Genomic DNA, 144,179 nt, shown 5'->3' with positions numbered 1-144,179 from the left:
CTCTCCATGCTAAGGTACCATCCGCCAAGGTTCTCAGCTATTTTAAGTCGAGAAAATAATCTCTATCCATGGTAGGCACCGGAGTGGCTAAGGGAACGTACTCGGAGGAAGCCTCAAAAGAATCTAGCTTTTCGGCTAACTGGGTGGCAATAGCACTACAACTCAGGTACCTGGTACTAGAAGAGGTCATCAAAGCAAGGATGGCACAAACCATAGCGGGAGCATTGAAGACCACCTTCTCGGTACGCTCGGGGTTAAGATAGGCCATCAGAAGCAACAACTCGTGGGAGTTCAACTTACTCATATCAGGCCTCTCGTAAAGAAGGCTCGACACAGCACGGAGGAGGATCCTCAAGGTAACATGTTGTACATCATTAATCAACATGTTACTAGCGGTGGGGAACTGATTTCCCGGTAATGCAGGGCATAAGGCGGCAAACCCCGCACTCAGCTGGAATGTCATGGAGAGATCCCTTGGGAGGCTTAGCCAAACCAAGGTCGGAGGCAAACAGGTCCATGGTTAAAAGGAAACTGGTGTTCATAAGACGGAATTACACAGTCTGCTCAGTCGGCTCGTATTTGAACGAGCTCATGAACTCATGGGTCAGAAAAGCATAGGAATGTTTACGTAAACGATATAACCCTGTGAACCCCAAAGTCTCAAATATGTGACGGACATCCGTCTCAATACCCAGGTCCTCTAAGATAGTCGTGTCAACACAACGGGTCGGCCTCATCTTGCGAGACTGTAAAGCTACAAACCTCTTACGTTGGTTAAAGTCTATAAACACCACTGATGGGTACTCGGGTACCGCTGGGACTACTGGTTCACTCCCCTCTCCAACCACAGGTTCAGCAGCCGTACCCCTTTTACTCTGACGGGTTCCTATGTTCAGCCTCGGCATCTCTTTCAACATATAATTTAAATACACCACATATATGCACCAAAACGTAAAAAGGACGCGTATTTACTTATGAAAGGATCATCTAAGTACACACTTTCACCAACAATTCCCAATTGACAAGTAAAAATTCCAATTTTCAAAGTTCAGACGGTCTTTACAGCTGTGAAAATTTGGCATGATTAACATAAATTAACTCAACTATTACAACTTTTAGAACTCAAATCTTCAAATTACATTCATGTACTACTCATATTTCCAATTATATGAGACGAATTTCAGGTTAAGGTACTTTTAAGACGGAGTTTTAAGACAAATTTTGAGGTGAAAATCGCAAAATCAACTCCCAACATGACATATACAACATACATTACTCAAATTTCATCCTTCAACATGTAAAAGACAACCAAAAATCAATTTAATTTCTCAAACCCTAGAAAATTCGGCCCCAAATATATGCAATTTCTACTCGATTTTAGCATTATAAACAACAACAATCATAAAAGGGAAGCATTTAGATCATATTACAACAATTTCAAGCAACTTTCCTTCCATATAAATCGAAATTTCAGATTCTCTATCATTCTAATTGTTCCTATTTAATGGAAAACATTCATATATAAAAGAAATTCATACCTTGAGCAATTAGGAAGTGAAAGAACAAATTAAAGCAATGAAAATCACCCAAATAGATCACCACAAACACAAGAATTGAAGAGCTTGAGGGAGATTTAGGGGTTAGGGGTTGCGATATGTGAGGAAGAAATAAGAAGAATGAGGAAGAAAAGGGGTTTATTAACCCGCGAGTTTTCCCGGCACTGTAGCTTACTCGATCGAGTGTCTCGGGTACTCGATCGAGTGCCCTCTACTCGATCGAGTAGGCTCTATTTGATCGAGTGTTCGTAGGAAATTCCTACATTCTCGACGTTATAGCTTCCTAACTAGATCCAGTGAGGTCTACTCGGTCTGGTAGGCACTCACACTCGGTCAAGTAAGGTTGGGTACACGGTCAGGATTTCGAGATTAACTGAAGGTTCCTGCAAAACAACATCACGTGTCGATTCCCAAACTAAGTTAGGAAGTCGTCACTGGTTATCATACTCATTCACATTATTCTATTACTACTTAAATATTATCGTATGGTTTCATCAACTAAGATTTATATCACCTTATGCTATAACGAACTTCACACAAAATGGTTTACCTATTACTGAGTCATTCATGTATGCAATTAATTCATTATATCGTGTCTAAACTTGTTTTACCACATCGCTAACAAACTTATATTCACATTACTCGAAACACATATCTAACGATAAATTTCCATGTGTCATCCAAGTGCATTAGCAACATATTCATGCTTCAACACAAACGAATTAATCTACCCAAATAAAGTACGTCACATGCGGAAATTTTCAACCATTCATACATTACATGTACCCATTACTATTTTGACAATTCTCATAATAATTCGACAATTCTTTAACTATCATTATTATCACTACTTTAAGACTTATAAACCCGTATAGAACTACCACTACTAACAACCCGGAACAAACACAGACATTACCACATTCCATATCACAGCACACATTCCTACTCTTTTCAAATACTTCTATCGTATAAAACCTTTCACGTTCCTCATTATCATCACATACACACACTAACTCTATCAAAACTTCACCATACACGATTCTAACGCAACTATTGTGCCTACGTTAACTTCAACAGAGACTCAACCGCAATCACTACTAGCATAACCACTCTACACATTGAACACATATTTGTCGACTCCACATTCCCATACCCAGTGACTGGCTTAAGCACAATGGGGCCAGGATTTTGAAATGAGGGCGCCTACTCACCTAAAATCTAGCATCAGCTGGGGCTCCCATTGTACATACACCAGGTTCATTTTATTAGACTCACTACGTTCATTAGGTTCATTTGTTACAGGTTCCAAAATCGTCGCTCTGATACCACTTTGTGACACCCCCATATACCAAGGAGCTTTCAGAAGACCTTCCCTAACATATAAGGGCATCACCATCCTGGTTGCCCGAGGTAAGTAATCATCAAAATTCGATAAAAGAACAATTACAGTTATGTTACAAGTGTTACATCTAAGCTAATAAGTGGAAGATACAACTCATCAACTATATACTACTTCTGCCATTACTCGTGAGGACTCATCCCAACCCGGACTCCAGCTAGCATCCAAGACAGCACCTGCTAAGATGGACTGCTCACCATAAGGGATCACGACAGACACACAAGACAAATAAGACAACCACACAAGGTCAGTAACTGAGGTAAAACACAACAATCAACCGTCCCGTAATACAAACACAACCAAACACACACACAGTCACACCCACACCAATCAATCTCCGTCACCGACTGTCCACTGGACCAGCCCTGCCAGTGAGGGACCGCAGCCGTACCCACCAAATCCCCGCTCATCATACCTAGCGATAACCATGTCCCATTAATGTGCACATACCCTCCCGTGGCGGGTTCCACGGAGGGCAAAACTAGGGCGTGAAGCCACTCCTGCAAGTGACTCCACTCAGCCGAGGACGCACCTCGAGAACCAGAGACAAACAATCACAGACAGCTGCAATACAACAATCAATGAAACAACACAACCAACCGACCACCATATATACTCAGCCACATGAACACAACAATAAGGTATAACGATGACCGACACACTAGACAATCAACAGAAACTGAGTAGGCGAACCTACCTTTAAGCGACTGCAACGATTCCATGTCCACACATGCAACACCCAGCAAACAAGCAACACCTATACACATAATACAATCCTCTATCCTTACCCTTATAACCCTAACTGAAAACACACAGACACGGATAATGATGACGACATACCTACATGTGGAAATCTGGCAAAGGAACTGCTACCTGACTCAAGCTATGCACTCCTATGGCACAAGCATCCTCCAAGGCTCCCATGGAAGATATATGGTGAAGGGAAGAGGAAGGGACGACATCTAGGTTTAGAGGAAAGAGGTGGAAATGATTTACGGTTTTAAGAAAACACGATTATAAACCCTCGCTGAAAAGACGCTACTCGATCGAGTAACTAACGTACTCGATCGAGTGGCCCCTACTCGATCGAGCATCCAAGCTACTCGATCGAATAGCCTTTACTCTATCGAGTACCACCCGCATTTAAAGGAAGTCAAGGCACACGGTAACTCTGGCACGTATCACTAAGGACTATTACTTGCTCCCAAGGTCGGTCAACGCTGGTCAACGGGTCCCTGAAAGGGCGGGTATTACAGTCATCAATGGGCAAAATCTCTCTTCCTGCAAATCTCAGCCTAGACAAATGATCTGCAACAACATTCTCAGCACCAAACTTATCACGAATTTCTAAATCAAACTCTTGTAATAATAAAATCCATCTAAAAAGTCGTGGCTTAGCCTCTTGTTTGGTTAAAAGATATTTTAAAGCTGCATGGTTAGTGTGAACAATAACTTTAGAACCAACAAGATAAGCTCTAAATTTGTCAAAAGAATAGACAACCGCAAGAAGCTCCTTCTCCGTAGTAGCATAGTTGATCTGCGCATCATCAAGAGTCTTACTTGCATAGTAGATGTCATGTAACACCTTATCTTTTCGCTGCCCTAAAACAGCTCCGACTGCATAGTCACTGGCGTCGCACATAATCTAAAAAGGAAGGCTCCAATCCGGAGATCGGATTATGGGAGCTGAGATAAAAGCTTGTTTAATCCTGTCAAAGGACTTAACACACTCATCAGTAAACACAAAAAGTGTATCTTTATGAAGTAGCCGAGTTAGAGGTTGAGCAATTTTAGAGAAATCTTTAATAAAGCGGCGATAAAACCCTGCATGACCAAGAAAACTACGCACACTTTTAACAATAACCGGGTACGGGAGTTGCTCAATTACCTCAACCTTAGCTTTATCCACTTGAATACCCTGACCTGACACCAAGTGATCGAGTACCACCCCTTCAGTAACCATGAAGTGGCACTTCTCCCAGTTGAGAACAAGGTTGCTCTCCTCACAGCGCTGCAAAACCTTAGTCAAGTTTCTCAAGCAAACATCAAAATCAGTACCATATACACTGAAATCATTCATAAATACTTCCATGATAGACACTATGTAATCAGAAAATATGGCCATCATACAACGTTTGAAAGTAGCAGGAGTGTAGATACCTCATTTCTACACCTCCCGCAAACCACCCGGTGATGATTGGGCCGCATGTTTGGTACACGGAACGATTTGTGACAGTTCGTAAGTTTATCGTCAAGTTATCGCTCAAACACTTGTGTCTACCTCATAGTTGTCATCTACGCGCTGATACGATCATTTTGACAGTAATTCGAGTACATTTGGAGTTCGGGTCAAAAACCGTCTTCATTTTCTAATAACCGTTTAAAATGCCGAGTCAGAATATTCTGGAACGTTCCGGATATTTCTATTCCATATTTTCCAATATTTTAATCTTTGGTAAAATATATCCCGAGATTATCATATAAAATATTAAGAAAATAAGATTAATCCGCTATTCCATAATAGAAACACGGAAATCTTTCTTCCGCAGGAGGAAACCACCGAGGAAAAGACGCAGCAGGTGCTGCGCCTCATCCAAGAGACGCAGTGCTTGCTACGCCTCTTCCTCAGTCCTTTTCTGTGTATTTTTCATATCTTTTCGAGATTCACTTCCAAAGTTTCTCCGAAAACCCTAATTTCCGTCGTGTGATTAGTATAAATAGAGACCTTCGGTCTCACATATTTCTTACGCGAGTGTCCGCCCTTCTCTTTTCCCTTTGCATTCTAGACCACGTTCTTACTTTTTGGCGTCTACGTACTTGAACATTCGACCACGTAAGCTCGGATCTTTCTGAGTACCAGCCTCGTTTTGCATGACCGACCAATTTGACCAACTCCACAATCAATCAACTTTAATCAATCTTATTTGTTTTCCTCCTAGAGGGCACTTTCGTCATACATTCGAGTCGAGCATCACTAAACTTTAACTTAGTTCGTCTCGTTTCGTCAAACATGTACGTCTGAGAGTGTAAATCCTTCTTTTAATTATTGTTCTTTATTTTTGTAATCATTAATGTAAGATTTATGTCGAAAATACGCTTAAAACCGATTTATAAAACCTTTATTTCAAACCCTTTTTACGGATTATCAGGAGACAAACGTCGAAAAAGGACTCAACAACTGTTGCGTCTCTTCGAAGGGACGCAGCATCTGATGCGCCTCTTCTTGAGGCTGCCGCAGTTCCTGCTTCCTTTCTTCTTCCTTCGTCTTCTGTTTGTCTATTTGTTTTGTTTCGTCTTCAATTGTTCATCGTTCTTTTAACATGATAATTTGAGTATGATAATTTTAACATGTTAATAATTAATATTTAATTCATCTTTTAATTCCCGACTTAAATCCCTTATAATCCATATTTGCGGGTTTTCGTCACAAAATCAATTCGGGTTTCTAGAGGTTCGATTCATCCATATTGAGTCTCTGGAATTCATCTTTGATATATTTTCATCTGTTATTTATCGTCACCATCATTAGTTCGTCATTAGTAACCTGTTTAACTTAATTAATTTGTTTAGTTTGTTTAATTCTCGTTATTAACCTTATTAATCTTGTAAATAATTCATCCTAATTAGTTTTTATCCATGTTTTATCGTTTTTATGACCTCAATCATATGTAAATAATCTGTTAATCACTTCCATCCGAGTCAAATATTGTTAATCAAGCATTAAAATCACCAACGAGCATTAACGATTTGCAATTCCGGCTTCACAGCCAGAACTGAGCCCAGGAACAGACGCAGCGACTGCTGCGCCTCTTTCAAAGGACGCAGCTCTGCTGCGCCTGTTCCTGGTTGAGTTCTATCTCTGAACTCCCGTTTTTCTTCGACCTAGTTTATTAGCTTACGTATTAATTAACTATTTCTTGTATTATCACCTAATAATTTGTTCGTTTATTTATTTATTCTTTCTTTTCCCAAATTATCCGTTTTAAGTGTATTTTCGACGTAAATCAATTAATCCAATGTAATTATTGTAATTTTCTTTTTTGTATTTTTTTTATTGTATTTCTTTTATCGTATTGTTTGTATGCTTTCACATGCAATTAACCTAAATTCCTACTTCGACTCAATTACATGTTAAATTACATGTTTTACCGACTTAGTATTAATTCTCACATGCTAGGATTAATCTAATGGATGTTGCAAAGCATGCATATAAATCGACAACATATCGAGTATAGACAACTTCCCTAATCATTAGTAGAGGCCGCTATCGAGGCGGGCGGGATTAGGTGTTCGATCAAAAGAGCTTCCTAATACGTACCCTCACCACTTACTCCAGATCTCTGTGAACATCCGTGTTCATTGACATCCACGAGAGTCATTCTAGGCATAGAATGCTAAGGGTAACAAGTTCTTGGTGTTCATGTCACTACTTTGTGTCTTGACATGGCATGAGGTATTCGAACGGTTTCCAATTTTCCACAATAAATTGGTGGTGACTCCACAAATGCACAAGAAAAGCTTGCTTGCTTTTCGCCCTCGTGGGCCCGCGTCCACAAGGAGCGTTACATAAACTAAAGGGCATCCTCCTATAAGCAAATACACCATATGGACATGTGAAAGTGGTCTTTTCCTGATCGTCAGGATGAATGGGTATCTGAAAGAAACCTGAGTAGCCATCTAGGTAACAGAAATAACTATGACATGTTAATCTCTCTAACATTTGGTCAATGTAAGGAAGTGGGAAGTGGTCTTTCTTAGTGGCAGTGTTCAAATTCCTATAGTCAATGCACATCCTCCACCCTGTAACAAGTCTAGTAGCAATCAATTCATTCTTATCATTCTTTACTACTGTAGTACCTCCCTTCTTAGGTACAACTTGGACAGGACTGACCCATTTAGAATCAGATATAGAGAAGATAATACCAGCATCAAGTAATTTATGTAACTCTTTTCTTACCACCTCCTTCATTGGAGGATTTAGTCGTCTCTGACCTTGTGCACTAGGCTTGTGGCCTTCTTCCAACTGAATATGGTGCATACAAAAATCAGGACTAATACCTTTCAGATCATCAATGCTATACCCGATGGCCTTTTTATGAGTTCTCAAAATGGTCAACAAAGCAGATAGTTGACCTTCAGTTAGGCTAGCATTGACAATTACTGGGTTCATTTCACAGTCATCAAGAAATTCATACTTAAGATGAGAGGGAAGGGGCTTTAGTTCAGGTTTCTTTACCTCAGTTACCTTAGGTGCGGTACCCAAACTATATACCTTTTGATGGGGGAATTCCTCTCCAGTTAGAAGCCTCTCAATCCGATGAACTTCTGGACTCCATGAACCCGTCTGATCAGCTGAATCCGTGACTAGGGCAATCTCCAGAGGATCCCTGTCCAAACACATAGGAAGACATTCATCAATAGTAAAATCAACAACATCTATACTATGACAAGTCTCTTCTATCATGGGATGTTTTAATGCTTTTTCCAAGTTAAAGACAATCGTATCATCCCTCACAGCTAGAGTCAATCTCCCTTGCCTAACATCTATAACCGCCCCCGCAGTGTGTAGGAACGGTCTGTCCAAAATGATAGGAATTTGGTTGTCCTCAGTCATGTCCAAGACAACGAAATCAACGGGGATGAAAAATTTCCCAATACGAACGGGAACATCCTCCAACACCCCCAGTGGGTGTTTAACAGATCTATCGGCCATTTGTAGTGTCATATTAGTAACTGTCAACGGACCCATATTTAATTTCTTACAAATAGAATAAGGCATAACGCTGACGCTAGCTCCTAAATCAAAAAGAGCTTTACTAATAGCAATATGACCAATATGACAACGGATAGAAAAACTTCCTGGGTCCTTTAATTTGGGTGGCGAATTGATTGGCAACATGGCACTGCACTTCTGAGTGTAAGCAATAGTTTCCACCACGTCAAAGGATCTATTCCTTGTCAAAATCTCCTTCATGAATTTTGCATAAGCCGGCACTTGAGTAATTAATTCAGTGAAGGGAACACTTACCTTTAGATTCTTCACGACCTCTATAAACTTACTGAACTGCTTGTCCAGCTTGGATTTTTGTTGCCGATGAGGAAAAGGTAGTGCAATAGTAATGGGCTCGGCTTGCTTGACCTTAGAATCAAGTTTTGAAACACCGTCGTCTGTCAAGGAGGTGCCTCGATCGAGCCCCGACTTGACTCGATCGAGCACACTTGTTCCTCGATCGAGCCTGGGCTGACTCGATCGAGGAACCTTAGCAGGTTCAGCATTCTCGTTCTTTTTGCTTTTATCGTCAGCTCGTGTTTCAACTTCGTCAGGTTATTTCTCATCATCCCTAAGCTCCAAATTACCCAATCCCTTGGGATGCATGAAAGGTACCTCATCGTCAGCGGTGGGCACATCATTTTCAAGGCTTTGTAGGTCGGGATTTGCATATGTGGTACCGCTCCTCAGCTGAATAACATTTGCTTGCTCGTGAGCTTGTTTACCTTTAGGAGGAAGACCCCCGACCTGTTTTGATGGATTTTGAAGTGTCATCTGCGCCACCTGGTTATCTAGCATCTTATTGTGGGCAATCAGCTCAGAAATTTGAGCCGTCTGCTTCTGCTGCATTGACAAAGTTTGTTGCAAAAGACTGCGCAACTCTGCCATCTCATTGTTCGGAGCTTGTTGAGGAGTTTGTTGAGGAGGTTGTTGATATTGATTGTTAAACTGCTGGCCTCCTTGATTTTGCCTTTGATATCCCCATTGTGGTTGATTACCACGATTGTTGGGAGGGATATAAGTATTCTTTTATGGTTGCAGCTGCTGTGGGTTTTGCACATTCTGACTAGACCATTGAAGGAATGGATGCTCCTTCGTTCTTTCATTATAAAAATTGGAGAAAGGTGTACCTTGTGCACCTTGTCTATAAGCCTGAAAGGCATTAACCTGCTCCAATGTGCTCAAGCAATCAGCTGCACTGTGACCATCTAAACCGCATCTAGCACAAGACTCCTCTACTTGCTAACTCATAACATGAACTCTCTCCTTACTACCCAATGATTGGGTAGTCTTTATCTCGCCAATCTGAGCAGAAATAGTCTCTAACTGTGCCGCAAGAGCACTATCAACACCGGTTCCTCGCGTGCTTCCCCTAGGATTTCCATACCTGGCAGTATGGGTGGCAATCTGATCAATTAACTTCCACGCGGCATCATCATTGGTGTTGTCTTGAAACCTCCCATTAGCAGAAGAATCCAAAAGGGCACGATGATCGTCATACAACCTGTTATAAAACTGGTTGCAAAGAAACCACTTAGGGAAACCATGATGGGGAACTGATCAGACCAAACGTTTGAAGCGAATCCAAGATTCATTCAAATCTTCAGTAGCTCCTTGCTTGAAACTCGTAATTTGACTTCGTAGTGCATTAGTCTTTTGAGGCGGGAAGTACATCTTGTAGAAAGCAAGAGCTAAGGTATTCTAGTCTGTAATTCCTTCACCCTTCATATCCAAGTCTCTCAACCACTCAACAGCTCCATCTTTCAGAGAGAAAGGAAAAAGCACCTGCTTTATCTGGTCTTGTGTCACTCTAGCTGTTAAAGGAATAAAACAGCAATAAGTGACAAATTTCTCCATATGTGTCGCAGGATCCTCAGCAGCTGCCCCTCCAAAAAAGTTTCGTTCCACCAAATTGATGTAAGATGGCCGAATTTCAAAAGTTCCATTGTCAGTAGTGGGCAGCTTAAATCATTGTGGGATAAAACTGAGGTCGGCTCGGAGTGACTGGCAAGAGTAGGCATGATGATAGTCGTGGGAGTAGGAGTTTCGACTGGGATATTGTAGATACCTCATTTCTGCACCTCTCGCAAACCACCCGGTGATGATTGGGCCGCATGTTTGCTACGCGGAACGATTTGTGACAGTTCGTAAGTCTATCGTCAAGTGATTGCTCAAATATTAATGTCTACCTCTTAGTTGTCATCTACGTGCCGATACGGTCATTTTGACAGTAATTAGAGTACATTTGGAGCCAGGGCCTAAAACCGTCTTCATTTTCTGATAACCGTTAAATCCCGAGTCAGAATGTTCTGGAATGTTCCGGATATTTCTATTCCATATTTTATAAATATTTCATAATCTTTATCCTTTGGTAAACAATTTCCCGTAATATTCACACAAGATATTAAGGAAAACCAAATTATTCCGTCCTACCATAACTTAAACACGGAAATCTTTCTTCCGCAGGAGGAAACCACTTGGGAACAGATGCAGCAGGTGCTGCGCCTTTTCCAAGAGACGCAGTGGCTGCTGCGCCTCTTCCCAGGTCCTTTTCTGCGTATTTCTCGTATCTTTTTCATATCTTTCCGAGATTCACTTCCAAAGAGTCTCTGAAACCCTAATTCCTTCACGTGATTAGTATAAATAGGAGCCTTCGCTCCTCATATTTCTCACGCGAGTGTCCGCTCTTCTCTTCTCCCTTTACATTCTAGACCTTTGTTCATACTTTTTGGCGTCTACGTGCTTGAACTTTCGACCACGTAAGCTCGGATCCTTCTGAGTACCAGCCTCGTTTGCATGACCGACCAATTTGACCAACTCCACAATCAATCAACTTAATTAATCTAATTGTTTTCCTCTTACGAGGGCACTTTATTTACATTCACGTCGAGCATCACTAATCGATATCTTAGTCCTTCTCGTTTCGTCAAACATGTAAGTCTGAGGGTGTAAATTCTCTCTTTTATTTATTGTTATTTATGTTTTGTATTATCACTATTGTAAGGTTTATGTCGAAAATACCAATTAAAACCGATTTCTAAAACCGTACTTTAAAACCCTTTTTACGGATTTCCAGAAGACAAACCGTCGAGAAAGGACGCAGCAACTGCTGCGCCTCTTCGAAGGAGCGCAGTACCTGCTGCGCCTCTTCGTGAGGGTGCCGCAGTTCCTGCTTCCTTTCTTCTTCCTTCGTCCTCTGTAATTCGTTCGTCTTTGTTCGTTTTCGTTTGTTTTCTTTAATTCTTCGATACAATAGTCTAATGATTTCATCTGTATAATATTGTTCATCATTAACACGTTTAATTCATCATTAAAATTCAACTTAAATCCCTTATAATCTCATATTTGCGGGTTTTCGTCATTAAACTCAATCCGGGTTGTAGGAATTCGATTTGTTCATATTGAGTTTCTGGAATTCGATCTTTGATATATCTTCATCTGTCTATTATGTTATTCATCATTAATTTGTCGTTAATTCATCATGTTTAACCTAATTAGTTCACCTTTGTCATTAATCAATCGTTCATTCATGTAAATAATCCGTCTTTAATCCATCTCATCCATGTTTTATTGCTTTTCTGACCTTCATTCACATGTAAATAACCTATTAATCACTTCCATCCGAGTAAGTATATTAATTAACCATTAAATTCACCAATTTACATTAACGATTTGCAGTTCCGGTTTCACAGCCAGAACTCACCCTTGGAACAGACGCAGCAACTGCTGCGCCTCTTCCAAAGGGCGCAGTCCTGCTGCGCCTATTCCAGGTTGAGTTCTGTCTATGAACTCCGTTGTTGCTTGACCTAGTTTAATTAGCTTACGTATAATTGACTATTATCCGTATTATCGTCTAATTCCTGTTCGTTAATTCTTTCTTTTATTCTTTTTCTCAAATTATCCGTTTTAAAGGTATTTTCGACATAAATCAATTAATCCATTGTAATTATTGTAATTTTCATTATTGTAATTTTCTTTATTGTATTTGTTATATTTATTGTATCATTTGTATGTTTTCACATGTAATTGAACATTAAATCATACTTCGACCCAATTGTTTGCTAATTACGTGTCAACCGACTTAGTTAATTTTCACATGTTAGGATTAAAACTTGGATGTTGCATTGCATGCATATAATCGACGATATATCGAGTATGAATAACTTCCCTAATCATTAGTAGAGGCCGCTATCGAGGCGGGCGGGATTAGGTGTTCGATCAAAAGAGCTTCCTAATACGTACCCTCACCCATTACTCCAGATCTCTGTGAACGTCCGTGTTCATTGGCATCCACGAGAGTCATTCTAGACATAGAATGCTAAGGGTAACGATTGCTTAGTGTTCATGTCACTACTTTGTGTCTTGACATGACACGAGGTATTCGAACGGTTCCAATTTCCCATAAAAATTGGTGGCGACTCCAACAAAAATGCAAACGCTTGTTCTCTTCCTCCCAAGCGCCCCCGTGGGCCCCCCGCTGTCCACAGTTTGGCGACTCCGCTGGAGATAATACACTTACGTGTAGCAAGGGTGAAACTTGAACAAGGTTAGGGAATAATTTATACAAGATAATTGTCGGTTTTCATAATTCGGTCTTCCTAGACCGTTTTATTCGGCCTTCCTAGGCCCAAACCAACCCATTCGACCAATCGTCCCGTCTAAACGGTCCTAATTCTTATTTGGGCCTAAGTATGGATAGCGATTGACGTCATCCATACCATGATGCTTACTCTTGTTTGTATCAAGGGCCTTCACTACTTGAGGAAATGGACTAGGAATTGGCCTTACTCTTGTTTGGTACGAGCCTCTCCACAGACTTCGGGTTTGATGGTTCGGTATGGCAACCCACCTTTTAAACCAAAGCCCTTTTAAATGCACTCAGCATCCCGTTATAATGCTTGTATGAATGTTTGTACCTTACGTGATCATCATTTCTAAACAGAACTATGAAGATTTTTGTAAAAATCAAAATCCTTTTTTAAATCAAAATTTCGAAAAAAAAAGAGGCCATTGATTAGCGCAAAACCCAGTTAAAACTCTGTCCATTTATCGAGTCAAAATTCGGGCCACAAGCCCATTTCAAAACCTCACTTCGAGTCCACTCCTACAACTACACTATAGTTGACTAGGATACACATTTTCAAAACTTTGTCTTTTCTTCAAAGCTCACTCAACACAAGTGGCACACACCCACTTCACGAGTCAAAACATTTCGCCTTTTAGCAAGTATGTTAGAATGGTCGATCGTGTTTTGATTCGTCATCGATCTCTTACTCAGTTTTCAAGATGCCTGGATCCAGCGAAACAAACCTCCACCAACTTCAAGATGGTAATGATCGAATCCTAGCCGCGCTAGCCCGTATCCAAGATACCCAAGACCAAGTCCATGATCGCCTTGAGACCATCGAGGGACGGATCTATGCCGTAGAGGGAAGATTGCATCCCCATGAAAGTGAAGTAATAAGTGACTCCGCGGATGAATCCATGGATGAAAATCCTCCCATGGGACTAACTGTAGCCGAGAAAAGACTCCAATACTTATAGGAGAAATTGATGTACCTTAAAGGGGATGACATTTATAGGGAGAACAATCGCAAGTATGAAGCCGTCAATTCCAAATTGCCAACCAACTTCAATATGACGGATATCCCTAAATTCAAGGGGCACGAGAACCCTTTGAACCACATCCGTGTCTTCAAGGATTACATGTCTATCAAAGGCATCAAACCCGAGATGTTCTTAAGGATCTTTCCTTCATCTCTTGACACCATCTCGAAGCAATGGTTCTACTCCTTGGAACACAAGAAAGTCGCTACTTGGGAAGATGCCGCAATCGAATTTTCTAAACAATATGCAGATAATGCCGAGATCCAAGTTAACATGCGCACTCTAGAGGTTCTTACCCAAAATGACAAAGAAGGATTCACCGACTTCCTAAGTAGGTGGAGAAAGACTAGTACCCAACTAGTTGAACACCCGGATGAGGCTACCCTTGTGGAGAATTTTGTGGACAATCTCAATCCTATCTATGCCAATCATTTGAGATACCAAAATATCAAAACTTTCAAGGACTTAACCGTACTAGGGACAAGGATTGAAGATGACATCCGTAAAGGACTCTTGTCCAAAACGGTAGGTCGAGGATATCAAGGCTCAACAAGTCGTTCATACGGCTCCACTAGCAAGACAGATGAAGTTAACCTTCTCGAGCCATCCAAGAAAATTACCCCACCAAGGAAATTCCCAAATCTTGGGAACACTTACTCCAACGCTCTAAAAAGGTTAATGAAGCAAGGCAAACTCCAACCCATTGGACCTACTCCCGAACCCGAAAGGAAATCCAAATTCTGGGACGAGAACTCGTACTATGAATACCATAGGGGCAAGGGGCACGACGTAGAAAAATGCTACAAGTTGAAAAATGTCCTTCAAGACATGATTGAAGATGGTCGATTGCCAATACTGCCGGGAGGTAAACCCAACAACACTCAGAATCATCTTGGAGTTCTAGTGATTACAAGTGACGAATCTACCTTAGATTGCTCACACCTCATTTCTCCAATTGAAGGTGAAATCCATGCAACCGAGAATGAAGGGTTCTATTCTACTATCTCCCCTACCATTTCCGACTTCATCACATGGGCAAGGAGTGTGGATAGGCAAGTTTGGGAATTAGAAAATGTGGTGACAACTTTACATTATCCCAACGTGACACCCAAGAAGCATATGCCACTAATCTTCTCTCAAGACGCTACTATGCAAGAAATAGTCGCCGTGGTAGATAAACTAGTCGACGAAATCATACGACTAGAGGATGAAATCATGAGAATGAGGAAACTAGCCACAATAAATGGGGTTTGGGCCGACGATGATGAAGACGAGTATCTCATCGAAAACTCCCTAGTCAAAGAAATAGTCCAAAATGGTGAAGACCAAGATGTGGACCACCTAACTCGTTCGGGTCGTCCATATCAAAGCACTACTCAAAATGGACCAACCAACGTTGTCACACCAAATGATAACGAAGAGGACTTCACTGACCATTTGCTCAAGCAATTACAGAAGACAAAGGCTGATCTTTCAGTCTGGCAATTAATAGCGAGCTCATTCCCGCATCGCCAAGCTTTACTGCAAGCTTTGGCCAAACTAAATGTAGCACGTAACTCGACACCTGAAGATGTAGTCAACTTGGTCTTCCAAGAATCACCAAAGCTAAGTAATCCTATTACTTTCTCAGACGAAGATTTGCCACCTTTTGGCGCTAGTCACAATTTAGCTCTTTACATCACTGTAATTTGTCTAAAGAAGAACGTGCCAATGACCTTGGTAGATGATGGCTCCGCGGTCAACGTCATACCCCTCAAAACGGCATACAAATTAGGCATGAAAGAGTCGGATTGGACCCCTACCAATCAAGGTGTGCGTGCATATGATGGTACATGACGAAAGGTGGTAGGACTTGTTAACCTAACCATAGCCACAAGGCCAATTGAGCGAAAGGTTAATTTCCAAATAGTGGACATCGAAGCTTCCTTCAACATACTTCTAGGAAGACCTTGGATTCACGCTTCCAAAGCGGTAACATCCACCCTTCATCAAAAGATCAAGATCCCACTAAATGACAAAGTGGTGACGATCACTTCGTCACCCATCAAGGCAATAATCCAAAAGCAGTCAAACAATCAAGTCCTTGCAGATCCCGTATACGAACTTGGGGGCTTCCAAAGCATAAGCGTCATAGAAAGCGAATTGGCACCCTTATACTATGATCCCTACTCCAACTTGGTGGTCAACCACATGCTCAAAACCCAGGGATACTTCCCTGGAATGCCTTTGAACCCTACCCGAAGAAATACCTTCGCACCATATAAGGAAGGCAACTCAAAGAGGATACCACTTGGACTAGGGTACAAACCCACTAAACAAGAGGTTCTCGAAATGCTTGCTCAAGTTCAAAACCGTAAGCATGTAGGAGTCCAAATGCGACCCTATCTCCCTACCCTAAATGGGTACTTTGTTGAAGAACGAAGTCTAGAACTCTTTCACGGATTTCTCAAGCCTTGGCATTATCTCGAGAGGAAGCTAGCCGGAATCGAGATCTTTCACGATTGCTACTTCATCCCTCCAGAAACGGTTCCTACCGTCAAAACCCGTCAAGCACCTTGCTTAGACGAACAAGTTGTTAGCCTATTGTTTGGAGAAGATCGATTTGTTAGGGCCGCGCAGGATGAGATCATTACCATGATACTTCAAGACAATCACTTCAACCCCACCGCGTTAATCACAGAAACCAACGCAAGTCAGCAGAAAGGATGGAGAAAATCAATCAAATTGACCAACAATCAAGGAAGACTCTTCAAGCTCACCACTGGATAAGGAGAAATGTTCAAAGGAGAACCAGAAGACGATGAGTTCGAGTCGGAGTCGGAGTCAGAGTCAGAGTCGAAGTCTAGAAAAGTTATTAGAGAGTCTCCTCCTGTCGTCATCCCCACTCCCTTTGTTTCTCCTAGCTTAGCCTCGAGTAGTCACGGTAGTTCGGGAAATGTTCCAACCACTGTCCCTTTGCCGCCACTGACCATGGATCAGATGGCTTCTTTGTTTCAACTTTACTCAAATTTTAATATGAATAAATCAGGTTCTGCTTACTCTTTGTGTTATCTTGAGTGTAATTCTGTTTACGATGATACTGAGGATGACCAAGACCCAGACTCAATTGAAATACCTCCCTACGTAGCCAATGAAATACTACAGGAAGGGGAAGGGGGACCAGTAATAGAGGACACCGAACCCATCAACGTAGGAACCGAACTAGAACCCCAAGAACTTAGGATAGGGACTACCTTGAGCTCTACCGAAAGGGCCGATTTCATAGACCTCCTAAACGAGTTCAAAGATGTTTTCGCTTGGTCCTACAAAGACATGCCAGGGATCGACAGGGATATCGCCGAACATAGAATCCCGATTAAGCCAGGTTTCAAACCTGTAAAACAGAAGCTTCGACGAATGAGAACAGAATGGGCTCTCAAGATTAAGGAAGAAATTGACAAGCAATTCAAAGCCGGGTTCATCAAAGTTTCCGAGTATTCTGACTGGGTAGCCAACATAGTACCCGTACCCAAAAAGGATGGGAGAATCCGCGTTTGTGTTGACTTTAGGGACTTAAACAAAGCAAGTCCTAAAGATGACTTCCCTCTACCACACATCGATATATTGGTGGACAATACTGCAGACCACGCGTTACTATCCTTCATGGATGGGTACGCGGGTTATAATCAAATTAAGATGGCCATAGAAGACATGCATAAGACCGCCTTTGTCACTCAATGGGGAACCTATTGCTATACGGTCATGCCATTCGGATTGATCAACGCCGGAGCTACATATCAACGCACCGCAACTACACTCTTACATGACATGATGCACAAAGAAGTTGAGGTATACGTAGACGACATGATTGTCAAATCCAAGGATAGAGAAGGGCATATTGCGAACCTTTGCAAATTTTTCACAAGGCTGCGAAAGTACAACATGAGGCTCAATCCTCAGAAATGCACATTCGGAGTAACATCTGGCAAACTCCTAGGATACGTCGTTAGCCAACGAGGTATAGAAATAGACCCTTCCAAGATCAAGGCTCTGATCGAAATGCCACAACCTCAAACAGAAAAAGAAGTCAGAGGATTCCTGGGAAAGGTGCAATATATAAGTCGATTCATATCGAAACTCACCATGATTTGCGAGCCTATCTTCAAGAAACTCAAGAAAACGGATCACACCATGTGGGATGATGATTGTCAAAAGGCATTTGACCGAATCAAAGAGATATTGGCTAAACCACCAGTGCTCATGCCACCACAACGAGATCAATCTCTTGGTTTATATCTCACAGTAACCGAAACAGCCATGGGTGCCATGCTAGCTCAAACTGTAGGAAGCGAAGAAAGAGCTATCTACTACCTTAGTAAGAAGTTCTTGGAGTACGAGTGCAAATACTTACAACTCGAAAAGACATGCCTCGCTCTTGTGTGGGCAACGAAGAAGCTACGCCATTACATGCTTAGCTACTCCATCAAAATATATTCCAAAATGGATCCAGTCAAATACTTCTTCGAAAAACCCGTCCTCAATGGACGCCTAGCAAGATGGACTCTGATGCTCTCAGAACTTGACCTCAAATACGTGCCTCTGAAAGTAATAAAAGGGCGCGCTGTCGCCGAATTCTTCGCAGAAAATCCCACCAATGACGCACAAACGATAGACACTTGGTCATTTCCAGACGAGGATATACTCCAAACTGACGTAGACTCCTGGGACCTTTATTTTGATGGAGCATCAAACTTAAGAGGATTTGGAATAGGAGTGTTGCTCATTTCTCCTGAAGGCGAGCATACACCAATTGCTGTCAAACTCGACTTCGAGGTGACAAATAACGCTGCAGAATACGAAGCTTGTCTCATTGGACTACAAGCGGCAGTGAGCTTAGGCATTAAAAACCTCCGAGTACATGGAGATTCATCCCTGATCATCAACCAAGTTACGGGATCTTGGAAAATTCGAAGCGAAAGCCTAGCACCTTATCAAGCCAGAATAGACCAAGTTGCCCAATTCTTTGATCACGTGACGTATCTACACCTACCTCGGGAAGAAAATCAATTTGCAGACGCTCTTGCGAAACCTGCATCTTTGATTAATATGCCGGATGACATGGTGGAAATGCCTTTGTGCATCAAACGACGGTCAGAGCCGGCTTATGTCCACCAAATCAGCGATGAAGAGGAGGTCGCGCAGGGACCCTGGTTCCAAGCAATCCTAAATTTTAAGCTCAATGGTACCTATCCACCCGATATGGACAAGAGGGGACAACGTGCTATACGCCTACTAGCTTCCCAATACGCTCTCATGCAAGGAGAATTATACAAAAGAATACCTCTTGGTGTAATCCTACGTTGCCTTGATCATTCACAGGCGCGGAAAGTGATGGAAGAGGTCCACGACGGAGAATGCGGTCCTCACATGAGTGGGCCCATGATGGCAAAGAAAATCACACGTTTGGGGTATTATTGGACAACAATGGAATCCGATTGCATCAAATACGTAAGACATTGCCACAATTGCCAAATCTTCGGGAATGTACAACACGTCCCTCCTTCATTGCTCTATACGATGACATCTCCTTGGCCATTTTCTGCCTGGGGAATTGACATCATTGGGAAGATAACCCCAGCCGGAACAGGAGGTCATTGCTTCATCCTAGTGGCAATCGACTATTTCACCAAATGGGTAGAAGCAGCTTCCTACACCAGTCTCATGGCTAAAAATGTAGCAAAGTTCATACAAAACAACATCATCTGTCGATACGGTTGCCCACATGAGATCATTAGTGATAATGGATCGCATTTCCAAGCTGAGACTGAGCAATTGCTAGTCAAGTATAAAATTAGGCATCACCACTCTTCGCCCTATAGACCACAGACTAACAGCGCGGTAGAGGCGGCAAACAAGAATGTTGTCACGATTCTCAAGAAAATGATCGACAACTATCGAGATTGGCCAAGCAAGATACCCTTTGCTTTGTGGGGGTATCGTACATCTGCTAGGACGCCCACTGGGGCTACTCCTTTCTATTTGACCTATGGCATGGAAGCCGTACAACCAGCCGAGCTAGAGATACCATCCTTGCGTATCCTACTCGAAAGTCAAATCCCAGAAGCCGATTGGAAGAAGGATAGATATGAAGAACTCATCCTCCTGGATGAACGCATCCATCCAGGACGCCCACTGGGGCTACGCGCCTTGCATAATGTCCAAACATATCAAGCACGTATCAAACGAGCTTTCAACAAAAGGGTTAGGCCAAGAAACATCAAGGAAGGAGACTTAGTACTTAAATCGGTTAGAGCTCTTCTACCTGTCGACCCGCGGGGAAAATTCAAACCTAATTGGTCCGGGCCATTTCTAGTCAAATCCATACTTTCAGGGGGTGCGGTTAGAATCACAGACCTAGACGGGAATGAGTTTTCAAACCCAACAAATCTTGACCAACTAAAGCGGTACTATGCCTAGAATAGGAACAAAAACGCGCCTCGTGTAACCCCCGTGTCGCTCTTGTGGCACTAAATAAATGGCCCCTGGCCAAGCTGAAATAAGCTAATGTCACTGTGCTCTTGCATTTTGACAAATTTGTCATCCTCATGTCATCAAATAAACTAAATTTGCACCTTCAGAGTAAGCAAAAAGTTCATGCTTATTTTCTAAGTTCATTACAAGCTCTTGCTTAGAACAATTATTCTTTTACATTTACTCGAACTACGCGCAAGGGTTTGATTTCATTTTTTTAAGTGAATACGTAGGCAATCCTTCACAGGATACAACCCATTATATTTAAAATGTAAATAGAAGGACATTTGCATTGCATTTGGAATTCGACAAGAATAATAAATAGAAAATCACAACGGTTTCATAACCATTTAACCTTTTTTATTTCATTCTTTTTTTAATAATAGTACGCTACATAATAAAAATAGAATAGGCTAGGATTCTAAAAACCCCACCTTTTTTATTACAACAATAAATAATAATAATAACAAATAATAAATAAAGACTCGGGCTATTCCTCCATCTTCCCTTTGCCTTTGTCATTCTTATCATATTTCTTGTCACGACCTCGAGCCGAACGCACTTGCGCCACTTCGGACCTAATCACCAAAGGTCTTTCTCGAGACCTAGACTTTCCACTCTTGCCAATCACCATCTCTACGACAGGAGAGGTCTTCGGTTTCTTCGAAGGATGAACGACTCGAAACCCGGCTTCTTCCTCTCCCTCAGTCAAATGCTTCTCTTTTTCTTTCTCTACCTCGCGCACCTTATAGTCAACGGGCTCGCGCTTCCTCAATCTCTCGCGCTCTTCCGGAGTAGTAGCTTTCCTCCATCGCAGATAAGAATCCGACACCCACAAGGCATTTGCAGAAGAGTTCAAGAACCACACATTTCTTTGAGCCCATTTAATAGCCCACTCCCTTCGGCTCTCTGTAGTAAACGCCACAGCAATCTGCGGGACAGTGTCAAGCTTCGGGATTGTCTGTTTTAGTCCCACATGTCTCATCAGCCTCTTCGGGAAGATGCACACCATAAACTCCAAACCAGGAATGCGCACGGACCGAGTAGGATCCAAAGAAGACCCTCCAGTAACAGATTTGAGGTGCCACCATGGCACAATCCACCTAATCAAGGGACCATCATCGCTCTTCAGTTTGTTCTCCCAATAATTGCAGACTCGGGTGAAATCCACCATGTAAAGCCTAGTCCTCATTGCAATTGAACGAGCATGATAGGAAGGAACATGAACTGGGGGCTCGATCAATCGGAGTCGTTCCATAAGCCAAACCTACCAAAAGCGGGTATTAGACAAAAAAAAGAAAAAAAAAAGAAAAAAAAAGAAAAAAAAAAAGAAAAAAAAAACGAAAAAAAATGAAAGAAAGAAAAAAAAAAGACGAAAAAAATGTCTTTTACCTGCAGAATGACGGGACTTCCCAAATACGGTAGGTCACGATTGTCTTTCCTATTATCCAAGCCCAACAGGATCTCTCCTAAGCATAAACAAGCTGGGTTCCTGCGTAGCTCCATTTGCTCAACAAGGCCCAGAAGACGGGGATCACCTCTCAAGTCTTCATCAACATGCCCTTGGAAGACATACACATGCAACAAGCAAAAACCAAATGCCCTCCGCCTAGCAACATAAGAAACGGTGGGGTCGGCCCTGTTAATGAATCGATCTATGAAGTCCAACATTCGCACTCCCTTCGAAGTCACTAGACGGTCCACCTCAAGTCTAGTCAACCCAAGCAAGTCTCTAAATTTGCTCTTGTACCCTTGCGAAGTAAAAGGAATGGCAGGCAAGTGTTCAGGGTCCTACCCACCAATAGCGGCAATTTCTTCAGGAAATGGGCAAATATCGCCTCCAGGAAACGCAAAAACATGGTAATTCGGTTCCCAATAATCAAGACAAGCATCCAAGAACGTTTGACAACCTTGATGAGTTTTAAACTCAACAACGACCCAAGATTATAGGCGCCCATATCATATTTCTCCATGTTCGAAAATTCGTTGGTCCATTCCTTCAAGCGAATCTCCAAAATATTCATGATGAAGAGTTTATTTTGAGAATTTTATGTAATAAGACGAAGAAGAGACGGAAGAATTGTGTGAATAAAAGCTCCATCGACGTTTCTATTTATACTAATTTCTGTTTCCAAAAATCTGCGCGAATCAGAACCACTGGGAACAAAGCGCAAAGACATGTCGCGCCTCTTCAAAGGGGACGCAGCTCATGCTGCGCCTCTTCCTCAGCTCAACTTCTGTGATTTTCCGCGTTGGATCTTTCCTAATTCCATGACGAATAATTTCCTATTCCTACGGGTTATTATTTTGGTAAATACGTGAAAATTACCATGTTTCAGGTTTCCTAATTCCGCGGGCACGCATTTCGAGGCGACATCGACATTTTCGTCATTTTACCACACTTGCACATTTTCATTTTAGGAAATAATTTTCATTTTCATTTTAGGAAATAATATTCATTTTTATTAATTCATTTTAGGAAATAATTCTCATTTCGATTTACATTTATTCCATTTATTTCATTTCTTTTTTAAATCATCTCACTTCTAACTTATAGATTTCTGTTTTTTCCTTTTTTTTAGGGGGTAACCCTCCCTACCATCCGGTCATTTCCGGCAAAATTTTTGCTTTTTGCATTTTTTTGACTCTTTCGTTTTGCGCTAATTAAGGCCATATGTATATACAAACGTACGTTTTGCGTGATTTCTATGTAGATTTCGGCGGCATGACGGCGTAAACCGTCATCTACCAAACATGTTCAAAGCTAACCTGCAGGTACAAGCAACTTAACCCAGTAGCAAAGGCACTCAGGCCATCTTATATACAACCAAAAAGGGAAATGTACAACAAACTGGAGGCTCGAGCCCCAAACAAAGTCCAGGATGTTCAAAATGAAGGTCCAAATGTACAACTGTGCAAATACAGCCAACAAACAAACAAAAAACTACACAAAACTACTGCTGGTCGCCCTCCAGCTCCGCAACCCTTGCCGCAAGAGCAGCAATCTCGGCGTCACGAACCTCGAGCTCCCTCAACAAGCGAGTTGTCTCCTCCTGAGACTGGGTCAACTCTCGCTCCAGCTCACGGTCACCCTGTAAACAACAAAATTGGCTCATGTCAATCGTTTCATAAAAAATCGGAAAATCAAAATTCAAAAATAGAACAGGCACAAGGTTCGTACCTGACGGCCTCGAACGCCGATAAGTGCCTCGACGGCAGTAGCTCGCAGCCGGTTGGCCACCCTCCATAACGCCACGAACCGAGACGGCGCGACCTGCATTTTCAAAAAGAAGTTCTCAATAATTGAACAAACTCAATCAAATGTGTTCTTACACAAAAAGTTATGCAAAATTAGAGGTTTACCCTCCGAATCAGATGCTGCCAGTCGTCCAGGCCAGCATCCGTCACAGCCACGTCAAAGTCACGCAGCTCGGAGATCGTCGTCCTCCCGGTCGCGTCAGTGTACTCGAGGGTCTCGGGGTACTCTGGGGGCTCGATGCCCCCGCCTCAACCTTCTGCAAAGTCAAATGTTTCTCATTAATGGATGATCTTTCATCATAGTTCTCAAAAAAAAAATCAAGTAAAGAAGAAGGGTAAAAATGCTCACCACTACCGGCCAGTACGCCAGCCTCCCGTAGAGGAATGCCGAGTAGTCCTCGCCAGGAAGAAGGAGGGCGTCACCACTAGCGCCAGCCAAGTCCGCCTCCCTCTCTGCCTCAGAAGGCTCCCTGAACATCATCCTAGGAGGATCGATGGGAACCGTCAACACGTCCCGAGAGCACTGACGAGCCAAGCGCTCGCCCAAGTACCACACAGACCCATCGACGTCCTCAACGGTAGCTCGAGCTCCTAGGTCGAAGGACCTCAGCCACAAAAGGAGGCATGTCAGCGTACTCCGCCCAAGGCCTAGGCACCCACTGGGACAAGATAAACAAAGGAATCATTCTTATGATCAATTTAAAAGCAATATAGAAGCAAATGAGTATGAGATGCTTACGCCGTCTAGGCAAGAGCGTTCACGTCCCGCCGGTAGACGTTGTGAGAAGAACGCTTGCTCTTCGTCCCGCACATCACCCAATCCCTCACCACGGGATAGGCCTTCTCCAGCTCCGTCCTCTTGGGCGCGAGGCCCGGGAAGTAGGAGTACACCCACGCCTGCGAGGCAAGATAGTCAATGATGATCTTTCGTAATTTGGTAAAGAAAGGAATTGATTTTGATCTAAATGAAGGTTCATACCTCCAACAGTAGTCCAGGTTCGACAGCGCCAGGAGAAGTCCCCTTCTCCATCAACTCTGGACGAACCATGGCCCTCATGAAGCGGATGAGGACCGCAAAACCAGCGATGACCCGGTCCCCAACGCCTTAGGAGCTCGGGTCGAAAAGGAAGGGAAGAAGCTTCGTCGACAGCCTCTCGCCCTTGTCTCCGAGGTAAATCGAAGACAGAAACCACCAGAGCCACAAACGGACCCTCTGCTCAGTTGTACACGGAGGAGAAGCCATCTCCCTCCCGTCAATCGTCACCAGCGCCGGGATCTTTCCCGCAAAGTAGTCTCGAACGTAGGAGCTGGGCACCAAACCCGGTACTGTGACAGCCCTCGGCGACAAGTTCCAGCCGATCAACCTCCTAGCCTCAGCCGAGTCCACCCTCATGGCAGTCTTCGGCCACTCCACAGCCTCAGACCCACACGGCAGACCAGAAATCATGCCGTAGTCCTCCAGAGTAACTCCCACCTCACCAAAAGGCATGTGAAATGTGGAAGTCGTATCCCAGAATCGGTCCAAGAAAGCACGGACCAGGCTAAGGTTAGCCCGCAGCTTCCTCTTAGCGATATCCCTCCAGGCCTGCACCAAAGCACCGAACGCTCCGCGCTCGATCATGGCGCGCTCCTCCGCCGACAGTCGCTCGTAGCACTCCATCGCTGTCGTATAGCCCGAGAACGACCTGATGTTCCCGGCCTCCTATTATGATTTGAAACAAAAGCTATCTTTAGTTTTGAATGAAAATTGGAAGAGATATGAATGAATGAAAGAAGATGGGTGATGAGTAGTGAATTCCTATTTACCAAACTCTTCACTGTCCTGTAGGACAGGTGACCCTCTGCAGCCCCACAAAGAAGTGCCTACTCTCTCTCCCAGTCTCATCCCACGCAGAGCTCCTCTCGGTGACGACCTCCTCGTCCAACGTTGGCCCGTCTCGGGGCCTCCTCCTCCTCAACAGCCTCCTCCTCATGGACCTCGTCCCCAGCAGCCATCACCGCGGCGGTGAAGGCCTGCTCAAAAGCCTCCTCGACAGCAGCAACGTCTATCTCCATGGGAGTCCTCCCAGAAGTAGAAGCCTCATCACCTGCAATATTAAAGCAAATTTAGGCCGCGTAACGTGACGACAAGCCTTGGTTAAGGGATTTTCAAGCCTTTGGAAGCCCTGAAACCGCTCTTTTCGCGCCATCTTTGGCCATATTCTCACCAACCCGATCACTCATGTGGTAATTTGGGTCGAGTCAAGCCTAATTTAAAGCCTAGTTTTGGGTTCGAGTCGAAATTTCGGCAGCATTTCGTTATAACGGCGATTATGCCCTAGAAAAGTGTCCTGAAAAAGCTGTCGCAAACCAAACTTCTGAGATGGTAGGAAGTTTACCCATCATCCAAGGATCCCAAATATCAAGTTTCATCGCAAATGGGCAATCCTAAGGCTATTTTCGAAGCAATTTACGGTTTAGCTGTGAAACCGTCTCAAATTTCACTCAAAGGCTCAAAACTCACCGAAAATTCGAGACAAATACATGGTTATGTTCCTTATATTACCAATTATCCATTTCTAATGTCAATTTGACAAGGCAAATGCATTTGTGGGAAAAGTCCCAAATTTTCGATCAATTGGGTCATAAACCCTAATTTTTCGATCAAAAATTGGACAAATACCGGAGATTAATGCAAGAATGAGACACAAACCTCGATTAGTCATGATTAATGCAAGCTTTTGGATCAAACCTTGGCGGAAATAGTGAAGATTTGAGAGAGAAATGTGTAATTTATGTTTCGAAATAATGATTTGCAAAACCTTCTGATTATCGCGTTTTTACGCAGAAAATACACTTTGGGGAATAGACGCAGCAGGCGCTGCGCCTCTTCCAAGAGACGCAGCTCTTGCTACGCCTCTTCCTTGTGTTCCCTCCATACGAATATTCGAAAATTCGTTATGAGTTCGTTATTTGTGGGCCCATCTTTGGTGCGCCTCTTCCCCGATGCTATTTTATCCTTTTGGTCCGTTTGACGATTTTCTTTCGTTCCGGCCCGTATTTTCCAAGCCAGCAGCAGACTGTTGCATATTATTTATTTCTTCCGAGACCTTTGTTTGTCGCAACGAGCATTTATTCCTTCACAGGTGTTTCGACACGCCTTCGTTATAACGAGAGTAAGCGGATATACTTTCCCTCTCACGACATGGAGATTAATTCCTGATCATGTTCCCCAACGAGAGTAAGCGGATACACTTTACCTCTCAAGACATGGAGACCAAGCAGTTTTCTCTCAGCAGTTCCCGCCTGTGTCCTGCTATTCGCAATTATTTCTCGAAGACTACCCAAGCAGTCTTCTCTCAGCAGTTCCCGCCCGTGTCCTGCTACTCACCTTATTTAGTATCTATGCTTACCCTTAGCTCAATAGCTCCCATGCACCTCCGGAAGCGTCTCGAGAAGAAGTCTCAGGTATGGTTTATTCTTATGGCTGGTGAGCCTCCTTACGTAGTCTAATGGACTTTAAACGACCCTCCCCGATAAGTCGACATACTCTAAAATGTCCCCGACGACAGGTCCTTGGCTCAGACCCCTTGAGCCGCCTCGCGTCGCCATAGTCGTCAGGTTGTAATCTTCGATTGACCTGATGGCTATAGTTTGCCTTTCGCCTTGTCCAAGCCTCAGTCAAAGTGGGGGCTCTGTAGATACCTCATTTCTGCACCTCTCGCAAACCACCTGGTGATGATTGGGCCGCATGTTTGCTACGCGGAACGATTTGTGACAGTTCGTAAGTCTATCCTCAAGTGATTGCTCAAATATTAATGTCTACCTCTTAGTTGTCATCTACGTGCTGATACGGTCGTTTTGACAGTAACTAGAGTACATTTGGAGCCCGCGCCTAAAACCGTCTTCATTTTCTGATAACCGTTAAATCCCAAGTCAGAATGTTCTGGAATGTTCCGGATATTTCTATTCCATATTTTATAAATATTTCATAATCTTTATCCTTTGGTAAACAATTTCTCGTAATATTCACACAAGATATTAAGGAAAACCAAATTATTCCGTCCTACCATAACTTAAACACGGAAATCTTTCTTCCGCAGGAGGAAACCACTTGGGAACAGACGCAGCAGTGGTCTTTGCGCCTCTTCCAAGAGACGCAGTGGCTGCTGCGCCTCTTCCCAGGTCCTTTTCTGCGTATTTCTCGTATCTTTTTCATATCTTTCCGAGATTCACTTCCAAAGAGTCTCCGAAACCCTAATTCCTTCACGTGATTAGTATAAATAGGAGCCTTCGCTCCTCATATTTCTCACGCGAGTGTCCGCCCTTCTCTTCTCTCTTTGCATTCTAAACCTTTGTTCTTACTTTTTGGCGTCTACGTGCTTGAACTTTCGACCACGTAAGCTCGGATCCTTCTGAGTACCAGCCTCGTTTGCATGACCGACCAATTTGACCAACTCCACAATCAATCAACTTAATTAATCTAATCGTTTTCCTCTTACGAGGGCAGTTTCTTTACATTCGCGTCAAGCATCACTAATCGATATATTAGTCCTTCTCGTTTCGTCAAACATGTAAGTCTGAGGGTGTAAATTCTCTCTTTTATTTATTGTTATTTATCTTTTGTATTATCACTATTGTAAGGTTTATGTCGAAAATACCAATTAAAACCGATTTCTGAAACCGTACTTTAAAACCCTTTTTACGGATTTCCAAAAGACAAACCGTCGAGAAAGGACGCAGAATCGCCGCGCCTCTTGAAGGAGCGCAGACTACATTGCGCGCTCTTCGTGAGGGCCGCCGCAGCCTCTGCTTCCTTTCTTCTTCCTTCGTCCTCTGTAATTCGTTCGTCTTTGTTCGTTTTCGTTTGTTTTCTTTAATTCTTCGATACAATAGTCTAATGATTTCATCTGTATAATATTTTTCATCATTAACACGTTTAATTCATCATTAAAATTCACTTAAATCCCTTATAATCTCATATTTGCGGGTTTTCGTCATTAAACTCAATCCGGGTTGTAGGAATTCGATTTGTTCATATTGAGTTTCTTAAATTCGATCTTTGATATATCTTCATCTGTCTATTATGTTATTCGTCATTAATTTGTCGTTAATTCATCATGTTTAACCTAATTAGTTCACCTTTGTCATTAATCAATCGTTCATTCATGTAAATAATCCGTCTTTAATCCATCTCATCCATGTTTTATTGCTTTTATGACCTTCATTCACATGTAAATAACCTATTAATCACTTCCATCCGAGTAAGTATATTAATTAACCATTAAATTCACCAACTTACATTAACGATTTGCAGTTCCGGCTTCACAGCCAGAACTCACCTTGGAACAGACGCAAAGAATCGCCGCGCCTCTTTCCAATGGGCGCCTGCTTTGCGCTGTTCCAGGTTGAGTTCTGTCTCTGAACTCCGTTGTTGCTTGACCTAGTTTAATTAGCTTACGTATAATTGACTATTATCCGTATTATCGTCTAATTCATGTTCGTTAATTCTTTCTTTTATTCTTTTTCTCAAATTATCAGTTTTAAAGGTATTTTCGACATAAATCAATTAATCCATTGTAATTATTGTAATTTTCATTATTGTAATTTTCTTTATTGTATTTGTCATATTTATTGTATCATTTGTATGTTTTTACATGTAATTGAACATTAAATCCTACTTCGACCCAATTGTTTGCTAATTACGTGTCAACCGACTTAGTTAATTTTCACATGTTAGGATTAAAACTTGGATGTTGCATTGCATGCATATAATCGACGATATATCGAGTATGAATAACTTCCCTAATCATTAGTAGAGGCCGCTATCGAGGCGGGCGGGATTAGGTGTTCGATCAAAAGAGCTTCATAATACGTACCCTCACCCCTTACTCCAGATCTCTGTGAACATCCGTGTTCATTGGCATCCACGAGAGTCATTCTAGACATAGAATGCTAAGGGTAACGATTGCTTAGTGTTCATGTCACTACTTTGTGTCTTGACATGACACGAGGTATTCGAACGGTTCCAATTTCCCATAAAAATTGGTGGCGACTCCAACAAAAATGCAAACGCTTGTTCTCTTCCTCCCAAGCGCCCCCGTGGGCCCCCCGCTGTCCACGGATATCGGCCTCAGGAATTTCGTCCTCTGTGTAGGACTGATCGGCCGAATGTTCTAAGCTGCCGTCTCGATGTCAAGTATACTCAAGTCTTCTACTTGACCCACTTCTTGATTAAATTTCCATCTGTAGCGAAAAGTCTTCTCTGGTTCAGGATCAAAAGGAATAATCTCGGACCTATTAGACCTGGGCATACACGGAACTAACAATAAAAGTGTGAGAATGGTCTCAAGGAACCAGGTTCCCTGAGACAAAGAGACAAAATAAACAGAAACAAACTTAAACAATTGTTGCCTCCCCGGCAACGGCGCAAAATTTGATATTGCTATAGTCGTATTACCAAATCAAAGTAAAACTATCTCAAAACTAACAAGAATAGCTAGTGGTAAGACATGTATCGAATCCACAAGGAGGCGGTAATAGTTAAGTCTGTAAATATTTAAATTGTCTAAAGGTAACCGTTTTCTGGGGTTTGTTTTGTTTGTTATCTAACCAACTAATTGCGAGTAATAAAAAGAGGTTTAAACAATGATATTAGAAGTCTAGGATTGCCGGTTCACTAGGTCAATTATATGGGATCTATTAATCAATTGCTAGATCTACCAAGTTGTCTAAGGTCATAAGATCGGTCGACTCTATTATGCCCTTTAGATCGATTCTAACATGCGGTCACTATAATTAGATACAATCTATTTGATTATCGCAGCCTATATTAATTCTAATCCGGTCGGTGAAAGGATTAATTCGCTACACTAATTAACAACTCAGGCCTAAGTTAATTAACTAGAATAAGAACAATAATCAAACGACAACTTAAACGATTTCACTGGCAATTAATCAATTTCCCCTTTTCAATTAACCTAGATCCCATTCATCCTAGATGAGGAATTTAGCTACTCATGACTAAAGCAATAACAACAATAATAATAATTGAAGACATGATTAAGAGCATGAAATAAGAACGATAATTGAATAACATAAACTTGAATGATTAATTGTTGAAGAAAGATTAGTACCGTAACAAGGAAAGATTGAAGCTAGAGAGAGTATTCAGCCGTATGAAAGTAAAATAAAGCGTAACCTAATAAAAACGTATGAGTTCCTAATTTATAATACAAATATCTGTTTTAGGAAAATCCGGAAAATAATCTGCCAGAGAGGTTCCTCGATCGAGCCTGAGGTGACTCGATCGAGGACGATTGCTCAATCGAGCCTCAGGTGACTCGATCGAGGAACTAGCTTCACAGACGGTTTCCTTGTTTCTTTCACTTCTAGCCTTCATGCTTCCTCGTTCCTCGTGCCATGCTTCGTGTATTTTACTATGCCATCTCCGCTACGCTCATCTTAGCTTGGTTATCCTCATAATGCGTCATTTCTGCATTGAAACATAAAATAGCGGCAGTATCGACAATTCATTGAAATAAGGCATATAAATGATATAAAGGCACGAAAACGGTATATAAAATGGTATGAAAGGAGCTATAAAAGTATATATAAAAGTGATACAACAATCATCATGGATCTAATCTGGATCTCCATTTAAGCATGGTTTATGGTAGTTATGATGTTCATGAAAGGCAAAGGTTATGGAGTGGGTTAGCTGATGTTTCTTCTGCTGAGCCTTGGTTAGTCCTTGGGGATTTTAATGTGGTCAGGCAGCCTTCTGAAAAACTAAGCAACACCCCTCCAGTATTGCAGGAAATGATTGAGTTCAATGACTGTCTTGCTGCTTTTAATTTGGATGATCGAACTAGCTCTGGTTGTGAAATGACCTGGAATAATAAGCAAGATCTTAATTCTAGGGTCTGGTCCAAGCTGGATAGGGTCCTGGCTAATCCTGGTTGGCTTGCTTCCCTGCCTGATTCTTTTGCCTTATTTCAGGAAGCTGGATTTTCTGACCATTCTCCTGTCCTGGTTCATGTTTCTAATGACAGTAAGAAGGTGAAGAGATTTAGTTTCTTGAACAGCTGGATTGATCATCCTGCTTATCTTGCTATTGTAGCTGCTGCTTGGACAGCTGAGAAAACTGGTAGCCCCATGTTTAGTTTGTTTGAGAAATTAAAAAGTGTCAGGACTGCTCTTACTAAGTTTCTTTTTTTTTTGGTGAAAATGTAAGCCATTATATTAAACAAACCATCAACATTTTACAACATTCCTCAAGACTAGGCTAAACTCCTAATCAAGCTAGAATATTTATCTTGCACATGCTTATTAACAATATTACGAATACGAATACAAATCTCTTTCCTAATGCATTTAACTAAACCCCCAGGATGAACAAGGCAACCTTCATGTAAACAGCGATTTCTTGCCTCCCAAATATGATAAATCAACCCGCAAATGGCCGCCCCAACAATCTTCTTGAACAACAACGACACAATCTCCGGGTACTCCACCACCTAGCAAAGATCCCGACACGGGATATCCACCCCAACCAAACCGAGACCGATGCACACACTGATACTATACTCACAATCAAAATACAAATGATTGTGAGACTCATTCACCCGTTCACACATAAGACAAGCAGAGGTACAGGAGAGCTCTTCTAATTAGCCTATCACGAGTCGGCGACTGCATTGCAGGACCAAGCCAGGCTATAAATTGATGCTTACGCAATGCAATCCTCGTCCAAACCAGATGATGCCAAGTAACCTCATTCACCTCGGGTAGAAGCCGCTTATACCCTCGCCCGCACAGAGTATTGTTTGCCCCGACCGATCCACCCATCATCACGCATTCCCTACTTTCATCCTATCCTTAACCCCGCACAATCGTTTCCAAGCCCAAATAGCGAAAGAGGAGGTTTATACGATGCGCCATCTTGCCCTTTCATATAAATTGCATTAATCCACTTAACCCAGAGGTGATCCTTTTTAGAAGCAATCCACCAGATATACTTCCCAATGGCTGCAATATTCCACAATTGAGAATTGAGAAGACCCAAACCACCATTCTTTTTTGGCAAACACACTTTCTCCCACGCCACAAAGGGAGCTTTATCATAGTGCTCAGTGCCTTGCCAAAGGAAATTCCTGCACACTGCATCAATGTTTTTAAGGACAGTTTTGGGGAGCACAAAGATCCTAGCCCAGTAGTTATGTAGCTGAGACAGGACAGATTGAACTAACACTAGCCTACCCCCATAAGAGAGTTTCCTAGCACCCAAAGCTCTGATTCTCCCAACAATCTTCTCAACCAAAATAGCACAGTCCAGAACTGAAAGTTTCTTAGAAGTTATAGGCACTCCCAAGTATCTAAACGGTAGCCTGGCTATACTCATTCCAGTGATGTCCAAAATAGCAGCTTTGGTAGAATCATCCACCCCATTCATGTAAATATTAGATTTGTTGACATTCATTTGAAGTCCTGTAGCTTTGGAAAACTGAGCAAATGCTTCAAGGAGAATTGAGACAGGTTGTTTACTCCCATGGCAGAAAAGGAGCAGGTCATCCGCAAAACAAAGATGAGTCAAATTGATCCTCCCACACAGAGAATGAAATTTAAACCCCGGCCTCTCTTGAGCAACAACAAGGAGTCTGCTTAAATATTCCATACACAAAGTGAAAAGCAAAGGCGATATGGGATCCCCTTGCCTTAAGCCTCTCTTTCCTTTAAAGTAGCCAAATGTATCTCCATTAAGGGCAATGGAAAATGAAGTGGTAGTAACACACTCCATCACCCTTTCAATAAATCTGGCAGGGAAGCCCAAAGCAATCATCATGCCCCTTACAAACTCCCATTCCACACTATCATACGCTTTTTGCAAATCAATCTTCATCATAACCCTAGGAGAGCAAGTCTTCCTACCATACAATTTAACCAAATCTTGGCAGATTAAAATATTTTCAACTATATCTCTCCCCTTCACAAACGCACTTTGATTACTACTCACAATATCAGGTAGAACACAACTCAACCTATTACACAGAAGCTTTGTAATGCATTTATACACCACATTGCAGCACGCAATTGGTCGAAACTGAGTAACCAAAGTGGGCATCTCCACCTTAGGAATAAGTGTCAGAATAGTGTGATTCACCTGTTTCAATAATCTCCCATGATCAAAAAAATCCATCACAGCTCTAGTAACAGCATCCCCAGTCACCTCCCATGAATCTTTAAAGAACTTGCTGGAGAATCCATCTGGACCAGCAGCTTTAGTTCCAGGAATGGACATCATTGCAGCTTTAACTTCATCAGGAGTGACGGGCTTGAGCAGAATAGATAAATGAGCATCCTGCACAACTCCCCCCCTTTGAATCACTTGAGCATCCACCTGTGTCACCTCATGAGCAGAACCCAACAATTCTTTATAATACTGTTCAAAGGCTCTATTAATAGCATCAGGCTCATCATGAAGAACATTCAGATTATCAGTAATCTGGAACACTTTGTTAACAGCTCTCCTTCGTTTAATTGCTGCATGAAAAAACGTTGTATTATCATCCCCCTCCTCAATCCACTGCATATTAGCCTTTTGACTCAGAAACTGTTGCTTTGCTTTAAGCAATTTAGCCACCTCCTTAGCAGTCACTCTCTCATTTTCACACAACATATTATCCAAAGGATTCTTGTGCAACTCCTCTTGCATACATAACAAGGCCTTCTGAGCAACATTATAGGTATGTTCAATGTTCTGAAACCCAACCTTATTCAACTCCCTCAGTGGATACTTTAGCATTTTCAATTTAGTAGCCAACTGGAACATAGGTGTCCCCTGAATCCCCACACTCCAAGTCTGATCAACTACCTCCTTGAACTGCTCATCCAATGACCACATATTAAAGTATTTAATTGGTCTAGGCTTCTTCCTTACCTGCTCCATCAGGCTAATGATACAGGGGGAATGATCATAAAGCCCCTCAGGCAAGAAATTAGCCAGACTATCAGCATACTCCAAACACCAGTCATCATTCACCATAACCCTATCAATCCTGCTAAACACCCTAGAGCCCACCTCTTGCTTATTATTCCAAGTAAAGAAAGCTCCAATGGTTTTCAGAGTATGAAAGGCCACAAGAATGACTAGTCTCCTGAAACTTTTTAATCTCAGCCCAGCTAATATCAGAACCAATCCTCTCATCTGGGAACATTACATTGTTAAAGTCACCCATGACAATCCAAGGCTTAGGACCCCTCTGAGCATGTCTCAGCAAAGCTGCCCATAAAGCCCCTCTCTCCACCAATTTATTAAAACCATACACAAGAGTGGCATTAAACTTAACACCTCTAACATTATCCATAACTTCAGCAAATATGGTTTGAGAAGTAGTCTCAACCACATTCACAGTAAACAGATTGGGATTCCACAATAGCCAAATTCTACCTCCTCTATGACTAGAGTTATTAGTGCAAATAGACCACTCCTTACAGATATTATTATGAACTTTATTCCAATTACTACATTTAACCCTCGTCTCAAGAAGACCAAACAACCCAATATTATTCTGATAGAGGAACCACTTAATGTCCTTTTGTTTTATTAGGCTGTTTAATCCCCTAACATTCCAAAAACCCAAATTAACCATTATCCATAGTAGTGGGCACAGTCCCCTTCCCATCCAATTTCCTCATAGACAACTGTATAGCAGAATTTAAGGCATCCATAAAAGTAAAACCAGGTCCCCTAGAAGTACTAGGCTCATCCGGGCCATTCCTAGCAATCCTAGATAAGATTCTGGCTGGAGTAGGGAAAGTAGCCTTCCTCACCTGAGGCATGACAGGAGTAATAACAGGGCTCAGAACAGGTACCTTGACAGGAGTCTTCCCTTTATCCTTGCCACCACCAGGTGGTCTAGCTACTGGAGCAGGCACAGCCACAGGTTGGGGCATGACAGGCTTCTTGGCCACAGGTTTCTGAGTCACTGGCTTCCACACCTTCCTCGGAATATCCTTCCTCAGAGCACCTTTACACTGCTCCTGAGAATGACCTATCCCATTACATTTACCACAAGAGATAGGGAGCCATTCATACTCCACCTTAACACTCTGATCCTTACCATATTCATCCACAAATTCAAGAAGTTTAGGAAACTCCTGGTTCATCTCCACCTCAATGAGCAAACGGGGAAAACTCAGAAAATTCCTATTAATAGTGTTTTCATCACATTTGATCACCTTACCCACACCACTTCCAATCTTCCTCAAACTGTCCATACCCCAGTATTTAATATCCAAACCCTGGAGTTTGACCCAGATAGGAAGAATCTTCACATTCTCCTTCACCAAACAAGCATCTGCCCTCCATTCATTAACAATAACAGGTTTACTATCAAACATCAAAGGCCCATAAGAAAGAGCTTGCTGCTGGTGTTCTTTAGTCTTAAACCGAACAATGAAAATCCCATTCATCATAAACGAGATTTTGTCAATTGAAAAACCACTCCAAACACGTTTAATAAAACCACTAACCACGGTCCAAGGCGGACGTGCACCAAGAATATAGCAATAAACAGCCGTCGACCAAAAATCAATCTCACCTGAAACATCCTCCACCGTCTGAGGTTTCCGTGTGCTTGATTGAGATTGAGCAACTGTTTCCCCATCTTTCCCGGTATTCCTGACCTCCGAACGATTTTCCTCCTCATGATCAGATACGTCATGACGTGATTGTAGATCAGTAATCGCCGATGAAATAATCGTATTTTTGTGTTTTTGAGAATTAAATTTAGGATTATTAATATGTTTTTTAGGACGAGCCATTACTAAGTTTCACAAAGAGAATTTTAGTAATATTTCTCTTAAGGTGAAGACTGCTAAGGCTTCCCTGGTGGACTATCAAAAGAAACTAATTACTGATCCTTTCTCTGCTGACCTCATCCATCAGGAGAAAATACTTGTGGCCTCCTACAGTCACCTTAAAGAGACTGAGCTAAAAATTTTATATCAACGAGCTAAGGTTAAGAATATTCATTACTCTGACTGTAGCTCTAAATACTTCTTTGCTAAGGTTTCTGAGAGATAACATCAGCAAGTTATTGGTGCCATCAAAGATCAGCATGGACAAACTTCATCATCGACCTCCCTCTATCAATCAGGCATTTCAGGATTATTATCAACACTTATTGGGCACTAGTTCTGATGTTGCTGATTTGGATTGGGACTTTGTTTCTTCAGGTTCTACTGTCACCTCTGATAGGGGGGTAATGATTTGACCAAGGACATCACTGCTAAGGAAATTCGTGATGTAGTGTTTGGAATGGACTCAAATAGTAGTCCTGGCTTGGATGGTTTTTCGGCTGGCTTCTTTAAATCAGCTTGGCCAATTATTGCTCAGGATTTCTGTAAGGCTGTGGCTAATTTCTTTCATTCTAATCACATGTCTAAACAGGCAAATTCACCCTTATTTATCTGATTCCTAAGAAAGCTACCCCCTAACTCACATCATCGATTATAAGCCTATCTCTGCAGTATCTTTTTCTATAAGACAGTAAGCAAAATCCTGGCCAATAGGATTCAAAGTGTCCTTCCTTCCCTTGTTGGACCTGAGCAGGCAGCTTTTGTCAAACATAGAAATATTTTTGAAAACATTATGCTTTCCCAGACTTTAGTTAAAGGGTACAATATGAGTAATATCTCTCCTAGGTGTTTGATTAAAGTTGATATCAGGAAAGCATTTGATTCTTTTTAATGGAATTTTATTGCTAATATGCTCAAAGGCTTTGGTTTTCCTCAGAAATTTGCTGATTGGGTCCTGGGATGCATTACTAGTCCTTGGTATTCTTTGAAATTGAATGGACAAATTTCAGGTTTCTTTCCTAGTAAAAGTGGGCTTAGACAAGGAGACCCCCTTTCTTCCTATCTTTTTGTTTTGGGGATGAAAATTCTTTCCAGGTATCTTAGAACTCTTTGCACCCTTCCTAATGTCTCTCATCATCCTAAGTGTAGCAGAATCAATTTGACTCATCTCATCTTTGCTGATGATCTTATGGTCTTCACTAGAGGGGATGTCCCTTCTGTTCAAGCTGTCCAACAAATGCTCCATCAATTTGCTGCTTTCTCTGGTCTCTATGCTAATGTAGAAAAAACTAACATTTATTTTGGAGGAGTTCACCCTGATATCAAAACCACCGTTTTTGCTGTCACTGGCTTCTCTGAAGGACAGTTCCCTTTTCGATACTTAGGCATTCCTTTGTCTACTTCCAGGATCACTCTGAACATGTTTGATGCTCTTATTTTGAAGATTCATCATGCCATTCAGCACTGGTCCTCCCTTTTACTTACTTATGCTGGTAGGGTTCAACTCCTGAATTCTGTTGTGTTTGGCATTGAGACCTTCTGGTGCTCAAGTATTCTTCGCCCCAAAGAGATTATTAAGAAACTTAATCAGTCTTGCAAAAGGTATTTTTGGGGGCATTCTTCTAGAGAAAGGAAAATGGTCTTCAGAAAATGGAAGGATATTTTTAAGCCTTGGGATGCTGGTGGCTTTAATGTCAAAGATTTAGAAACCTGGAATGTTGTTTTGCTTTGTAAATGGCTGTTTTTGCTCTCTCATCCAAATTCAGGTGTTTGGGCCACCTGGTATTAGCATTATGTTTTAACCACAGAAGATATCTGGCATGTGCAGGGCAAGGATAGTCTGCAAGTTTTAAAGGTATTCTTCGGGTCAGAGATAGACTTATATCCCTGGCTGGCACTATGCAGGCTGCCACAGGCCTTTTGCAGAGCTGGAAATGTGGAACTAAGTTCAGTATTGCTTCAGCTTATGGATACTTGTGAAATGTCTCTACTATTAGTGATTGGACAAAATCTCTAATGCATAACCGAATTATGCCTACTCATAGGATAATTTGTTCTTTTGCTGTTCAACAGCATCTAGCCACTGTTGATAAACTTCAAACTAGGGGCATTCAGATGGCAAATAGGTGTTATCTTTGTCAGAATGGGCTTGAGAGTCATGAGCATCTTTTCTTCAAATGTTCTTACTCTGCTGCAGTTTGGGATAAGCTGATTCAATGGATGAGCTATGCCAACTTGGGTTATAGTTTGATTACCATTTTGGAGAATTCTGGAGCTAAAGGAAAGCATTGTAGATGGGAGCACGCCTGGTTTCAAGTTACTGTTGCTGCTGCTGTCTATCAGATATGGGGAGAGCGTAATGCTAGGATTTTCTGTAACAGGCATTCTAGTATTGACGCTTGTCTTGATCGAGTTAAATATTTGGTTTGTGTCAGGATGTTTATGTGAAAGACGCATAAATCATATAGTCGTATTGTAGATAGACTAAGTACCTAGTGGCTTCTTAGTCTAGAGGATAGTTTTGCAAAATACCTTGTAGTTTTATTTTTCATGAATGAAATGATACCTCTTTTGCAAAAAAAAAAAAAAAAAAAAAAAAAGGGTAAAATGGTCATTTCTGTCCATGAAAGAGTAAAACTCATTCTGAATGAGCACCACCCTTTCCTTGGTTCCATCCTCTTTCCTTGGTCTTTTGCGTCAAAGATAAACAAATGACCGGACGAAATAGAGTAAATAGTTATCCTGATATACGACAGTAAGCCTTCATTCATAGTCGAAAAATACTAGATGGAGCACTAATTGCAAACGAGGTGGTGCACTGGCTCAGAAAGAGTAAAAAAGCTGGGGTTTACTCAAACTGGACTTCCACAAGGCCTAGGACTCAGTTAGGTGGGAGTTGATTATTTATATACTCAAAGTCATGGGGTTTGGCTCTAAATGGAGAAATTGGATCTACATGTGCTTATCTACTGCATCTATTTTCATTCTTATTAACGGCACTCCAATTAGATCCTTCAAAATGGAAAGGGGCCTTAGGCAAGGTGATCCCATTTCACTTTTTCTTTTTCTGCTAGTGACTGAAGCTTTCAACCAAGTTATGCTTAAAGGCATTCGTATGGGACTCATCCAAGGTTTGGAAGTGGGTAAGGAGAAGGTCGTATTAACCCACTTACAATTTGCTGATGATACTCTTATCTTCTGCCCAGCCAAATCTCAAGTCCTTACGAACATTGAGAGATTACTTGGCATCTTTCAACAATTTTCTGGGCTGACTATTAATTTCAAGAAATCTGCTCTTATCGTTTTAGGGAAGAGTCATCAATGAGGTGAGGCAAATGCTTTGAAATTGGGATGCTAGTTAGTCCAGTTACCAGTGAAATACTTGGGTATTCCTTTAGGTTGTAATCCAAATAAACTGTCAACTTGGCATTTTGTGGTGGAAAAGGTGAAAGTAAGACACGCAAGTTGGAAAGTTGGGTTAATCTCAAAAGCGGGAAGATTGGTTCTAATTAAATCTGTTTTGAACTCTCTTCCCCTCTTTTATTTATCCATTTTTCAGATACCTAAAGGAGTCTTGAAGAAAATTATCAATTTACAGAGACGGTTTTATTGGGGAAGCAGTAATGAGAAGAAGGTTGTCCATCTGATTAACTGAAGTATTATTCAAAGGCCAAAGACAATGGGAGGTTTAGGTGTGGCGGATTTGCAGATAAAAAATGCAAGCATGCTCTTTAAGTGGTGGTGGCATTTTTCAATGTAACACGAGTCACTTTGGAAAAGAATTATTTGTTCAATACATGAGCTCAAACCAGAGGGAGTGTTTAGAAGTGATGGTAAAGTTGCTAAATATGGATTATGGAAGTCTATATGCTCTACTAGTGACTGGAATCTGCACATTGAACAAGTCACAAAACAAGGTATTAAATTACAAGTCGGGCGAGGGAATATAATCAAATTTTGGGAGAATCTCTGGATTGAAAATGTAACACTTAAAGAAGGATTTCCCAGACTCTTTAGTGTTTGAGTTCAGAAAAACAACAAGGTGGCTGACATGGGTACTTGGCAAGGAGACGAATGGGTTTGGCAACTGCAATGGAGAAGAGGACTATTTCAATGGGAATTGCTACTGGTTGACCAACTAATTTAATTATTGACGGCTTCAAACCTGTAAGAGATAAAGACGATAGACAATTCTGGTGCTTTGAGAAGTCAGGTTACTACACAGTTAAGTCTTTCGTCGATGCCTACTACAAATTGAAGTATAGCTCACTCGATCAAAGGATTTGGTTCAACCAAGTTTGGAAAAGACTCGCACCACCAAGGTATGAAATACTTTTATGGGCAATAATGTGGAAAAGGGTAAACACAAGAGATAGAATACTGAAGTGGAAAGTAATGAATTGGGATGAAAGTAAATGTATTTTTGGTGAGTGCTTGGAGACCGTCTATCACCTATTCTTGCATTGTAAATTCTCGTGGCAACTATGGACTGATACTTGTGATGTGTGGGGGGTGGCTTGAATTTGTCCCTTGGAGATTGATGATGCTTTTCTTGTGTGGAATAACTCTCATTTTGTTGGATTTGAGAAACGACTCTGGGAAGCATTTTTCATTGTTATAGTGACGATTATATGGGAGGTGAAAATGAAGCTATTTTTGAGAACAAGATGTCTTGCTGGCCCTCCATGATGGATAAATTGCTTTTAAGGGTTGCTGTGTGGTGTAAATCATGGAAGGAAAATATACCTTATACGTTGGAGGAATGGCTGAACAACTGGAAATCGTTGCGATCATGAAAGGAACAAGGATTATGGAAAGAAGGGCTTATTTTCTGTAATCTTCCCCATGTACTTCCCATGAGAGTATCAACTTCAACCGTTAAAATAGAATTTTTCATAATATAGCGCTTATGAACAAAATAAAAGCACCCGATATTAGCGTATCATTAAATTGTTCATCCAATTGTGATATCAGGAGGATTTGGTAAAATTTTCGTAAATAGTTTGACCTGAATCTAATTTCATCTAACATGTCAACATATTATCCTCATTTATTTGTCTCTTCCTCGTCTAAAGGTTATTTCGATCGGACCTTATAATGATCTAACCTAATTCAAAAGGTAATACGAGTAATAACTTAACAAAACACTCATATTTGACAATTTTACCTACACAAAATCTCATTTGTAATGGCACGTATCCGTCACTTTGGAGTGACGGATACCATTTTCTCTCACAAATGACCCAAATAGAGGAGAGAGGGAAGCACATGGGGGTGCCCCATCTTGTCCCCCCTATTCGTTTTGTGAGTGACATTACCCGTCACTTGCTCCGACCCGTCTTCAGCAAGACTAACTGTTTTACCTAAGACCCATTCGAATATAATCACTCCGTATATCACAAACACACCCAATATATAGTACTCCCTCCGTCCCGATTAATATTTATCTATTTCTATTTTGGGGTGTATCATTGAATAGTTATCTATTTTCATTTTTAGTAACCATTTGTGGGTCATTTTCCATGTGGAGTTAAGTGATTTGTGTAATCCAAATTCACCCATACTTATTTATTTAATTTTTGTGCCAAAAACAATAAATAACTATTGTTTGATAGAGAGGGAATATAGAATATTAACGAAGAATTGACAAAAAAACGTGGATTGAAAGATGAAGTAGAAAACAGACAGGCAATAAGTATGAGAATGAATGTGAGTAGGTGAACTCCTTCCTTTCTTTTATCTTGAAATGCGACGTAGTTTTCAAACTAGAATCATTGTTAAGCATACAATAATAAGCCATTAATTAAAATTAATATTATAATATTAAACTGGATAATATGCGTTGACTAATGAATGACAAATACGCATTGTACCGTGCCGTTTGGAACTGGTTGTCCAACTCTGCCCTTTGTCTCACCCTCTACTCAATGCCTCTCTCTATCTCAGCAATCTCACCTTACCACCTACCTTATTCTCTCCATTTCTTTTCACAATCTCTTTAAATAATAATTTTTCCTTTTATTCTAATTTTCTTTTATTTTTATGCGTAAATTTAGAACCGTTAGATATTATTAAGATCCGATCCAGACCATTATTAGGAACTTGTCTCTCCATAATGGACTCCACTTACTTGGCCCTCTTATCCATGACGTCTCACATTTTTTTCACAAATTCCCATTGAAGACGGACACTATCCGTTACAAACTGAAGACGGATAGTGTCTCTCTCACAAAATGCAGATGGATAATGCAACTGTGCAAGTGGGGGAAATGAATACCCCCACTTACCTTCCCACTTGCATTTTGTGAGAAATCCACTATCCGTCTCCAGCTTGTGACAGATAATGGTCGTCTTCAATGAGACGGACTGCTTTTTTTTACATTTGATTTTCTCAACCTTAGTTTTTATTCAACCTTACCCTTTAATAAAAGGGCTTAATATATTAATGTCTCCGTCTTAAACATTTGTTTACTTTCTTTCTTTTGGGTATCTCATACTATCATCCATTTGTTTACCTTTATTTTGATAAGTAATTTGATGATCCATATGACATTATTGTTCATTTGTTATCCAATAAGAATAACTACAAATAGGTCATGTTCTTTTAAACTTAACTTCATCTCATTTTATATCAGTTCAGCTCTATTCAGTGCAGTTTAGATTTATTTAGTTCAATTCAGCTAATCTCTTCACAAATGAACTCTTACTTCAGTTCAAATCCATTCAACTCTTTTCAGCTGAAAAGAACAGGGTTATAAAAAGACGTCTCGAACTATGACATGATATTATTCTATAATTTGTGTAATATGTGTATTTTGTTTGCGAAGGGTTGTAGCATGCCAGTCTTCAACGTTTGTCTATAACATTAAAATAATCAACTTGCATAAGATGAAAGAATAAAAGACCAAATATAGAATCCATAAAATTGAGTATTACTACGTACGATTAAGGTGATTAAGATCCGAGGTCTATGTTAGTTCACAAAATCTCATTGAAGACGGCACGTATCCATCACTTTGGAGTGACGGATACCATTTCCTCTCACAAATGACCCAAATAGAGGAGAGAGTAAAGCACATGGGGGTGCCCCACCTTGTCCCCCCTATCCGTTTTGTGAGTGGCATTATCCGTCACTTGCTCCGACCCGTCTTCAGCAAGACTAACTGATGTTGGTTAAACAAGTTGGTTTTGGTCAACTGATCAAAAATCTTGTCGCACTCTTTAACCAAGACGTAGTTGGTGAAGATACTTCCAAACCCTCCCAACATATTTAACTGCTATTTATACCTTTCCTCTTTTCAACAACTCGTCACTCCTCACTTACCTATGTGCTATACTCCAATTCCAACTTCGCACAAATTATCGAGTAAAATCGTTATACAACAGACTTATATGGAATAATTTTTACCTCGATGATTAATATCCTTCAATAAGATGTCAAAAATATTATAAAACCCTTATACATTATACAACAGTCTTAGAGGATAGTTATCGCTGTCGGCATATGTTAGTTTTCTATTTTTGACATTTAAAGGTCGAAATTTTAAATTTTTTTCACAAGTATGCTAAATAATTGATACTAAAAGATTTAACTCCCATGTTACAAAAAAAAATTCACAAAATTACATTTTCAAGAAACAAAAATATAGTCAAAATACCACCTTATATTTACATGGTGATTTAATGAAAAATAATGTCAAACTTATTCATGTCATGCTCACCCTTAGCTATAAGATGCATAGAGATAAGGAAAGGGGAGGAGAGGATGATGATGAGGAAGGAAGGAGACCTTAGCAAAAGAGGGTTTTCCTCCAAATTTGTATTCAAGTTTTGTTTGGACTTTGAATAGGTAAAGAGGAGGGACATGAAGCGGAGGGGAATGAAGGAAGGGGAACGGATGAGGGTGATGAGGGGGAATGAAGGAAATTTAAATTTGCCGATGAGGGAATATAGACATCTAATTTCGCTTCTCATCAAATCCCTCTATCTTTACGATGCTAACTAGACAAAGGATATCATTTCGCTTTATTTCCCTCCCCTTTTCCTGTGTATCAACCTATCAACAACCGCAAATTCTTGTTTCAGACGGACCATTTTCGCCTGAAATAATAAGACGGAATTTTGCGACCATTTTTTAGTCAAATGTAACAATGGTTCAGCTAGTATTATAGCTACTTGGTATCTTTTTTTCCAAAAGTGGCCACGGTGATAAAATGATCTCAAAACCTCGTCTTAGTATTTCAGACGAAAATGGCTCATCTTAAGGGAGACCAACTCATCAACAAAAGGGCTTTCTATTGAGATTTTGTACTGGTATTTACTCAGCCATGGGCCTAACATCACAGTAAGAAGGACTCAGCATAGTATTGTTAGATGTATACAAGATTATCACGTCAATGTTTTGAAGCGCCATCAACTAAATACATGGCGAAATAACCTGGTTAGAGTGAGACAAGCCGACAACCGGTTCTCATAATGGGAATGAAAGCCCATCGTCATTACATTTCGTCTTCTATCCAAAAGACACGGGCCAGCAAAACTATCCCGTCAACAACCACGCATATATTTGTTAATTATGAAGAGACGAAGACATAAAAGGGCAGCCTAGTGCACGATGGAGTCCTCGCTAGGCGAGGGTCCGGGGAAGGGTCCCACCACAATGGTGTAATTGGGGCAAGCCTTCCCTTGTCATGTCGGCAAGAGGCCGCTCCAAGGACTTGAACCCGTGACCTCACGGTCACAAAGCAACACCAAAGAAAAGTGTTAATTTTGATGACTTCATCCAAGGGAAGACACAAATTACTTGTGTAAGGCGGTTCTACACAAATTTATCGTAAAACGGGATATTTTAGTAACCATTGTTACCCACTAATAGGGTTGTGTTTGGATCTGTTTTACAACTATATTAATGTAAAACCGCCATATACAAGACTAACACAAGGGAAGAATACTTGCTGCCTCAATAAAGGGCATGTGTAACACCTTTACAACATTGGAATCGGAGGAGAAAAAATGAACAGAAACTGGCGGCAGAGAATCTTGTACAAGAACTTACATCCTAATGTTTTCCTCATTTAGTTAAGGGTTTAATGGACTTGTGAACTCAGGTGTAGAATTCAACAAGTCAAAAAAAAATATCATTAAACTTTAACAAAGGATGCACAACAAGGTTTCGACAAAAGTAAAATTCCTCTTTTGAAAGAAACTGGGATTGTGTGTTGAAAATTGGAACAAAGTTACTCCTTGAAGATATTCATACAATATGGCATATATGCGTGCTTCAAGGCTAGTTTACGAATATTAGCTCGAAAATGTCATCACATCTGACCTGTTCGGATGTCTCTATCCACGCGATCTGCATTGAAGGTTCCAGGAAGCTCTCTGAAATCCTCGTTGAAGATAGAATATGCACTGCATTTTAGCAACAGGAGATTAGAATATGAAAACCAAAAATTAGAAGGGGGAAAAAGCTTATAAGTATAAGTGTATAACAAATTTCAATTTCTTTTGCCACAAGCTTTCGACAATACCCAATAATCGGAGACATTGGCGTAATTTTGTTGTAGCACTCCATATTAAACAATGAGTTCAGACTTCAGAGGCAATGGAAGATAAAAAATTTGGTGGTTTTTGCCATGTATGAACGTAACTAACACAAGAAAGATATTAGAGATGTCTAATCAGATCCTACCTTAGTTCACCTGCTTGGCGATGTCCAAGATTTAAAAAGATGGTAGCAAATCCAGTTGCAAGTATCTGTACCATAACAAAAGTTAATCTCGTTAGTATAGTGCCCATATAACCCGGGAAACAAAAGGGGAGAATATAGCGTTATAGCAATTATTATATAATCTCTTAAATTCATGAAGTGCCAAATCTGGATCTATGAACGAATTTTCTACTATGGCAAGGTTTCCTGACTGATAGCAAGTATTTTCAAACTGTTTCCCTGTTTTTTTTGGTTTTTTTTGAAAGCCAAAACTGAATATAATAGAAGATTATTACAGAAAACTGGGTTTTGTCACCTAATTAGGTCATCCCAATCACATTCCCACAAAATAGTATAGTGAAAGAAAGTAGAAACATCTTGTTTGACTGCGAAAAAAAGGAAATAGTATAATAAAACGTACGCTTCCACAATCATTTAAGAGCAAGTGTGAGATAAAGCCAATTATCCATTAAAAAGACGGTATCTTAATTGATAATTATTAGATTAAATAGATCAGTCGCACAATAATAATCGAGTGAGACCATCTCGTTACAAGTATTTGTGATCAAGCAAACACTGGTTGACTCAGTTTGCACCTTAGTTTCATAAAGTGCCTCAGGATCACTTGAGCTCAAGCCTGGGTGAGGTACACCGGAACACCTCGAGCCACCTTTTGTACGTGTCTTGCATAAATTGCAGCAAGCAAATCACGATGCTATGAAAATTCCATATTTTTGCTTCTAATTCTTTTATTCTTTCCTTCCTTTTGCCATGTTATCCTTATCTAACATGTTAGCCCTCGTTGAAGTTTAAAAAAGGATATTGTTGCACAATATTTAAGTTGAAAAAACAATTTTGTTAGCAAAAACGGTGCATCTCTTGTGCATGAGACGCAGCTTTAGCTTCGCGTCATATGCCTCGGTGCGCCCTACACCTTTTAAACTAAGGTTTTGACATTCATCAACCACAAATTCACATAGCAGCACCATAAGTCTATAAGACAAATAACAACATGGATTATTGAGTCATTAAACTTACATATAAAGGTCCCAATTCCCATTTGTGTGCAACAGGAGCCAACAAAAACCACAGGATGATAAAGACCCATGCCTTTAAGCTGAGAGAGAAAATTGCGATCAAAACGATATCTACGAATGAAACATAAGTGCACATCAGCATACCAGTAGAGTAAGCTACATAGGATTCAACTTAGGTACTCACCAGGAAGTTTCAACTTATCGTGCAAAATGCAAAAGAGCCTCCACTTCCATCGACTTGCGGACTCTGGAAGCTGAAATTTCTATACTCCCAACAACTCAACAAGCAAGAAGCAACCAAGTCAACGAGAGGCAACAAAAGTTGTTTTAGTAAAATTAAAAATGAACTCAATAACTTGATGAGACAATTTTATTTCTGAGACCAACCCATTAGCCTCATAGTTAAATGAGAAAAACACAAGAATTTGGGTTGGTCTCATCTGGGACCGTCTCATACAAGACTCACTGAAAATAGAAATAGTATTCATCGAATTCTAACCAGATCATCCTCATCCTCTTCCTCATCATCATATCCAGCTCTAACATGCTTTGGTGGTGCCTTAGGCCTGACTGCTACAATGAAGGAATCTGAAAAAATAATGGTACTGTATATCAGTAATTCAGTACTCTGTAAGATGGAGAACGACCAACTGACAAGTTAAATAAAATTCATGTCTATCATTGATTGTAGTTAAAGTTCATTGTCCACGACAACTCAACAGACAGGAGTAATAGTTTTCAGCCAAACCCAGAAAGATCAAAGACATGAACTAGAAAAAGGGAAGTTCAAGTGACAAGAAGACCGGTAGATTGAAATATAGACAGTATCCATTATAGATTCCACAATGTCCAATTTTTTGTTGTACAAACCAAGTAATTTGACATCAAAAGATGAAATACTAAGCACTCACTGGAACAGACAGACAGAGAGGCATCAATAATTTTTTTATGGTTGAAAACCTGACCAATCTGTGATTCTGTCCATATGCTGGACATGTACTATTCTAGTATTCTTGATACTCCGTAGTATGAATATTTGCATTTGGAAAACTAAGGATTGAACCATAGAACAACTGATCCATACCTACCATACCTAGGGTTGATAATGAGACGAGACAGTTTGCGAGCACCTCGAGTTCGACTCGATCAAAGCTCAGTCAAGGCTCGGCTTGTGTGAGCTTGGCTCGGGCCCTTTGCAAGTCAAGCCCCGAAATGCTTGCGAACAGCTATATATTTTTTAAAAATTCACCACGTATTGCCTCATTAAAACATAGCAAATTTGTATTGTGGCATTTGACCATTTAAAATTTGTAGTTTAATTTTTCTATTCCCGCATAATTAGCATAAGACATGTCTGTAACGCGTTGATTTACTTCACATTTAATATGTGAAAATACAATAATCTAAACAAAAATTTGAGTCAAGGCGATCTCGAGCCGCGAGCCATGAGTCAAGCCAATATCGAGCCATGAGCCAAGCGCCCAAGCTCCAAGCTCGAGGCACACTTCCACTTCTAATGTCGAGCTCGAGCCGAGAAGATCTCCGAGCTTGTCAATCTCGGACTGAGCAGCCCTAGGCTCGAGCGAGACGCGGCTCTTTATCACCCCTCTCCATACCCTATTTATAGGACAGAAAAAGAATGGTGCCATGGTTTTGTTGTATTATGAAAATTAAAATCCATACCACCATCAGCAAGTTGGATGTCCACATCTTCTCCATTTTTTCTATCATGCAATGCTTTTCCCCGTAAAATAAGCCTTACGCTCTCAGTAGGTAAACGTTCACCTTCCGCGACTAATTTTCTGAAATCTCGTACCTTATGCAGATCAACAATTAAAATCAAGTCAAATATCATTACCTACCTCCCTTAAAAAAGAGGCAAAAGTTTTAAACAAGAAAAAGGCGTCAAATTTAGTGATCAATCATTCTGGAAAATACAGAGACTGACTTTAGCTACTAGCAAGTACTCCGTATCTCTACTCCTTAACAAGATCTTGAAGTACTTGATTGATATACTATAGTCACTTCTGGTACAAGAAAAAAAACCTAGTGCACTCACTTTGAAAATGAGAGCCAGCATAGAAAAACAAAGCACTTCACTCACTTTAAAAATGAAAGCCAACATGTGACAATTTGAATATTTCTAGGAGAAACAAAGCAGCTCTACTTAAACAGTTGAAGATGGTGATAACTTGTAAGTCAAAAATCTTTTACTCATGGCTTTGATATATTGGCCATATATAAACTTCAAGATTAACTAGCGGTTTCTCAATCCTCAAAAGTATCACCAAGCAGAAATAAAAGTGTAACGTGTGGCTTTGTATATCTTTTCCAACCATAATCACAAAATCAGTAGACACATCCATCATTTCCACATAGGTATTAATAGAATAGAATATTAGGTACGTTGAAATATCTATTAATGCCTCAAATGCAGTAGCGGACTCTATGTAGTCTTCGTAATCTTTACAAAGCAAACGTTATGCCATGTCACTATCCAAAACTTTATACCATTCCTACCCCTCTTGTAGGATGATGCATTACCTCCAAATTAAGATGAAAGTCCTCCAACCTCTCCTTTCTAACATCAATTCCCTAATCCTTAATATCTGCTAAGAAATTACTCCGTATTCCTCTAATGGGATAAATCCTCTTTATTCAGAGTGAAACAAGACAGGACCACCACGTTTATCCCATTGAGGAATTATCATCAAGCAAAAAGTCATCAACTTTCTTCAACACCTTGAAAATCACACAACATGGAATTACACACGTCTCCAGTTCTCCACAGCTGATACAACTACAATCTTAGTTATCTACTTCTATCACAGAAAAAATCTTTCCAGTAACAAACCATACACAAAAATTTACAGGGTATGTTATATCAGTGTATAAGCAACGAAGCTAGTTGCTTTGAAGTCCTCAATCTCGCAATTGCTTACAAGTGTTACATTTGGCATGGAAAAAGAATTGTACGACTCCCTTATAACCTACCCCAATATTCAGTTTAGAAATCACCGTCCCTTCTCATATGCCGCAATAAAGCTCGAATCATTGCCACGCTTCCCAAACATTGACTCAAAATTACACATCTTAACAATTAATACCAGCACAAGAGAATCTATACAACTATACAAGGGTATAACTTGCCATGCAACACCTTAAACAACTTCTTCATGCACACATGATCAAAGGCACACAACTACAATACTCCCTCCGTCCAATCATTCGTTTACCTTTCCTATTCTTTGTGACGGGTATTTTAATCAAAGGTAAGCAAAAAAAATTCGGACCGAGGTAGTACACGTCGAATCAAATTATCTACTTCCCTCAACGAAATCACACATACAACTAAAAAACAATTCAAAATTAGAGCACCAAGTACAAATTTGATCAAACATTCACACCCAAACAATAAATAGATAAAAACCCACCAATTAAAAAAAAGGGTTAAAACAAAATTAAGGGAAAACCCAGAAAGATTAAAGCTTAATTAGATGGAACAATTAAGAGAGAGATATATGATTAGTACCTTAATGTGAGAAGGGACTCTGAGATGAGTAGGACGAGAAGGGCCAACAGTCTTGAGAATGACTTTAACGGAATTTAAGGGTGCTATATTACTTGCTTCATCAACTTCAATCTCATCCATCTTCCAATTTTAATTCAAGATTGTAAATTTGATTTGAGTTTTTATGAGGGGTTCATGAGTTCATGTTATAACCCAAACTCAATTCCCATAGCAATGAGGAAAAGTTGTTTATTTTACCCTTTATTTTTTGACAAGTTTTACTAATCTACCCATGATAATACAGTAAGTGGATTATACATTTGATGTAGTATATCAGATGGTATAGTTTTTGAGCATTACGATAAAGTTTTTGAGTTTTAATCTAAAATTTTTGAGTTTTATTTTGAAGTTTTTGAGTTTATTTACTTAAACTTTAATCTCAAAAAATTACATTATAACTAAAAAAAATTATATATAAGCTCAAAAAAATTTGATTTTTGACATCATAAACCTAAAATATAATTTATACTCTATAGTACTCGAAAAAAATACACAAAAACTCAAAAAGTCATTAAGTATGATGTAGTACATCCGGTGTACAATCCTTTTTCTCCATAATATATAGTCTACTTTTAGTTTTGGGTGTGATTTTTCTGAATACAAATGTAAAAAGTTGGCTCAATTTGAGGAACCCGATTTAAACCACCTGCGAAATGATTCGACAGAATGAAATAAAAAGGGGTGAAAAGAAAATCAAGATTCGAGATTAAATCGATCACTTAATTAAACTTACAATAGGTTTTGGTATAGATGGGTGGGGCAAACAGACGGGTAAAGACCTCGAATAAAATGGGTAGGGGGAACAAGGTGGGGCAGCCCCATGTGCTTCCCACTTTATGGCAAATGGATATTTTGTGAGGAAAAATGGTATCCGTCTATACGTATGGACGGATAGTGTCCGTCTATAATGAGAATTTGTCTTAAACTTATATGTCCAAATACGAAAATACATTAAATTAAAATTCATTTTAATTGCTTTCATTTAAAATTAAGATACTCTCTCTATTTTTTTATACATGACTTTCTCACATTTTGAGACACTCCCTTCTCTCTTCAATATCTCTTAAAATATAAGACTAAATATTATAATATGTATACTCATATGAAAGAGTTTGTCGTAAGGAATTTAATGGTATCATTTTTATATTTTTTGAACAAATATATTTTTGTAAATATTAAAGTCAAAGGCTTACCTCGTAAATGTAAAACGTCATATATAAAAAAAATGGAGGGAGTAAATACATAAAAATTAGTGATTAATGAATCTTAAAGAAAGGGATTAAGGGGATAATAAAATAATCACATTTTCCCATCAAGTCAAACTCCAAAGTCAATTTCTTTTTAAGTAAAAAGTTACTCCCTCCATTTAACTCCACACTACCACTTTTTTTTTTCACGTTTGCCAATTTATCTTTTACGCGCTAAATATCATTAGCTACGCATTTGCAAAAAATACAAAAGTTAGATATTTTTAATGTACTCGTAACGACGAATAAAATAAGATCCCACATGAATATATTTTCACTTATGTATTGGGAGAAAATTGAAATTGAATGATTAATTATGAATAGTATACAAAATAGATAATGGTAGCGTGGAGTTGAATGGAGGGAGTAATTGGTACTCCCTTCATCCTGATTATTTGTTTAACTCTGTTTTGGCGCAAAAATCAAGGAAAGAGAGAGTCAGTTATTAGATGACAAATTGACAAAATTGAGGGTGGATGATCAAATTGCTCATCAACGGCTTTCTTAAAATAAAAAGGTAAATAATTAATAAAGACATCCAAATAGAAAAGGTAAACAAATGATTGGGACGGATAAAGTACTCCTAACAAATGACATATAAACTTTAGGTACTTTTCGGCAAAAAAATAATGTTAGGTACCTGCTTAAAAAGTGACTTAAATACTAGCTACCTTCTGAACAAAAAACACTTTTTTTTTATTATAAACTCAGTCAATTGTTGTCCTTTGTCAATGCTCGTTTCATTTCGTAATATCTTTACTTACATAAGTGTGAAAATTATAAAATTTTGATAATCTTAACGTACTTATTAACACGAATCAAACAAAATCCTCATGACTATATTTTGTGTTATGCATTGGAGATTATTTTAAGGATTATTTTTCTTTATGAATAATGTCCAAAAAGCAAATGACAACAATTGACCGAGAGGGAGTAGATATTTGTGTTTGATGACTGATGAGGCTTTTATTGTCCACCATTCAATAATGATGAACATCAAGCTTCTTCGTCGTTGCCCCCATAATCTCCATGACAATCTCTTTTACCAGTGTGTTGCTTCTTCGATTTCATGCTTATATTTTGGTTTTGTAAATGCAAGATTATAACTTTTGACGATTACAAGTCCATTTTTCGTAGTCGAGACTCGGTTCATTTGGCCAAACATTGACGTTTGGATCATTTCGAAGTTTTAAGCCACAATTGGCATCGCTGACCATGCCCGGGTTCCTATTTCTTTCTTTCACACCAATCTTAAAGCGTATGGTAACAAGTCCTGCAAAATTTCAACAATAATCAAAGTGAAAGAGTGATTCTGTCTCCGGTGACTCAGTGAGTCTCACGAGATTGTGGCACATGTAACACCATCTCGTACAAGTTTTGCGTTATCTGAAACACGTGTTGCAGAATTACCAGAACAAAGGAGGCCAACATCTGCAGGGAAAGCCTTTGCATCAGTGGAAAGCGTGAAAGCAGTCAGCAATGTTAACGCCCCCATTTCCAGCGACTTTCGAGATTCCAGAATAAGTTCTTTCTCTTGACATGCTTCTCCCATTTTACCGATATCTTCATAAACTCAAACACACCGGTCTATTAATACTGGTTAGCGCATAAACTGTTGACCTTTCTATGCAACGAACAAAACAAATGAGTCTGCTCTTCAAAGGATTTTATTTCAGATAAATAAAACCTTGCAGTGATCTGTGATTGTTCTACTTAACTTAAACCCTTTACAAAATTATCCTACTCGACCATTAAATACCGATGAAAAATGTTGCAGGCAGCAACACAACACAGGTCGATGTGACTAAAATCACTAGCTACCGAGAATCTACTCCTATTGGAATTGTTCCCATGAATCTAACTAACTAAAATCACGGGTTTGAGCACTCTTCACTTCTGTCTCTCTTTTGTGCATTACCATGTAAGACAGAACTACGCCTAACATTTTCTGAAACTACCATCTACAATAGGATTCATTCATTGTAAAGCTGCTTCCATTTTCGAGGTTTCTTCCAAAAGCACGTCTTCATAAGCCTTTTGTTGCGCCACCTTCATGAATCCCCCACTACTTAGCACCTGACATATTGTATATCATCTCTTAATACAATCCGCAATGAAAATCAGAGAACACTCAGAAATCATGGTACCAGAATTACACCAAGCTGACCCAACTCGAATGACTCGACAGTTGACACAGCCCAAATAACTCGACATAAGACCAGATTTTGTCCCAAAAGAACACTCAATCCTTCTCCCCAACGGGTGAGCAATTAAATACCGAGCAAACTCTAGTTTAAAGATAAGCAAGCAAATGAGCGGAATGTTTTGAAAGATAGACCCTTCCCAAGTTAGGGGACAAGAGGACTTGAGAGATGGCTAGCCAACAATTCAAGTGACAGAGAAGCTGATGGGAAGGAAGAAGGAAGGAACCTTTTGTAAGTCTACTCGCTTGAGCGCTTTCTTCCTGCTCCAAGATAAGCACCCAAGCTTTGAAATAGAAGTAGATCAGCCAACAAAAAGAACTAGATTCTTTTTCCAGGCTTAGAGGAGAATAAAAAAACAAGGACAGGCTCAATTGATTGAAGGATAGAACGAAGAACCAAAGCGAGTAAGAGGGGCTAATTTTGATGCCAGGACAAGGGCTAGACTTACAAGGAGAGAGAAGCCTAACATAAGGAGATGTTCTGCCAGAAGAACAGATCGGTATTCTGGAAGTGATGGGATCTGCACTCGCTTAATTGGGCGATCGTGTATCCGACAGCTCTATGACGCTCAACCCTCTTTTCGCCTAAGTCACGTCAACTAGTACTCGATACAGCTTTCAGGTAAGACCATCCTTTCTCCCAGGATTCCCAAACACAATGCGACGTGACTAGACTCAATCTGAAGAAGTTTTGAAATCACATTTAATATAAAAAAAAAAAAAAAAAAAAAAATCCTTTATGGACATAACTGGAATTGACCTATTCAGATACGAAGTAACAAATCAGAGAACATCCATAACCCATTGCATGTACAAGTACAGAGTACGACCCTGATATTAACTCACCAGTACTTCGAAGAATAATCTTGCACTTTCCCCTTTGGTTTTGCGCTTGAGAATGGGAAGCAATGAAACAGCTTCTTCCCCTTGCTTCTTCTTTGACTGATATACTTCATGCAGATACTTCGCCACAGTTCTAGCAATAATGAACCAAATTCCGTCAATATACTTCAAAGAAACTTGCTACGTAGCAAAGGAGAAACAAAATAATAAGAACCCCGTCATTCTGGTGTATATCTACCTGGTTCTAGTAGACCATCCATCTGCAATCAAGACAAGATACAGTTAGGCAAACATAAATTTTAAGAGCAGCATTGACAATGTCTTGCAGTCGTGTAAGGGCTCGAGAACGTCAACTCACCCTTGTTCTTGATGATTTCTTGACTATCACCTTCAGTTGCATCCATCTATGGAGTTCACAGTGAAGTCAATAAGAGTCCACCAATAAAAAAAATAGGAAATACAAAGGACAAAGAGAAAGCCAAAATGACAGAATTATGACATGAGTATCATATCATAGATAAAACTTTCTAAAACAAAGAAATGCAAAGATGGGTTAATCGTTGCTCCCGAAGCCTTGGGTGTACATCTAATCCTATTTTTCACAAAATCCATAATTACTCTAACAATTTTATTTGTCTCCTGCTTTTTGGCATTTAGTCGGTTCAACTGGTTTGTTATGCTTGAAATCCACTCAGTAAGTGAAGAGTTTAAATAAATTCTTTCCTATTCCCTTCTCCTTTACTCTTAGGGTGTGTTTGGATAGCAAAAGTGGAGGGAAAGAGAGGGGAGGGAGAAGGAGGGAAGAGAAAGGGATGGAAGGGAAGGGGAGGGAGAATGGAGGAGCTCATTTTCCCTCCAAATCTTGCCTTTGTTGGAGAGGAAATAATTTGGCTTGGAGGGGGGAAGTGGAAGGATTCATTTTCCCTCCCCTCAAAATCCCTCCACCTCCATTTTGCTAACCAAACAAAGGATTTATCATCCCTTCCTTTCCCTCCCCTCTCTTTCCCTCCAAATCCTCCTATCCAAACAGACCCTTAGGGGATGCTTGGGACGGGGGTAATAGTTGCTAAGGCAACATAGGTCAAAATAAAGGAAATAGGGAGGTCATGGGAAGGAAGCGAAGATATTACTTTAGTAATAACTACCTTCATAAGAATAAGCATAATAAACACTTATAATCCATTCATTACCAATGTGACCATCTACGGAAAAAACACAGTAAGTAAGTTATCCTAGAGTAAGGATCATCTCTATGTCCTCCAGGAAAATGAACACTTGTAATCCATTCATTACCATTGCGACCATCTACGGAAAAAAGACAATAAGTACCGTTCTAATATAAAGGGATCTCAAGAGGAATTTAAAGTCCGAACCGCAAACTAAAAACATTTCTGAGCCAATTGATATGGTACCTCATCCATCAGTCTTGGACCAGGGTCTTCTTCACACACAGCTTCTCTCATTATATTATCATAGGAGTGAATACCTTCTACGTCTGAATCTTCACCCTTACGATTTCCAAACACTCTTGCAGATGTTGAGCACCGAACAGGTGTTCCAGGAGCAAGATGTGTTCCAGAAGCAAGAGGTGTTCCAGGAGCAAGTACCGATCGGCTATCAGCTGGGGTTCTAGGGGAAACTGCCACCTGCATTTTTCCGGGAATTTGCATTGTTTCATCTGGTTCAGCTTCTGGTTCGAAAGTTGGTTGTGTTTCTGTCTTCTTTCGACAATGAATGGTTTTAAACTCCATGGCAACACCTACAATTTTTTAAATGAATAATCTATGACATGCAATCATCCAAACAATGGATAAAAAGCACAATAAACTTTACTACTCACAAGGTATTATGGGTTCCAAGAAATCCTTTAACAGAACCGCAACTCGATGAAACCTCCATAAATCAATAACCGTACGAGGAGCTTTCCTTCTCTTACATACTAAATCACTTGCATCCTTGATGGACAGCTTCATTATTCTATTGAAAAAAAGTTATCATGATAATTTTGGACCAAATGTGTCAGTAATGGAGATTCGATTATTGAAACTATGATCAAATATTAAAGTACAACACATAATCTTAAAGGATCACATCTGAAAATTTCAGCTTTTGAAATAATCCAACTGGGATAAAATAGACGATGCAACAAACTTACTCTGCATTCAGTGTTGTAGTCTCATCAAACATGCATTTTCTCTTATTTGGTCTTCGGAAATTTTCCTTCTTGACAGGAGTAGGAACAAGCACAAACTTTGGATTACTAGCAGCTACAATTACAAGAGGCCTTAGTAAACATCAAATTTGTTGATGAGTAAAGAAATTCAAGATGCACGATCCCCAGCAACAGAAGTGTGATGACCAAAGAAATAACCTTCGTCATTTGTTTCAAAAATTATGTTGAACACCTTTCCTATGTAAAAATTAGTGGAAAAAAAATGTTGAGCATATCTACATAAGTATGCACCTGCAGGGTCTGCAACATTTGAACCACTTATCTTCTCAACAGGAGAAGGGACTTCATTGTCCTTTTCCAAAACATGGTCATGCTTCTCTAAAGGAGACCTCTCCTGATTGTCCTCATTACCATGAACATTGTTTTGTACATCGTAATCATTGACAAGATTGAGAAGTTCCACATCCAATTCACAGATCATATCAGCACCCAGTCCATCGTCTTCATTGAACCTTATCTCTCGAAGCTTTTCCTTGCTAAGCTCTAAACCTTTTGTACGATTTGGAGAGCTTAATTCCACATCAACGTCCATCAGCTGAGGTGGTGAAAAAACACTGCAACAATAGGATGGTATGTACTCATGAAACCACACGACCCATGACGAAATTGTGTCAGGACCTTAAATTTTAAAGGTCAAGTTAAATGTTGAGTTACTCATACTTGTCAGGGGGAGTATGACCAAGCATAGAAGCTTCTTTGTCAGAAGCCAGTTTTTCAGGTGTCTGAATGGATGAAGAAGCATTTTGCTGCATACTGATCCCCGATAATGCCTGAGTGTTATCCAATTCCTCGAGGTGAAGAGGCCCCTCTTCAAAACGATGCTGCAAAAAATTGTGAAACAGCCATGTCCGTCTTTAAGAATGCAAAAATGACAGGACGATAATTCAAGATCCACAAGGCCATAAGTTTAGGCCACTTTGATGAGTTAGATAAATATTCATTAGACTGCGACACATGCAAGGAAGGCCGAAGTACTCCATTACTCCAGTCTTTTCCACCAAAGAAAGCACGTCAAATAGACGGCAATGATGTGATGTTTATGGTATAATGAAAATCATAAATAAGTGGTAAAGACAGAGGTATCAAACTATATGAAGTTTTATCGAATCCTCACATCCAGCAAAATTTTCGGTAATATGCATAAAAATATAAAAATACCACACAAATAAACTGCTCCTTCCAAAAGATGAGATTAGGCAATTGTAGGAACTAATGACAAGCTACACTGGAAGTCTGACCCACATTCAGAATAAGAAAAAATGCAGTGACTTAGTAAATACAGTACATCCAACAAAATAACCATGTCGATAGCCATTCTAATGCAGATAGGTTCTGAATCCATGTCATGAAACATATAGTTCAACAACTTTACTAGCTAAGCTAGCTGACCAAGTTGACATCTAATATGCATTGAATTGTTGAAGCACAATTTTTTTTTAAAAAAAAAGTAAAAACCTGGAAAGAATTCAAGAATATTACCTTGCGCGAATCAGTCAGGTAATGAGTTACATCCACCTCTGAGAAAAACAGTTTATATTAAGAACACATCTAAACACAAAACAGAAATCTTCAAAAAACGACAACACTTGAAGAATACCTTTCAGAATAATGTCTTCCTTCTGTGACACATGGTCCCTGTAACATTGGATAAATCATTATAGCAAGAAATTGAGTAGTACTCCGTATATGCTAAACATACTGTTAGATAATACTCTCACCTGATAGCATCATCAGTAACCTCCAGTTGAAATGTATCGAGTTCATATCTCTTTGGTAGGCTAATGGAATGAGTAAAACGTACTATATCTCTAAAGGGGACAGTTTTTTTGCTCAATGAAAACCTGTTAATATCAGAGACAATCTGGTCGCAGTCCTGATACAGATACTCAGCTTTCTTCGAATATATCCTTACAACACCAAGAAGAAGATATGCCAAAACCCTATAGGTTACAGAAGGCAGTCCTTCCAGCAAAATTATATCTGTCACAACCAAGAAAGCAAAATCATCGGACATATCCAAGAAGGCTATCAAGAAACTCCGGAAAAAGAACCAGCTTTTCTCTAGTAAGTCGCGAAAGGTCAAATCATAGTGTCCTTCGATACTTCATAGCAAAAATACAAAGGTAAGCCTAAGTCAAAACAGATGCTTACTTACGGCTATGAACTTTTGAGGTACTAATTTTTAAAAAAATTTAACAAGACAGAATAAATCTAGACAATTTGAAAATATCTGAGCATAAACATTCCGATTCATCATGAACCTGAAGATAACAAAAGTACCCCAAAAAAAAAAGCTCTACTGAAACCCTGATTGAACAGCCAGAATCCCATCAAAGATGAATTCGGAGAATTTCAAGTACACACTATCTTATTCCTAAGGCCCTAACTAGAAAAAAGCTACTTCCCATGGATATATTTATGCCATTTGCCACAGCTTTTCTACTACATTCATCCCAAAGGGTTGCCCACATTTACACATCAATCATTCATCGGAAAGGACCGACCATAGATACATTCATCATTTACCATAAATTAACATACCCTAAATCAAACAAATAAAAAAGATAAACCCTAATTGACTTATTGCCAATATGATCGCCCATTAAAATCCATAAGATAACCAAAATATGAAACCTTGATAAGAAACCCAAATAGTTCAACCTGATGATCCAAGTCGCTTAATTTTACCAGTTTACCACACAAAAACATCAATTAACATACAGGATTGAGTGAAAACAACTACAAACACAAAAATAAGGAAACCCAGTTGAGCATTTTGGCCATCTCACAACAAACCTAGTATTATCATTTTAATATATACTCCCTCCGTCTCAATCATTTGTTTACCTCGCAACAAATACAAGGTAAACAAATAATTGCACTAAGGAGTAAACATTAGTCCCTCAAAAGTCAAAACCTTTGATTAACACCAATACAAACCTAACATTCACACTCCCAAACGTCAGTACATCACAATATCAAAAAAAAAAAAAACATAAATTATCAGCAGATTCAGCACTACACTAAAAAAGTACGGAGTATATACTTAAAAACAAAAAAAATGCCATCTTTTCATAAAAGTGCGATCTTTATGTAAAAATAAAACAAACCCAGATGAAAAAATACAGAAAAAGATAGAAACTTCAAAGTAAAAAACAGAGATTAAAAAGAGTACAAACCAACAGAAGAAGGGATATTGGTATCAGTAACTTGGCGTTTTTTAAGGCGTTTGAAGAAATAACCAGCAACCCAAATGCTGCCTAAAGGTCCTTTACTTGATAATAAACTTTGTGAATCAAACATTCTGCTTTTCTCTACTTGTTGTTGGTGTTTTAATGGTGGTAATTTGGTGTTGCTGTTAATTTCCCCTAATTTTGAATTTGTTGATGAAGTGCTCATTTTTAATGGAGAGGGAAACGGTCGAATGGTGTATTAGGGAAGTTTCTTCCAAGTGTCTTTTTTTTTTTGGACACTCTGGTTTTTACTGTTGATTTTTTAATGTATAAATAAATAAAATGTTGGTGAGTTGGTCACATTATCAACCGGACAACCGCTAATAATTCTCTCTTAAAACGGAAATATTTGTTTTAAGATTAAGATAAATTAAATAATCTACTATTTATATAAATAAGATAGGTCTTTTACTAATATTTAATCATTTTATTTTTGGCTTATTTATGTAAATAGTATAATATTCTGTTTTAAGTTTAAGACTAATAATGCTAACTTAAACGTGAATTTGTGTATTAGTAAAACTTGGTAGGGTTCGAGCTTCCAGCTTCCAACTTTTGAATTTTGGGTCTATCTTCCCAAGTACGTGGGTGAAGCCGTAGAGGTACATTAGTGTAGTAGGGCATGGGAGGGTGTAGTGATTGCTTTGCTTTTGTGGGTAAATTTTGCCTAATTTGGGTCCTTGTTCATTCAATGACAATAATAATGGTTGGAATAGTTCCTAAATAGAGTAATTCCCATTTTCGATGGATTATGCCGTCGGAAGATTTTAGACGATCTTATGTAATCGTTTTTATGGTAAAATGTGACCATTTAATGACAAGATATTATAATTAGTGTTTGTCGCTAAAATGACAACATTGACCCGTCTTCATTTGTGAAAAAAAGTAACCCATCACATGAGAGACTTATTGATATTTCTTATATTATACTACATCAACCCATATTTTCCAATTAATAATCTTCTTTTCACTAATCTTTTTTTCTTGTCGAATGTCACTTAATAAAGCATCCATATACTAGTAGTAATAATTTTACAATAACTTCGTTTATGCAAAAGTAGATCCTTCAATCGAGAAAATTGGGACCTAGACTAGGCTCAGTTTGGCAAAAAAAAACCTGAAAATGTAGGTAAAAACTGAAAAGCTAACTGAAACCTGAAAAAGTAACTGATAAGATAGCTGAAAATTATGAGCTGATAAGGTAACTGATTAAGCTACTTGCCAAACACTTGCAAAAAAATCAGGTAGCTGAAATTTTGGTCAAATAAGCTACTTTGGTCAAATAAGCTACCTGAAGTGTCGTGTCAAACAGAGCCTAATGAGTTGTTTTGTTTGACCAGGGAGGAATGATCACCCAAATCAAAATAGGAAGGCTAATTTAGGAAAATAAGCTACTCCAAAGTACATTGATGGAAATGGACTACAAATGATTTAAATTAATGAATATTCTGGTATTTGCTCTAAAGATACACATTAAAAACGTAAATGAAAAAAAGATTCTCATCATATCATATCATATCATACTTCATATCATCATATCATATTAAATATTAATCCTACAACATCACTGCCTACATGGCAGTATAAGAACTCAGCACATATGACGTGTCGTATTTAGAGAGTTACAGCTTCTTAACAATTGAAAATTAAAATGACCAAACAAAAGCCAACAACAATTACATTACCACGAATAGAGTTATTTCCTAAACTCATGCCACTAATTATGCATAATCTTAACAATAAAAAAAATATACCACTATGATTAACTATAGATAAAATCTTTCCTAATTAAATGGCACTGATATACTTTACACAAAATATCATATTAAATATTAATCCTACAACATCACTGCCTACATGGCAGTATAAGAACTCAGCACATATGACGTGTCGTATTTAGAGAGTTACAGCTTCTTAACAATTGAAAATTAAAATGACCAAACAAAAGCCAACAACAATTACATTACCACGAATAGAGTTATTTCCTAAACTCATGCCACTAATTATGCATAATCTTAACAATAAAAAAAATATACCACTATGATTAACTATAGATAAAATCTTTCCTAATTAAATGGCACTGATATACTTTACACAAAATATTGCATAAAATAAAAACGATATACTTCACATATATTTAACTCGAAAAAATGTTAGAAAAATATTACATAAAATAAAAATGATATAGTTCACATCTTATACGAAAAAATATTAGAAAAGTATAATAAAGTTAATCATAAAAAAACTCTCTTTAGGCTAAATATAATTGATATTTGCATAATATATTTTATTCCACAAAATATTGAACTAAGTAACACCCACGAATTTTCCGTGTTGGCATTTATAATTTAATTAGTCATTTTATTATTTGTATTTTAAAACCGTTTTTATAAAAATGTGGCTTTATATGTAAAATAATATTAATGTTGATAAAAAAATATCCGTCTTAAGTTTGTAGTAGGTTCGGGTTGTGTTTTAGGGTAAAATCGACTTAAAATGATAGTTTGAGCCTAAGATAACTATGGGCTTTCATCCTACTCTTTTCCCTCCACCCATATAAGAGCTTAAACCCTATCTTCTCCCTCCACCATTCATTTTTCAGCAACAAATACACAACTACAACACCATTGTTACACAAGTTCCACCTCCTTCACTAAAATGACCATAAAACCTTCGTTTCTTATCGGTTTTCAACGATTTTTGCGCCTATCTCTTCCTCTCCTCGCCCTCCATCTTCCTAGGTAAGAAAGATCTTGACTTTCCCTCACCCTTGCTGCTGGCCGTGACTTTTGTGGCACGATTTCGAGGTCTTACTTGGGAACTCGGTTCTTGAGCTTCCTTTTGAGCAACCGGCATGGTTCTGAGTCGGAATCTTGCATTTTGAAGAAATAATGAGGTAACGGTGATGGGTTACTCGGTATTATATCATTTGTATGTTTATATGTTATGTTTTGTTGTTATAAGCTAGTAATTGTGATTCTTATGAGATTATATGTGTAGTTGTTTAAGATGGATTTATACAAGGTTTTACTTGCTTAAATTGAGTAAAGATGGTATCTTTGGCTTTCTTATGAGACGGGTAATTATATGTGGTTGTTGTTATATGTCACTAGTATCATTACTTGCTTAAAGTTTCAGTTTTGAGACGGTTCCATTTAGCTTGTTGTTAAAATATGAGAGAATTGATTGTCGAAGGTTGGCAATATGCCTGTATTGTGTTAATTTTTATTGATAACAATGTCAATGATCTAAAGCTTATTATATACAACAGTGACAGCTAACTATTCCTAAGTTAAGGCCTAAGAATAAGGAAAGGATAACCACAAATTAGCAACTAAATATTTACAAGATAAGTATGAAATAATATATATTCCGTACATATCCCACATAATACGGGAATATATTATTTCATAGTTCCATACTTCCCCTTAGTTGGAGCAGTAGGAGCTCGAATGCCCAACTTACGACTCAAATATTCAAAAGCATCTCGTCCAAGGGCCTTGGTAAATAAATCTGCAATTTGTTCTTTGCTTTGGATATGACTTGTTGCAATGTTTTTGGTTATCAAATGTTGTCGAATAAAGTGACAATCAACTTCAATGTGCTTCGTACGATCATGAAAAACCGGGTTTTTGGCAATGTGTAAAGCAGACTTATTGTCACAAAGAACTCGCATAGGGTGCATATGAGGAATATTGAGTGAAGAAAGGAATAATTTCACCCATATTAACTCACTTGTGACGGCTACCATAGCTCGGTACTCCGCCTCTGCCGTGGATTTGGCAACAGTCGGTTGCTTGCGAAATTTCCAAGATATAGGAGTCGAGTCGAGGGCCACGAAATACCCAGTGAGTGACCGACGAGTTAGTAGACATCGAGCATAGTCCGAGTCAGAATACCCATTAAGTTGCAGTTTGGCATCCTTTCGCATCACTATGCCTTTACCTGGGTCACCTTTAAGGTACTTAACCACACGGAGCGCGGCTTCCAGATGTTCTTTCCTCGGTTCTTGCAGGAATTGGGATAAGGTGTGAACGGCATACAACAAGTCCGACGTCGTGATAGTCAGATAAACTAGCCTCCCTACTAGCCTCCTATATATGAGGGGATCTTTTAATAGAGGGCTGGTTGAGAGGATCAAGTCGTGATTTTGAGCAATGAGCATGTGTGCTGGCTTTGCCCCTTCCAATTTTGCTTCCTTGATGATCTCTAAGGCATACTTTCGTTGACAAAGGAATAAACCGGACTCTCCATGAGCTACTTCTATCCCAAAAAAAAACTTCAGTCGACCTAGGTCTTTTATGCCAAATGTTATGTCGAGAAAGAGCTTCAATATATCACTTGCTGTGGTGTTGTTGCTTACAATAATCATATCATCCACATAAACTAAAAGGGCAAGGAAAATGCCTCCTTTGTTCATCGTGAATAATGAGTAATGCGCAAGAGATTTGGTGAACCCATAGCTTTGCAATGCATCCGTCAACTTGGCAAACCAATTTCTCGAAGCCTGTTTTAGACTATATAAGGATTTTAATAACCGACAAACTTTACCTTTCTCGCTGACTTCGAATCCTTGTGGCAATTTCATATAAACTTCTTCATCTAAATCGCCATGAAGGAAAGCGTTGTTGATGTCTAGTTGCGCAATGTCCCATTTCTTTGTCACTGCAATTGCTAATAATAGACGCACGCTTGTCATTTTGGCCACCGGTGCAAAAGTCTCATGATAATCGACACCTTCTATTTGTGTAAAACCTTGAGCTACCAACCGGGCTTTGTGTCTTTCGACGGTTCCATTTGCCTTGAGCTTGACTTTGTATACCCATTTACAACCAATGGGTTTCTTACCATCGGGAAGATCAACAATTGCCCATGTTCTATTTTTTGTAAGAGCCTCGATTTCTTTCCCCATTGCTTCTCTCCATTCACGGTGTTTGACAGCTTCAAAATAATTTCTAGGTTCTCGAATCGCATCAACAACTTCAAGAAAATTTTGGTGACATAATGAAAAACAATTACTTGTGGGATAATTAATTATTGGATAACGGGTACCTTTCATAGATGACGATGATTGAGACGAGTGAGTTGATTTTGTTGAGATGACACGAGTGGACTTGCAAAGATAGTCTTTCTTCCATGCGGGTTCGAACTTTTGCCTCTCACCACGTCCTAAGCGGACTTCTTCCTCCATTTCCGTACGCTCCCCCTCAATGTCAACACCCTCCTTATCTCCACTGTTCTTATTGGTGTTCGAGTCGGTAGCATGATCCCTCTCACTCTCAATTTGCTCGGTATGGCCTGGTTGGATATTTCTGTCCATGATAGTTTCAAATGTAGGTGTTGTGCTTGGAGGTGGAGTGTAAGGGTTGAATTCGATTATGGGGAGTGAATCAGTGGGTTCATTTTTTGCATCTTGTTTTGGGTCATGAGTTGTATCGTGTTCATAAGGAAAGACATGCTCATAAAAATGCACATCACGGGAAACGAAGTGTCGCCTTGATTTTAAGTCATAAACGCACCACCCTTTCTGAGACTTGGGATACCCAATGAACATACAACGAATTCCACGCTCCTTAAACTTGTCCTTTGGTCGTTGTTTATTATGAGCATAAACGAGACAACCAAAAACCCTTAAATTATCTAGATTAGGAGCATGACCATACAATAGTTTATAAGGTGTCTTTCCATCCAGAATTTTTGTGGGGGTCCTATTTATGAGATAGGCAGCAGTTAAGACACATTCCCCCCAGAACTCGATGGGTAGGTTGGCTTGAAATCTAAGTGCCCTCGCTTTCTCTAAAATGTGTCTGTGCTTTCTCTCAACACGGCCGTTTTGCCGAGGGGTGTCTACTACACTGGTTTGGAAAATCATGTTGTTTTCTTTATAAAATTGTTTTAACGGTCCCGAAAGAAATTCAGTTCCGTTATCACTTTGTACTATTTTAATTTGCTTTCCAAACTGGGTGTCTACCATTTTGCAGAAATACTTCATTAAATCACAAACCTCCCCTCTATTCTTCATAAGGTGGATCCAAACACTACGGCTATGGTCATCGACGACAGTTAAAAAATAATGTGCACCAGATAAGCTATTTTCTCTATATGCCCCCCATATATCACAATGTATTAAATGAAACAAATTGTCATTCCTCTTATTATTCAACGGAAAACTCAATCGGGTTTGTTTTGAACGACAACAAGGGTCACAAATAAAATTTGGATCAACGGATTATTGTTTCGAAATTAATTTGCTAAAAGAGGTAAAAACATGACTTGAAGGATGACCAAGTCTTTGATGCCATACCCGAGCTTCATCTACACCAACTCGTGCAACAACATTCCCGACTCGTGTCATGTAATAAACGCCATCTCGCAACTCACCCCGTCCAATCTCCGTCTTCGTAGATTGGTCTTGTATTATACAACAATTAGGATTAAAAACCACTAAGCAATTATTTTCACGAATGAGTTGCGGAATTGAAATTAAATGACACGTCAAATTCGGCACATATAACACATCTTGTAAAATAAAATTGTTTGTGAGAATAACTCTCCCATGTTCAGTAGCGACAATGGACGAGCCATCCGGTAAAGCAACATTCGACGGCGCTCCTTTCCATGGCTCGCAAAGTATTTCCTTACAACCTGTCATATGGTGGGAGCACCCACTATCGAGCATCCAATCATTCAAATTAACAGAGCGATTACTTTTTAATTTTTCACTACTTTCACCTCTGGTATCAAGAAGGGTTCGTACTTGCTCGATTTCCGTCGCAGTGAGAGCTTGTTTTGAGGAGTCTCCTTCATCATTGGTTGACACGGTGTTCGCGGTTTGATTATTAGTTCCTGGACCGCGTCCACCTCTACCACCTCGCCCTCCTCTCCTTCCTCTTCCACGATCCCTGCCATTAATTCCTAACTTTTCCCAACAATTGGCCTCCGTATGGTACCACTTCTTGTAGTGAGTGCATCGCGGGGGTTCGTAGTCCTTGGAATCTGGTTGTTGACTGGTGCCACGACCACTACCAGTTTGTGCAGCCATAGCGACTTCCGTTGCAGGCTCATCTCTGATGCGAGTGACTGCTTTGTGTCGCTCTTCCCTTAAAAGGATCCCATAGACTCGATTGAGAGAGGTGAGGTAGTCTTCCATCAATAAATTGGAACGAATATTATCGTATAAAGCACTATTAAGTCCCATTATTAATTGGTGGATTTTTTCCTCCTCTTTTTCTTTAAGAAATTCAGTGGCAGCACCACATGTACAGGTGGGTACTCGGCTATATGTACCGAGTTCGTCCCATAGGGACTTCAAATTCGTATAATAATCTACGATAGAACGATTACCTTGCCTGCACGCTATGATGTCGCCTTTTAGTTGATGAATACGTCCTGCATTCCCGGCAGCATAATGCTCCTTGAGTTCCTTCCAGATTTCGACAACGGTCCCAGAAAAAGCTATGCTTGGATGCAATTTCTCGTCAATCACACTTCGCAACCAAGCCTTTATCATGGCATTGCATTGACGCCATGCTACGACTTCACAATTCCCTTCCTCCTTCCCTCTGGCTTCGGCACTGTCCCATCAACAAGCCCCAATTTATTCTTGGCTTCTAACCCATTCTTGACGGCATCAGCCCAGAGATCATAATTTTCACCGTTGAAAGTGATTGAAGTTAATTTGAGGCTCGGACTTTCCGAAGGATGTAAAAATAGCGGAGATGAAGGTGGTATGATGTTCGATTCAGGAACTTCAGATTCGGATTTGCTTCCGATTTTTGTCATTGTGATTGTCGTGTATTATGATTGTTTTTTTTTTGTATTGAAAAAAAAAACGCAGGAGCTAGGAATTAATCCTGCTCTGATGCCATGTTAAAATATGAGAGAATTGATTGTCGAAGGTTGGCAATATGCCTGTATTGTGTTAATTTTTATTGATAACAATGTCGATGATCTAAAGCTTATTATATACAGCAGTGACAGCTAACTATTCCTAAGTTAAGGCCTAAGAATAAGGAAAGGATAACCACAAATTAGCAACTAAATATTTACAAGATAAGTATGAAATAATATATATTCCGTACATATCCCACATAATACGGGAATATATTATTTCATAGTTCCATACTTACTAAAGTTGCATTTTTGAGACTATTTTGGGTGACCCGTGTTGGCCTGGACCCCGTCGTATCTGACCGGTGAAAATTCCAATGCCACTAAAAATATGACAGATGGACCGGCGTCGAAAAATTAGGTGGTTTAGCCACTTGAATCACTCGATTCGGAGTCTATATGAGTAAATGGCACCCGTTTTACCGTTTCAAGTTCTATAAATATATATATCCTTTGTGTATGATGGTTGTTTATGCTTTTTATTCGTATCGTGACCAAAGTTTTCCCTTGTTGACTCGTATATGCTTATGGGTAGTTCGGATTTTGGTTTATTTACGTTTTGTCTCGTGTTCCGTATTAGTTAATTCATTTGTTATCGGTTATTTATACTTTGTTCAAGTAACATGTGAATGAGAACTGAAACGTTTATTCACTACCGCTCATTATATTTTATAGATTGGGTTCACTATAATTTATATGGGGATTTTACATACTTCCTTCTTTTGGGCTTGTTATGTTTTAAATGTTGGACTTCACATGATTACATGGTTGGACTTTGCATGATTAAGTTGATGGATTTCCTGTGACTTCAAGTATTGGGTTTTTATGACTTGTTTGATGGGCTCATAAATGAGTCGCTTGAGTTGGTCACACTTATTCTGTAGATTTCACATAACGTAAATTATTCATTATCGCTTATTATATTTTGGGATATTCTCTCATGTACCCCTCAACTTTTTTATTTTCTAAGATGTACCTTCTTTTCTTGCAAAAAAAAACTTTGACCGTTAATAACTTTTGGCTATAAGTTCAGAATACGATAAACTTTTTTTTTTCAAATTGACCGTCTTGAAGAGGTCTTCAGTTTGAAAAAGAATTCACCGACGTCTCACCTCGTAGTCGGAAATTATGGTCGGTCAAAGTTTATTCATTAAAAAAGCTTTGACCAACCATAAGTACCGGCTACGAGTTCAAAAATCGGTGAATTTTTTTTTCACATTCAAGGCCTTGACGAGATAATTGGTTTGAAAAAAAATTATCGTTTTCTGAACTCGTAACAGAGAATTATTGTCGGTCAAAGTTTTTTTTTGAAAAACAAGGGGTATACCTTAGAAAACGAAAAAGTTCAAGGGTACACGAGAGAATATCCCTTATATTTTATTTAACCGGTATGTTAAATTATGAAGTGAAATATTTATTAATATAATACATGTATGAAATATTTATTATAAGTAGTCACTTATGAAGAGTCGTATTCTTGTAGAAATGCCATAATACCATCGTATGTGCTTGACATACATTTTCGCCCTACTTGTGCTGTTCTGGCAAGTACGAGTTTGGCCTACTTGTGCTGTTCTGGCAAGTATGGTTTTGGCCACTTGTACTGTGCTGGCAAGTGAGTCTTATCTTAGTCTTTCCGCCACTTTCGTCTTTGTTCGCGATTGGGGTACTCGGTCTCCATTAGTAGTCGAGTCTTGGGTGCGTGTTGTGCTGGCGCACGTCGAATCGGGATGTACACCCGAGAATCTGCAGATTTAGACTAGGACCATATTATTATCGTAGTCCTACCCGGGGAAATTATAGTCTAAGAGTGATAAATATCTTGCATTATTTGGATGGTTACTTTGGTCATATCTCCTTGAAATACGTGCTCGTGGCTAAGTGGTCGTGTCTGTTTCCTTGTTTTTCTTCTCCATTTATTTTATTGTTGCTTATGCCTTACTTGTTTATTCCATCATTTCTTTTATCCTTGTTGGTTTAAACACGTATGATCTCATGTTTAGTTATAAGTCGATTCACTCATAACTTATCTAATATGATTATTTGTTCATATTCTTTATTATGTTCGTTTTGACATAATATGGCTGGGAGAACCCTGAGTTACTCCCCACTGACAGTGGCTTTCATGTTTACATGAATGACAGGTTTGTGAAGATGCATTTGTGGGGTTTAGACGTGTGAGCTAGCGAGCACCTTGGACTAGTAGTCGGTTTAGTAGAATTGCTTAGACTCACCTTTTATCATTTGTCATTCGAGAGATATATTTTCCCTCACCTTGACTATCACGTTTGTATAATTTAAATCTTTATTACCGCATTCTCTATTTATGTTTTAGGTTTTAATGAACCCGTGCTTTAATTTTAAAAGTTTCAAAAAAATTCCTAATTTCCGCATCATTTTATAAGTTATATTTTCCGCTTTAACGCGGGGGTTCACAAACTATCTATAATTATAATTTAGGGTTATTTCATGGGAATAATCCATCTTATGTCCCCTCTTCTCAGATTAATCTATCCTCGTATTTAACTGAGAATAATCTTATCTTTGACGTCATTTAACTTATACTGATCCCTTGGAAGGGATACCTGTAAAACCGGTTACCTTTTCTCTTGAACACTTTCATTTTAGTGAGAAACAAAAAAAAACAATCAAAAACCCTAAATTATTTTCCCCAAATTGATTTCCTCACCTCTAAATTATTTCCCCCCAATTGTTTCCCCCCAAATTAATACCAATATAAGAAGACAACTGAATTAGTCTTCGTATACAATCCCAAATTCTATTTTTCTAATTTTTTTATCTTTCTCTTAGCTTGTGACATAGATATTTCTTCAACTTTCTCATGCCAACACCCCGTGTAACAGCTTTGTCCAGAAAAAAATATATTCCGCACTGAATATATAGTGGGCTTAACGCTGTCAGCTTCATCGCCATGATAAGGATGATGATTATTCTCGTAGGTGTACTCCATCGCCAAAACCCTATGTTATAATCTGGGCTTGACTTTGTCAGCTTCGTCGCAAGATTACTAAATACCATAAATAAGTGTCGTGATGGTGGTAATTACAGAAAAGATCGTGAAGGCTTTAGTCATTAATTATTCGACGAATTGAAAGGGCAAAATGTGTGACTTGTTGCATAAGGTTATGATGACTATGAAGATGATGAATGATGGCTTACATATAACTTGGAATGTACGGGGTTCAATGGTGAATTAGACCTATAGCAAGATGAACGAGCGAGGGAAGCAATTCGATTGAGTTTGTTAAAATTAAAATCGTTTGGAATCGATTAAAGATGGTGGCTGATTAATTAGGTTGTCAATGACTAAATCGATTTATTTTGTCTGCTACTTTCTAATTTGTACTTTTTTTTGGTGATTATTTGGGTGTTGAAATTAATCTATTTGGGTTTCTTTTGGGGGCATTATTTAGGTTTGTTGATGATTAAAGTAGTAGGATGCTTATTTTAGAGATTGATAGCAAGGTCTATACATGAAGATGAAGATAAAGAAAGTATAAAGAAGAATTAAAAAATGAAAAAAAAGAAAAAAGAAAAAAGCAATGACCTGTTGGGAAACCTGTATTAACAGGTCAATTATGAGCTCAGTTTAGTTAGAGTTAAATGACGTCAAAGATGAGATTATTTTCAGTTAAACACGAGGATAGATTAATCTGAGAAGATTATTTGTTCATGTTCTTTATTATGTTCGTTTTGACATAATATGGCTGGGAGAACCCTGAGTTACTCCCCAGTGACAGTGGCTTTCATGTTTACATGAATGACAGGTTTGTGAAGATGCATTTGTGGGGTTTAGACGTGTGAGCTAGCGAGCACCTTGGACTAGTAGTCGGTTTAGTAGAATTGCTTAGACTCACCTTTTATCATTTGTCATTCGAGAGATATATTTTCCCTCACCTTGACTATCACGTTTGTATAATTTAAATCTTTATTACCGCATTCTCTATTTATGTTTTAGGTTTTAATGAACCCGTGCTTTAATTTTAAAAGTTTCAAAAAAATTCCTAATTTCCGCATCATTTTATAAGTTATATTTTCCGCTTTAACGCGGGGGTTCACAAACTATCTATAATTATAATTTAGGGTTATTTCATGGGAATAATCCATTTTATGCCCCCTCTTCTCAGATTAATCTATCCTCGTATTTAACTGAGAATAATCTTATCTTTGACGTCATTTAACTTATACTGATCCCTTGGAAGGGATACCTGTAAAACCGGTTACCTTTTCTCTTGAACACTTTCATTTTAGTGAGAAACAAAAAAAATCAATCAAAAACCCTAAATTATTTTCCCCAAATTGATTTCCTCACCTCTAAATTATTTTCCCCCAATTGTTTCCCCCCAAATTAATACCAATTGGTCGTGATCCCTCGTGAGGGTTTAGTTTTCAGTACTTGTCGTTAGGAGCACCTAGACCAAAACACAATTTATAACTTCACAAACAACTTTACAATTAGTAAAGAGGCAAGTAAAGGTCGGATCCCAAGGGACGGGAATTGAGATGAGATTTCTATTGCAACTAGTGGTGTCTAAGGGTGTCACAATTGGGGTTTGAAGTAGAAGATCACTAAACTAAATAGCAATGAAAGTAAACAAGGAAGATGAATTAAAAGGGGTGTAAACAATTGATAAAAGGCACTAGGGTATCATGGGGTCATAGGGAATTCATGGGAATTAATCATACAAACATATTCTCAAGTTATAAGCAAGCAATTATTGTTGTGATGGATCGAGTTGGTTTATATCTTACAATCCTAGGAAAGTTTGGGTCCCGGACCCGAATCGATCAGATTGTACAACACCTACAAGTCGACTTAATCTTCCCTACTCAACTATATGCATGGTCTAATGAGACTCGAGTTGGTTTATGTCTTACAAGTCTCATTGAAAAGATAGGTGATGGGTAAAAAATGCAAGGATTCATAGGCTCACATTTCATCAAACATAACATGTGCATAAGTTGAGATCACAACAAGCAAGTAAATAAACTATGAAAGCATATTAATTTAAGCATGAATCATTCCCCATGTTGGTTTCCCCTAATTGCCCATTAACCCTAGCTAAAGAAACTACTCACTCATTATCATGTTGAACATGCTAGCAAGGTTGTCAATCATACCAACAAAGTGAAACATGATGAATAAATGAAAGTGATTAACAATAATTAAAAAGGGATTAAGAGAATTATACCTACTAATGATTCCAATAATAAAGCAAAGAATAAAAGAAGTACTTGATGCTTGATTGGAAGGTTGTCAATCTCCCAATAATAACCCAAATAATCTTCAATTACCCAAAATAAAGGATGAACAAGAGAGAGATTAAGGAAATAAAACTTGTATTAAAACTTGATTAAATGTTGATTACAAAATTAAAGAGAGATTTGATTGATATTAACTACACTAAAGATTGCTAAGAAGAACATCCTCTTCTAATTAGGCTAATGGGGTATTTATAGTGGGGATTAGGTACATAAATTAGGGTTTACTAAGGGCTTAAATGACGATTAAGTCATTGAGGAATCGCCGGTCTCTAGGGAGACTCCGGTCTCTTTTTCGCTGGTCTTAGAAAAAGATGTGCATCCTTCTTTGAAGTTTGTGAAGACGAAAGTACTGTCTGGGAATCCGGGCGTTTTTGGCAGGGGACGGACGGATTTGGGCGTTCCTGGACGGGCATCCAGAGGGGGAAGACGGGCGTCTTGTGGAGGTTTTGCCTGGGCGTCTTGTGGAGGAAGACGCTCGGATTGTGGGTGGTGGACGGGCGTCTTTGGGGCAATCCGCACGGATTGTCAAACAGTTTCATTCCTTCTTCTTTTCTTCCTTTTTCTTCATAAAATCCTTGTGGATTTTCTCCGGGATGCAAGGATCTTTTCTCATCATTGCCCATCTACTATAGTATGTACAAAGGCCTTCTAATCTTGTCTCTCTTTGATGCTTGGTCATTGAATTCAATCAATTTAGCCTCATTTTGCCATGAAAATGCAAGGTTTGCACTCCTTTCCTACCAAGGACACAAAACCTCAAAGAATATGCAAAACAAAGGACTAAAGACAATAAATGACCCAAATATGCACTAAAAAGCATGGGAACAAGGCTAATTCAGGGACTAAATATGCTCTAATTATGGTCACATCAAATATCCCCAAACCGAACCTTTGCTCGTCCCGAGTAAAGAGGTGACAAAGACTAGGACCATTATTTAAACTAACCTAATAACATAGCCGATATGAGACAATTAGCGGATCTCACTCCGCCCCTTCAACTCACAACAAGACAACCATGAGGTAGGGTGCCTTTTTGCAAGGCAAGGTGGGTCTTGCCAAAATGGCGACACATCCAAACATTAAGCACACAAAATCAAGTAATGGATGCATCTATAAAAGAATAGCCACTTTCCTCATCTAAGTGGCGGAAATTATCTACAAGGGAAGCAATTCAAGGGTACACACTCCTTCATAGATACAATTTCTTCAAACTACTAATCCTAGAAGGATACCAATAAATCACCTCCAAGTTGTGTCAAGCTAGGGTACCTTTGTCCTCAATCGTTAAATGCTTTTGTCAAGAATAGACTCCTTAGGGTGTTAGAAACACTGGAGGATCGCGGAATTCCCCCTCTTGCCTAGACAAGAAGAAGAGTCGTCCCCTCTCTACCATGCACAAAAATGGATACGATGGATAAAGGGATCGATAGATATTTGAGTTTCACCTTGGGAGTTTGCTTTTGTTTTTGTTTTTCCCCCCCAATTTCTTGTGGAATATAACATTTGAGAACACTTTCTTTTGCCATTTCTTTGAGGTTTGACATTTCAATAATTGACAACTTTTCAACTTTTCTTTGCATTTCTTTTTGAACATTTTCAAAGTCACCCCATATGTAGTGAGGGTGGCTTATATTTGAAGCATTAGAAGTCTATTTTTGCTCCTCTTTTCATTTGATGCAATTTTTGCAAACTTTCTTTCACTTTTCATTTCATTGAACTCAAATTGATTTTTTTTGTGCCCATTCCCTTTGATGACAAAAATGTGGTAGAACATGGATGATAGATGCATGGTTTCAAGGGTCACCTTGGAATAAACGGTTAGCCAAGGAGTTATCACACCACAGTACTCTTGACTAGGCCTTAATCCATGGGTCAAAGGATACTAGCATGACACATCCTAGGGTGTTTTACAAGTATTCTAACAAGCAAAGTCTTAAGAATAAAAAGCATCTACTAGGGCCTATATACACTTGTCAAGTTTCCCAAGTAGACGGTTTCACAAAATTTTTCTAACATGCAACTACATGCCATGATGCAACTAGCATATAAACATCCTAATGCATATGATTCTACCAACTAATATGCCATATAATCTAAATGCAAGTCCTAAGTTCACATTGTTATACCGCATCAATCAAAATAAAGCCACATAGTTATTAACATAAAGAGGAAAAAGGGGATTGGAAAGATCATACCATGCGGTCTTCATGATCCTCATGTCTCGGATGTGGCGTAGTCAATCAATGTGAACAAGGATAAAACAAACACAATATATACAACAATATATACATGACTACACTACAAAGGAAATGAACTTGTTTTTGGATTTTCAAATTTTTCAAATTTTTATGGTTTTTCGAAATTTTTTTGATTTTTTTGGATTTTTGCATAAAAGCTAAGTTAGACTTCCCATCCCCACACTAATATGGGCATTGTCCTCAATGGCCAAAGTGATGGGAAATTATGCAAACATGATGCATGAATTCTACACTAAATGAAAGCTATACTAATCTACACTACATGATACATGGGTTTTTGTTTATGACGGAGAGCGTAATTTAGATTACCTCCCGTTGCGTATGCATGTACTTCCCCAAATCGAGATAGACATTATTTATAATGTCCTAAAGTTGGGGGTAATTCATGCACACAAGATGCAATGCATGAAACTAAATTGTCATTTTGGATTTTCAAAAGTGGAAACAATGAAATAAGAACACCTCAATAGAGCCGAGGTGTTAGTCCTCTATGTTGCTAGGACTCTCCAACCATGATCAAGATAAAATAAATAAAACAAAGAAAGAAGTAGACAAACCTTAAGAGGGTAGGAGCCTCCAAAGCTTGCTAGTCTTCCACCATATCAGCATTGTCATCATCTTCCTCAATAGAAGTGGACTCATCACCACTTCCCTCTTCACTTCCTTGCTCACTTCCTTCATCATCTTCTTATTCTTCTTCATTAGCCTCTTCCTCTTCATTTACCTCTTCATCAATGTCTTTATCAACAACCTCATCACCGACAACCTCATCGTCACCCGGTCTCTCACCCCTAGATGCACTTGGAAAGAAGACTTCCCTATCCGCCCAACTAGGCAAAGGACATGAAGGATAAAGTAGTCCTTGCCTAGCTAAATGAAGGAGGGGTGGATATTGGGCTAAGTATGCATCTTCTCGATCCTTATAAGCTTGTTTGTGCATCTCTTGCATAAGTAGAGTCATGTAGTCATTGCTTGCTTTAACACCTTCGGGTTTGAACTCTTGATACTTGAATGGATAGGGTGGTGTGACAATGGAGGAGGAGGGCATTTCAATTTCACCCCTTTGTTGACGGATGATGTATTCGGCTTCTTTTGAGAGGGGAAGAAGGTAGTTGGTCCGATGGACACTCAAACGGCATATCTTGGAAGGCAAAGTAAAAGATCTAGCATCATTGGTGAGCCACCCATATTTGGTGTCAAGAGGGTTATGAGTGACCACTTGTACTTGTTAATCATGGCATCCATGTCAATGAGATGACCCCCTTTTTTCGCCACATACTTGCCATCCTTGTTGAAATTCGGATCAAAGTACTTAGCCAAAAGAGTGACTAGACCTCCATTTACAATAAAAGCGGTGCCTTGCTTTCCACAATCAATATTGAGCCATCTTTCCACCAAAAGCCTTAGAGAATTGTAAGGCTTGGTGAATTCACTTCCAATATTTAAGGCCGACTCAAGTAGAACACAATCGAGCTTGGTAAAGTGGTTAGTGTCTTTTCTTGCAATGATAGTATTCCCGATGCCCTTGTGCCATACTCTAATGCCCGGATGGTGGACTAATAGAGCGCGACTAGCATGATAGTTCTCAAATTTCCTCCCGGAAATCGCCTCCCAAAGAGGAGCGGGGTCATATTTTTCGGGCTTCTTGTAATAACTAGGTGAATCACTAAGACCTAATGCTTTACCCAATTCATCAAAGGTGATGCGCCTACTCACATTGGCAAGGCGGAACTCAATGTTTTCTCTAATCTCTACCTTAGTTACATTCAAAGAACTCAAGAATTCCAAGGTAAGGGAGGGGTATGTCAATTCTCTTGTAGCAAACAATTTTCCCAACCCCATAGCTTCAAAGAAGGCTTTTGTTTGTTCAAGGACACCCAATTTGTTCAAGGCATCTTCACATATGAATTTGGTGGGTAGAAAGGATTTCCTAGCATACTTGGCAAATGTATCCCTATGGGATTTAGAAATGAAAATTACCTCCGGATAGTTTGATAATTGAGCAATTTTCGGAGTTGTTGATGTTGTTGCTTCCAAGGGAGGATTTTGTTGTTGAACTTCCAAGTTTGCACTAGCTACCACCATAGCCAATGAGGCTTTCTTTGCTTGAAGACATTGTTGTCTTGTTGAGAGTGCCTTTGCCTTAGGTGCCTTTGTTGATCCTTTTTGTAGATACCTCATTTCTGCACCTCTCGCAAACCACCCGGTGATGATTGGGCCGCATGTTTGCTACGCGGAACGATTTGTGATAGTTCGTGTCAAGTGATTGCTCAAATATTAATGTCTACCTCTTAGTTGTCATCTACGTGCCGATACGGTCGTTTTGACAGTAACTAGAGTACATTTGGAGTCCGGGCCTAAAACCGTCTCCATTTTCTGATAACCGTTAAATCCCAAGTCAGAATGTTCTGGAATGTTCCGGATATTTCTATTCCATATTTCATAATTTTTATCTTTTGGTAAACAATTTCCCATAATATTCACATAAGATATTAAGGAAAACCAAATTATTCCGTCCTACCATAACTTAAACACGGAAATCTTTCTTCCGCAGGAGGAAACCACTTGGGAACAGACGCAGCAGATGCCGCGCCTCTTCCAAGAGACGCAGTGGCTGGTGCGCCTCTTCCCAGGTCCTATTCTGCGTAATTCTCGTATCTTTTTCATATCTTTCCGAGATTCACTTCCAAAGAGTCTCCGAAACCCTAATTCCTTCACGTGATTAGTATAAATAGGAGCCTTCGCTCCTCATATTTCTCACGCGAGTGTCCGCCCTTCTCTTCTCCCTTTGCATTCTAGACCTTTGTTCTTACTTTTTGGCGCCTACGTGTTTGATCTTTCGACCACGTAAGCTCGGATCCTTCTGAGTACCAGCCTCGTTTGCATGACCGACCAATTTGACCAACTCCACCATAATCAACTTAATCAATCTTAGTCTTTTTCCTCTTACGAGGGCACTTTCTTTACATTCGCGTCGAGCATCACTAATCAATATCTTAGTCCTTCTCGTTTCGTCAAACATGTAAGTATGAGGGTGTATAATCTCTCTTTTATTTATTGTTATTTACCTTTTTGTATCATCAATTGTAAGGTTTATGTCGAAAATACCAATGAAAACCGATTTCTAAAATCTCGTTTAAAAACCCCTTTTTACGGATTTTCAGAAGACAAACCGTCGAGAAAGGACGCAGCAACTGCTGCGCCTCTTCGAAGGAGCGCAGTACCTGCTGCGCCTCTTCGTGAGGCTGCCGCAGTTCCTGCTTCCTTTCTTCTTCGTTCGTCCTCTGTAATTCGTCGTGTCTATTTGTTTTCGTTTGTTCTTTAATTTTTCGCCATACTAGCACATTAATTTCACATGTATATCATTAATCATCATCATTAACATGTTTAATTCATCATTAAATCCGACTTAAATCCCTTATAATCAATATTTGCGGGTTTTCGTCATTAAATTCAATCCGGGTTGTAGGGATTCAATTCATCAATATTGAGTCTCTGGAATTCATCATTGACATATTTTCATCTGTTTATTCACATATTCGTCATTGATTTGTCCTTAATTCGTCATAATTAATCTATTTCTTTCACCCGTGTCACTAATTAATCGTTAATCATGTAATTAATCCGTCTTAAATCCATTTCCTCCATGTTTTATTGTTTTATGACCCATTAATCACATGTAAATAACCTATTAATCACTTTCATCCGAGTAAACAATTTAATCGATCATTAAGTTCACCAATGAGTATTAACAACACGCAATTAAAACTTCACGACCCAATTCAGTCAGAATGACGACAGCTGTCTGCTCTCTGCTGCCTATTCCAAAAGACGCACTCTGCTGCTTTATTCGGTTGAATTCTGTCCCTGAACTCCGTTGTTGCTTGACCTAGTTTAATTAGCATACGTATAATTAACTATTAATCGTATTATCACCTTCTGATCTGTTCGTTAATTTATTTATTTATTCTTTTTCTCAAATTATCCGTTTTAAAGGTATTTTCGATATAAATCAATTAATCCAATGTAATTATTGTAATTTTCTTTATTGTATTATTTATCGCATTTGTATGATTTATTTGCATGCCTTCACATGTAATTGAACACTAAATCCTACTTTGACCCAATTGTATGTTAAATTACGTGTCAACCGACTTAGCCTAATTCTCACATGTTAGGATTAAAACTTGGATGTTGCATTGCATGCATATAGCCGACGATATATCAAGTACGAATAACTTCCCTAATCATTAGTAGAGGCCGCTATTGAGGCGGGCGGGATTAGGTGTTCGATCAAAAGAGCTTCCTAATACGTACCCTCACCCCTTACTCCAGATCTCCGTGAACACCCGTGTTCATTGGCATCCACGAGAGTCATTCTAGACATAGAATGCTAAGGGTAACGATTGCTTAGTGTTCATGTCACTACTTTGTGTCTTGACATGACATGAGGTATTCGAACGGTTCCAATTTCCTATAAAAATTGGTGGCGACTCCATACAAAAATGCAAACGCTTGTTTCTCTTCTCTCCCAAGCGCCCCCGTGGGCCCCCGCTGTCCACAGTTTGGCGACTCCGCTGGGGATAACACACTTACGTGTAACAAGGGTGAAACTTGAACAAGGTTAGGGAATAGTTTGTACAAGACAATTGTCGGTTTTCATAACTCGGTCTTCCTAGACCGTTTTATCCGGCCTTCCTAGGCCCAACCCAACCCATTCGACCAATCGTCCCGTCTAAACGGTCCAAATTCTTATTTGGGCCTAAGGATGGATAGCGATTGACGTCATCCATACCATGATGCTTACTCTTGTTTGTATCAAGGGCCTTCACTACTTGAGGAAATGGACTAGGAATCGGCCTTACTCTTGTTCTACGAGCCTCTCCCACGAGACTTCGGGTTTGATGGTTCGGTATGGCAACCCACCCTTTAAACCAAAACCCTTTTAAATGCACTCAGCATCCCGTTATAATGCTTGCATAAATGTTTGTACCTTACGTGATCACCATTTCTAAACAAAACCATGACGACTTTTCAAAAATCAAAACCCTTTTCTTAATCAAAATTTCGAAATAGGCCTTCAATTAGCGCAAAATCCGATCAAAACTCTGTCCGTTTGTCGTGTCAAAATTCGGGCCACAAGCCCATTTCAAAACCTCACTTTGAGTCCACTCCTACAACTACACTATAGTTGATTAGGACACACATTTTCAAAAACCTTGTCTTTCTTCAAAGCTCACTCTACACAAGTGGCACACACCCACTTCACGAGTCAAAACATTTCTTCTTTTAGCAAGTGTGTTAGAATGGTCGATCGTGTTTTGATTCGTCGCCGATCTCTTATCCAGTTTTCAAGATGCCTGGATCTAGCGAAACAAACCTCCACCAACTTCAAGATGGTAATGATCGAATCCTAGCCGCGCTAGCCCAAATGCAAGTTACCCAAGACCAAGTCTATGACCGCCTTGAGCTCATCGAGGGCCGTATCTATACCGTAGAGGGAAGGTTGCCTCCTCATGAAAGTGAAGTACTAGGTGACTCCGATAATGAATCCAAGGATGAAAATCCTCTCATGGGGACGACTGTAGCTGAGAAAAGACTCCAATACTTAGAGGAGCAATTGATGTACCTTAAAGGGGATGACATTTATATGGAGAACAATCGCAAGTATGAGGCCGTCAATTCCAAATTGCCAACCAACTTCAATATGACGGATATCCCTAAATTCAAGGGGCACGAGAACCCTTTGAACCACATCTGTGCCTTCAAGGATTATATGTCTATCAAAGGCATCAAACCCGAGATGTTCTTAAGGATCTTTCCTTCATCTCTCTACACCATCCCGAAGCAATGGTTCTCCTCCTTAGATCACAAGAAGGTCGCTACTTGGGAGGATGCCGCAATCGAGTTTTCTAAACAATATGCGGATAATGCCGAGATCCAAGTAAACATGCGCACTCTAGAGGTTCTTACCCAAAATGACAAAGAAGGATTCACCGACTTCCTAAGTAGGTGGAGGAAGACTAGTACCCAACTAGTTGAACGCCCGGATGAGGCTACCCTTATGGAGAAGTTTGTAGACAATCTCAAACCCATCTATGCCAATCATTTGAGGTACCAAAACATCAAAACTTTTAAAGACATGACCGTACTAGGGACGAGGATTGAAGATGACATCCGTAAAGGACTCTTGTCCAAAACGGTAGGTCGAGGATATCAAGGCTCAACAAGTCGTTCATACGGCTCTACTAGCAAGACCGATGAAGTTAACCTTCTCGAGCCATCCAAGAAAAGTATCCCACCAAGGAAATTCACAAATCTTGGGGACACTTACTCCAACGCTCTAAAGAGGTTAATGAAGCAAGGCAAACTCCAAACCATTGGGCCTACTCCCGAACCCGAAAGGAAATCCAAATTCTGGGACGAAAACTCGTACTGTGAATACCATAGGGGCAAGGGGCACGACACAGAAAAATGCTACAAGTTGAAAAACGTGCTTCAAGACATGATTGAAGATGGTCGATTGCCAATACCACAGGGAGGTAAACCCAACAACACTCAGAACCCTCTTGGAGTTCTAGTGATCACAAGTGATGAATCTACCTTAGATTGCTCACACCTCATTTCTCCAATCGAAAATGAAATCTATGCAATCGAGAATGAAGGGTTCTACTCTACTATCTCCCCTACCATTTCCGACTTCATCACATGGGCAAGGAGTGTAGATGGGCAAGTTTGGGAATTAGAAAATATGGTGACAACTTTACGCGATCCAAACGCAACACCCAAAGAACATGTGCCGCTAATCTTCTCTCAAAATGCTACCATGCAAGAAGTAGTCGCCATGGTAGATAAACTAGAAGATGAAATCATGAGAATGAGAGAGCTAACTGCAATAAATGGAGTTTGGGCCGACGATGATGAGGACGAATATCTCATTGAAAACTCCCTAGTCAAGGAAATAGTCCAAAATGGTGAAGACCAAGATGTGGACCACCTAACTCGTTCGGGTCGTCCATATCAAAGCACTACTCAAAACGGTCCAACCAACGTTGTCACACCAAATGATAACGAAGAGGACTCCACGGAACATTTGCTCAAGCAATTACAGAAGACGAAGGCTGATCTTTCAGTCTGGCAATTAGTAGCAAGCTCGTTCCCACATCGCCAAACTTTACTGCAAGCTTTGGCCAAATTAAATGTAGCACATAACTCGACACCTGAAGATGTAGTCAACTTGGTCTTCCAAGAATCACCAAGCTAAGTAATCCTATTACTTTCTCAGACGAAGATTTGCCACCTTTTGGCGCCAGTCACAATTTAGCTCTTTACATCACTGTCGTTTATCTAAAGAAGAACGTGCCAATGACCTTGGTAGATGATGGCTCCGCGGTCAACGTTATACCCCTCAAAACGGCATACAAACTAGGCATGAAAGAGTCGGATTGGACCCCTACCAATCAAGGTGTGCATGCATATGATGGTACACGACGAAAGGTGGTAGGACTTGTTAACCTAACCATAGCCACAGGGCCAATTGAACGAAAGGTTAACTTCCATATAGTGGACATTGAAGCTTACTTCAACATACTTCTGGGAAGGCCGTGGATTCACGCTTCCAAAGCGGTAACATCCACTCTTCATCAAAAGATCAAGATCCCACTAAATGGCAAAGTAGTGACGATCACTTCATCACCCATCAAGGCAATAATCGAAAAACAGTCGAACCATCAAGTCCTCGCAGATCCCGTATACGAACTTGGGGGCTTCCAAAGTGTAATTGTCATAGAAAGTGAGTTGGCACCCTTATACTATGATCCCTACTCCAACTTGGTGGTCAACCACATGCTCAAAACCCAGGGATACTTCCCTGGAATGCCTTTAAACCCTACCCGAAGAAATGCCTTCGCACCATATAAATAGGGCAACTCAAAGAGAATACCACTTGGACTAGGGTACAAACCCACTAAAGAAGAAGTTCTCGAAATGCTCGCTCAAGTTCAAAACCGTAAGCATGTAGGAGTCCAAATGAGACCCTATCTCCCTACTTTAAATGGGTACTTTGTTCAAGAAGGAAGTCTAGAACTCTTTCACGGACTTCCCGAGCCTTGGCATTATCTCGAGAGGAAGCTAGCTGGAATCGAGATCTTTCACGATTGCTACTTTATCCCTCCAGAAACGGTTCCTACCGTCAAAACCCGTCAAGCACCTTGCTTAGACGAACAAGCCGTTATCCTATTGTTCGGAGAAGATCGATTTGTCAGGGCCGCGCAGGATGAGATCATTACCATGATACTTCAAGACGATCGCTTCAACCCCACCGCGTTAATCACAGAAACCAACGCAAGATAGCAGAAAGGATGGAGAAAATCAATCAAGTGGACCAACAATCAAGGAAGACTTTTCAAGCTCACCACTGGAGAAGGAGATATGTTCAAAGGAGAACCAGAAGACGATGAGTTCGAGTCGGAGTCGGAGTCAGAGTCGGAGTCTAGAGAAGTCATTAGAGAGTCTCCTCCTGTTGTCATCCCCACTCCCTTTGTTTCTCCTAGCTTAGCCTCGAGTAATCACAGTAGTTCGGGAAATGCCCCAACCACTGTCCCTTTGCCGCCACTGACCATGGATCAGTTGGCTTCTTTGTTTCAACTTTACTCAAATTTTAATATGAATAAATCGTTTCGTTTACTCTTTGTGTTATCTTGAGTGCAATTCTGTTTACGATGATACCGAGGATGACCAAGACCCGGACTCGATCGAAATACCTCCCTACATAGCCAAAGAAATACTTTGCAGGGAAGGGGAAGGGGGACCAGTAATAGAGGACACCGAACCCATCAATGTAGGAACCGAACTAGAACCCCAAGAACTTAGGATAGGGACTACCTTGAGCTCTACCGAAAGGGCCGATTTCATAAACCTCCTAAATGAATTCAAAGACGTTTTCGCTTGGTCCTACAAAGACATGCCGGGGATCGACAGGGGATATCGCCGAACATAGGATTCCGATTAAGCCGGTTTCAAACTGTAAAATGAAGCTTCGACGAATGAGGACAGAATGGGCTCTCAAGATTAAGGAAGAAGTTGACAAACAATTCAAAGCCGGGTTCATCAAAGTTTCCGAGTATTCTGACTGGGTAGCCAACATAGTACCTGTGCCTAAAAAGGATGGGAGAATCCGCGTTTGTGTTGACTTTAGGGACTTGAACAAAGCAAGCCCTAAGGATGACTTCCCTCTACCTCACATCGACATATTGATGGACAACACTGCTGACCACGCGTTACTATCCTTCATGGATGGATATGCGGGTTATAATCAAATCAAGATGGCCATGGAAGATATGCATAAGACCGCCTTCGTCACACAATGGGGAGCCTATTGCTATACGGTCATGCCGTTTGGATTGATCAACGCTGGAGCTACATATCAACGCACCGCAACTACACTCTTACATGACATGATGCACAAATAAGTTGAGGTATACGTAGATGACATGATTGTCAAATCCAAGGAAAGAGAGGGGCATATTGCGAACCTTCGCAAGTTCTTCGTAAGGCTACGAAAGTATAACATGAGGCTCAATCCTCAGAAATGCACATTCGGGGTAACATCTGGTAAACTCCTGGGATACGTCGTTAGTCAAAGGGGTATAGAAATAGATACTTCCAAAATAAAAGCTCTGATCGAAATGCCACAACCTCAAACAGAAAAAGAAGTCAGAGGATTCCTGCGAAAAGTGCAGTATATAAGTCGATTCATATCGAAACTTACGATGATTTGTGAGCCTATCTTCAAGAAACTCAAGAAAACAGACCACACCATGTGGGACGACGATTGTCAGAAGGCGTTTGACCGAATCAAAGAGATATTGGATAAACCACCAGTGCTCATGCCACCACAATGGGATCAACCTCTTGGTTTATATCTCACAGTAACCGAAACAGCCATGGGCGCCATGTTGGCTCAAACTGTAGGAAGTGAAGAAAGGGCTATCTACTACCTTAGTAAGAAGTTCCTGGAGTACGAGTGCAAATACTCACAACTCGAAAAGATATGCCTCGCTCTTGTGTGGGCAACGAAGAAGCTACGCCATTACATGCTTAGCTACTCCGTCAAAATATACTCCAAAATGGATCCAGTCAAATGCCTCTTCGAGAAACCCGTCCTCAACGGACGCCTAGCAAGATGGACCCTGATGCTCTCAGAATTCGACCTCAAATACGTGCCACTGAAAGTTATTAAAGGGTGCGCCGTCGCCGAGTGCTTCGCAGAAAATCCCATCAATGACGTACAAACGATAGACACTTGGTCATTTCCAGACGAGGATATACTCCAAACTGATGTAGATTCCTGGGACCTTTACTTTGATGGAGCATCAAACTTGAGAGGATTTGGAATAGGAGTGTTGCTCATTTCTTCGAAGGCGAGCATACACCAATTCTTCAAACTCGACTTCGAGGTGACAAACAACGCCGCAGAATACGAAGCTTGTCTCATTGGACTACAAGTGGCAGTGAGCTTAGGCATTAAAAACCTCCGAGTACATGGGGATTCATCACTGATCATCAACCAAGTTACAGGATCTTGGAAAATTCGAAGCGAAAGCCTCGCACCTTATCGGTAGAGAATAGACCAAGTTGCCCAATTCTTTGATCACGTAACCTACCTACACCTACCTCGGGAAGAAAATCAATTTGCAGACGCTCTTGCGAAACTCGCATCTTTGATTAATATGCCAGACCACATGGTGGAAATGCCTTTGTGCATCGAACGACGGTCAGAGCCGGCTTATGTCCACCAAATCACCGATGAAGAAGAGATCGCGCAGGAACCCTGGTTCCAAGCAATCCTGAATTTTAAGCTTAATGGTACCTATCCACCCGATATGGACAAGAGGGGACAACGTGCTATACGCCTACTCGCTTCCGAATACGTTCTCATGCAAGGAGAATTATACAAAAGAACACCTCTTGGTATAATCTTACGTTGCCTTGATCATTCACAGGCGCGAAAGGTGATGGAAGAAGTCCACGACGGAGAATGCGGTCCTCACATGAGTGGGCCCATGATGGCAAAGAAAATCACACGTTTGGGGTATTATTGGACCATAATGGAATCCGATTGCATCAAATATGTGAGATATTGCCACAATTGCCAAATCTTCGGGAATGTACAACATGTCCCTCCTTCATTGCTCTATACAATGACGTCTCCCTGGCCATTTTCTGCATGGGGAATCGACATAATCGGGAACATAACCCCGACCGGAACAGGAGGTCACTGTTTCATTCTAGTAGCAATTGACTATTTCACCAAATGGGTAGAAGCAGCTTCCTACACCAGTCTCACGGCTAAAAATATGGCAAAGTTCATACAAAACAACATCATCTGTCGATACGGTTGCCCACATGAGATCATTAGTGATAACGGATCACATTTCCAAGCTGAGACCGAGCAATTTCTAGCCAAATACAAGATTAGGCATCACCACTCTTTGCCCTATAGACCACAGACTAACGGCGTGGTAGAAGCAGCAAACAAGAATGTTGTCACGATTCTAAAGAAAATGATTGACAACTATAGAGATTGGCGAAGCAAGATACCCTTTGCTTTGTGGGGATATCGTACATCTGTTAGGACGCCCACTGGGGCTACTCCTTTCTATTTGACCTACGGCATGGAAGCTGTACAACCAGTCGAGCTAGAGATACCATCCTTGCGTATTTTACTCGAAAGTCAAATCCCGGAAGCCGATTGGAAGAGGGATAGATATGAATAACTCATCCTCCTGGATGAACGTAGGCTACGCGCCTTGCATAATGTCCAAACATATCAAGCACGTATCAAACGAGCTTTCAACAATAGGGTTAGGCCAAGAAACATCAAAGAAGGAGACTTAGTGCTCAAATCGTTTAGAGCTCTTCTACCTGTTGACCCACGGGGAAAATTCAAACCTAATTGGGCCGGACCATTTCTAGTCAAATCCATACTCCCAGGGGGTGCGGTTAGAATCACAGACCTAGATGGGAATGAGTTTTCGAACCCAACAAACCTTGACCAACTAAAACGATACTATGCCTAGGATAGGAACAAAAACGCGCCTCGCGTAACCCCACGTGTTGCTCTTGTGGCACTAAATAAACGGCCCCTGGCCAAGCTGAAATAAGCTAATGTCACTGTGCTCTTGCATTTTGACAAATTTATCATCCTCGTATCATCAAATAAACTAAATTTGCACCTTCAGAGTAAGCAAAAAGCTCATGCTTATTTTCTAAGTTCATTACAAGCTCTTGCTTAGAACAATTATTCTTTTACATTTACTCGAACTACGCGCAAGGGTTTGATTTCATTTTTTTAAGTGAATACGTAGGCAATCCTTCACAGGATTCAACCCATTATCTAAAATGTAAATAGAAGGACATTTGCATTGCATTTGGAATTCAACAAGGATAATAAATAGAAAATCACAGCGGTTTCATAACCATTTAACCTTTTTTATTTCATTCATTTTCTAATAATAATAGTACGCTACATAATAAAAATAGAATAGGCTAGGATTCTAAAAAACCCCACCTTTTTATTACAACAATAAATAATAATAATAATCAAATAATAAATAAAGACTCGGGCTATTCCTCCATCTTCCCCTTGCCCTTGTCATTCTTGTCATATTTTTGTCACGACCTCGAGCCAGACGCTCTTGCGCCACTTCAGACCTAATCACCAACGGTCTTTCTCGAGGCCTAGCTTTTCCATTCTTGCCAGTCACCATTTCCACGACAGGAGAGATCTTTGGTTTCTTCGAGGGATGAACGACTTGAAACCCGGCTTCTTCTTCTCCTTCTGTCAGATGCTTCTCTTTCTCTTTCTCTACCTCGCGCACCTTGTAGTCAACGGGCTCGCGCTTCCTTAATCTCTCGCGTTCTTCAGGATTTGTAGCTCTTCTCCATCGCAGATAAGAATCCGACACCCACAAGGCATTGGCGGAGAAATTCAAGAACCATATGTTTCTTTGGGCCCATTTAATGGCCCACTCTCTTCGGCTCTCTGCAGTAAGCGCCATAGCAGTCTGCGGGACGGTATCAAGATTCGGGATCGTCTGTTTCAGCCCAACCTGTCTCATCAGCCTTTCCGGGAAGATGCACACCATGAACTCCAATCCAGGAACGCGCACGAACCTAGTGGGATCCAAAGAAGACACTCCAGTGACGGATTTAAGGTGCCACCACGGTACGACCCACCTAATCAACGGGCCATCATCGCTCTTCAGTTTGTTCTTCCAGTAATCACAGACCCGAGTGAAGTCCACCATATACAACCTCATCCTCATCGCAATCGAGCGGGCATGATAAGAAAGAACATGAACTGGGGGCTCGATCAATCGAAGCCGTTCTATAAGCCAAACCTACCAAAAGCGGGTATTAGATATCAAAGACAAAAAAAAAAAAAAAAAAAACGACAAAAAAAAGAGGAGAAAAAAAATGTGTCTTTTACCTGCAGAATGACGGGACTCCCCAAATACGGTAGATCGCGGTTGGATTTCCTATTATCCAAGCCCAAAAGAATCTCTCCTAAGCATAAACAAGCTGGGCTCCTGCGCAACTCCATTTGCTCAACAAGGCCCAGGAGACGGGGATCCCCTCTCAAGTCTTCATCAACATGCCCTTGGAAGACATACACATGCAACAAGCAAAAGCCAAATGCCCTCCGCCTAGCAACATGAGAAACGGTGGGGTCGGCCCTGTTGATGAATCGACCTATGAAGTCCAACATTCGCACTCCCTTCGAGGTCACTAGACGGTCCATCTCAAGCCTAGTCAACCCAAGCAAATCTCTAAATTTGCTCTTGTACCCTTGCGAAGTAGAAGGAATGGCAGGCAAGTGTTCGGGATCCCACCCACCAATAGCGGCAATTTCTTCAGGAAATGAGCAAATATCACCCCCAGCGAACGCAAAAACATGGTAATTCGGGTCCCAATAGTCAAGACAAGCATCCAAGAACGGTTTAACAACCTTGATAAGTTTTAAACTCAACAAAGACCCAAAATTATAAGCACCCATATCATGTTTCTCCATGTTCGAAAATTCGTTGGTCCATTCCTTCAAGCGAATCTCCAAAGTATTCATGATGAAAAGATTATTTTGAGAATTTTGTGTAATTAGACGAAGAAGAGACGGAAGAATTATGTGAATAAAAGCTCCATCGACGTTTCTATTTATACTAATTTCTGTTTCCAAAAATCCGTCGAGAAGCGAACACCTTGGGAACAGTGCGCAAAGACTTCTGCGCCTCTTCAAAGGGACGCAGCTCATGCTGCGCCTCTTCCTCAGCTTCACTTCTGCGATTTTCCGCGTTGGATCTTTCCTAATTCCATGACGAATAATTTCCTATTCCTACGGGTTATTATTTTGGTAAATACGTGAAGATTACCATATTTCAAGTTTCCTAATTCCGCAGGCACGCATTTCGAGGCGACATCGACATTTTCGCCATCTTACCACACTTGCACATTTTCATTTTAGGAAATAATTTTCATTCTCATTTTAGGAAATAATTTTCGTTCTAATTCATTTTAATTTTACATTTCTCATTTAATTCATTTAATTTAGAAAATAATTTTCAATTTACCGAATTTCAGCATTTATATATTAATTTCAATTTCTTAATTTCATTTCTACATTTCTAACTTATAGATTTCTGTTTTTTTTCTTTTTTTTAGGGGTTACCCTCCCTACCGTCGAGTCATTTCCGGCAAATTTTTTGCATTTTTTTTCATTTTTGCATTCTTTTGAGTCTTTCGTTTTGCGCTAATTAAGGCCATATGTATATACAAATGTATGTTTTGCGTGATTTCTATGTAAATTTCGGCAGCATGACGGCATAAGCCGTCATCTGCCAAACCTGTTCAAAGCTAATCTGTAGATACAAGCAACACAACCCAGCAGCAAAGGCACTCAGGCCGTCTTATATACACCAAACAAGGGAAATGTACAACAAACTGGGGGCTCTCGCCCCAAACAAAGTCCAAAAATATCCAAAATCAATGTCCAAATGTGCAAGTCTACAAAAGCTACACAAAACTACTGCTGGTCGCCCTCCAGCTCTGCAACTCTTGCCGCAAGAGCAGCAATCTCGGCGTCCCGAACCTCGAGCTCCCTCAACAAGCGAGCTGTCTCCTCCCGAGACTGGGTCAACTCTCGCTCTAGCTCGCGGTCACCCTGTAAACAACAAAATGGCTCATGTCAATCGTTTCAAGCAAAATCGGAAAATTAAAAATAAAAAATGGAATAGGCATAGGGTTCATACCTGACGACCTCGACCGCCGACAAGTGCCTCGACGGCAGTAGCTCGCAGCCGGTTGGCCACCCTCCACAACGCCACAAACCGAGACGGCGCAACCTGCATTTTCAAAAAGAAATTCTCAACAATTGAACAAACTCAATCAAATGTGTTCTTACACTGAAGTTATGCAAAGTTAGAGGCTCACCCTCCGAATCGATTCTTGCCGCGTCCGTCCGGCCCAGTCCGGCTACGTCAAAGTCACGCAGCTTGGAGATCGTCGTCCTCCCGGTCGCGTCAGTGTACTCGAGGGTCTCGAGGTACTCTGGGGGCTCGATGCCCGCCGCCTCGACCTCCTGCAAAGCCAAACATTTCTCATTAACCGATGATCTTTCATCGTAGTTTTGAAATTCAAGAGGAAGAGTAAAAGATGCTCACCACTACCGGCCAGTACGCCAACCTTCCGTAGAGGAATGCCGAGTAGTCCTCGCCAGGAAGAAGGAGGGCTTCACCACTGGCACCAGCCAAGTCCGCCTCCCTCTCCGCCTCAGAAGGCTCCCTAAACATCGTCCTGAAAGGATCGATGGGAACCGTCAACACGTCCCGAGAGCACTGACGAGCCAAGCGCTCGCCCAAGTACCACACAGGACCCATCGACGTCCTCAACAGCAGCCGGCTCGAGTTCCTAGGTCGAAGGACCTCAGCCACGAAAGGAGGGGCTCCAGCATACTCCGCCCAAGGTCTGGGCACCCACTGGGACAAGATAAACAAGGATCATTCCTATGATCAATTAAAAAGCAATATAGAAGCAAACGAATACAAGTAAGATACTTACGGTGTCCAGCTGAAGAGCGTTCATGTCCCGCCGGTAGACACCGTGAGAAGAACGCTTGCTCTTCGTCCTGCACATCACCCAATCCCTCACCACGGGATAGGCCTTCTCCAGCGGCTCCGTCCTCTTGGGCGCAAGGCTCGGGAAGTAGGAGTACACCCACGCCTATAAAAGCAAGATAATCAATAATGATCTTTCAGGATTTGATAAAGAGAGGAATTGATTTCAGTCTAAAGGAAGGTTCATACCTCCAGCAGTAATCCAGGCCCGACAGCACCAGGAGAAGTCCCCTTCTCCATCAACTCCGAACGAACCATGGCCCTCATGAAGCGAATGAGGACCGCAAAACCAATGATGACCCGGTCCCAACGCCCTAGGGAACTCGGTCGAAAAGGAAGGGAAGAAGCTTCGTCGACGACCTCTCGCCCTTGTCTCCGAGATAAATCGAAGACAAAAACCACGAGCCACAAACGAGCCCTCTGCTCGGTCACGGGGAGGAGGAGCCGTCTCCCTCCCGTCAATCGTCACCAAAGACCGGGATCTTTCCCATAAAGTAGTCTCGAACGTAGGAGCTGGGCACCAAACCCAAGATCAGAATAGCCTTCGGCGATAAGTTCCAACCGATCAATCTCCTCGCCTCGGCCGAGTCCACCCTCATGGCGCCTCTCCGCCTCCACCTCCTCGGTCCCACACCTGGACCGGAAATCATGCCGTAGTCCTCCAGGGTGACTCCCACCTCACCAAAAGGCATGTGAAACGTTGAAGTCGTATCCCAGAATCGGTCCAAGAAAGCACGGACCAGGCTAAGGTTAGCCCGCAACTTCCTCTTCGCGATATCCCTCCAGGCCTGCACCAAAGGACCGAACGCCCCACGCTCGATCATGGCCCGCTCCTCTGCCGACAGCCACTCGTAGTGCTCCATCGCTGTCGTGTAACCCGAGAACGACCTGATGTTCCCGGCCTCCTATTATGATTTGAAACAAAAGCTATCTTTAGTTTTGAATGAAAATCGAAAGAGATATGAACGAATAAATGAAAGGGGATGAGTAATGAGTAGTGAATTTCTATTTACCAAGCTCTTCACCGTCCTGTAGGACAGGTGACCCTCTGCAGCCCACAGCAGGTGCCTACTCTCCCAAGTCTCCGCCCACGCAGCAGCTCCTCTCAGCTGACGACCTCCTCGTCCAACATTGGCCCGTCTCGGGGCCTCCTCCTCCTCAACAGCCTCCTCCTCGTGGACCTCGTCCTCAGCAGCCATCACCGCGGCGGTGAAGGCCTGCTCTAAAGCCTCCTCGACAGTAGAAACGTCTATCTCCATGGGAGTCGTCCCAGAAGTAGAAGCTACATCACCTGCAACATTAAAGCAAATTTAGGCCACGTCACGTGACGACAAGCCTTGGTTAAGGGATTTTCGAGCCTTCGAAGCCCTTAAATCGCTCTTTTCTCGCCATCTTTGGCCATATTATCGCAAACCCGATCACTCATGTGGTAATTTGGGTCAAGTCAAGCCTAATTAGAAGCCTAGTTCCGGGTTCGAGCCGAAATTTCGGCAGCATTTCGTTACAACGGCGATTATGCCCTAGAAAAGTGTCCTGAAAAAGCCGTCACAAACCAAAATTCCGAGATGGTAGAAAGTTTACCCATCATTCAAGGATCCCAAATATCAAGTTTTATCGCAAATGGGCAATCCTAAGGCTATTTTCGAAGCAATTTACGGTTTAGTTGTGAAACCGTCTCAAATTCCACTCAAAGGCTCAAAACTCAACGAAAATTCGAGACAAATACATGGTTATGTTCCTAATATTACCAATTATCCATTTCTAATGTCAAATTCACAAGGAAAATGCATTTGGGGGAAAAGCCCCAATTTTTCGATCAATTGGGTCATAAACCCTAATTTTTTCGATCCAAAATTCGACAAATATAGACGATTAATGCAAGAATGAGACACATACCTCGATTAGTCATGATTAATGCAAGCTTTTGGATCAAACCTTGGCGGAAATGATTGATTTTTGAGAGAGAAATTGGAGGATTTGTATTTCGAAATAATGAAATGAACTTCTGATTATCGCGTTTTTACGCAGGAAGTACACTTTGGGGAATAGACGCAGCAGGCGCTGCGCCTCTTCCAAGAGACGCAGCTCTTGCTGCGCCTCTTCCTTGTGTTCCCTCCATATGGATTTTCAAAAATTCGTTATGAATTCGTTATTTGTGGGCCCATCTTTGGTGCGCCTCTTCCCTGATGCTATTTTATCCTTTTGGTCCGTTCAATGATTTTCTTTCATTCCGGCCCGCATTTTCAAGCCTGCAGCAGACTGTTGCGTATTATTTATTCCTTTTGAGACCTTTGCTTGTCGCAACGAGCATTTATTCCCTCACAGAATTCGACACGCCTTCATTATAACGAGAGTAAGCGGATACACTTTCCCTCTCACGACATGGAGACTAATTCCCAATCATGTCCCCAGCGAGAGTAAGCAGACGTACTGTCCCTCTCAAGACATGAAGATTAACATCTACCTAAGCAGATTTCTCCTCAACAGTTCCCGCCTGTGTCCTACTATCTACATATTTCCCGAAGACTACCCAAGCAGCCTTCTTTCTTTCAGCGGTTCCGCTGCGTCTGCTACTCACCTTATTTAGTCCTTACGCCTGATCTTCGCTCAATAGCTCCCATGTACCTCCGGAAGCATCTCGAGAAGAAGTCTCTGTAACACCCCCTCATACCAAGGTGTCTTACCAGGACCACCCTACCATGAAAGTGCGTTACCATCTCGGTTTCCCGAGGTTAGTATATACCAAAGCGTCTGAATTGAGGATCATTATTAAAGTAATGTAAAATGCAAAGTTTACAATATCCAAAGCCAAATACTGTCTAATGAAATACAACTTCAAAGTCTTAACAATAAAAGAAAACTCGCTAAGACTCAGACGGTGATGCTATGACTCGTGGTGGCAAATCTCCCAAGATAATCCCCAAGCTCTCACTAGCAAAACCTGTCAAGCCTGCTCACCATCCCCGAATGGATCACCGCAGATTCCACAAACAACAACGGGGTCAGTATTATGCAACAAACAAGACAAACAAATGCAATACTCGTCTGATCATCATCAACTCCCAATCACCCAAGCTCACATAGTAACCGACTACACACTAAAGTGTGTAGCCCTGCCAGATTACCCATCGCAACAGGTAATCCTCGCCGCCGATGGGTGACCGCAACCGATCCCACCTAGTCCAGCTCCTCAACGAGCGACAACGATCCCTGTCCCTTAATGTGCACATCCCCTCCCGTGGCGGGTTCCACGGAGGGCGAACTAGGGTGTGAAGCCACTCCCGCAAGTGACTCCACCACAATCACAATCACATGACACTACTCATCTCAATCCCCTCACACCAACACTCTTGTCACAACAATCTCCATACTACGATGATCAACGAGACAACGATAATTACAACAACATGTCATGTAAAGCAATGGCGAGTAGGGAAACCCTACCTTAGCAATAACAAAGAAGATGCAACACGAACAATCAAAAAGGCTCCTCTACGAAGTCTTCTCCTATACAATGATCATGCAACACGATTACACTTTGTACAATTCTCGAATCTTCTTCTCATGTAAATGTACAGTAACTCACAATAATACAAATAATCATGAAGGTAGCACTTACCAACAGTGTAACGAGAACTTAAACGCAAGAACCACGACGATTATCCACACAATGACGCTACGGAATGCTTAAGAGGAGGATTAGGGAATGATTTGGGTGTGATTAGGTTAACGTAGAAATGATAAAGCTTTTGAAATGATATTAGAAACTGACGCGGTTGTATAAAATACCCTAAACATTCCCTAATCAAACCGTCGAAATAACACTCCGCCAAACCGGACACTCGGTCGAGTAAGTGAATACTCGGCCGAGTGTCCAATACTCGGTCGAGTATTCACTATACTCGGCCGAGTATTCCTCGGCAGAACCAAAATAACACGCACTCAGAGCACTACTTGGCCGAGTAGGCTCTACTCGGTCGAGTAGGCTCCAAAGAGAATCCGTAGTGTTACAATCTTTCCCCCTAAAAAGAACTTCGTCCCGAAGTTCACACTCTACTACACAAGCAAGCACAACACTATGTCACAAGACTATGACAATCACATGAGACAACTCCAAGGAATTATACAAGCATCACAACAAGTTACCCCAAACGCATCTCCCGATTCGGGCCAAATAAAGAAAAGAAACCACAAAACACCATCGCGACCATCTCCTACCCCCCTAAAAAGATAACGGTTACGTCCCCGTAACCAAACATACCTGATCGAAAAGGTTAGGAAAACGTTCTCGCATAGCTTCTTCAGGTTCCCACGTGGCTTCCTCCACATTATGATTAGACCAAAGGACCTTGAGTAAGACCGTCTCACCATTCCGGGTCTTACGAACCTTGCGATCAAGAATCTCCTTAGGAATCTCGGCATAGGACAAGGATTCATCAAGTTCGATGTTATCCATCTCGAGGATGTGCGATGGATCACTCACATATTTCCGGAGTTGAGACACATGAAAAACATTGTGCACTCTATCCAAAGCTGGTGGTAAAGCTAACCTGTAGGCTACCTCGCCAACACGGTCCAGAATTTCATAAGGACCTATAAACTTTTGGCTTAGCTTACCCTTTTTCCCAAACCTCATAACACCTCGCATAGGTGACACTTTCAAAAGCACCTTGTCACCTACCGCGAACTCAATGTCCCTGCGGTGTAAGTCGGCGTAGCTCTTCTGACGATCTTGAGCTGCTCTCATCCTTTGGCGAATCAATTGGATTTGCTCAACCATATCTTGAACCAATTGTGGCCCTAAAACCACTGTCTCGGAACTATCATCCCAACAAACTGGACTTCGGCATTTCCGGCCATACAAAGCTTCAAAAGGTGCCATCCCAATGCTTGTATGATAACTATTATTGTATGAAAACTCGATCAAATCAAGTCTGTCTTCCCAACTGCCTCCAAAGTCCATAACACATGCCCTTAGCATGTCTTCTAAGGTCTTGATGGTCCGTTACCGTCCCGACCATCTTCTTTGCCGGATGAAAAGTCAGTACTCATCTTCAGCGTTGTACCCATCAACTCTTGCAGTTCTTGCCAAAACTTTGATATGAACCTCGCATCACGATCAGAAACAATATCTTTCGGAATACCATGTAACCGAACCACATGCTTTCTGTAACCCAATGCCAGCTGCATCTTAGACCAAGTATCCTTCATGGGGACGAAATGGGCTGATTTGGTTAACCGATCCACAATCACCCAAATCATATTGTTACCTTGTTGTGACCTAGGTAACCCCACAATAAAGTCCATGGAGATCGACTCCCACTTCCACTCGGGCACTGTCAGAGACTGAATCTTACCTTGAGGTCTCCTTTGTTCACCTTTGACCCTTTGGCAGGTCAAACATCTAGCCACAAACTCAGCTACATCTCTCTTTATGTTCGGCCACCAAAAAGTCTTCTTAAGGTCTCAAAGCTTGTCACCACCCGGTGAAACGAATAAGGAGTGCAATGAGCCTCGACAAGATCATTCTCCTTAACTCGCATCATCGGAACACACCATCTCCCATCAAAACGAACACTCCCATCTGGATGTATAGAGAACCTGGAAGCTGCTCCACTCTCTACCTTAGACTTCCACTCCTGGATCTTAGGATCAAGCTCTTGCTTGCTTTTGATGTTTTCATACAACTCTGGCTCGATCGTCAAATCCCCGATGGTATTCCCCTCTCGAATCATAGAGATCCCCAATATAGACATCTCATCTCTCAACTTCAGCAAGGACATAGCTGTACATAGCGAATGAACGCTCTTCCTACTCAATGCATCTGCGACAACATTAGCTTTACCCTCGTGATAGATGATCTCCATATCATAATCTCCAATCGGCTCCATCCACCGCCTCAGCGCATGTTAAGCTCCTTCCGAGTGTAGATATACTTTAGACTCTTATGATCAGAGAACACCTTAAAAGTTGCGCCATAAAGGTAGTGCCTCCAAATCTTAAGAGCGAACACAATCGCACCCGGCTCCAAATCATGAGTAGGGTAGTTCTCCTCATATTGCTTCAATCGCCTCGAAGCATAAGCTATCACTTTCCTCCCCGCATCAAAACACAACCTAGACCGTTCTTTGAAGCGTCGGTATAGACCTCAAAGTTCTCACAACCATCCGGCAAGGCTAGGATAGGAGCGTGGTCAAGCGTTCTTTTAAGGTCTCAAAACGCCGTTTCACAACTCTCATCCCAAACAAATCTGACTTCCTTCCTCATCAAGGATGTCATAGGCCGTGCTATGGTAGAGAAATCTTTCACAAATCTCCTGTAGTAGCCGGCAAGGCCTAAGAAACTCCGAATCTCAGCAACATTCTTCGGCGATTCCCACTTGGTAACGGCCTCAATCTTACTAGGATCCACAGATACCCCCTTCTTGGATATTACATGGCCTAGAAAAGCCACTTCCTCTAACCAGAACTCACACTTGGATAACTTGGCATAGAGCTGATTTTCTCTCAAAGTCTGCAAAACTATCCTCAAGTGCTCTTCGTGCTCTTCCTTAGTCTTTGAATAAACTAGGATATCGTCGATGAAAACAACCACAAACCTATCCAAAAACGGTGTGAAGATCCGGTTCATCAAATCCATAAAAGGCTGGGCGCATTGGTCAACCCAAAAGGCATCACTACATACTCGTAGTGACCATAACGAGATCGGAACGCTGTTTTAGGAATGTCCTCATCCGCTATCCTCAGTTGATGATACCCCGACCTCAGATCAATCTTAGAGAACACACCAGCTCCACTTAGCTGATCGAACAAATCGTCAATCCTTGGCAACGGATACTTATTCTTCACTGTAACCCGATTGAGCTCTCTGTAATCAATGCACAATCTCATACTCCCATCTTTCTTCTTTACAAAAAGAACTGGAGCTCCCAACGGTGACACGCTAGGCCTGATATAACCCTTGTCTAACAACTCATTTATCTGCTTCTTCAACTCAGCCAACTCTTTAGGTGCCATACGATAAGGTGCTTTGGATATAGGACCCGTTTCCGGCTTAAGCTCCACGCTGAAATCGACATCCCTCTTGGGAGGCAAACTCGGTATTTCCTCCGGAAATACATCTTCAAATTCTTTCACCACGGAAATCTCAGAAGTTGTCGGCGGCTCTACTCGGTGATCTCTCACATGACAAAGAATTAAGGGACACTTCTTCCTTAAACATGACTTTAAAGTCATAACCGCTATAAACCTACACTTAGGCTTTACCACAAACCCTCTATAGGACACCTTAACACCCTTGGGACCCTTTAAAGACACTCTCTTTTGTCTACAATCTATCCTGGCGTCATACCTACCTAGCCAATCCATCCCGACAATCACCTCAAACCCATCCTTAGGAAACTCTAACGGGTTTCTTGGTAAATCTACCCCTCCAATCACCATAGATATACCCTTATATAACTTGAGACACGACACGACTCCCCGAAGGTATGAACACATCATCTTTTACAACCTCAAACTGTCCCAAACCCATAGACACAGCATGACTTTTAGACACAAAAGAATGTGTAGCTCCGGAATCAAACAAAACAAAGGACGGTACATTATTAACAAGAAAGGTACCGGTAACTACATGAGCATCATCTTGTGCTTCCTGCTTATCCATCATGAAGAGCTTTCCACTATTCTTCTCGTCCTCCACCACCGAATCAAGCATTGGAGGTACTAGGCTTAGCTGCTAGAATCTGGGTGACATCATTATTCTGCGCCTGGTAAGATCCACCACCACCGCGGTTGTAACCGCCCTGGTTACCCTGTCCACCTCTGTTGCCCCATGAACCTCCCGGTCGGTTACTAGCAAAACTCTGAGTCGGCCCCTGAGAGAAATTTCCTGATCTAGCTCCTGAACCATTGCCGGGCTTGTAGCTCGTGCATTCTCGCCTTTTGTGACCTATCCCACCACAGTTGAAGCACGTAAGGTTGGTGTTGTCACTTACAGCCCGACCTCCATTCTTTCCCCAGCCACGAGAACCCAGACCAACTGCTCTCTCATAGCACTCTTCAACCCAGACCACGGAATAACCCCTTCCTCCTGGTAGTAAGCTCTAGCATCATCCTTGACGTTCTGCCACCAAACTGCAGCTTCTCCTCTTAGGTAGTACACTACCTGCTCAACAATCATGTCCTCGGGGCACTTAACCATTTCCATGAGAGCTTCAATCTCACGGTGCCACTTCTCGAGCAGCTTTGGTTCACCTACCCCGTCATATGTGAGAGGGTGGAAACGAGCAATGTTGATGCTAAGCTGGGTTGCATCCATCGTCTTCTCGTTTCCTTTTCCCACATTTTTGAGAGCTTCAAGGAGAGCCTCTTGTTGCTCAATCATGCGAGCAACCTCATCAAGAGACATCTCTGAAGCTTGGATCTGCGCGGGAGTTCTTTTGGGCGGCATTTTGAGCTGATAAGAAAGAAAGAAACGTAAACACATGCTCAAAATTTAACACTCCTTCCGCCATAAGAACACTCGGCCGAGTATACATCATACTCGGTCGAGTATCGACTCCAGAGACAACCCTCAAAACACAAAAAGAACACTCGGTCGAGTGTAACAACACTCGGCCGAGTGGCCTATACTCGGTCGAGTATACTCTCATACTCGGTCGAATAATCACAAACAGTAGCAACTGCTACTTTCCATCAAACAACACTCGGTCGAGTTTTTGGCTACTCGGCTGAGTACTCCATACTCGGTCGAGTACCTGCGCTGCTCGGCCGAGTTAAGCTATATAAACAGAAATACAGGTTACGATCCCCCCTATCATGCTCACTATTCCCGCAGCAAATACTTAAGGATTTAAAACCATGTTATAATCACGTCAGCATGTAATGCATATATTAAAGCTTTAACACCATATTGTAACCATATCAGCATCCAATTTGCACATATGCTAAATCCAACGTTGAAATCACAACCCGTTTCATCTACTACTCCTCCCATCACAACAGTTAAGAACTTCATCACACATATATGCAGCTATCGACTTTTACCAACATGTATCTTCACATACGTGCACATACAAAGCCTAGTCCTCATCACACTTTCCCCCATGTTACCGGCTCGAGTTAGTAAGGGCCAATGTGCGACTCTGGGACGTCTCCCGAGTCTTTGCGGTAGCTCCAAACAACTCTCCCCGGGTTCATTTTATTTAGACTCCCTAGGTTCATTAAATTCATTTGTTTAGGTGCCGGAATCTTCGGCTCTGATACCACTTTGTAACACCCCCTCATACCAAGGTGCCTTACCAGGACCACCCTACCATGAAAGTGCGTTACCATCTCGGTTTCCCGAGGTTAGTATATACCAAAGCGTCTGAATTGAGGATCATTATTAAAGTAATGTAAAATGCAAAGTTTACAATATCCAAAGCCAAATACTGTCTAATGAAATACAACTTCAAAGTCTTAACAATAAAAGAAAACTCGCTAAGACTCAGACGGTGATGCTATGACTCGTGGTGGCAAATCTCCCAAGATAATCCCCAAGCTCTCACTAGCAAAACCTGTCAAACCTGCTCACCATCCCCGAATGGATCACCGCAGATTCCACAAACAACAACGGGGTCAGTATTATGCAACAAACAAGACAAACAAATGCAATACTCGTCTGATCATCATCAACTCCCAATCACCCAAGCTCACATAGTAACCGACTACACACTAAAGTGTGTAGCCCTGCCAGATTACCCATCGCAACAGGTAATCCTCGCCGCCAGTGGGTGACCGCAACCGATCCCACCTAGTCCAGCTCCTCAACGAGCGACAACGATCCCTGTCCCTTAATGTGCACATCCCCTCCCGTGGCGGGTTCCACGGAGGGCGAACTAGGGTGTGAAGCCACTCCCGCAAGTGACTCCACCACAATCACAATCACATGACACTACTGTCATCTCAATCCCCTCACACCAACACTGTCACAACAATCTCCATACTACGATGATCAACAGACAACGATAATTACAACAACATGTCATGTAAAGCACAGTAAACTGAGTAGGGAAACCCTACCTTAGCAATAACAGCAGTATGCAACACGAACAATCAAAAAGGCTCCTCTACGAAGTCTTCTCCTATACAATGATCATGCAACACGATTACACTTTGTACAATTCTCAGAATCTTCTTCTCATGTAAATGTACAGTAACTCACAATAATACAAATAATCATGAAGGTAGCACTTACCAACAGTGTAACGAGAACTTAAACGCAAGAACCACGACGATTATCCACACAATGACGCTACGGAATGCTTAAGAGGAGGATTAGGGAATGATTTGGGTGTGATTAGGTTAACGTAGAAATGATAAAGTTTTTGAAATGATATTAGAAACTGACGCGGTTGTATAAAATACCCTAAACATTCCCTAATCAAACCGTCGAAATAACACTCCGCCAAACCGGACACTCGGTCGAGTAAGTGAATACTCGGCCGAGTGTCCAATACTCGGTCGAGTATTCACTATACTCGGCCGAGTATTCCTCGGCAGAACCAAAATAACACGCACTCAGAGCACTACTCGGCCGAGTAGGCTCTACTCGGTCGAGTAGGCTCCAAAGAGAATCCGTAGTGTTACAGTCTCGGGTATGGTCTCTTCTTATGGCTGGCGAGCCTCCTTACGTAGTCTAATGGACTTTAAACGATCCTCCGCAATAGTCGACAGACTCTAAAATGTTCCCGACGACAGGTCCTTGGCTGAGACCCCTTGAGCCGCCTCGCGTCGCCATAGTCGTCAGGTTGTAATCTTCGATTGACCTGATGGCTATACTTTGACTTTCGCCTTGTCCAAGCCTCAGTCAAAGTGGGGGCTCTGTAGATACCTCATTTCTGCACCTCTCGCAAACCACCCGGTGATGATTGGGCCGCATGTTTGCTACGTGGAACGATTTGTGACAGTTCGTAAGATTATCGTCAAGTGATTGATCAAATATTAATGTCTACCTCTTAGTTGTCATCTACGTGCCGATACGGTCGTTTTGACATTAATTAGAGTACATTTGGAGTCCGGGCCTAAAACCGTCTCCATTTTCGATAACTTTAAATTCCGAGTCGAATGTTCGGAATGTTCCTGATATTTCTATTCCATATTTCATAATTTTTATCTTTTGGTAAACAATTTCCCGTAATATTCACATAAGATATTAAGGAAAACCAAATTATTCCGTCCTACCATAACTTAAACACGGAAATCTTTCTTCCGCAGGAGGAAACCACTTGGGAACAGATGCGGCGGTGTGCGCCTCTTCCAAGAGACGCGATGGGCTGCGCCTCTTCCCAGTCCTATTCTCGCGTAATTCTCGTATCTTTTTCATATCTTTCCGAGATTCACTTCCAAAGAGTCTCCGAAACCCTAATTCCTTCACGGGATTAGTATAATTAGGAGCCTTCACTCATCATATTTCTCACGCGAGTGTCTGCCCTTCTCTTCTCCCTTTGCATTCTAGACCTTTGTTCTTACTTTTTGGCGCCTACGTGTTTGATCTTTCGACCATGTAAGCTTGGATCCTTCTGAGTACCAGCCTCGTTTGCATGACCGACCAATTTGACCAACTCCACCATAATCAACTTAATCAATCTTAGTCTTTTTCCTCTTACGAGGGCACTTTCTTTACATTCGCGTTGAGCATCACTAATCGATATCTTAGTCCTTCTCGTTTCGTCAAACATGTAAGTCTGAGGGTGTATAATCTCTCTTTTATTTATTGTTATTTACCTTTTTGTATCATCAATTGTAAGGTTTATGTCGAAAATACCAATTAAAACCGATTTCTAAAACCTCGTTTAAAAACCCCTTTTTACGGATTGTCAGAAGACAAACCGTCGAGAAAGGACACAGCAACTGCTGCGCCTCTTCGAAGGAGCGCAGTACCTGCTGCGCCTCTTCGTGAGGCTGCCGCAGTTCCTGCTTCCTTTCTTCTTCGTTCGTCCTCTGTAATTCGTCGTGTCTATTTGTTTTCGTTTGTTCTTTAATTTTTCGCCGTACTAGCACATTAATTTCACATGTATATCATTAATCATCATCATTAACATGTTTAATTCATTATTAAATCCGACTTAAATCCTTTATAATCAATATTTGCGGGTTTTCGTCATTAAATTCAATCCGGGTTGTAGGGATTCAATTCATCAATATTGAGTCTCTGGAATTCATCATTGACATATTTTCATCTGTTTATTCACATATTCATCATTGATTTGTCCTTAATTCGTCATAATTAATCTATTTCATTCACCCGTGTCACTAATTAATCGTTAATCATGTAATTAATCCGTCTTAAATCCATTTCCTCCATGTTTTATTGTTTTATGACCCATTAATCACATGTAAATAACCTATTAATCACTTTCATCCGAGTAAACAATTTAATCGATCATTAAGTTCACCAATGAGTATTAACAACACGCAATTCCGGCTTCACAGCCAGAATTCAGTCAGAATGGCGCGTCTGTCACTGCGCTATTCCAAAAAGACGCGACTCTTTGCTTTTATTCGGGTTGAATTCTGTCCCTGAACTCCGTTGTTGCTTGACCTAGTTTAATTAGCATACGTATAATTAACTATTAATCGTATTATCACCTTCTGATCTGTTCGTTAATTTATTTATTTATTCTTTTTCTCAAATTATCCGTTTTAAAGGTATTTTCGATATATAAATCAATTAATCCAATGCAATTATTGTAATTTTCTTTATTGTATCTTTATTGTATTATTTATCGCATTTGTATGATTTATTTGCATGCCTTCACATGTAATTGAACACTAAATCCTACTTTGACCCAATTGTATGTTAAATTACGTGTCAACCGACTTAGCCTAATTCTCACATGTTAGGATTAAAACTTGGATGTTGCATTGCATGCATATAGCCGACGATATATCAAGTACGAATAACTTCCCTAATCATTAGTAGAGGCCGCTATCGAGGCGGGCGGGATTAGGTGTTCGATCAAAAGAGTTTCCTAATACGTACCCTCACCCCTTACTCCAGATCTCCATGAACACCCGTGTTCATTGGCATCCACGAGAGTCATTCTAGACATAAAATGCTAAGGGTAACGATTGCTTAGTGTTCATGTCACTACTTTGTGTCTTGACATGACATGAGGTATTCGAACGGTTCCAATTTCCCATAAAAATTGGTGGCGACTCCATACAAAAATGCAAACGCTTGTTTCTCTTCTCTCCCAAGCGCCCCCGTGGGCCCCCGCTGTCCACAGTTTGGCGACTCCGCTGGGGATAACACACTTACGTGTAGCAAGGGTGAAACTTGAACAAGGTTAGAGAATAGTTTGTACAAGACAATTGTCGGTTTTCATAACTCGGTCTTCCTAGACCGTTTTATTCGGCCTTCCTAGGCCCAACCCAACCCATTTGACCAATCGTCCCGTCTAAACGGTCCAAATTATTATTTGGGCCTAAGGATGGATAGCGATTGACGTCATCCATACCATGATGCTTACTCTTGTTTGTATCAAGGGCCTTCACTACTTGAGGAAATGGACTAGGAATCGGCCTTACTCTTGTTCGGTACGAGCCTCTCCACAGACTTCGGGTTTGATGGTTCGGTATGGCAACCCACCCTTTAAACCAAAACCCTTTTAAATGCACTCAGCATCCCGTTATAATGCTTGTATAAATGTTTGTACCTTACGTGATCGCCATTTCTAAACAAAACCATGACGACTTTTCAAAAATCAAAACCCTTTTCTTAATCAAAATATCGAAATAGGCCTTCAATTAGCGCAAAATCCGATCAAAACTCTGTCCGTTTGTCGTGTCAAAATTCGGGCCACAAGCCCATTTCAAAACCTCGCTTTGAGTCCACTCCTACAACTACACTATAGTTGATTAGGGCACACATTTTCAAAAACCTTGTCTTTCTTCAAAGCTCACTCTACACAAGTGGCACACACCCACTTCACGAGTCAAAACATTTCTTCTTTTAGCAAGTGTGTTAGAATGGTCGATCGTGTTTTGATTCATCGCCGATCTCTTATCCAGTTTCAAGATGCCTGGATCTAGCGAAACAAACCTCCACCAACTTCAAGATGGTAATGATCGAATCCTAGCCGCGCTAGCCCAAATGCAAGTTACCCAAGACCAAGTCTATGACCGCCTTGAGCTCATCGAGGGCCGTATCTATGCCGTAGAGGGAAGGTTGCCTCCTCATGAAAGTGAAGTACTAGGTGACTCCGATAATGAATCCAAGGATGAAAATCTTCTCATGGGGACGACTGTAGCTGAGAAAAGACTCCAATACTTAGAGGAGCTATTGATGTACCTTAAGGGGGATGACATTTATAGGGAGAACAATCGCAAGTATGAGGCCGTCAATTCCAAATTGCCAACCAACTTCAATATGACGGATATCCCTAAATTCAAGGGGCACGAGAACCCTTTGAACCACATCCGTGCCTTCAAGGATTATATGTCTATCAAAGGCATCAAACCCGAGATGTTCTTAAGGATCTTTCCTTCATCTCTCGACACCATCCCAAAGCAATGGTTCTACTCCTTAGATCACAAGAAGGTCGCTACTTGGGAGGATGCCACAATCGAGTTTTCTAAACAATATGCGGATAATGCCGAGATCCAAGTAAACATGGGCACTCTAGAGGTTCTTACCCAAAATGACAAAGAAGGATTCACCGACTTCCTAAGTAGGTGGAGGAAGACTAGTACCCAACTAGTTGAATGCCCGGATGAGGCTACCCTTGTGGAGAAGTTTGTAGACAATCTCAAACCCATCTATGCCAATCATTTGAGGTACCAAAACATCAAAACTTTTAAAGACTTGACCGTACTAGGGACGAGGATTGAAGATGACATCCGTAAAGGACTCTTGTCCAAAACGGTAGGTCGAGGATATCAAGGCTCAACAAGTCGTTCATACGGCTCTACTAGCAAGACCGACGAAGTTAACCTTCTCGAGCCATCCAAGAAAAGTATCCCACCAAGGAAATTCACAAATCTTGGGGACACTTACTCCAACGCTCTAAAGAGGTTAATGAAGCAAGGCAAACTCCAAACCATTGGGCCTACTCCCGAACCCGAAAGGAAATCCAAATTCTGGGACGAAAACTCGTACTATGAATACCATAGGGGCAAGGGGCACGACACAGAAAAATGCTACAAGTTGAAAAACGTGCTTCAAGACATGATTGAAGATGGTCAATTGCCAATACCACCGGGAGGTAAACCCAACAACACTCAGAACCCTCTTGGAGTTCTAGTGATCACAAGTGATGAATCTACCTTAGATTGCTCACACCTCATTTCTCCAATCGAAAATGAAATCTATGCAATCGAGAATGAAGGGTTCTACTCTACTATCTCCCCTACCATTTCTGACTTCATCACATGGGCAAGGAGTGTAGATGGGCAAGTTTGGGAATTAGAAAATATGGTGACAACTTTACGCGATCCAAACGCAACACCCAAAGAACATGTGCCGCTAATCTTCTCTCAAAATGCTACCATGCAAGAAGTAGTCGCCATGGTAGATAAACTAGAAGATGAAATCATGAGAATGAGAGAGCTAACTGCAATAAATGGAGTTTGGGCCGACGATGATGAGGACGAATATCTCATTGAAAACTCCCTAGTTAAGGAAATAGTCCAAAATGGTGAAGACCAAGATGTGGACCACCTAACTCGTTCGGCTCGTCCATATCAAAGCACTACTCAAAACGGTCCAACCAACGTTGTCACACCAAATGATAACGAAGAGGACTCCACGGACCATTTGCTCAAGCAATTACGAAACGAAGGCTGATCTTTCGATCCGCAATTAGTAGCAAGCTCGTTCCCACATCGCCAAGCTTTACTGCAAGCTTTGGCCAAACAAAATGTAGCACATAACTCGACACCTGAAGATGTAGTCAACTTGGTCTTCCAAGAATCACCAAAGCTAAGTAATCCTATTACTTTCTCAGACGAAGATTTGCCACCTTTTGGCGCCAGTCACAATTTAGCTCTTTACATCACTGTCATTTGTCTAAAGAAGAACGTGCCAATGACCTTGGTAGATGATGGCTCCACGGTCAACGCCATGCATTGCATTGCATATAGCCGACGATATATCAAGTACGAATAACTTCCCTAATCATTAGTAGAGGCCGCTATCGAGGCGGGCGGGATTAGGTGTTCGATCAAAAGAGCTTCCTAATACGTACCCTCACCCCTTACTCCAGATCTCCGTGAACACCCGTGTTCATTGGCATCCACGAGAGTCATTCTAGACATAGAATGCTAAGGGTAACGATTGCTTAGTGTTCATGTCACTACTTTGTGTCTTGACATGACATGAGGTATTCGAACGGTTCCAATTTCCCATAAAAATTGGTGGCGACTCCATACAAAAATGCAAACGCTTGTTTCTCTTCTCTCCCAAGCGCCCCCGTGGGCCCCCGCTGTCCACACTTTTGTCCTTGCCATTGATGAAAATAACAAGAAAAGAGTGAAAATCTTCAATTTTCAAGTATACCCAAATCGATTTAAAAATGAAAGGCTTTGCCTTTGTAATTTCAAAAATCGACTCAAAGGTTGAAGATTTTGGTGCTTGGTTTGATTTTTGTTGGAAGAGGAGTGATTAATTGTTGTTAAAAGGAAGTTTGGATTTGATTTTGTTGAATTTGGTTGAGGAAATCTTGTTTTGGTGATGGAGAGGATGAGGGTTTTTAGTTTTGGGGTTTATGGGTAGTGTTTTGAATGAATGAATGAAGGAATGAATGTGGGAAGGGGTATTTAAAATACCCGAAAATTTTGAAACTGCAGAGGAAGACGGGCGTCTTTCCTTCGGGACGCTCGGATTCTGCCTATTTTGGGTTCAGGATTCTCGCCTAAAGACGGGCGTCTTTCAGCTGGGACGCTCGGATTTTTTGATTGCAGGACGAGCGTCTTCAGCTGAAGACGGGCGGATTCTGAGACAGCAAGCCTTCTTGTTTTACACTGGAAAAAAGACGGGCGTCTTCCTGCAAAGACGGGCGGATTTCTGAAGACGTGCGTCTTCTCTACCAGGACGCTCGGATTCTTCGAAAGTCCCAAGTTTTCAATTTTCAAGTTAAAATGGACGGGCGGATTCTGGCAAAGACGCTCGGATTTCCTAAAGACGAGCGGATTCCCCTTGAAGACGCTCGGATTCTCCCTGTTTTTCCCGGATTCAGTTTCATCCATGCACTTGCATATCCCTTGTCATTTTTTCATTCTTCAAGTTCCGTGTTCTTCATTGTAGGGGCACTACTAAGGCATGAATAGCCTAGGCAATTGCTATCCCCACACTAAGCTAAAGCACTACACATCAATTAAATCATTAGTCCCTCCCTCACTTCTCTCAAAAATGATAATTATCTTGATCAAAGCATAAAAATCCAGAAATGACAAAAATGCAATGTAAGAATTAAAATGCGAGTTAGGGAGTTAGAAATATTTACAAATGGTGGTTTGGAGAGGACTCCACCAAACTCTCATCCTTAGTGAGATGTCATTGGGGCATGTCCAAGGTGTTGTTGATGTTGCTCAACACCTTGAAAAAGTAGTCAAAAGTTTGTTCATTATCATGATAAAGATCTTCAATAGACCTTTGCCCTTGTTGTCCTTCATGTCGGTCTTTATCGATAGCATTACCAATATAGGGATTGAAAATCCCTTCAAACTCATCGTCCCAAAGACCACAAACTTCATCTACTTGATCACTAAAGATCTCTTGAGTTGATAGAGACAACTCTCCCACTTTCTTGTCTTGGCCAATGAGGCCATCCTCTTCATTGCTTGAGTTTGGTGAGCTTTTCAAGCTCTCTTTGTTACAATTCACTTGCTCTTTGAATGGAGCATCTTCAATTTTCTTCTTCCATTGGAATTCCGACTTCTTCCTATCATCCTTCCGGCTATAATGATCAACCATAAAACATGGTTCATGCAAACGGGGTGCTCTCATGGTCTTGTCAATATTGAAAGTTATGCTCTCATCTCCCACTTCTAGAGTGAGCTCTCCATGCTTCACATCAATCACCGCACCCGCGGTGTGTAAGAAAGGTCTTCCTAGAATGATTGGAATGTTGGAGTCTTCTTCCATGTCAACAATGACAAAGTCCACCGGGATGAAAAATTTCCCAACTCTTACGGGAACATCTTCCCATATCCCTAATGGTGTCTTCGTCGATCTATCGGCCATTTGGAGTGTGATATTGGTGCATTTAAGCTCTCCCATCCCTAACCTTTTACTCACCGAGTACGGCATAACACTCACACTAGCCCCTAAATCACATAAGGCTTTGTTGATCGTGGTGTCGCCTATGGTACACGGTATTGAGAAGCTTCCCGGATCTTTGAGTTTTGGAGGTGAACTCCCTTGAAGGATTGCACTACTCACCTTAGTGAAGGCGATAGTCTCAAGCTTCCAGATCGACTTATTTTTTGTGAGGATGTCTTTCATGTATTTTGCATAGGCCGGCACGTGATTGATTAATTCGTGAAAGGAATCGAGACTTCCAAATTCTTCACAATTTCCATAAATTTCCCAAGTTGGTCATCAAATTTAGGCTTGGCTTGGCGACTTGGAAAAGGAAGTCTAATCACAATGGGCTCCTTCTCCTTGACCTTGTCTTCATTTTTCTTTGAAATTTCTTCTTTTGATGGTTCTCCATCCTTGGAGTTTTGCACAATTTCTTCTTTGTCACTAGCTTCCACAACTTCATCCTCAACTTGCTTCTTCAACTCCTCAAGTGAATGGCACTAACCGTTTCATGTCTTGGGGGATTACTTTGAGGTGGTAATTGCCCATTTTGTCTTTGTGAGCTTGAAGATGCTAGTTGAGTCAATTGGGTTTCCAACATTTTGGTGTGAGCTAGGATGTTGTTGATGGTGATTTCCTTTGCTTGACTATCTTTTTGCATTTGAGTGAAAAACTCTTGTTGATTCTTTTGCATTTGGAGGACCGCTTTTTGGACATCAAAACATTGGTCATTTTGTTGATTGTAAGGAGTTTGATTTTGGTAACCTTGGTTTTAGTTGTAAAAGGGTCTTTGATTTTGGTTTCTCATGGGAGGTGGGGTGTATGTTGGTTGAGGGTTTTGAACATTTTGGCTTTTGTATGAGAGATTTGGGTGGAATTTGGTGTTTTCATTGTAATAGTTTGAATAAGGGGTACCACTCTTGTATGCTTGGAAAGCATTCACTTGTTCATTTGTTCCCCTACATTCACTTTGGTCATGTCCCAAAGTTCCACAATTCTCACATATCCCACTTGGGATTGATGAAGATGCCGTCATGGCATTAACATGATGCTTTGGTGATTTTGAGGCTTCTTCAAGTCTAGCCATAGCTTTTTCAAACTTCAAATTGATGGTATCAATGTGAGCACTAAGTTGAGCACCCAATTGAGTAATGGAGTCCACTTCATGCTTTCCTCCTCTAGTAGCCTTGCGAGGTCTACTATATTGTGAGTTATGGACCGCCATTTCCTCAATTTTGTTCCAAGTTTGATTGTCATCAACTTCGGTGAACATTCCATTCGATCCCATGTTGAGAATGTTTCTTGAGTCTTCATAAAGACCGTTCCAAAATTGTTGTACCAAGAACCACTCGCTAAGTCCATGATGAGGACATGAGCGACAAATTCCCTTGAATCGCTCCCAAGCTTCATTCAAGGATTCTTCATCTCTTTGCTTAAAGCCCGTAATTTGAGCTCTTATCATGTTAGTCTTTTCCGGTGGTTAGAACTTTTTGTAGAAAGCTAGAGCCAATTTCTTCCAAGAATCAATTCCGAGAGTAGCCTTATCAAGGCCTTTCAACCATTGCTTCGTGGTGCCAATTAGAGAAAAAGGAAATAAGACCCATCGAATTTGGTCTTGAGTTACACCGGTTTGAGAAATCGCATCACAATAGTCACAAAAAGTCTCCATATGAGAATGAGGGTCTTCACTAGGCATCCCCCCAAATTGGCTTCTTTCGATTAATTGGATAAATGCGGATTTGGCAATAAAATTTCCGGTTAGATGTTGTGGTGTGGGAGTACCATTGGGTAGGTTCTCCTCGGTGGGTACGGAATGTGATGAAAACTTAGGCATTGTGGGTTGATTTTGTGTTGGATTTTGTGTTGGGTTCTCCTCACCTTCTCTTGCAAAAGGGTTGATGAACTCAATAGTATTTGGTTGAATGTCTACAACCTCACCAATACCTCTCAAAGTTCTCCTAGCAAGACTTCTATTGGTTGTCAAAGTTCTTTCAATTTCGTGATCAAAGGGTAACAAGTTACCTTGTGATCTTCTAGACATGCAAAATATCAAACAACTCGAAAATAATTAGAACAAACCTTGAGGAGTTTTACTTCCCCAAGGCAAAGAAAGACACAACTAATAACAATGTAAGAAAATCTAAATCAAGTTAACACCGTCCCCGGCAATGGCGCCATTTTTGGTCGTGATCCCTCGTGAGAGTTTAGTTTTCAGTACTTGTCATTAGGAGCACCTAGACCAAAACACAATTTATAACTTCACAAACAACTCTACAATTAGTAAAGAGGCAAGTAAAGGTCGGATCCCAAGGGACGGGAATTGAGATGAGATTTGTATTGCAACTAGTGGTGTCTAAGGGTGTCACAATTGGGGTTTGAAGTAGAAGATCACTAAACTAAATAGCAATGAAAGTAAACAAGGAAGATGAATTAAAAGGGGTGTAAACAATTGATAAAAGGCACTAGGGTATCATGGGGTCATAGGGAATTCATGGGAATTAATCATACAAACATATTCTCAAGTTATAAGCAAGCAATTATTGTTGTGATGGATCGAGTTGGTTTATATCTTACAATCCTAGGAAAGTTTGGGTCCCGGAGCCGAATCGATCAGATTGTACAACACCTACAAGTCGACTTAATCTTCCCTACTCAACTATATGCATGGTCTAATGAGACTCGAGTTGGTTTATGTCTTACAAGTCTCATTGAAAAGATAGGTGATGGGTAAAAAATGCAAGGATTCATAGGCTCACATGTCATCAAACATAACATGTGCATAAGTTGAGATCACAACAAGCAAGCAAATAAACTATGAAAGCATATTAATTTAAGCATGAATCATTCCCCATGTTGGTTTCCCCTAATTGCCCATTAACCCTAGCTAAAGAAACTACTCACTCATTATCATGTTGAACATGCTAGCAAGGTTGTCAATCATACCAACAAAGTGAAACATGATGAATAAATGAAAGTGATTAACAATAATTAAAAAGGGATTAAGAGAATTATACCTACTAATGATTCCAATAATAAAGCAAAGAATAAAAGAAGTACTTGATGCTTGATTGGAAGGTTGTCAATCTCCCAATAATAACCCAAATAATCTACAATTACTCAAAATAAAGGATGAACAAGAGAGAGATTAAGGAAATAAAACTTGTATTAAAACTTGATTAAATGTTGATTACAAAATTAAAGAGAGATTTGATTGATATTAACTACACTAAAGATTGCTAAGAAGAACATCCTCTTCTAATTAGACTAATGGGGTATTTATAGTGGGGATTAGGTACATAAATTAGGGTTTTACTAAGGGTTTAAATGACGATTAAGTCCTTGAGAAATCGCCGGTCTCTAGGGAGACTCCGGTCTCTTTTTCGCCGGTCTTAGAAAAAGATGTGCATCCTTCCTTGAAGCTTGTAGAAGACGAAAGTACTGTTTCGGAATCCGGGCGTTTTTGGCACGGGACGGGCGGATTTGGGCGTTCCTGGACGGGCGTCCAGAGGGGTAAGATGGGCGTCTTGTGGAGGTTTTGCCCGGGCGTCTTGTGGAGGAAGACGCTCGGATTGTGGGTGGTGGACGGGCGTCTTTGGGGCAATCCGCACGGATTGTCAAACAGTTTCATTCCTTCTTCTTTTCTTCCTTTTTCTTCATAAAATCCTTGAGGATTTCCTCGGGGATGCAAGGATCTTTTCTCATCATTGCCCATCTACTATAGTATGTACAAAGGCCTTCTAATCTTGTCTCTCCTTGATGCTTGGTCATTGAATTCAATCAATTTAGCCTCATTTTGCCATGAAAATGCAAGGTTTGCACTCCTTTCCTACCAAAGACACAAAACCTCAAAGAATATGCAAAACAAAGGACTAAAGACAATAAATGACCCAAATATGCACTAAAAAGCATGGGAACAAGGCTAATTCGGAGACTAAATATGCTCTAATTATGGTCACATCACCAATATAAGAAGACAACTGAATTAGTCTTCGTATACAATCCCAAATTCTATTTTTCTAATTTTTTTATCTTTCTCTTAGCTTGTGACATAGATATTTCTTCAACCTTCTCATGCCAACACCCCATGTAACAGCTTTGTCCAGAAAAAAATATATTCCGCACTGAATATATAGTGGGCTTAACGCTGTCAGCTTCATCGCCATGATAAGGATGATGATTATTCTCGTAGGTGTACTCCATCGCCAAAACCCTATGTTATAATCTGGACTTGACTTTGTCAGCTTCGTCGCAAGATTACTAAATACCATAAATAAGTGTCGTGATGGTGGTAATTACAGAAAAGATCGCGAAGGCTTTAGTCATTAATTCTTCGACGAATTGAAAGGGCAAAATGTGTGACTTGTTGCATAAGGTTATGATGACTATGAAGATGATGAATGATGGCTTACATATAACTTGGAATGTACGGGGTTCAATGGTGAATTAGACCTATAGCAAGATGAACGAGCGAGGGAAGCAATTCGATTGAGTTTGTTAAAATTAAAATCGTTTGGAATCGATTAAAGATGGTGGCTGATTAATTAGGCTGTCAATGACTAAATCGATTTATTTTGTCTGCTACTTTCTAATTTGTACTTTTTTTTGGTGATTATTTGGGTGTTGAAATTAATCTATTTGGGTTTCTTTTGGGGGCATTATTTAAGTTTGTTGATGATTAAAGTAGTAGGATGCTTATTTTAGAGATTGATAGCAAGGTCTATACATGAAGATGAAGATAAAGAAAGTATAAAGAAGAATTAAAAAAAGAAAAAAAAAAGCAATGACCTGTTGGGAAACCTGTATTAACAGGTCAATTATGAGCTCAATTTAGTTATTGTTAAATGACGTCAAAGATGAGTTTATTTTCAGTTAAACACGAGGATAGATTAATCTGAGAAGAAGGGGCATAGGATGGATTATTCCCATGAAATAACCCTATAATTTAATATAATAATAAACTTAATCACACCAAACTTTCCTTTTGAGATAACATAACTGATATCTACGTAATGGTTAGGCCTAGTTTAGCCTGGCCTGACTCTTACCTGGCCTGACCCAACTAGGCTGACTAAGGCATCCAGAGACCGGACAAATCTAACTACTATTTAGCTGTTGAAGAATATTATAGCAAGCAGGCTACTAAATCCTGGAAGAGAAGCCTGAAGGTTAGTACAGAATAGCCTGGCAGAGTATTAAAGCAGGCTGGATTAAGAAGATGAACAAGAAATGCAGTTGTATAAGTCAATAACCGTGTCCTATTCTCAAGGAAGACCAAGTCTAATTATGAGACTATATCATCCATGAACCTAGACGTGCAAGAGGGGAAAAGGCTAAGAAGCAATCAAAGAAGAGCGAGTCAACCGAATTAATAGGGAATGTGCCCTATTAATCCGGCAACAACCTCGACAAAAGAGAAGAATGTTGAAGATCAATACAACGTTCATGTCTATGACTATAAATATTGTAAACTGACATTTGTAAATGGATTCATCATTCATCAGTGTTGAACTACTTCACTATTTATTTTTCATTATTTTACGAGCATCCAATTACTAAAACAAATTTGTATTCAGCTTATCTAAATAATATAAATATTATTATTTATACATAGTCTTTCCTTGTTACAAATTAATAATATTCCAAACTTATAGAGCTAGATACCCATATTATTCTTTAATCAAGCCGGACCCATTCAGGGAAAATCCTGCTAAAACAATTGGCGCCCACCGTGGGGCATCTAGTTCTTCAATCAATAAAATTCCCTTTATCATTTTCCATTTAACATTTACACACAAAAATGGTAGAACTAACCCCAGAATAACAACTAGTCGCTGCCCTGGCCAAGATCAAGGAATCGGAGACAATCCAGGAGAAGGCAGCCCAGGCAGAAGCAGAAATCAATAGGCTGAAGGAACCTGAGTCTAGCCTGAGGAAAAAATTGGAAAATCAGGCTTCAGGCTCCAAGACCAGATTCGAACCAGGAACCCCATTTTCATCCATTATCAAAAACATTGATTTCTCCAATTTTGGAACCCCGGAGAAGGATACATTATCCGGTACCCCAATCATTTCCAATGATGAAACAAATAAGACTGAAGCAGCAATAATGATGGCTATGCTTCAGGAAATTCAAAAACTCCACAACAAAATAGAAAATATACCCGGAGTACCGGACACTCGTGGGTGAAGTAGAAATTGACAAACTTTGTTGACTCACCCTTTGCAGATGAAATTGCAAAGATTGACCTCCCAAGAAATTCACCGTCCCATCCATGAGAACTTATGATGGAACCTCGATTCACAAAATCACGTTGCTATATTCAAGCGAGAAGATGCTAGCCGCCTCAATACCCGGTGAACTCAGGGCAGTCTGCATGTGTAAAGGCTTTGGTACAACCCTGACCGGAGCAGCATTACAATGGTTCATTAATCTCCCAAATGGAGGTATCAAGAATTTTGCGGAATTGATCAATGCCTTCAATCAACAATTCGCAAAGCGAGAGGTATGGCCAAGAGACCTAGTAACTGTTCAGGGTAAAACAACTTCCTGAAGAAACTCTCAAAGAATTCCTGGCAAGATTTGTCAAAGAGAAGGTGGCCATTCCCAGGTGTGATGAAGAAACAGCGGTAGAAGCCTTCAGGCAAGGAGTCCTGCTTGACAGTGACATCTATGCAGACTTGACCAAGAAAGCATGCCCAACCTTTGCCACTGTTCAATCCATTGCCTTAGAGCATGTCAGATTGGAGGAAGATCTCAACTTCAGGACGAACTCATCCGGAGGAAAGCAAGGCTATGGACACACTAACAGAAAAAGCTCCTACAGAAAGGGGGCAACCCCGGATCGCACCCTATTCCGGGCCCGAACGATCTGAAGTCAACATGGCACAAGATCACAAAGGTAACCTTTCTAGCCTTCCAACTATTCCCGAATATAACTTCTCTATTAATACTGCAAGATTAATCAAACGCCTGGAAAGCCTGGGAGATACAGTCAGGTGGCCCAAGAAATCAGACAACCCCAGGAAAGACCCAACAAGATGGTGTGACTTCCATCAGGACATCGGGCACACCACAGAAGAATGCATCCAACTCAGGAAACAGGTGGCATATCTCCTAAAGAAAGGCTTTTTGAAGGACTTAATCCAGCAGTCAAAGAACAAAGATGAAGGAAAAAACAAGAGAGATCCAGGGAACGGCAGAGATCCTCCTCCTCCTCCCCCCATCTATGAAGTAAAGTTCATAAATGGAGGATCAGAAATCTGTGGTCTGACCAGCTCAGCTGCCAAAAGAATAGCCAGGGAATCCAGACTGCAGCCCCCTTCAAGGTCCAAGTCATTGCCTGCTATCACTTTTGATGACTCGGACCTGCAGGGAGTATCGGATCTACACCATGATACCTTGGTAATCACCATGCAAATTGGCACAGCTAAGGTATCAAGAATCCTGATAGACGGAGGCAGTTCAATCAATCTGGTGATGCTTGACGTCCTCAAAGCTATGAAGATAGATGAAGGAAAGATCATCAAGAAATCCAGCGTCCTGGTTGGATTCAGCTGAGAAACAAAGAACACCCTGGGAGAAATCAGCCTGCCAACCTATGTGGAAGGCGTGGCTTCATATGACAGATTTGGAGTAATGGATTGCCTATCCTCATATAATGTAATCCTGGGTAGATCATGGATCCACAATGTCAAAGCAATCCCATCAACATACCATCAATGTGTGAAGATACCAACCAAATGGGGGATAACCACCATCAGGGGAGAATAGAGGACGGCTCAGGAATGTTACACTCAGGCTTTGAAACCCTCAAAGTCAGGTAAGTCCCTTGCATAGCAATTAAAGCCACCTGTCAGGGAAGAATATGTTGCACAATCACAGATGGAAACAGGAGAGGTCATGTTGGACCCAGAATTCCCTGACAGAAAAGTACTTGTAGGGTCAGATGCACGAGACTCGGTCAAACCCAATCTGGTCAGCTTTCTCAAAACTAAAATGTCCTGTTTTGCTTGGTCACATTTTGATATTACTGGTATAGATGCTGATGTTATAACTCATAAGTTGAATATTGACAAATCATTTAAGTCTCAGACAAAAAAAGAGAAGAAAATTCGCTGCAGAGAGGCATGAAATCATCAACCAAGAAGTTGACAAGCTACTGGACATGGGAATGATCAGGGAAGTAATGTATCCTGACTGGCTTGAAAATGTAGTAGTCGTCCAAAAGAAAAACGGCAAATGGAGGGTCTGTGTAGACTACACCGACCTAAACAAAGCCTGCCCAAAATATCCATTTCCCCTGCCACACATCGATGCAATGGTGGATGCCACTGCAGGCCACGAAATGTTAACATTCATGGATGCCTCCGGTGATTCAATCAAATAAAGATGCACCCTGCAGATCAGGAAAGCACAGCTTTCATCACTGAGAGAGGTATATATTGTTATACTGATATGCCCTTTGGGTTAAAAAATGCAGGGGCAACCTATCAAAGGCTAGTCAACATGATGTTCAAATACCAAATAGGAGATACCATGGAAGTCTACATAGATGACATGGTAGTCAAGTCAAAAAAGGCAGAAGATCACGTCAAAGACTTGGAAGTAGCCTTTCAAATACTGGAGAAATTCAATATGTAGCTTAACCCACAAAAATGCCACTTTGGAGTCTCAGCAGGCAAATTCTTGGGCTATATGGTGACAAAAAGAGGAATAGAAGCCAGCCCTGAACAGATCAAAACTATCCTGGAGCTAGAACCACCAAAGACGGTCAAAGACATACAAAAGCTGACTGGAAGAATAGCGGCCCTGAACAGATTCATTTCAAGATCATCAGAGAGGTGCAAATCATTCTATAACCTGCTAAGGAAAAACAAGGACTTTCAATAGACCCCTGATCATCAGGCTGCCTTTGAAGACCTGAAAACATATCTATACTCTCCTCCCTTGCTGGCAAAACCAATCAAAGATGAACCCCGACAAAGTATACACCTCGATCCACAAAACCTTCTTTGTCGGTGCGGTCTTGGTCGAGAAGCGACGGACAACAACACCCCATCTATTACGTAAGTAAAAGTCTACTGGATGCAGAGATCAGGTATGGCCTACTTGAAAAATATGTTTTAGCTTTAATTATGAGTTGCACAAAATTAAGACCATACTTTGAAAGCCACCCTATAATAGTCAGAACCAATCTCCCTATCAAGTCTGTACTTAGGAAGCCTAAATTGTCCGGACGAATGTGCAAATGGTCAGTCCAGCTGAGTACATACAACATAACATTCGAGCCATGGACAGCAATTAAATCACAAGCACTAGCGGACTTTGTGGCTGATTTTAGTCCAACCCTAGAACCCGACCTAATAAAAGAAGTGAATAAACTGACCAGCGACCAAACAGACCTAGAATGGACCCTATTTGTCGATGGTGCAACCAACATGAGGGGCACAGGCCTGGGGGTAGTACTAAAATCGCCACAGGGGGATAAGATAGTACAGGCTATAAGCTGCACATTTGAGGCTACTAACAATGAGGCAGAATATGAAGCCTTAATAGCTGGATTAAAGGTATGTATTGACCTTGGTGTGCAAAACCTAAAGGCTGGGTCGTACCTCAGATGCCTGGAGCCACAAGAAGCTGAGCAGATATTGTCAGAAATCCATGAAGGATATTGTGGAAATCATAAAGGTGGAAGAAGCCTGGCAAGCAAAGTACTCAGAACAGGTTATTATTGGCCCACCTTGAGGGCCGATTGCCTGGAATTTAGCTCTACATGTAAAGCTTGTCAGATTCACAGACCATATATCCATCAGCCATCTGAGGAACTACATTCCATATCCGCACCCTGGCCATTTATGAAGTGGGGCATGGATATAGTAGGGAAACTACCTCAAGCACCCGGACAAAAAGTTTTCATGCTAGCAATGACTGATTACTTCTCCAAGTGGATAGAAGTTGATTCATACAGGCAAGTCAGGGAAAAGGATGTCATAGCATTCATCAAACACAACATCATATGTAGATATGGCATCCCCTCTGAAATAGTATGTGACAATGGCACGCAATTCGTGGGAAAAAGAACAGCAGCCTTCTGATACGGTCGTTTTGTACCAAAAATAAATACCTAAGTTACTACTAACAGAAGTCAGCGGTAAGTAGGGTCGATCTCCACAGGGAGGCTAAGTTGCTATCTATCTGTTTAATTCGGTCTGTCAGGGTGTCACAGGAATGGGGTTTTGATTGTTTAAATTGAACTAACTAAACTACTGAAACTAAAGGCAAGAGAAGGGAATAAAGGAAATTAAAAATAAGAGAAAGGAAGTATGCTAGGAGTCGGTCTACCGTGGCAACTATCAGATCTTATACTATCGGGAATACTAAGGCGATTAGACTATTGATAAGAAGAGCTATGGTCGTCACCTTTCGGTCCTTAAACCGCCCTAGAGCGTAAACAGCTTAACTTTCGCCCTCACTGCAATACCCTATTGTAACTAAGCAAGCCTTCCTTTCCAATCTTTCGATCTAGGTCGGGGTTAACTAAATTTATGGTCTCCTGCATGCATTCATTCAACCGGATAACAATTAAATTGCCTAATACAATTCTTATCGCAAGGCTAATCTATATAAGTCAGTTAAAACATTGCTACCACGGCTTCCCTAATCCTAACATACTAAGGGATTTAGCTAGACATAATTAAGGGAGAACAAGAAATAAAGAAAGAACAAATAATAAACATTAAATTAAATTAAAGAGAGAAAAGGGAAGAAAGGATTACTGAAATAAATGATCCGGAAATGAAAGAGCAAAGTAACAGTGTAAAAGTGACAGAGTATTAAGAGTAATTAGAGAGGTGAAGAGTCCCCTCATTATGTCGACCTCCTATCCTATTTATAAGAAAAATAGGATTATTAACCTAATTGCGGAAAATAAAGCTTAAAAGCCCAGCCCGTCAAGGATTGTTGCTCGATCGAGCACTTAAGGCTCTCGATCGAGTGATATTCCTTAGCATTCCTCTCGATCGAAGACTTCTTTCCCCTTAATCACTCGATCGAGAAGAAGTAGCTCTCGATCGAGCAAATGGGCTCTCGATCGAATAAAAATAGTTCTCGATCGAGCACTTCTCAGCGCGTAATTCCTGCTTCGCGCACTAAACTTCAAATGGCTGCCATTTCTTTGTTACTTGGTCAAATAGGGTGATTCCGGTGGCATTAGAAAGCTAAAAGGACAAAATTTCATTTCCAATTGGAATCACCTGAATATCTGTTGTAGAACTCTAGATATGGCTCTTAAAATTAGGAACTAGCAAATTGAAGCACTCTCTTGGCTCGCCTAACTTCCTTACTCCAATGCGCATCTCAAAATAGCTTCATTTCCGCTCTAAATTCACTCTTCCTCCAAATGCATGCTAAAAGGACGGTAAAAGGCTTGATTTAGCTCCTCTTCGGTTAATTCCTGCAAATAAGGCAAAACAAACCAAAGTAGCATATTCGGGGCATTTCGTAGCATAAAACCACGATAAAAGCATAAAGATACGCGCATAAATTAGGCTAAAAAGACTATATAAAATGCACGTATCACCTTCTGTGCTCAATGAAACATCAACCTGGTAACCTCCACGCCAGGATATCCAAAAGCTAACGGTCAGGCAGAATCCAGTAACAAAGTAGTAATCAGCTGCATAAAGAAGAAACTAGAAAGAAGGAAAGGCATATGGGCTGAAGAGCTCCCCCTGGTCCTCTGGGCTGATAGAACCACGCCTAAAACATCCACAGGCCAAACCCCCTACTCCTTGGTCTATGGATGTGAAGCAGTAATCCCGGCTGAGGTCGACATTCCATCAGCCAGATGCGGCCTGAACACAATAACAAGCAATATACCTCTAATGGAGGATAGCCTGGACTTAACAGAAGAGTTAAGAGATGCAGCCAGCATTAGATTGGCAGCATATCAGCAAAGAGGTGCAAAAAGCTACAACAAGACTGTCAAAGCCAGGGTATTCAGGGTAGGCGACCTTGTCCTCAAGAAATTCTTCCAAAACACAAAAGAAAAGAATGCTGGCAAATTGGCCCCAACCTGGGAAGGTCCCTACCTAATTGACTCAATAGTCGGCCAGGGAGCTTATAGATTACAAACCCTGGACGGCGAAATGATCCCAAGAGCTTGGAATATTCCACACTTAAAACTATTTCACATATAGAATATATCTCCCGGTCCAAGTATAATTTTCGTGTTCACATTTCTTGCCTGACCTGATGTGAAACTAAATGTATGATACTTGCCATTATATGAATAAATGCCTTATATAATTTCTTCTATTATGTGCCCAAATACTTGTCAATATTCTTATACTTATTTTTACCAAGTAGAATCTTCAATACTTGTTTTACATACTGCATTTTATTTAAAACAAATCTTAAAGATTGGGGGCCACCTCACCAATATCCAACTGATACCCAATTTTCAGTTGCAAAAAAGGCCTTAAAATACTGAGCTCAACTTAACATACAAACCTGGAAAATCTATTCCTGGATTGTATAACATAGATGGGTCATAAGCCCTCCAGACAGGCAAGGGACGTAAGCCCTCCAGACAGGCAACAACCCCACCCATAACACAATAAATCGGCGATCCAAGACAAGAAATCGCCCGATCCAATCGAATAATCGGCGGATCCAGTAAGACATTCAATACTACAAATGCCTTATCAAAACACAAAAAGGAACCAACAAAGACCAAATATTTATTTACCCAAAATAGCTGGCCTCGCCACAAACCTAATTATCCATTCCAGGGACATTCCCCCTGGATAAGCCAAAAAAATACCTAAATATTCATTCCAGGAACATCCCCCCTGGATGGGCCAAAACAAAAAGAAAAAACTCCAAACTAAGTAGGTTTCTCACCAGTAACCGACTCACAACCATCCACCATTTCCTGATCACCAGATTTTCCCTTGGAAGGAGGAGAATCCGCCTCATCTTCTTGACCCATATTGGCCAAATCAGGATACTGGGCGTCCAGAGCTGCCTCACCACGGTCCGAGTCCCAATTAGCCCGATCAGAATCCGGATCCCTCATAGCATCAACCCGGCCTTTCCCAAAGAAATACTGAGCAGCATCAGCAAGCCGCGCCTCCACTAGTTCCTTCTCAGCGCCAAGCTCTTCATTTTTCTTCAGCTGATCTTGCATAGCCTGCTTCTCAGCAGCCAACTCTTCCCTTACAGACTCTAACTCTTGCCTGACAGCCTTCTCAGCATTTTTTGCAGCCACCTCACAAACTATAGCAGCCCTGGACGCCTCTCTAGCTGTCCCCAGCTGAGATTGAAGCACTACCTCATTACTCCTGGATGTATGCAGCTCACGGTTAACTTTATCCACTTTCTCTTCCAAGCTAGAAACCCTGGCCTGGGCATCCCTGAGTTGACAAGCAATAGCCAACCCAACATCCAATCCCTACAAAAAATAAAATCAATCAGCCAAATATAAAACTAACACAAAGAACACACAACAAATAAAATATCTCTTTATAGCTAACCTCCTTAGCTTGAGAAGCAAGTTCAGCAGCCTTTGTCACAAGAGAAGTCAAGATAGAGACCACCTTAGTAGAAGACTCAAGGGTATTAGCAGATAAAAGCTGGCTACCCATCTTGGCAGAAAATTCATCTATCCGTGCCCGGGCAGCATCCATATCATCAATCCTAGCAGACACCTGCCTGATACTCCTGATCGGTTGAGCCTGAATAGGCTCTTTCTCTTTCTCCTCCTCCTCCTCTTCAGGGATGACATCTTCCCTCCTCCTTTTGGGAGCCTGGACTACCTCCGGTGATACTAACCTGGGTGGATCTTGAGGAGGCTGGACATCAGAAACCAGAATGTCAAGCATCTTGTCACTCCCAGTAGCCTCCTGACTCTTGGACTGTTCAGCAATCCTAGCCACCCCAACCTTTAAATATTTTGCAGTAAAGCTGGCCAGCTTAGCAGAAGACCTGAACACTGAATATATAAAGAATGCACATGAATATGAGAAGAGAAGTCATAACAAGACAATAATCAAACATAGAAACATGCAGAAAACATACAGGAAAGAGCAGTGGAACTAGGCTTGCCTTTGGGCACCCTGACAGCACTCAGCTTAGTCTTCATATACCGGGGCAATAATTCCCTGCCCAGACTAGCAGGCCAGGCCCTCTCTTCCTCAGGAATAGCGAGGAAAGCCTCTACCCTGGAAATAGCTTCCTCATCGAGGGGATCAGAGTTCCAATCAGGGGCTGCAAAAATTGTCAAATACAAAGGTGAAAACTCAAAACATCCTAATTTCGTATAATATATATTGTAAATTAACGGTACAGGAAACCTACCACTTTCCGGGGGGATATCTCGGGTAATCAAAGCGACCCGGGCTCTCGATCCGGGACAAACATGAAAGTCTTTGCCCACTTTTATCATCTCCGAGTCCAGGTTAGTAATTAATGGAGACATTTTCGACTTGATTCTCAAATTAAAACGACCATTAACAGGATTTTTCATATGATATATTGCCTTGATATCATTAATAGTAATTACCAGGTTGTGTTTAGCACATGAATTTTCAATGGAATGAACAAGTTTCCAAACCATTGGCATAATCTGGAAAGGTGATACTTCCATAGCACGAATAGTGTCAATCATTAAGGGAGTAAAAGGTAACTTACAGCCTGCTTTAAACGCCCATTCAAAAATACAGAACCAACCAGGTGACACCCAGTTAGCTCTGACTGGACAAGACTCAAGAATCCATACCTCAGTCGATTCAGGAATTATTTTCTTCTCCCTTAGTACCCTGTCATAGTTTGTTTTCAATAAGTTTTCCTCAGAAAAGTAAGGATCCAAAGATTGAAGGGCAGTGAAAATAGAATCCTGATATTTAAAAGCCACAACACGAGCAGGAGGGCCAATTTCCATCACTTCTTCCTCCTGGACGTCTGAGGGTTCAGACTCAGCAGCAACCTTCTGGGATGCAGCAGCTTTCTGGGGTGCAGGACGCTTTTTGGCTCCCATATCCTTTATTATATAGTTTATTGTGACGGAAATTATGAATTAGCAGAGTAAGATTCCTGGGAAATAGGGGAGAATTTTAGTTGAGCAAGGAAAGTGGAAGAAATTTTGTGAAAAACAAATCCATCGCAAATACCATATTTATAGGAAAGGAGTAACGGTGCAAAAACCCTAGAAATTGCAAAACTGTCAGCATGACATCACCTAGCCGTTGCAGTGTTTAACGGTAACTAGGAGTCTAAGAGTCATTGAGTAAATATGATTCTTTTCACTAATTAACCCGGTAAAATTGACATCTCACCCCTGGCCTGATCCAGCACGGGTAAAATGTCAAGGGGCAATTGTTAGGCCCAGTTTAGCCTGGCCTCGACTCTTACCTGCTTGACCCAACTAGGGTCGACTAAGGCATCCAGAGACCGGACAAATCTAACTACTATTTAGCTGTTGAAGAATATTATAGCAAGCAGGCTACTAAATCCTGGAAGAGAAGCCTGATGGTCAGTACATAATAGCCTGGCAGAGTATTAAAGCAGGCTGGATTAGGAAGATGAACAAGAAATGCAGTTGTATAAGTCAATAACCGTGTCCTATTCTCAAGGAAGACCAAGTCTAATTATGAGACTATATTATCCATGAACCTAGACGTGCAAGAGGGGAAAAGGCTAAGAAGCAATCAAAGAAGAGCGAGTCAACCGAATTAATAGGGAATGTGCCCTATTAATCCGACAACAACCCCGACAAAAGAGAAGAACGTTGAAGATCAATACAACGTTCATGTCTATGACTATAAATATTGTAAACTGACATTTGTAAATGGATTCATCATTCATCAGTGTTGAACTACTTCACTATTTATTTTTCATTATTTTACGAGCATCCAATTACTAAAACAAATTTGTATTCAGCTTACCTATATAATATAAACATTATTCTTTATACATAGTCTTTCCTTGTTACCCATTTATAATATTCCAAACTTATAGAGCTAGATACCCATATTATTCTTTAATCAAGCCGGACCCATTCAGGGAAAATCCTGCTAAAACAGTAATTATTGTGATTATTAGAGATAACAATCACAAAAGATTCTTTCCAGTGAATGATTATTACTAAATTATTCCAAAGATCATTTTCACCAATTAAAATGGACCTACAACATAACAAAAGGGATCAAAATATGGAATCAAAAAGTTGACTATATGAAAATGGAAATGGTCAAAGATTCACATAAAGATTAATGATTGATATTAATAATATTATTACTAAAATTAAATAACAATAAATAACAAACAATTGATAGACTGGTGTGATAATAGGATATTCTATTAGAAAGATTGTTATTATCATATTATATCATATAATATCATATTCATATAATTACAACTACAGTTTCACAAAATAAACAATTTCTGAATATATTTTATAATGGTGAATATTTTTGAAAACGCATATAAATACAATGTATCATAAATATCGTTTCAACACTACACCACTAAGCAATCATAGTAAAAAAAACAGAGAAAACAAAAATTCACCTTTTCTACTCGCAAAAAATGGCTCAAAAGAACTCTCAAGTGGCTTGCATGACCCGAAAAAACATATTTGTATCATCCACAATAACCCAATTGAAAGAAAAAACTAGGAATCAATCTCTACATGCTAGATTGCTAGGGTAGTGCGGAAATGGTACCGTCCCGACTATCATGCCCCTAACCAACATGGAAGCATTGAAATGCTTTTACTAGATACATAGGTATAATTTTTTTAAAATTTAAATTATTATTTATTTCTATCTAATTATATTATATTAAATTATATATTATATGACACTTATCATTCCTATTTTCCTATGGAATAATATCATTCAAGCATCAGTCAAAAAATGGATAATTGATCGATTTGATCCAAGGATAGTGGAAGGTGTCGCGTGCAAGTTAAGTGGATTTACAGTATCTGTAAACACTAGATCAGAAATTGAACCCTTTATCCATTTCGTTTGCACTTTGAATTTGGTACCTTAGTACTACAATCAAACCTTACTATCCCTATGTATGGTTATTCCTTCTATGAGTTTGGTGATATAGTTGTCAATAAATCCTTAAACAGACATTTCATAGGTAACGTCTTATTACTCATTCTTTGATTCAATAATCACACAGTATACGTACGACTCTTAAACATTAAATAGATGCATGTCAGTAGATGACTGTATTTCCAATTTCAGATGTTGTTGGTCATTTTGTCGGAGTAGGAGAAGTGAATCAAACTACCAGAGGTCATCCACCCATGACAATCAAACTAGAGAATCTGGAGTAACAACTTTTATTTTTCTTAATTTTTCTTAATCAAACTGTTGCACAACTTTTCTCTAATTTATTTAGAAATAATTTATCAATTGAATAAACAAAATGCTTTATCTGACTTAGAACAAACTAATTGCAATTGTAGGGATGAACAAATCACGTGTTCTTTATGGGGAAGATATACCAAGGAAATAGATGAGTATATTGCAACCCATAATCCATCAAGTGAACCAACAATTGTGGCCATTCAGTGTGCACAACGGATACTTTTTCAAGGTATTTAACACATTAAGAAGATGACCTGATATTATTTAAGGCATGCTAAATATTAATGTATCACATAGGACAAGTGAGGGTGCAGACATCAAGATATGCGGCAAAGATACACATAAACCCAGACATCCCCGAAGTCAATGCTCTCAAAAGAAGGTAAATTTTATTATCGTATATCGTGACATATGCATTAAAGAAAAATGAGATGTTGATAAATTTGTAGACATGTTCTCTTCCCTCCATAAGATTTTAAATTTCAAATTAATAAATTTGTAGACATTTTCTCTTCCCTCCATAATAAACTTAGTGTGCTACATATATCTTATAGGTTGATGGAGGGTAACGATCAAGTGACATCTCGTATAACTCAGATCACTGATGAGGATACAGATATTCTTTCGGGCGATAATATAGCCAGCATCAAGGAAATCAAGAAATGCAAAAAGGTACTTATTCCACATAGATGGTTATCAATAATATACAATTTTCAACTACTATAATTATTGTGTTAATCCTCTTGAAAACAAAAACAGGCTGGTGATTATGTGACACTTGCAAGTATATATGATCTTGATACAACAATTGGATGGTACTACGATTCGTGCAAGATATGTAGAACGAAGTGTCAACTTCGTGTGGATAACCATTGGTATTGTAATAAGGTAGACTGTGAAGGTTGCATGGAAGGGTTGAAAACTAATTTTCCAAGGTAATATATTTGTCAATTAACAAAAAAACGCAAAGTTCTAAAATATTTCAGAACCAAATTAACCAATATAAGAGCTGATTTTCATACCTTCATGCCCAGGTACTAAGTAAGATATCACGTTGTTGACCCTTTGAATGACTGTGCGATATTCACCCTCTTTGAAAATCTTACCGGGACATTAGTCAAAGTGTCTGCTTCAGAACTTTTGGTTGCCCAGGAAAAACCAAAGACTCCTGAAGAATTAGCCATTTTTATTGGTAAGAGGTATGTATTTAAGGTTCATGTTAAGCAAGATTACAACATTGACCAAAAGTCGCGAAGCTACTCGGTGATTAGTATGAGTGATGATCCGGAGGTTATGAAGAACTGGGAGAAGAAGGATCAAGCACTACATGTATTTATAACAATTTTAGACCACATCAATTTGCTACATTAAACAACAAAAATAACAAGTAATCAATTTGCTAGATAAAACAACAGAAGTAAAAAATTTATAACATGATTTGTATTATTACTTAGGAATGTACAAACGTACCAAAGTCTTAAACAAGTGCAGAACTGGACTCAATCACCCAAAATGAAGATGAAACCAACAATGGGGACATGATATTCTTTTCTCTTATTCACATGTATATTTTCACAAAATTTATGTATTGTATTATAACTTCAGGTTTAATGTTTTTTTTTTGTTTTTTGGTATTTTTCAGATAATATCCTCGGAGGCTGAGGCTGGTCACACTGATTGTCAATTGAACGATGTACAAGATCATACTCCTCTTAAACGAAGGGTCTCAAGGATGCTAGAAGTTGTCAGAGATGAAGATGATAATCCTCCAACGATTGACCAAGAATCGACAGCAAAGAAAATCATGAAAATCAAAATGGAAAAAGATTAAGCATCCATCTATCCTACTACATCTTAAGAATAAAGCATGATGAGACTCTGCTATATGTATTTGTTACATTTAAATTGGTGATCTTAGTTTCTTGGTATTGATCAGTTTTATGACCCGAATGTAGGTTTGTTAGAATTTCACATTTGATGCAGTACAATTGAGATAATATCAATATATCATTATGATTTTGATTTTTATTACGTATTGTTTTATTGTTAATCACTTTTTTCCAGCACCATGTCGCATACTACTTGCTGAATTATTACATTTATTATAAAGCATTAAATACATAGTTAAATGCCCCTCAAAACAGAATCCATTTTTGAAATAATGGTCAAAAATAAAATATTTGTCATTTTGGGTCGGTTTTGAAAATATTTGTCAAAATGGTGTCCACGTAGGCTCGGGATTTCTGGACCTAAAACACGCCACTGCCAATGGCGTATTTATAATGAGTACGGAAAGAAATTTCATTAAAAAATGGACTAAAACAAACACGCCATTGGGAATGGCGGGTTTCGGAGGGGAAACACGCCACCCTTAATGGCGTGTCTTATGTAATTTTTTTTTTTAAAATTCAGTCAGTTGAGGAAAAAAATTGTTGTAAAGACACGCCACTACTAATGGCGTGTTTCCTGCACAAAACACGCCATTAGTAGTGGCGTGTTTCAGGTCTAGAAATCCCGAGCCTACGTGGACACCATTTTGACAAATATTTTCAAAACCGACCCAAAACGAGAAATATTTTATTTTTGACCATTATTTCAAAAATGGATTCCTCAAAACATAACCATGTAGCCTACTACTTAGGTTATGTATTGTTGAAACTCATTCCAGCAGTTTAATCTGCAAAAAGGAAAACATAAGCATTGAAAAAGCTTTTCAGATTACAGAGTAAAAAGTGAGACCTTTTTTTCACTTTCATAACCATATGCATTTGTGTAATTCTTTCTGATTTTTAGTTTCACGAAATTATTATGCAAATTTTTCAACATGTTACATGGCCTATGTCCAAAATATGATTACTAGATACCCCAAATACACCAAAACGTGTCACTATCAATTTAGAATTATCTGCTCATATACATAAAACCTCCATTTTCTATTATGAAAATTTAAACGCTTTGCGCCAAAACGTACTTAGACAGACATTCAGAAAAATGTATCCATTGTGTCACCATTCCAGATAATATATAACATTTAAAAATACTCAGCTCATTTGCACAAAAAATCATCCATTGCCTTATTAGAAACTGTAATCATTTGGCGCAAAATGACATTTTGACACAAATTCAGAACATTTCCATAAAAACTCAATTGCCTTATTTCAAATTGTCCTTGGATGTGGCGCCAAAAGGCATTTATACAGAAATCCCCCTTAATGCTAAGAGAATAAAAACTCTTAATAGTTTTCCCGCCTAAGAAAAATAACTCTCAAAACTATACATGGAAACAATATTATTACATTTATATTTTACCTTTCTTGCAAAAAAATAATCATTATCCCTAATTTATTATGCAATCATTTCCATAAATGTTATCCTTCATCGGTTACACTCTAAAATTACGTAAATCTGCTTCTTATACAATCTTTACCATAATTATTATTCATCACTTACACTCTAAAATTACGCAAATCTAGTTCTTATATTATCCTTCATTAGTTAGACTCTAAATATGGTTTTCTAAAGGCCGTAACAAATTTTCATGTATTTTTTTTATTAAAAATAAAAATAAATATATTAGTTTAATTATTTGTAAATTATCTTTTTAAATGCGTAGTATAATGTTTTTACCTATTTTCGTTATAAAGTTAATAGGCATTTTTATTAAATCTTACATCACTTAATTATATTTCGCTATTGCTAAATCCCGCACGTTAGTTTGCTTAAATCCAATACATTTTACTCTAATTCTCCATAATTGCCCTTTGTAAAAAAAATTAAAAGGACCTCTAAAGAATTAAAAAGACTTATATCTCTCTAAACCTACCAATACCTTCATCGTTCGACTATAATGGATCGTAATTTGCACATATCAAACGTAAGTTCGTTGTTTTATCGGAATTTTTTATTAAGAGTCGTCTTTTAGTCGATTTAGTTGATGTTTTTTAATTAAAAAAAAGTTTTTAACAATTAGGGTTTGGATTAAGTTTGGTTGTTGAAGAGGACGTCAGGCCGGAGTACGGTGGTCATTGGACGCTGCGTCGAGTTCTGGTGTCAGCCGCATATCGTGGTTTGAGGCGGTGGCTGTAGGTTGTTACCGCCGCTGGGAGTTTGGCTTCATGAAGAGGGTTGTCGACGCGGGTACGGGGGTGTGCAGGGGTTGTAGGCGCTGGTACGGGGGTGTGGTGGGATGTTTGTAACGTGGATGGGTGGTTGGCGGCGTGGGAGGGTGGTGGGGAAGTATGTCGGAGTTGGGTCTGCGTAGGTGATAGATATCACAGCCGTTTTTCTCCTTTTTCCTTTATTTTTCAATTTTTAATTAATTTTTATATATTTTGTATTTTTGGTATTTGTTAGTTTTTTCTTTAGGAGTGTGGTGTTGAGTTTATTAATTTTTCCTTTTTCTCCTTTTTTTTCAGTTTTTAATTAATTTTTTTATATATTTTATATTAATTTACCTGTTTTATTTTATTTTACTTTGTAGGAGGTTCCAAATAATGAAAAAGAATCAGAAAATTTGATTGATACTGGACATATATTCAACATCCCTGCTAAATTCTACGAAAATCGTCAGTAGATGATAGATGAAATAAAATCACTTGGTTTGTTACATAATATTCATATCCGAGTTTGGCAGCATTTTCCAAAACGTGGTTTCGAGGAGCAAGTGCTTAGGTGTACCCATTATGGAGACTTTCGTATGCGCAAAAAATCCTTTGTGCCATCCAAGAGATCTTATACGGGAACCATCAAATGTCAATGCCCATTTAGTTTAAAATATGTTAAACAAAAGGACAGTAGATGGGAAGTACTTGTTTTGAACGAGTATCGCAACCACAATCTTGCTAAAAAAACACGTGGTTTGAATGCAAGAACCAAGGAGGATATTTTGAGAATGACTGCCAGCATAATTAGTGTTTCCAACATACTGATTGACTTGGGTACCAAGGGCATTAACGTTAATGCTAAGCAAGTTTACATCGTTCGTGCTATATCGAAAAAGAAGGCGAGACATTATCGTACATTATAATTCGGGCATTTTAGACATTTGTGAGAACCATTAAGATGGTTCTCACAAGGATTTTCTCGAGCCTGCTCAGGTGAAACTAGCTGATGAGCATGCTTATCGTGTTTTCAAGCAGACAATTCCTATCGTAACACAAATAGGTACACATGAACTGACTGATGTGTTAATTTGCTCGTCCAGATTCGCTTAAACTTTTGAAGGCTTATCCTTATGTCTTTCTTGCTGATTGTACATATAACACAAATAAATATAAGATGCCTTTGTTAGAAGTAATTGGAGTGAGACCGGTTCATAAGAATTTTTCTGTTTATTTGCATTCCTGCAAAATGAGCGTGAAATGGCATATGATTCGGCATTCAATTGTTTGACAGAGTTGTTAGATTCGAATGAGCCAATTGTGTTTGTAACCGACAGGGAGACGACATTAATGAATGCTATTCAAACGCATGCGCATTTCTTAAGTGCTAGTCTTTTATTATGTAGACGTCATATACAGAAAGATGTTGAAGCCCGGATTAAGAAAAACTACTATGGTAATGCTTTAGTTGGTGATGTTTTTGCAAAAGGGGAGTGGACACAAATGGTGAGATCTACAACTGTAGAGGAGTTTAAAGAAAATGAGGAGTTAATGTATAGAACTTACAGTTATATTCCCAGTTTGAAAAAATATTGTAAGGAGACATGGCTTAACAAGTATAAGGAGTGATTTGAATCAATTTGGACAAATAAAATTCTACACTTTGGGAATGTTACCACCAATAGGTAAATAAGAGTTTTGCTTTATGAATAATTCTAGCTTGTACCTAAATAAGAGTATTGCTTTATGAATAATTTTTTTGACAGGGTTGAGAGTACACATACAACACTTAAACGACTTTTACGAACATATGTTGGTGGTTTCGACACTGTGTTTAAAACGATACATCAATTAGTCACCCTTCAGATCAAACAAATAGATGAGGATTTAGAGACCTCCCTATGTAAGCATCTTCATGGTAGTCTTACTATGAGCGTGTATTGGAGGTTGTCTCTCAACGTGACACATCATGCAATTACAACTATTGATCGAGAATTCAAAAAGGGCAATTGTAATGAATGTGCTATTAAGATAACTCACGGTCTTCCTTGCAAATGTGATATTAGTCGTCTTCTTAACACAAGTACTTTTATTTCTTTAGTAATTTTATATTCGTTAGTATGATTCATTGTTGTAATGTTACTATTTTTCTTATTTAAATAAACGGACATGTGTAGATGGGTATATTGAACTTGATTCAATTCACCCATTTTGGAAGACTCTACATATAGGGAGTAGGTCGGAAGACAACAACAATGATACGCTCTTGCAAGAGCAAAATAAGTTGAGTAAACTAGTGGACGTGGTACTAAATAGTGATTTTGAAATGATAAAAAAGGTTTCTGAATTTGTGGAGAACTTGTTGCATCCTATTAATATTATTGACTCGAAAGTAAAAAAAGACGCGAGGGCGACCAAAGAAAACTTCGGTATCAAGACAACCATAACACTGGGAATACATCGAGAATAAATTTCCAGTCTTGAAGTGTAAAAAAAGAAAAACGAAAGTAGTTACGCTTTTTTACAAAATTTATTACTTATCGACGTGTTTTAAAATTTGTTTGACTCAACAGGTTAATAAAGTTACACAAAGTACCACAATTTCGGAAGACACTCCTGTTTTAAACATACCACAACATATGAATTTTCCATAGGTAAGCAACAGTTTGTTAATAACTATACTATTATCGTAGTTAATGTAATAATTTTTTTATTAATATACAGGTCACTAAACATACGGCCGCCGCTATCAGTTTTTCAGTCGACATGCCGTATTTAAACATACCATATGTTACGTCGTCTCCACAAGTAAGTAATAGTCTTTTTATAAAATGTTTTGTTTTTAATTATTATCTTTTATTAAATGTAATTGCTAAATTCTACAGGAAACTGAACATACATCATTTTTTCCTTATAGTGATAATATTCCACATTTCATGGTTCCTTGGATAAACGATTGGGTGAACGTCGATGGTGATGGGAACTGTGGGTATCGAGTGGTTGCTCAAGAGATTTATGGTGATGAAAATAAGTGGCCGACAGTAAGACATGATATGTTGGACGAGTTAAAGGAAAATATACATATTTATATACAAATATACGGAAGCGAAATCGAGGTAGATAAACTAATTAAGAGCGTTTCTTGGTGGAAAGGTCCGGCACGACCCTCATAATGGATGGTAACTGATATGGGATTCGTCATAGCTAATTGTTATGATGCGATATTCACATATGTGTCATCGACTCAGTCCCAAACAACCTTACCAGTTACGCGAAGGAGTGCAATATTAGAGGGCCCGAAACAAATAATTTCCATTGTTTTATGAATTCAATGGAACACTTTATATGGGTATGTTCAGTTCATAATTATCTTTCCTTTAATTCAGGTCTTATATACACTTTACAACATGTTTATTAATGCATTTTAATAGGTGCGTTTTGGAAATTTGTCTCCGTTACCAACCATGCACCCGCAATGGAAATATATTGCTGATAAGAGTAGAGAACCGAGTTTAAGCAAATTGAGTCAAGAATAACATCCTACCGATCTCATCAAAGGCCTCAGTTTGGAGATGCATCTCCAGCAATTTCCATATCATCTTCCATAATTTGAAGATATATTTTTCTTCTGAAATATATAACATAATCGTACTTGTATTTCTTTTAGTACGAACTATTTAGTTATTTGTTCGTAACTTTTGTCATAAACAAATTTTGCGTTATTAATTACGTGACATTATTACGTTTCATCAATTTAACCAAAGCTTCTCCTACATTTCTAATGCCCATTTTATTAGCTCAAAACTGACAAAAACACTGTCCTAAACATCATACATAAATCATCCAACTCAAAAACCCATGTCATCCACTAACTTTCGTGACGTAAAATAGCCGCTTAAGTATTCACTTGAAGCTAATTGAGAATGTTGTCTCTATAATGCAATAAAAAACTAAATATGATCAGCGCAGACCATATTTACATCTTCCTAAAGTTATCAGACATCAGATAATTACATCACAATTAATCGAAAAAAAGCTCACTGTCTATGGGCTTAAGGATAGCTATGTCGAAGCGGTCCATGAACTGTTGAAATCGTTAACAGTTAAATATGAAGAGATATCATCATTGTTGATGGCAGCTACCAATCTTTGTGCTCTTTGATTCCATCCATCTATACCACGCATAACAACAGCGCTGGTGATTTTCCCAAATTAACAAAAAGATTTTGCCAACTCTTCATCGGTCGTTGTTTTAGCAAGATTCTTAACAAACACATTGGTGAACTTAGTTTTATCAACTTTGCTTTCTCTTTCTTGCCTACGCACAAAAGGGCCCACATACACTTGTTTGTCATTCAACAACATTCCATTCAACTTCTCTATTGCCTTTTGAGCAGACTCATCACCATCATACTTGTAATAACCCGTGAAAAAAATATAATAATATATATATATATATATATATATATATATATATATATATATATATATATATTAGAAATTATATAATAATAGGAGTACCGGAGACTTTATAGACCAGACCCATATTTATTTTTTTCCTGTTTAATAAAAACGACTCTTCTTTAAAATCTACTAAAAATATAAAGTCGAGACTCGTATTAATAATAACCCGTAATTTTCTCCGTATGTTGTAGATTATACTTCTAAATAAGTGTTTGAAAAAAAAAAGAAAAAAAATTCACAGCTCCACATAGACTAGGTAGATGACTCATGTCTTTAGTTGATAAGAATCACCGAGTGATTCACAGAGGAAAAAGAAAAAGAAAAAGGGTAGGAGTAAATAACGAGAGAAAAAGAAAGATCGGCTAAGCAAACTTTCGAAAATACACACCATCTATACAACCGAATCTCGGATTTTCCGTCTGTAGCATAAACCTATTTAAGAAGGTATGATTTCGGGACCCTTTGTCAATATAAGTAATCTATAAAATATAATTAAAAGGTTACCCTAAAATGACTAATAAACGTCACGTAGACAAAGTCACGTAGGATCCAAAAATGCCACGTAAATGCCACGTAAATGTGAGAATCAAAACTCATTGCCACGTAATTGTCTTATTTTATAGATTTAATTCATTTTTCTATAAATTAATTTAATTTATGTAACTCTTAGAAATTTACATCAAACTTTCATAATTTATAATCAATATTGACATTTTAATTGAACTTTTGTAATAAAAACATGTTAATAAATGTCATAATTTATAATTAAAATTGACATTTTAATTGAAATTTTTGTAATAAAACATGTTAATAAATTAAAACTTTTCATATTACTTAACATGCACCCACCATTTTTATAAACACCTTTTCCTATTTAATTCATTTTTTTAATTAAACATTATAATAAATTGATTAAAACTTTTCATAATACTTAACACCCACCAAATTAATTAAAATTTCTTCATATCTAATTAATTTTTGTAATATAATATGTTAATAAATTGATTATATGTCTTTATACTACTTAATACCCATAATTTTCATTAACATTTTTTCCTATTTAATTCACCTCTTGAGTTGCTCAGCAATCAATTATCTATTTTAATAATACTACAAAATAAATTAAAAATAAAGTTAAAATATGAGAGTCTATGGTTGTTTGATGCTATAAAACCTATAATACCTATGATATTTTCTATTCACAATATTTATTTAAAATCTATTGCTCTCATTTGCCCATGAGTTTCTAAGTTGTGGATTATATTTTATGGTTTAATTTATTTATTTGATTATAGAGAGTATATTGAGTATTATTATTGAGTATTGTTGTTGTTATGTCCAATAAAGTATATTTTAATTTGTTATCTTATTGGTTTTATAAATTCTTTGATTTATATTTAAATTTATGTTTTCCATTTGGTTTAGTTTCAATAATTTACATGTGACAATGTGATAAGTGCATATTTTATACATTTTAACCCCTTATATTAGTTTGATTTTACATATCATTTAGCACTTATCAAAGTTGTTCCGGGTGTAATTCCGGAGCAGGATTATGACCACGTAAGCTTGTAGAATGATGTCTTTGCTTGTCTCTTCCTTTCGCTCTCTCCTGTAAGAATGAACAAACTGAGGGCTCGGCTTGGTACCGAGCCTACTCACTCCGACGCTCAAGTCAGTAAACTTAAAGAGATAAGTTGTATGTTAACTTGGCAAAGTATTTTATAGAGAGATAAGGGAGTTTATACCAGATTTTCGGTTAGTTTTTTGGGATCCTTTTCTCAATGAGAGAAGTGGAGTATTTATAGACTTTCACCTTTTGTCACGTAGTGGCCAAGTGGCCAAGTGACTAGCAAGTGGAAAGACTGTTCTACCCTCGGCCGAGGGACCCATGGCAGGCCGGCTGGCCTGGTTGACTCCATGCCGAGGGGACTGGATGTGAGTACGCGGATATGCCTCTCGGCCGACTAGTTGCCGAGACCGAGACCCAGTGACAGGTAGACGTGCTACGTCGGTTAAGGCATCTAATACGTTGACTTCTTGTCTTTTGGCTTTGACCTTGCTCAATATGTTGACTCGGTCAGCGGGTGCAGAATATGCCCCATCAATTTGCCCCCAGCGTAGTCTATGTCGTGGTATGGACCTTCGATGAGTGTTGAGCGTATTCTGCGCATGTTGAGCTTCTTCCTCGGCTTCTTCTTCCTTGGCTTGGTTCTGTTCAGGCCGTACCATATCCCCCCTCCACATGGTTGTGTAATGGACATCCAATGTGGAAAAGAAAAATGGCGCTGGCCGAGACCAAGGTTGAGAGTGCCGTGTGCTTTTGATTGCCCCGGCCGTCTTTGCCAAGCTTGGTTGATCACCGGCCGTTAGCAAGTAGATACCAAGGAGCGTGTCGAAGAAGATTTGTTATTGTATGTCGATTGACATTCCGTGGCTGCATGCTTGACACGTGGCTTGGTCTTGATTGGTGGACGCTTCATGGGCTTTGCTCGATTGGTCCATGAATGGGTTTTGCTCTATAAATAGAGCAGTTATCCCCTCATTTTGGCCATTAAACTTCATTTTCTCAAAAAATTTCCTCTCTCTTAGCTTTTTCAAAGAAATTTCTCTCTAGTCTTCAAAGCGTTACTCGGCGTAACACTTTCTTCCAAGGTAAACAAACAAATTTTTCCCAACTTTTTACTTGTTTAAATAATTTTTGTCACCATGTCTTCTGCTGATGCTCAACCCAGTACCTCTGCGCCGGGGGGCGAACCGTCGCGTCCTGATGAACATGAGCCACTGGTTGTCACCCCGATAGGGTTTGGAGGTCCCAAGTCGCCTTCTCCTGAAATTGAGGAGAAAGTTTTGGAGGGTTTCGATGATGATGATGATGAAGAGACCCAATCCGACTCAGAGAGGCCACGTTATTCGTGGCACGGCGAAGCCTGCTCGATCAATCCTGATCGTGTTTGGACGAATAAGTTCGCTAGTTGTTCCGGTCCTGATCTTTTTGAAGACCATTACTCCTTCGGCAGGGGGTATAGAATTGTTGTCCCTGAGGGTGATCGGGCAGTCTGTTGCCCTCCCGAAGGCTGTATCGGCGTGTACATCAGACATCTGGAGTATGGGCTCCGATTTCCTCTTAATGAACACGTCGCCGCCATAATCAAAGCCATGAACGTCGTCGTGGCACAACTGCATCCGTTGGCCATTAGGACTATTATTGGCTTCGTGTGGCTTTGTCTCTTTAAGGGGGAGGCCCCAACGGTTAACCTGTTCCGCCGGCTTCATCATCTTCGGCAGACTACCCTAGGTGGCACGGGGTGGTACATCGTGCAGACGGAGCCGGGTTACGTGACCGTCTCTAAGCTGACCTCTTGCAAGGACTGGAAGGGGCGGTGGGTATATGTTGAGGTGCCGGAGGACTATCCACCGCCCGGTCCTTCCGAGCCGCGTCAACTTGCGGTGTGAGAGTCGGGGGAGCATGATATATGTCTCCGGAATAAGCTTAAGATGGACGCCAAGAAGGTCTATCTTAAGGAGGACGAAGAGCGGGCAATGAGCACATTCGAGGCCGAGAAGGATGGCACGCCGAAGGGATGGATGCCCCCAACGCAGATCGTCCTTCAAGACGAGCTGCTTTGCCACGTCGGCCTCATACCGGCCCTCACCCGGGGTGAGTGGGGTCGGTGTGAGGCCCACTTTGCTTTTTATGCTTCGTATTTGCCCGGTTTACTTCTTTTACTTAACTCTTGCTTTGTTTCTTGCAGATCGATTCGGCCGGGATCTCTCCGTCTCTATCCTAAAAAGGTTGGGACTCGACCAGGGCGGGAGAGTTGTTGAGCTGCATCCTAAGGCCGCGCCACGTGATCGCAGACCGGCCCCGCACGAGCTTATAGAGCAGGCGATGAAGGCAATGGATGTGGCGGCGGCTCGAGCGGAGATCGGCGGTAACGTGCTTGCGCGGGAGACCAAAAACAACGTCTACGGCGGCAACGGCGTCAACTCCAGCTCAATCTTCAATCCCCGTAGTCCAAAAGGAGAAGGTGGTCGTCGATGTTGAAGAGGAGGTCACCGTTGTGGAGGGTCCTCCTCCTTCAAATAAGAGGAAGGAAAAGACGCTGCTTCTTCTTTATTCGAGGCGAGGGGAAAGAGAAGGGGTCACCGCCCTCCGCCCCAAGAAGGCTAGGACCGTACGGATCTAACCCATGGCTCGGATTTAGCGAGTTCCCTAGGCGTCCCCGATGACAAAGCTTTACGATATGTCGATGAATGTTGACATGGATGCTTTGTCTGGATTTTTTGTAGATCAGCCGCCGCCAGCTGTCATTCTCACTGAATGGCAATTGGAGAAGCAGCCTGTGCAGACGGGCGATAGAAATGTCACCGTCGACTCCTCATCCTAGAAGGTTTCCCCCGCTCAACTTACGGCGGAAGGCATAAGGTTGTCTAAGAGGCTGGTGAAGTGGGCTGAACTAGCCGGCGCTCATATTATGGAGCAAGAAAAGGTCATGGCTCGAGCTGCCCCTGCGCTTGAACGGCTTAGGCTCGAGCTTGCCGCTGCTAAGAAGGAGGCCGAGAGGTCGAAGGAGGACTTCCAGGCCGCCATGAAGGACTTCCTCGCTGAGCGAAAGCTTAGGGAGGACGCTGAGAAGGCGGTCCTAGCCGAGAGAGCCAAGGTTGAGGCTGCGGAGGCTGACGCCGCTAAGCTGCGGGAGGAGAGAGACAAACTTCAGGGCGGTTATAATACCATGGTTGAACAGAGGGAAAGATGGAAGTCCCTGCATCTGGCCGAGGCGAAGGAGCATAAGAACACAAAGGCTATCCTTGCTCAGAGGGAGAAGGACATTGAGACGCTCGAAGACCGCCATCATCATCCCGACATGTGTGCCCGATCACGGGACCAAGTCAAGATGCTACCAGGGATGCAATTAAAGAGCTCGTTCCTGAAGGCTCCTTCCCGTGGCAAGATTTTTACCGGCTTCTGGATGAGAAGGCCGCTGCTGCGAAGGCCAAGGCCGCGGATGAGGCGAAGGTGGCGAAGGCCGCTCAGGAGGGTGCGGAGAAGGCGGCCCGGGATGCTAAGGTGAAGGGGGCCAGAGAGGAGGCTGAGAGGGCAAAGGCAAGTGAAGCTGCCAAGCTTTCCTCTGTGCCGCCCACCGTTGGTGATGCTACTACTGCTGCCGGTGGCGAGCAGCAACAAGCATAGGGAGACCGGCGGTCGTCACCAAATTCACCCGGCCCTTCTGACAGCTTCAGCTGTTCGGGGGCAAACTATTGAGCCTTTCCTCCCTGCCATCCTTTTGGCGCTTCAAGTCTTATGTTTGTAACCTTTTGTTGTACCTTCTTTTTTTTGATAAACTTTGGTAGGTTGTGTTTAGGCTATCCCAATGGGGACGGCCGTCGACTTTGTTTTGCCGTGTAAACATTTTTCAATAAAGTTTGTTTATTTGCCTCCGGCTTGGCCGAGGATTTGATCTCATTCTCCATTGAGTTGTCTTCTTACGTTTTTAACATATTGAGCGCTTCTTCGTTTTTACCTTCGGCCTGGCCGAGGCAGTTAGATTGCGTATCTCAACTGTACTTAAACGTTTTTAAACATGTTGGCATGTCGGTCGCTTCCTCCTCCACTCCCGGTCTTAGCCGAGGCGGTCAGATTTGCGCTTCCCAACTGCCGTTGTGAACATGTTAGCGTATCGGTTGTTGTTCCCCGTCACTCCCAGCTTTGGCCGAGGCAATCGAGGTTACGGCTCGACAACGTTCGTATCTATAGACATATTGATCGCTTCCTCTGCCACTCCCGGATTGGCGGGCGATCAGATTGCGTTCTCAATCGTACTCATACGTTCTTAAGCATGTTGGTCGCTTTCACGAGTATCAACTGCATTTGTAGTGATTGCCGGTGGCGTCTACTAAGCATGTTGGTCGCTTTCGCAGTATCAATCGCCATTGCGGTGATTGCCGGCTTTGGCGTGGCGTCTACCTTGGTACGACTACGGAGGGGATTCTTCATTTTGATGGAAAACTTGGATCACTCTTCATTAGATATAATCACGCGTTGGGGTGCCCACAACGGTCTCGGACACCTCCGCCGCTATATGAAGTATTTCCTAAGGTTGTGTGTTCCGGTGGCTCATTAGAGGCACTCCTCCATGTCCTGTCGGCCCGGTCGTCCCCGGCCTCATTTCTTCAACCACTTTGTAGGGTCCTTCCCAGTTGGCCGTCATTTTACCATGGATGTTTTCTTTGTTTGTTGCGGCCGACTTTCTTAGGACTAGATCTCCTACTCTTAAGTCCCTTTTGTGGATCCTACGGTTGTATGCTCTTCTCATTCGGTTTTGATATACTGCCAAGTTGAGCCGTGCCGTATCTCGACTTTCTTCGACCAGGTCTAGGAGGCTCTCGTGCCTTCCTCATTTTCGATTTGGGTCAAAGGTTTGCGTTCTAAATGTCGGCACCGCCGCTTCAATTAGCGGGACGGCCTCGGATCCATAGACTAGGTGGAATGGATGCCACTACTTCTTTTTCCGTGGTTCGAAGTGACCACAGGACGCCGGGTAGTTCATCAGCCCATCTTCCCTTTAGATCTTCAACCTTCTTTTTCAACCCGTTCAATATTGTTTTATTAGCTGCCTCCGCATGCCCGTTGCTCTGAGGATGGCAGGCGGAGGAGTATGCGAATCTGATACCGAGCTCTTCCAGCCAGTTTATCACCATGTCACTCCAAAACTCTCGGCCGTGGTCAAATACCATGACTTGGGGTAACCCAAAATGAGTTATGATGTTCTCCCAAATCACCTTTCTTACGGCCGTCGTGGTCTTGGCAGGTACCGCGACAGCCTCGACCCATTTGGTGAAGTAGTCAACGGCGACGATCAGGTACTTCCTTCCTCCGGAGGCCGTCGGAAATGGTCCTAGTAAATCCATCCCCCATTGTGCAAATGGTAGGGGACTAAGTACTGGCTGCAGGTCTCGGGAAGGTGCATGTATTACCGGAGCATGCATCTGACAATTCTTGCACTTCTTGGTCTTTGCTCTGGAATCTTTCAACATGGTAGGCCAGAAGTAGCCGGCTCGGAGAGCTTTGTGGGCTAGCGTTCTCGCCCCCATGTGGTGTCCACAGATGCCTTCGTGAATCTCTGTCAGTATTAGCTCCGCGTCGGCTGGGCCGACACATTTCAAGAGTGGTCTTATTACGGACCTTCTGTACAATTCTCCTTCAAATACCAAGTACCTTACGGCGATCCTTCTTATCTTCTGAGAGAGACTGCGGTCCTCCGGTAACTCTTTTGTCAGCTTGTATTTCATTATCGGAGTCATCCACGTCATCTCGGCTTC

General features: G+C 40.5%; 6 protein-coding genes and 1 non-coding gene across 7 annotated transcripts; 3 read left to right on the top strand and 4 right to left on the bottom strand.

Annotated features, from left to right (window-relative positions):
- The first annotated feature begins 31,744 nt into the window (after positions 1-31,744).
- LOC141651943 (uncharacterized) lies at positions 31,745-32,314 on the top strand. Its single transcript, XM_074459632.1, has one exon. It carries the CDS (start codon positions 31,745-31,747, stop codon positions 32,312-32,314), a length of 570 nt encoding a protein of 189 aa, XP_074315733.1.
- Positions 32,315-46,110: 13,796 nt separating this feature from the next.
- On the bottom strand, positions 46,111-51,467 carry LOC141653839 (uncharacterized). Its single transcript, XM_074461703.1, has 7 exons — positions 51,219-51,467; positions 49,370-49,502; positions 48,186-48,274; positions 47,871-47,949; positions 47,688-47,797; positions 46,632-46,696; positions 46,111-46,351 (listed from the first exon to the last, which is right to left on the bottom strand). Exons 1-7 carry the CDS (start codon positions 51,336-51,338, stop codon positions 46,258-46,260), a joined length of 690 nt encoding a protein of 229 aa, XP_074317804.1. The 5' UTR covers positions 51,339-51,467; the 3' UTR covers positions 46,111-46,257.
- Positions 51,468-54,155: 2,688 nt separating this feature from the next.
- LOC141653838 (sister chromatid cohesion 1 protein 2) lies at positions 54,156-61,270 on the bottom strand. The gene is made up of 13 exons (XM_074461702.1): positions 60,963-61,270; positions 59,502-59,763; positions 59,381-59,418; positions 59,263-59,300; positions 58,444-58,604; positions 58,015-58,337; positions 57,706-57,817; positions 57,391-57,527; positions 56,963-57,309; positions 55,909-55,954; positions 55,789-55,810; positions 55,554-55,683; positions 54,156-54,580 (listed from the first exon to the last, which is right to left on the bottom strand). Exons 1-13 carry the CDS (start codon positions 61,180-61,182, stop codon positions 54,482-54,484), a joined length of 1,935 nt encoding a protein of 644 aa, XP_074317803.1. The 5' UTR covers positions 61,183-61,270; the 3' UTR covers positions 54,156-54,481.
- Positions 61,271-67,147: 5,877 nt separating this feature from the next.
- On the bottom strand, positions 67,148-68,952 carry LOC141653837 (uncharacterized). Its single transcript, XM_074461701.1, has 2 exons — positions 67,725-68,952; positions 67,148-67,427 (listed from the first exon to the last, which is right to left on the bottom strand). The coding sequence occupies exons 1-2, from the start codon at positions 68,524-68,526 to the stop codon at positions 67,246-67,248; spliced, it is 984 nt and encodes a 327-aa protein (XP_074317802.1). The 5' UTR covers positions 68,527-68,952; the 3' UTR covers positions 67,148-67,245.
- On the bottom strand, positions 68,864-125,945 carry LOC141651942 (uncharacterized). The gene is made up of 5 exons (XM_074459630.1): positions 125,828-125,945; positions 124,742-124,901; positions 124,444-124,621; positions 123,919-124,361; positions 68,864-68,927 (listed from the first exon to the last, which is right to left on the bottom strand). Exons 1-5 carry the CDS (start codon positions 125,943-125,945, stop codon positions 68,864-68,866), a joined length of 963 nt encoding a protein of 320 aa, XP_074315731.1.
- LOC141654352 (small nucleolar RNA R71) lies at positions 112,263-112,369 on the top strand. Its single transcript, XR_012547912.1, has one exon. It is a non-coding gene; the product is annotated as a small nucleolar RNA R71 (small nucleolar RNA).
- A 2,199-nt stretch (positions 125,946-128,144) lies between the features above and the next one.
- Positions 128,145-130,123, top strand: LOC141651941 (uncharacterized). The gene is made up of 7 exons (XM_074459629.1): positions 128,145-128,254; positions 128,391-128,521; positions 128,590-128,674; positions 128,847-128,964; positions 129,052-129,227; positions 129,339-129,621; positions 129,935-130,123. The coding sequence occupies exons 1-7, from the start codon at positions 128,145-128,147 to the stop codon at positions 130,121-130,123; spliced, it is 1,092 nt and encodes a 363-aa protein (XP_074315730.1).
- Positions 130,124-144,179: the final 14,056 nt, after the last annotated feature.

The sequence above is a fragment of the Silene latifolia genome, chromosome 4, assembly GCF_048544455.1.
Source record: "Silene latifolia isolate original U9 population chromosome 4, ASM4854445v1, whole genome shotgun sequence".
Lineage (NCBI taxonomy): Eukaryota > Viridiplantae > Streptophyta > Magnoliopsida > Caryophyllales > Caryophyllaceae > Silene > Silene latifolia.
Note: the sequence above shows the minus strand (reverse complement) of the source record. Positions and strands in the feature narration are given on the sequence as shown.

Coding starts and splice junctions, on each gene's coding strand:
- LOC141651943 (XM_074459632.1), top strand. CDS start 31,745: ATGGTTTATGGTAGTTATGATGTTCATGAAAGGCAAAGGTTATGGAGT.
- LOC141653839 (XM_074461703.1), bottom strand. CDS start 51,338: ATGGATGAGATTGAAGTTGATGAAGCAAGTAATATAGCACCCTTAAAT. Junction 47,798..47,870: donor CGATAAGTTGAAACTTCCTG/GTGAGTACCTAA, acceptor TTTCATTCGTAG/ATATCGTTTTGATCGCAATT. Junction 46,697..47,687: donor GGGAATTGGGACCTTTATAT/GTAAGTTTAATG, acceptor GTTATGGTACAG/ATACTTGCAACTGGATTTGC.
- LOC141653838 (XM_074461702.1), bottom strand. CDS start 61,182: ATGAGCACTTCATCAACAAATTCAAAATTAGGGGAAATTAACAGCAAC. Junction 59,419..59,501: donor GTTACTGATGATGCTATCAG/GTGAGAGTATTA, acceptor CCAATGTTACAG/GGACCATGTGTCACAGAAGG. Junction 58,338..58,443: donor GGTCATACTCCCCCTGACAA/GTATGAGTAACT, acceptor CTATTGTTGCAG/TGTTTTTTCACCACCTCAGC.
- LOC141653837 (XM_074461701.1), bottom strand. CDS start 68,526: ATGATAAAGGCTTGGTTGCGAAGTGTGATTGACGAGAAATTGCATCCA. Junction 67,428..67,724: donor AAGTAGTGAAAAATTAAAAA/GTAATCGCTCTG, acceptor GTATAATACAAG/ACCAATCTACGAAGACGGAG.
- LOC141651942 (XM_074459630.1), bottom strand. CDS start 125,945: ATGGGAGCCAAAAAGCGTCCTGCACCCCAGAAAGCTGCTGCATCCCAG. Junction 124,902..125,827: donor GGAAATTGGCCCTCCTGCTC/GTGTTGTGGCTT, acceptor TTATATATTCAG/TGTTCAGGTCTTCTGCTAAG. Junction 124,622..124,741: donor CCTCCTCAAGATCCACCCAG/GTTAGTATCACC, acceptor CAGGAGTATCAG/GCAGGTGTCTGCTAGGATTG.
- LOC141651941 (XM_074459629.1), top strand. CDS start 128,145: ATGACTGTATTTCCAATTTCAGATGTTGTTGGTCATTTTGTCGGAGTA. Junction 128,255..128,390: donor ATCAAACTAGAGAATCTGGA/GTAACAACTTTT, acceptor TTGCAATTGTAG/GGATGAACAAATCACGTGTT. Junction 128,522..128,589: donor ACAACGGATACTTTTTCAAG/GTATTTAACACA, acceptor TGTATCACATAG/GACAAGTGAGGGTGCAGACA.